At 34.9% G+C, this 144,179-nt stretch overlaps 1 non-coding gene and 2 pseudogenes across 1 annotated transcript; 1 reads left to right on the top strand and 2 right to left on the bottom strand.

The window, feature by feature from the left end:
* Positions 1-36,744: 36,744 nt before the first annotated feature.
* On the bottom strand, positions 36,745-82,521 carry LOC140608253 (60 kDa heat shock protein, mitochondrial pseudogene; annotated as a pseudogene).
* Positions 82,522-110,147: 27,626 nt separating this feature from the next.
* On the top strand, positions 110,148-110,360 carry LOC140608466 (small nucleolar RNA U3). The gene has a single exon (XR_012010499.1). It is a non-coding gene; the product is annotated as a small nucleolar RNA U3 (small nucleolar RNA).
* Positions 110,361-111,921: 1,561 nt separating this feature from the next.
* On the bottom strand, positions 111,922-115,598 carry LOC140608252 (peroxynitrite isomerase THAP4-like; annotated as a pseudogene).
* Positions 115,599-144,179: the final 28,581 nt, after the last annotated feature.

The following is a 144,179-nucleotide window of genomic DNA, read 5'->3' as shown; positions in this document are numbered from 1 at the left end:
CATGTAGCTCTTTCCTTTATGCATTATGCAACAATTTTTATACTGGAAAATAAAGGACACAATAACAAAGCCAGTTTGGAGATCTTTGTGCTTATTTATTATAATGATGCTTGTCTTATGAAGTAGAAGACCTCTTTACTAATAAAATAAAAGAAACTACAAAAATACTCTCACAAATTTTGCCTTTTTAAGTAATTGGAAAAAGAGGGGGTTGGGAAGGAAGGTTTTGTTGAAATAGAGAACTAATGTATTAGCTACTAGAGTGACTTGGCTGGTCAGTTTCCGACAGAGATAGAATAACAGTACCAGATTAAAAAACACCATAAACACTTGCATTAAACTGATCAAATTGACTAATTTTGGGGAGACACTTAGATCTAGCTATAGAAAGAAAGATTTAAAAATACAAAAAAAAAAAAAAAAAAAAAAAAAAAAAAAAAATAAAAATACATAATCATATCATATCTTATATAGTATTTAGTTATATGTGCACTTACCTTCATAAGCAAATCCTAACCCCCTGGAAGATAGGAATTACATTTCAGTGTTTATCAGGTATAGGTCTTTCATACAATATTCTCCCAATACATGTACACTGAATAAATGAATTCATGAATCTAGCCAGAAAACCTTCAACTTCAAAGCTGTTGTAATGATAGGATTAATCCTAAAGGAGACTGTTTAAAAAAGATTTATCAAGTACCTAATAAACACCAGGCATAACATTAGGTACAGGGAAGATTTTCTATTTATTATCTCCTTTGAATCTCACAGTAATCCTACAGTGAAAGCATTATTATCATCATTTTATATATTGGAACACTGAGGCTCAGAAAAGTTAAACAATCTGTCCAGAGCCAATGATTGAAAGGAAAAAATCTGACATTTTTCCACAGGTCTTTGGCTCCAAAGCTCTGTCCTTTCAGTTGGTGAGTGAAAAGAAAGTACAATATAGCCCTAGAGGCATTCTGTGTGTGTGTTTGTGTATGTGTGTGTGTTTGTGTGTGTGTGTGTGTGTTTCTAATAAATGCTAATGACAAATTCACTTTGGCAGGTCAACAAAATCTAATTTAGTAGAGTCAATCAAGTATTATTCTCATTTGCTAATTAACAATTCCTTTGCTTTTTAGACAGCAGAGCCAAAGCAGTGACTAAAAAGTTATTGGTCTAGAATAGACCAGGGTATGGTTGTCAACAGCCTCCACTTTGAACACAAAGGACAATTATGGTGAATTTGTCCCTGTGTAATTAACAAAGTTTTACAAAATGCATCCCTCTCAGTATTGCAGCATCAACAATCACTTCATAAAAGAATGAAAGTATTTCAAGTACTTTTTTAAAATTCTGAGTAGGTAAACAAGGTTTTATTTTTAACTTTCTGCCTTAGGTATTCATTCATTGCTAGACATTCATTCACTCATTGATTTATACAGCAAATATTGTGTGCTTACTAAATATATTTTTAATTTGCTACCTATTAGTTCAGATGGTTGATTAGATAGAAAAAGAAAACAAAGTATAATAGTGAAGTAGATATAGTAAAAATTGCTTCTCTAGAAAGGACTACACTACTTTGACAAGGATTACTAACTCCTTAAAAGAAATGAGGAAACTGATATGTCATAAGTCTTTTCTTGATTTTAATTTGTTCTATAGGAGTTCACTCCTGCTTACCAGTGCACACACACACACCCATACATAAACATATTTACAATATCAAATTCTGATTGAGGCTGTTTTTATTGATTTTTTTTCTTCTTCTCCCCTTTCTCTCTCTCTCTCTCTTTTTTTAACTCCTTCTGTGCCTCCTTTTCACTCTCCCCTCACATTACTAATATTAATTCAGTACTACTATTTCCTAGGCACAATAGTAAGTATTGAGGTCATACAAATGAATAATAATGCTCCTTCTTGTCAAAGGGTTCAACATACTATTGGAAAGACTGATAGGTGAGCAGATAATTACAATGTAATGGAGAAAGGAGGTAATACTGATATGAAAAGATATGAATGGTTTTCTGTGGGAGAACAGAGAAAACGCCTACTCTACTTTGGGTAGATGGAAACCAGAGGAATTATACTTACGATGAATCTTGAAACTGAATGATAATTTCTTAGGAAAATAAAGATGAGAAGTGCAGTGTCAGCCTGCACTAAGAAAGATGTGCCATCAGGAAACAAGCCTATCATTAAAAAGCTTATTTTGCCGTTCTCATTAGTATTTGCAGTGATTCCTTACAGAGAAATTTGAAAATTCTGTTCCTAGGTCAAGTCATTCCCATTGTGGTTCACAAATAAAGGGTGATAACAAGCAATGACACCTCATCCAAGTATAGAAATTTTTTTCACAAATCAAATTAAAATGAGTTTTCTAATTTTCATAGATAATAACATGCTTGTGGAAGTTGTCAATAATCATGTGATTGTGAAAGCTGTTGACATAGTACTCTAATTGACATGTGTGTTTATGAGAGAACAGATGCATTAACTGAAGTTTTAACAGCATAACAATTCCAAGTATAAGAAGTAACATCCAATCCAATCCAGATTTCAGATTAAAACAGTGTTAGACTAGGAATTCTCAATGCAGAGTTTCCAAGCATTTGACTAAGACCTCCTGAAAATTGATGAAAACTTAAAAATAAGATTTTTAAAAAACTTGCAATGTAAACTAGTCTAATAGTTTACTTGTTGCCAGTCTTGGAAGGTTTACAGACTAGAGACTAGAGACTGTAAATATAGAGAGAGCAACAAACTGAACATCATCATCACCACCACACACAAAAAACAAGCAAACAAAAAAATCAATCCATGATCTATGCACACTTTGTTCTGTGAAATGAAATGATGCAACCAGTTAGGAAGTTGCTATGGAAGACATTACATCTTTTTGCCTTCTTCCCTTAGCTTGTTGGAACCAAGCAAAAGACAGGGAATGCCAATAGCTCTCACTTAAGGCTAATATTGACTTTTGCCTCATGACAATCTCTTGTGTGTTTACTTTTAATCATGGTACTTTTCATTACTTTCCACCTCCCCACCTTCACCCTATGACCATCCCTTGAATGTTTCCCTCACTTCTTTCATTGCCCAAATAAAAACGTAGTTAGGTTCTGGTAATATAGTGATGGACAAAGCAGACATCCTGATTGTTATCCTTATAGAGCTAACAGCAGAGTGAGAGAGACATAATAAGTTAAGAAATATGTAATTACTAACAGTGGTAAATACTCTGAAGTCAAAACATTTGGTGAGAGCAAATTGGTGTGACTTTTTATTGTGAGAAGGTGATGACCTGTAATAGTACTGAAATATTTACATAAATGATCAATAAAAATTATATAGGTCATGTTTTGTGACCAGAATGTGATAAAGTAGAGGTAAATGAGTCAAATTAGCAATATGTAAGTTATAAAAATTAAAATTTTTTTAAAATTTTTATTTATTTATGATAGTCACACAGAGAGAGAGAGAGAGGCAGAGACACAGGCAGAGGGAGAAGCAGGCTCCATGCACCGAGAGCCCGATGTGGGATTCGATCCCGGGTCTCCAGGATCGCGCCCTGGGCCAAAGGCAGGCGCTAAACCGCTGCGCCACCCAGGGATCCCCCCCCCAAAAAAAATTTCTTAAGTCAGTGTATATGGTCAAATATACAATAAACATTAACATGAAATCAAAGTATCTCATAGCCAAAATGATTCTTAAAAGTAAATTATTTATTATAAAAGATTGTTTTTTAGAATGACAGAAAACATATAAATTTTACTTCCAAACTAAGGATAGAAAAACAAAACAAAACAAGGATTTAGAGAAGGAACAACTACAGATGGCTCAAAGAGGAAAGGAAGGATGAAGACACAAAATTAGAGCTGAAATTAAATAAATTACAAAATAGCAAAAAGAATAGGTTGAATAAATGTATATATATGACCAGGTCCTCTAGAAGATTAATCAAATAGAAGCATATTCATAATATAAATTTTTAAAAAATTTCCCGCCATGGGAAATAAAAGAGATTTCATCTGACAAAATGAGATGCCAGGGGAGGTGAGGTAAATGGGTGATGGGCATTAAGGAGGGCACATGATGAGATGAGCCCTGGGTGTTATACTAGAAGTTGGCAAACTGAATTTAAATAAAATATAAAAATATAATAAATAAATAAATAAATACATAAATACATAAATAAATAAATACATAAATAAATAAATAAATAAATAAATAAATAAAATGAGATGCAATGTTCACTCACCAGATCAGCAAAATAAAAATGGAGGTATGTGTAAAGTTGATGCTTTGGTAGATGGTATTAGGGAGGAAAAAATTATCCTTTACCCTTCAAGATTCTTCTGGCTAGTCTAAGAATCAAATTGATATGAGACCAATTAACAGGAGAAAATCAAATTTAATTTTGTACACATGAGTTGACATAATTATGAGATTCCAAAGATATCAGGCAAAATGAGGTATATATGTCATCCTGAACTAAGGAATAAGGGATTAGGGATCTGGCAATTCACAGGAAGGCAATTCATAGAAAGAATGGAAAAACTAAATGGTAAACAAATATTTGATGGGCCATCCAGGGACAATAGGACAAAAAGACTTTAGTCAAACAAGCCTTGCTAAGTTTCTCCTGTTTGCTCTACCTAGTTCATATTACAATGTTTTCTATGATGATGTGGTATTCTTACAGCCGGTCTTCAATATAAATTCTTGTAGGCAGTTGAGGGAAGGTCAAAGTTTCTTCCTGGGTCTTTGAGACTTTGATTGTTTTCAGCTTAAAATAATCAGCATGCCAAAGTAGCACATCTTGGGGCAACTTGTTCTGAACCCTACAGAGAGTGTTTTTTACATTCCCAATGAGAGTGTTCAATGACACACACCTTTTCTAGAATACAGGTTTCAAATAGGTCACAAGAGACTTAAAAGGTAAAATGTTAGTTGCTTGGTTTATGAATTACACCCTTCTAAAGAAAAAATCAGAAAGATGGATCATTTCCTATATTCAAGATATCGACTGTAGTTTTATTTATACTAACAAAAAATTATGATTTTGGTATTCAAGAATAATGAAAAATAAATAAAATGTTATATGCATACAGTGGAATATGATGATGGCATTCACATTATTTTTATAGGAAAGTTTAATCATCTGAAAAATAAATTATTTGTGGTGAAGAATGCAGAAAAGTAGACAGACTGTGACTTCAAGTATATGTAGGAGTCTTGAAAGCTATATGAAATCATTTCCTATTGTGAGATCATTAACAATGGGTTAAAAACCTTTTCACTTTTTCAGTATTTTTAATTCAAAATTTTTTAATCAACAATTATTGGCAACTTTATTGTGGGGAAGTAATATTCAATGAATTTGCATCCCCTTAAAATTTCTTTATAATTTAGAAAGGATCCAAAGTTTCACTTCATCTGGATAAGAACCTAGCAAATGCCAGATGTTTTAATGTATCAGATTTATTGACAAGAAGGTCAGAAGAAATGGTCCAAGCTCAGTCTGCACAGTGGTCAGACCATGATTACTTGTCATATAGTCTTATCTCTGTAAGAGCTGGAAAAGGCCCACCAGGAATTGGTTTGGCATTAATAAATCTTCTGGAGAACTGAGATGAGTAGTTTTAAGACAATAGGGGAAAATGATATGTCAGGCTAAAGTATCCCATCTGCCACTCTGTTCTCTGTCCTGGACTGAGTAACTCAGTCTTATAATGAGGAGTCTACTATTAAAGTGAGAAAAATCAAACACATTTTTATAGTTTCTTTAGTCTCCATGGGGCAGGAAGATCAAGTTGACAGGATAGACTTTAGTGAAAGTATTGGCAGAATTTATGGTGGTGGCAGCATCATTGGCTAATGAAACATGGCCATTGTATAATTTCAGTCAATTCTCTGAACTGTTTTGCTATATAGCCTCATAGTTATGTTTCCACTCTGTGCTAGCAACATGAATTTAGGTGCATTCTTTCCCTGATAAGCTATGTGCACTTGAGTTAGAAAATATTTGGTATTCCATATTTTGCTCTTTTGATAATGATACAACTAAGGAATAATCTTTGACTATTTAATCTGTGACTAATCATTCCATTGATTGGAGGGCTTTACATTGATATTTACTGTCATTTATTAAGATAGCAACAGCAACTGCAAATATTGCCATTTTTGAGCAACTAGTCTGATTGTTCCTTTTTTGTTTAAACACCTCTTTTTCTTTTAAAGCAGATTTCCTAAAATAGCTACAATCCAATGTATATTTGCGTAGATACTAAGTATTAATTTTGAAAAGTATAGAAATAATACTGTAACTTCTCTTTTATCTTTTGGAAATTCATGTTTCCAGTATTTTGGCACCAAAAATATTTATCAGTATTGCATATTGTTTAGGATCACAGACTCTAGAACTGGATTGCCTGGATTTTAATTCAGATGCTGCCAGGAGCTTATCATAGAACTTGAAGAAGCCACTTCAATCACTGTCTCTCAGTTCCCTCATCTTTATAAAGGGAATTTAGTTATTAATATTACAGTTTTTATAGGGATTACATGAATTAAGCTACGAAGAACATCTGGAAAACTGACATATCCTAATGTTACCTATTATTATAATTATTATTATTATCCAATGAAATAAAATTGTTGCTGTGTTGCTGAGCTGATTTTTAAATGTGTATCTTCTGAACTTTGATGATTTTTTTTTCTAAATAGTATGCATTCTCTGCTTTCTTGACAAATGTGTTTGACATTCATGGGCTCTTTCTATTCCACTTATACCTGTGACATTGGCAGAAATCATGAGAGTATCAGATGGATTTGAATATTCATTCATAAGAGCTTTGGCCTTGCCTTGAATATTCATTCATAAGAGCTTCTTTGTACTGATCAACTAACTTGGCTGTCCCCGATCAAACTACTTTCCCAGTGGATCTATTTATCTGTTTGCACTCTATCCAGTTCTCAAGCCACTATACTTTCATGTGATGCATGTAAACCCTGTCTCCTGGGAGATACATGCTCGGGTGGGACCACATGCCTCAATAATCATATCATTAATGCTAGTAACAACACTTTGGTTAACAAAGAATCACTCAAAATGTCAAGTCCCTGAAATGGGAGTAGGAATTGAAGAGGGAAAGAGAAAGTCCTACAAAACTCTTTGATTGTAAGATTCTGGATCCTTTATTAAATAACAACATATGTCAGGAAACTCTGCATTGGGGTGTTATATAAGAAGTAAGCTTTTATTTTATTACTATAATTAGGGAATTTGCTACAGCAGCTGGCATTACTCTAAATTATGACTCACAGTATTTAGACCCAAGAAGTTGGATGTAAACATATACAGAATGAGAAGAGGTCTAAGGACTGAGTCTAGGGAGCTCCAGAAATAGAGCAAGGAAGACAATTCAGTACAAGAGGCTAAGCAGGAGCCAGTACCTGAAAATAAGTGTCTTAGTAAACAGGGAAATGAAGTGAAGAAAGTGTTGTAAGGATGAGGATATGATCACCTCTGTTAAATTCTATTGAGCAGTCAAGAAGAAGGACAGGGAAGTGGCCATTAGGTTTGGCAAATTGGTGGTCACTGGTGATGTAGATAAGAGAAGTGATGGAAGCTATAACCTTCACCGGAATGGACTCAAGAGAAAACAAGAAGTAAGGAAGAAAAAAAAGTGAGCAAAGGAATAGGGTGATTGCTGGAGGGATGTGAAAACAAGGGAAGCTGTTTTATATACATGATATATAATTTGTCGTGTTAGGATGCTGATGGAAGTAATATGTTAAAGAGAAAAAAGCTGATACAGAGGAGAGAACCAAAAATATTTCTCATGTACCAGAGACTACACTGCTGTGAGGTTATATGGATTCTTTTAATAGGAAAAGCATTGGGTAGCATTTATTAATATTCCCAACTTAGTTTAACTAAAGGAAAATATATCCATGTACTAGACTGTGTTTTTTATTTCTTTCAGCTACCCTAATTTAAAACAAAGGCATATAAAGAAAAAAAGTGTCTATTTGACTTCTCCAGACATTCAATATTACTTTTCTTTTTTTTTTTTTTTTTAAAGGATTTTATTTATTCATGAGAGACAGAGAGAGAGAGAGAGAGAGAGAGAGAGAGAGGCAGAGACACAGGCAGAGGGAGAAGCAGGCTCCATGCAGGGAGCCTGACATGGAACTCAATCCTGGGTCTCCAGGATCATGCCCTGGGCTCAAGGTGGCACTAAACTGCTGAGTCACCTGGGCTGCCCTCAGTATTACTTTTCAAAGATATCTTTTTTTTTTTGGTAGTGTACTGTGTGTTCTTCCTGGTTTTTTACTAGGCATGTATGTAAACATATATTCTATGCACATACACACACATCTCAATGGAATTAAAAACATAACTCCAGTCTTTTATACATTGTGTCTTACAGATTGTTTTTCATTTACATTGTGAGCATTTTTCCTTATTAGTACATATAAATATGGCAGTTGTTTTGTTCATAGACTAATATTCCATATTATGCATATTCTGCACTACTTTAAAATTGACCTACTGATGGATTATTCATTCTCTTGAACCAGTGCTTTCTATTTATTTAAGTATATTTACCCATTGTTTATTTTGTTTTTGACACTATTGTTCTCAACTCCAAAACCAAGGTAATTGTGAGCTGCATTCATGAGTGTATCATTTTAGTAATTTTGAATTTTGAAGGTTTTCTCCCCTCTTCTGCCATTAGAAAATATTGAATGCTTTGATAGGGTAGTAAATCCTCTAGCTCATTATTTTCTGTGAAACAAGAGACTTCATTTTATTCACCATCTTTATCATTTTATTCACCATCTTTACCAACATCTCTCTTTAATGGGTTACTTTTCTGCTGTTACATCTTCGTGAACCTCAGAAGGTATTTCCTGATACAGATACATGAAAAATAGTAAACAGAGACCCCCCTACTGGAAGAAGGTAGGTCCAGGAAAATCGAAATCAGGCAGTGTGCTCAGGGAGAGGAACAATGAAGGTGAGGACCAAGGAAGGACTTAGTAGAAACTTAGAAGCTACTGTGCCTTCTCAGCTGGGAGACTTCTTCCTAGGCACCTTCAAGGAGAGAGGTACCAGAAATACGAGGATGATAAAAATGCTTAAGGTGCCAATATCACTTTCCCTTACTTAATTACCACCCCAAGATGGCAGTTGGGGTTACCCATATTGGATCATGGAGAAAAGGAATTTCCCAGTCCCAGGACTTAATGTATCTTGCCCAGAGAGAACAGGGCATAGGATGAGTGAACATGTAATTGGGGCTATACATTATTGTCCATAATAAAAGTTTATGCTAGTAAAAAAGTTCTAAAAAGTGGATCTGAAATTAGACTTGATTAGGATCTTCAGGAACTCAGAGCTAGACATTTATTTCTTGTAATATACAGGGGCTAGTAATTTAGTCCTTGCTTTCTTTATTATTTTAGTAATTCCCAAGATTCTGCGTGCACCTGAGATAAGTGAAGGCCTTGTGTCAAGAAAATGTAACTGCCCTCTGCTCAGCTCTCACTGATGCTGCCAACATGGGCCATGTCTCTGAAGAGTCACAAGAGGGTGGAAAGGACTGAGAAGGGCTTTCCGTGCCTCTCACCAGTTCCATCAGTTAATTCACTACTACTTACCGAGCACCTCTCACATGCAAGGGGCACTTTCAATCAGGCAAAATGAACATACACAAGAGGGCATGTGGCCCTACTCTCAGTGGCTTTTAAGAGTGTAAGGCACAAACCTGAAAAACTAGAGCATGTGTGCTGTGAGCAATAATGAGACAGTCCCCACAACTTTATAGAGGTGTGCTTAGGACTTCTGGACTGTTACAAAGAAAAGGTTCATAATTGCCATGCTTTTGGTTTCAAAGGGGAAAAAATTTTATTGATGTTAAAAGTAAAAACCTAGTGGAAATTGGAGAAAAGGGAAATGTGTGCATAAATGAGGGCGATAGTAAGCAGCAAAGGAAAATAAGACAAAGTTACTTCAAATTAGGTACTTACAACCTCCAGCCTCATCACCTGGAGACAGCCAGGCTAGGGGCCTGACTGAGAGGTCTGGGCAGAGTATCCTCCCCTCAGTGAGACTTCCAACTGACCATCTCCATAGAGGCCTTATTTATAAGGCAAATGATGGATTCTGAAGTTAAACATAATGTTTGCCTATGTGCCGTCTGGAGCGAGCTGCAGTCCTGTGTTATCATGTCTTTACCTCTTTGAGGACCCTGGGCCCTATGTGTTTGCCTCCCCTCCCTGATTCCATTCCAGGCCAGAGGGGGTGCCAGGCAAGATGCTTTTGGCATCCAGACCAGTAGGGCCAGCTTATGTCAAATAAACCAGGCCCCCGAGGTCACTCATGCAGCACAAGTCTCACTAACAACATCCTTTAGCCTGCCTGTGTACGTGCAGATTGAGTGGTTGGTTATGCAGGACAAATCACAGAAACCTCCATCCATACAACACATGGACGTGGCAAGATGCCTGACAATTGGTCAGAACACAGACAGTTTTCGGAGGAGGTAGCATTGGTACTAGGTTGAAGGCTGGGTCAGTATTCCATAGGTGGAGACTGTGTTTCTAGAACAGCATTTACTTAAACTCCTTTCTTTTTTTGGTATCTATAGATTTTAAAACTTCCAAAGGTAATACAGGCACACTTAAAAAACTAAATAACACGGAGGCATATATAATAAAAAGGGAAAATTGTATTTACCCCACGCTTTCCTAAGGAAACCATTTATAGTTGAGAGTATAGTCTTCTGAAAATTTCTATAGGTATATCAAAGAAGATGAAGTCCTTCTCCCCTTCCTTCTCCCATCATCCCCTCTGTACCATGCTTTTTAGAAACCATGTGTTTGAGGTTAAGAGGTGAGTTTTTAGACCCACCTGCTCTCTAGTCCAGTTCCATCTGAGAACTCAAGGAGGCAAATTGTCACAGCTTCTCTCCAGAAGCTTTGCCCCTTCTCAAAACCAGCTCTTTAAAGGCCTTCAACTTTTCACCTAAACTAATTTTACCCAACTCGTGTGGCCCACCTTCTAGCTCTGGCAAGATTCTGGAGAATCTGCTTAGGCAGAAAACCAGAAGACAACCTGGCTAAGCTTGAGCCAGGCACATAAAGAGCCTCTTAGTTAACTGACCCCACTAGTTGATGATGAGGCTCCCCCTATCTCACTGGACAGTCACACTATTTCTAGAGAAATGTAGCAAAGAAATAAGGAGAGAGTGGATGAAGTGGCTCTCCCATATTGCTCCCTGGAGATTAGAGAGAAGTTTCCTGTCTTCTATGTGGATATAGGAAGAGAATAGAGAATAAGGGTTTCACCATAACCCTGCTGGGGAGGACAAGTGGGGGGAGCTGGCCTATGAACCGTTCCCTCCTTTCTCTTGGGACCTTAGAGGAGGGAAAAGAAACAGATGATGTAGTCAAACCCACTTGTCAACTGGACCTCCAGGTAAACAGACTGATGATATTTGCTAGGAGGAAGAGACTTTATCTAGAAAATGCTCCCCCTGGGGTGTCTCTGGCTTAAGGATTTCTTACAGTTAATCCAGAATGTTTGGGTTTATGAGACCTCATTCCCTGGAGAATATCATCTAAACCATATAATTCTGAGAGTGAAGTAGAGATGTTTCATAATTGAAATGTTCTCAACAGAGCAGTTATAACCCACAAATTCCATTTCAGAGGAGTCTCTATTTAAAAAAAAGGACTCCTTTATTATTATTCTGGTCCAGAGATTGTGTTTTTAGTGTGATAAAGAAGGTTATAAGGAGTCATAAGATATGTCCCAGACTTCAGTATGCTTTTTTCACTTGTGTTATTAGTAAAGCTTGACTCTAGGAAATATTTTGATTCCTGTGGGTCTGACTTGACAATTTTATCCCATGTGGCTCACCTGGACATATACTGCTATAGTTTTCATCTTTCACTAAACAGTGTTACTTACCTGTATAGACCTGTATCATGGGGCTTGATCAGGAACTTCTTAGATATGCAGAATTTCAGAGCTACAGAACATATAAGCTGAAGTATAGCAAAAGTCCCGGGTGATTTGTATGCATACCAAAGTATGAGAGGCTCTGACGCAGTGAAGCTCACCCTCCAGCTATTGATCCAGGTTTTTGGTGGCAAAATTTGTTGATAATGTTGCTTATACTGTTGGTATCTAGCCACTTTCTTATGTTCCATTTTCTTTCTAGCACACTATGATCTGGATATGGCTTCTTTTCATCAAAGTCATCAAGCTCGAATTTTTAGCACAATTTGGTCCAATTGAGTTTAAAAAACAAACCACTTTCTTCTCTTTTTTTGTTTTTGTTTTTTATGACATTTCATTTGTCTGCTTCTCTTCCTACTCTTTTGTCTTCTTTATCTTACCTTTTTATCTGCAAGGTATATAGATTTTGTAATGCCTCTAGGATTAGGCTTGGATCCTCTTCTCTATTTTCCCTCTGTGTCTTTGGGTGATTTCATTTTGCTATATAGCCTTTTAAACCACTTAAATATTGATTTTTTTCCAAATTCATATCTCTAACCTAAACCTTTCTTCTGAACTCCAGACAGTTTCTTCAACTGTCAAATTTGATGTATCCGAATTGATTTCTAATTGACACCTCAGTCTAGCACACCCAAAATGAATCTCATTACCCCCACTACATCCTTTTAGCCTAGTATCCCTTCTCCCAGTTAGTGGCAAAAGTATCATCCATCCAATTAGTTGCTCATTGTATCATTGAAACTCCCTCTACTTGACCTCCTACATTCATTCCACTCACACGTTTAGTTACACCTCCAAAATATATCTCACATCTGTCTACTTTTCTCCCTTATCTCAGCCACCATATCTGTCACATGAGCAACCATAAGAGGTTTCTTAAGCAGTTTCCTTGATTCTAGAACAATAGTTAAATTACCTGCCCAGTTGTCATGGTAATATTCTAAAAATATAAATTGAATGTGTCACTCTCCTGCTAATATTTCATCAAAGGCTTCACTTTGAACAAAATCCATACTCCTTTCATGCCTTAAAAGATTCTACATGACTAGCCTCTGCTTGCCTCTCAGACAGCATGTTCTACTAGTTTCCCTGGCTCAGTAAACTCCAGCTACTCAGGGCCTGCTCTGTTTTCCAAGAACATTCATTTTCTCCTATCCCAGTGCCTTGGAGTTTCTTGTTCCTTCTCACTGGAATGTTTCTTACTCCTTTATCTACCAACACACACATATACACACATACACACACAATCACAGATACACATACATATCAACATAAACATATTTATATATGCATGTACATGGATATATACATGTACACAGACACATACATGACACATACAGAAATACGACATATATATACATACACAAACACACATTATACAGACATGCATGCCCACATACCACTAGATAGCTTCTTACCCTTCACATCTTATTTTCAATGTCAAATCCCTAAAGATGTTATCCTTGACAGCCTAGTTCTAAAAATGTTTCAGTTGATTTGCTTGGCTTTTCTAAGGAAAAAATGATTCATCAACAAATGAAGACAATGTAGTCTTTCTTCCAGTGTTCATATTGCATTTCATTTTTAAAATCTAAATCCTCTAGTTGAGATCTCTAGAAAAATATTGGATAATGGTGGTGATAATATATCTCTGTTCCTGATTTTTTAAAAAAGTCAGTACTGTTTTTGCAAAATATGGTGTTTTGATCTTGTTTTCTGACAGATACATTTTCTCAAAATCCAAAGAGCTTTTTTTAAAATGCTGTCTTACTAAGAGTTTTATTTGGAATAAAAATTGAACTTTATTAACACTTTCTGGACATCTATGACGGTTATTATAAAAATTTCCCCTTTTTATTGAAGTGTTTTCTAATTTCAGAGCATTTTTGCATTATTGAAGTAATTTTCTTTAGGATTTTTCATCTCTATTTATTGTTGAGATTAGATTTCATTACCACCACCGCCTCTGTCGCTGCTACTACTACTACTGTGACTATTACTTCTACTACTCCTACTATGACTATTGCTATCCTCTTGTAGTTGAGTTTCTGACAACCTTGTAGAATTAAAGAGGAATCTCTCCAACTTTTACCATGTGCTGGAGCAGATTAGTTGCTGTATTCTCTGAGATGTTTTAGAACCCATCTGGAATTTTTTTGGCAATGGAGTTTTAATGATCTTTTAAGTTTATTCTGTTGTTACCAATATAATTCATTTCTTTGTGTCAATATTGATCATTTTTTTTCCTGAAGATTATCCACTATGTATTTCCACATTTCCTGAAATAGAGTTGTACAGAGCATTTTCTAAAATGTGTTATGCTTTTTGGTCTGTGGTTATGTTCCCATTTTCGTCCCTACTGTCTATTCTATTGTATTTTCCCACTCATTTTCTTTATCATAGTTTCCAGAGTGTTGCAATTTTTATTGGTCTTTTTGGAGAACTTCCTTTTGATTTTATCAAATAACTTGGTTTTATTAATTTCTAATTTTATCTTGATTCCTTCATCCATTTGCTTCCTTTATGTTTATTCTATTGTTCTCTGTTACGTGTTGAATTTGCGCTTCATTTACATTCATTCATGTTTTCTGACAGAATGCTGTAACATTTACATTGGGCATTCTTTTGGCTGAGTCCTGTAAGTTTTGTTATAAAGTATTCTTCTTATTATTTTTGAATGATCTGTAATTTCAATTTTTGGTAGGGAAACAATTTGTTACTGCTACATCAAATCTGTTAAGTGAGTTACTTATTCTCCGGGTTGGTATTTGTCAATTTATCCAAAGCCCCAGTGTTACAGTCTACTTTTTAAATAGCAAACTTCGGGATCCCTGGGTGGCGCAGCGGTTTGGCGCCTGCCTTTGGCCCAGGGCGCGATCCTGGAGACCCAGGATCGAATCCCACATCGGGCTCCCGGTGCATGGAGCCTGCCTCTCCCTCTGCCTATGTCTCTGCCTCTCTCTCTCTCTCTCTATCATAAATAAATAAAAATTTAAAAAAAAAAAATAAATAAATAAATAGCAAACTTCTTGACGGGCCTGGGGAAAGGACACAGCTGCCAGTCATTGGGCAAGAGTAGCTCGTGCAGGGTATCTTTCACAAGTTACATATGGCTTTTTAAAAAATATTTATTTATTTATTTATTATAGACAGGCAGAGACACAGGAGGAAGGAGAAGCAGGCTCCATGCCGGGAGCCCGATGCAGAACTTGATCCCGGGACTACAGGATTGCCCCTGGGCCAAAGGCAGGCGCTAAACCCCTGAGCCACCCAGGGATCCCCTACATATGGCTTAACTTATTTCCATTCTCAAATCCTGGTGACTGATTCTTTACCTTCCACTATCTTTTGGGGAAATTAATAATCATTTCATCACCCACATTGGGTTGTGGGGATCGTCAGACCATCTGCTTTAGATGTTTTAGAAATTTGACAATGTTTCTATTTTATTTACTTAAATTTTTCAGTTTATAATAATTGTCCTGTCTCACTTTCTCATTCTCTATGTCTCCTTGTCCTCTTTCTCTCCTTCAACTGAACAGTACCTCTCCTTTTGCCTCTTTCTTTAAATGTGTTTTATTTGAAAATACTGAAAAATATGAATAGTGAAAATTACCTATAAGGAAGAAGTAAAGTTATCTATTCTACATCTCCAAGCCACCTTTCTGAAAGTGATCATTACTAATATGTTGGCTTCTTTTCTGATTTTTTCCTTATATATATTGTCATAGGTATAAGGTATATATATACACACATATATGTATGTATATACCTATGAATATATATATACACACATATATATATATATAGCTTTATGTAGGATTTTTTTTTCGAAATGTGCACTTGGTAGTTTTCTCTTTTCACTTAATAAATCAGTAACACTGAGCTTTTGCTTCAAATTTTATCTTTCTCTTGTCATTTGTAATTTGGGCAGCAAAGAGAAATAACAACCACGAGCTCACTCACTATAAGAAACTGTCCTCACTTCCCTTGAGGCTATTTGTGTCTTTTATTGAATTATGATATTTTCCAAGACCTACTGAGAGTTGCTAAATACAATCATACAAATCTACAAAAAAAAAAAAACCCCACAACTTTCAATCTGAAAATGAAATATAGTTGTATGCAATTAGGAGTAAAGAGCCAAAGGCAAAGGACTTTTTATCATCCCTCAAATCTAAAGACCAATGATTGCATTACACATGCCTGGGAATTCTTAAAAGTAAGATTTCAGAAAATGACAAATACCCTGATCATTTTATCTTGTGATGAATCTTTCCTTAGAGAAACCTGTCAAACTTCCTAAGTGAAAAGTTAATTTAAGATTTTTTCATCTAATGGCATAAGTGAGATTGACTTACAATTTTGTTTCCAAATTTTTGTCTTGTTTTTCTCTTAACTAGGAATCGGTTTAAATGACTCACAGAATAATATGAGGAGTTTATTTTTCTAGTGTCTAGAACACTTTGTGAAATTTATACATTCTTCTTTATTTCAGAGGTTGTTAAAAATCAACTATAAAGCCATCTAGCCTAGACTCTCTTGTGGAGATGGGGGAATTTCTGGCTTGAACTTTCATTTATTAAATGATATTTAATCTATTTCAGATATTTTATATTCAGTGTTCTTTTCATTTACATTTTCAAATTTCATTATAAAATTATTTAAAGTACCTAAGAATTTTTAAAAATCTCTGCTATTTCCATTGTCTATGCCTTTTCCATTGTTAATCCTTGACTTAACTCTTAATCAATCTTGTCTGGAGCTTATTATGTTTTATTAATTTTTTTCAGAGCAAAAATAATTTTTTATTTCCTCATTTATCTTTATTTGCTTTTAATATCTTGCTTTCTTTTAGCTTTCATACCAAACTATTGGATGTATTATTTTAAACATTAAAAAATTTATTTGAGCTATAACTTTTACTCCTTAGCCATATTCCATCTTTTAATACATAGTATTTTTATTGTGATTATTAATCAGACCTATCTTTGTAATTTCCACTGCTAACTGCAAAGGTTTCTTTTGCTATAAATTTGTTATTTACTTTTAATTGTACTATGTTGTGATTAGAGAATGTGGAATTTGTTTAGACTAACTTTGTGTCCTACTTAACACATAGACCATATCCTCATACACATTTCAAAAGAATGTATATTATCTGTATTGATTATAGTTTTATTAGCTATTAGATTGATCTCTTGATTTTTTTCTCCTTTTTTATTGAAATATAATTGACATAACATTGAATTAGTTTTAGGTATGCAACAGTGATTTAATATATGTATATATTGTCATGTTATTTAAAAAAATCAGTCTTTAATATTCTTTTTTTAAAAAGATTTTATTTATTCATGAGAGACAGAGAGAGAGAGAGAGAGAGAGAGAGAGAGGCAGAGACAGGCAGAGGGAGAAGCAGGTTCCATGCAGGGAGCCTGACTTGAGACTTGATCCCGAGTCTCCAGGATCAGGCCCTGGGCTGAAGGCGGCGCTAAACCGCTGAGCCACTCGGGCTGCCCAGTCTTTAATATTTTTATGTAATTTTTATGATCTATAGATTTCAAAATATCCACAATGATAATAAATTTCTTTCTGTATATATGTTTTAGTTTTCTATATGTAATGCAATGTTATAATTTAAGTGTTAACAAAACGAATTATAAAATTTTAATTCTAAATTACAACGTAAGGATTTTGAAAGACAATTTGAGAATCTGTTCTAGGACGTTTGAGCCTCTTCATCTCCTTCTAAGATCTAAGATGACTGAGAAAATGGAGAAAAGAGGATTTTATGAGCAGATTCCTTTGAAGAAAGCTCAGATTCCTCTCCTACCTCTGATGTTGCTGATGGGAATAGGGTGAGGAGTTTCTTGTCCTCTTATGTTAGGTATGGTGAGGGTTTCCCATGGCCCCATTCAGTAATTATGAATCATGCTTTCATATGGTGAGCAGTAGTAAAGACAAATGCCTGAGGAGGCTCAAGGCAAACCATTGTGCTGAGATCTGTCCCCTATCCAGAAAATTTACAGGGTAGGAGAGTGATGTCTAGCTGCCCTGTTGGGGGCAAGGCCCAGCAGAGTGATATCATGTATAGAATTAACCAGATCTCCCAACGGATACAGAAGAAGTTATTGAGGACCAATGTGGCAAGATGAAAAAGAGGCCACGATGGAGAGAAAGATGTTCATCACATCCAGTAAACTACATGGAAATGAGTTAAAGAACCAGATACCTAGAGCCTGGGAGAGAGGTTAGAGTGGCCAAGTGAGAACTTTTCCATGCCCTTAACTCCCTTCCTTCCTTAGACCTCCAGAGCCTTTGTTAGAAGCACCAGTACCAATTAGAGAAAGAGGAAAAATTGAACAAAACCAAGATTACTGGCAGCAAACACAACAGATTAGATATTGTTAAAATAAGTATTAGCAAAGTTGTATAGTAGAAAGAGTAGTACAAATCTGGAGAAACTTCAGAGATAGAGGAAGATAAATATGAAGGAAGAAAGGAGGAAAAGGAACTGATATTTATTAAAACCTGAGTACATTACACATACCAAGTATTAGTGTAACCATATTCTTTCATTTAATTCTCAATTTTGCTAACCCCATTATTATAGATAGTAAACTGAGACTTTTGACTTTGGAAACCATAGAATCTTGACCAAGGCTAACTATAGCAATTTATTATAAATAACTCAAGGATGTACATGGTAGAAAAGAAAAAAAATTGTACAAGAGATTGAGGAAGGGAATTTATAAATATACCCAAGTAAGTTTCAAAAGTGGACTGGAAGGGAGCTGTTCTTTGTTTTTACTCTTATTTTATCAGAAATATAGAATTAACTGTGTTCCTCAGTTATGACACTCTAGGACCTCCTTTTTCATTTCTCCATGTGTGATCTGTTATGTTTCATCTTTGGCTCTCATGGCCATCTTTCTTCACACCTTCCTTCCTGTAGGCATCTCTGTTAGGTTTTCAGTTAGTCTTTCCAAGTCCCGTTTTGCACAATCATTTGCATTGATGTCTATCTGTGTAAATGTTATAGTATTAAGTGTGTTTTAAAAATAAGTTAATGGCATCATGCTATAAATCTCATTGTTTCTTGCTGTTTTGTTTTTCTTGCTATTTTATTTTTTAAAAATATTTTATCTATTTATTCATGAGAAACACAGAGAGAGGCAGAGACACAGGCAGAGGGAGGAGCAGGCTCTTCACAAGGAGCCTGATGCGGGACTTGATCTCCAGACCTGGGATCATGCCCTGAGCCGAAGGCAGATGCTCAACTACTGAGCCACTTAGGCATCCCTGTTTCTTTTTGTTTTTAATCAAGACTTATTTTGGAGCTCTGTACATACTGTTCTAGAAATATGTCATTCAGTCCTTCTGACTGCTGCATAGTAGTTTAAACCTTCACCAGATTTTTGTCTCCATTTTGACAAATGATGGATATCTAGTCTAGTTTACTTCCATGAACTTCATTCTTTGAGAGTCCTTGAATGTTTTCTCACGTATCTGTAAGTCTATATCCAATGCCAGAATTGATCTTTGGTCACAGGTCACACTGTATACACATACTGAAATTTACTAAGTACATACTAAATACTAAAACATTTTATTTTTCCATATATTTGCTAAAATTTCCTTTTGGCCCACACTGCTCTATGGAGTTTACCTATTTTGATTAACTTTTCCCAGATATGCCATGGGACTTGTTTTTGGGTGGGTATATTCTAAACTTAGCACTGTAAATCCAAACTCTAAATGTCTGTATTTTTGAAATAGTCCTCTCTGGGGTCATTAACACATACACACATACACACACACACACAAATATGAAAGGGAAGATCCACTTTGCCTGAAGTTTTTGTCTTATTTTACTTTCTCCAATATCCTGTTAGAAGAAACTCACTTCACAGTCCTACCATGCAGATTCCAATCTTCTATTCTGTCTCTTGCTAATTAATGCAATGTAACCAGTCTCCCAATGTTGTTTGTAGCTTATTTTCCTAACCATACTAGGATGTACCTCTGTCTGACATTGTTGCCACCTGTGAAGTATGTGATCTTCTGGCTCCCTGTTGGTAATCAGAAGCCACCATATTTCTAGTCTAGCTACTTTGAAGGCAGGCATTTTACAGCTGGAGTTCCAGGTCATGTCTGTCAAGACGTTGGCATGTGTGGTTTGCTCTCTTCTTCCATAGATGATTTAGGAAAACTCAACATAGTGGTGGCTGGGTGGCTCAATTGGTTAAGCGTCTGCCTTTGGCTCAGGTTGTGATCCCAGGGTCCTGGAATGGAGCCCTGCTTCCAGCTCCCTGCTCAATGGTGAGCCTGCTTCTCTCTCTCTGACTCCCCCTGCTTGTGCTTTGTCTCTCTCTCTCTCTGTCAAATAAATAAATAAACTCTTTAAAAAGAAAAAAGAAAATCTCAGTATAGAGATTCTAGTTCTTGTGATGCTTCAACAGAATGAGTAATTAGGTTCAGAATTTTAGTATTTTGTTTAGAATTTGCTTCTAGTAAATTTGAAGATGTGGTCTTTTCATGATATAGCTTACTTTGGGGTTTTATATCCTATACTTTACATCCTAATGCCCCATGAAATATCTATAATGCATTAAAATTCTTGAAAATAAAAATCATCTTATAATGACTCTCATATATTAGTGTAAACCACGTGAAATATCTGTATATTTTATCACCTCATATATCAGCTATATGAAATCACTGCTCTGGGGTCAAATATGGTCAAATATAAGCAATTCCATTCCATATGCTTCCACCTAATATGTAAAATTAAATGGATTATATTTGAGTCTATGTAAGTTAGAGGACTTAAATGGCTTGTTTACCTGTGTCCAGTTGGTAAATGATGAGGAAGCACTTGCTTATACCATTTTCTGATTCAAGTGGGAGAGGAGCACCTCAGCACAACTATAGTTAGAATTAATTAGTAGAATTATTTAAAATAGCCTCAACTTCATTTATAACTACAAGCATGGGATGTTGAGATGCTTAGCTGTTCATAATTATTAATTTACACTATTTTAAGATAAGCAATATATGATATGTTGAAAGAGGGAAACTTCCTACTGTTATGGCATAGGAGAAAACACAACTAACTCTTTAATTTAGAATTTATATTTAAATTATACTCTTCTTTTGAAGAACCTTTTTCAATAAAGATAACTGAGTTTTAATTACTATTTGTAGAAAGTCCATATCAATGTCTGGCATTCCAGATATAAGACGGCACAATTGGAGGATTAATTCTGAGTTAATGAGCTCATTTTCTTCTCCTAACTTGCAGAAAAGAGTAATAAATAACAGCTCTATAATGGAAATTGGAAAGCTGTGTTGCCCATAGAATTTGTGAATTGTAAGGGAGCTTCAAAGACTATCTAGGTCAGTTTTACCATTTCTCAGATGAGAAAACTGAGGTTTAATTAACTGTCAAGGCTGGCACAGTAGGAGCAGTTCAGGGACAACTAGTTAGGGCACCTAATTTCCCCATGTTTTTATTCTGAATAAGAATAAAATCCCCATTACATATTGCATTCTTTAAACAGTTCATCCCTGAGTGAGAAACATGGGCTGGAAGTGGGTATCCTCCTCACTCCTTATTTCATCATTTTCTTCCACATTGCTTATGATAAGCACATTCTATCCATTTCCCTTTCTTCCAGTCTCGGCCCACTTCAACCCATTTTCACATTACTGAAAGAATAATCTTATTAAGACATATATTTTATATGCCATTTCTCTGTTTAAACATGTTTAGTAGCTTTCCAGAGGTACAGACACCTAAGTGTGACACCAGATGTTTTCTGAACTGATTTTTGCCTGCTGCCATTATTTCATTATTGCTTGGTGATTTCCCCTCAGATACCATGGAGACCCCAGTACTGATAATTCACAAATGTACCAATCTCATATATATCTCTGGGCCTTTGCAAAGACTATTACCCCTGTCCAAAGCACTGCCCCTACCTCATTTTCATCAACACCATCCTCTCCCCTCCCTTCTCAGGGCCACTTTCCTGGCCTGGACAAGTCTTAGCTGAACTTCCAATACTCAGTCACAAAGATACCTCTTTCAGTGCCTTCTCTGAGTTGTCCTCCACTTTCCTGATTGCTTCCCAAACACCCTGGGCTTACCTGGATCCCAGGAGTTGTAATATGTATTATAATTCTGTATTTTTTAACATCTCCTTTGGATTTTGACAGTGCCTTTCACAATTGATTCTGGTGACCTGTACAATGTTTTGTAGGCTTGCACAGTACCACTTGCCAGCAAGCATATCACACCTAAACTTCAGGCCACCTCATTTGCATAGGCTCTAGGGAGAAGCTCTAGACATGCGTTCATATGGTCATATGCTTGAAAGCTGTTTTTGTCTTCTTTAAAAGAATCTCTCCCCTGTCCCCAGTTTTATATGCTTCAAGGCCCACAAAACCAGAGACAGCTCAGTAAGGCACTCAGTGGATGTCTGTAGGATGAATGATTAAATATACTTTCTTTTTTGTTATCAGATACCTTTGTTGTTACTAATAATATGCTAATCTATGTAGTCTCCTCTATTATTTTTATTATCAGTTTGTTTTTGTGTAGTGCTATAGGAAAAGTCAGATCTGTTTTAAAATAATTTTTTTGAGTATAGTGGACACACAATGTTTTGTTAGTTTCAAGTGTATAACATAGTGGTTCAATATCTCTATGGATTATGCTATGCTCACCACAAGTGTAGCTACCATCTGTCACCACCCAACACTATAACAATATCATTGACTTTATTCCTATGCTGTATCTTTTATTCCTGTGTCTTACTCATCTGATAATCGGAAACCTGTATCTCCCACTACCCTTCATCTATTTACCTGTTTCTCCACCCCCTTCTCTTTGGCAGCCATCAGTTTGTTCTCTGTATTTATAGGTCTGATTCTACTTTTTATTTGTTTATTCATTTGTTTTGTAGGTTCTACATATGAATAAAATTATATGGCATTTGTCTTTCTCAGTCTGACTTATTTTACTTGGCTTAATACCCTTTAGGTACATCCATGTTGTCACAAATGATATTATCTCATCATTTTTTATGTATACATAATATTTCATTACACACACATACACATACACACACAACACATCTTCCTTATCCATTCATCTTATCAATGAACATTTAGGTCGCTTCTATATCTTGGCTATTGTAAATAATGTTGCAATAAATATAGAGGTATATATATCTTTTTCTGTTAGAGTTTTCATTTTCTTTCAGTAAATACTCAGTAGTGGAATTCTTAAAATATATGGTATTTCTACTTCTAATTTTTTGAGAAACTTCCATAGTGATTTCCGTAGTGGCTGCCAATTTACATTCCTATTAACAGTGAACGAGGGTTCCCTTTTCTCTACATCCTCACCCATACTTGTAATTTCTTGTATTTTTTTCTATTTTGTTTTGTTTTATAGTCTCTGTCATTTTTTTCTTCTCTGATCTTTATTATTTCCTTCCTTCTCACTTTGACCTTTGCTTGTCATCTTTTTCGAGTTCCTTTAGGTGTAAGGTTAGATTGTTATTTGAGCTTTTTTTTATTTCTGAGGTAGGCCTGTATCACTGTATGTTTCCCCCTTTAGAACTATTTTCACTATGTCCCAGATATTTTGGACTATTGAATTTTCATTTTCGTGTGTCTCTTTGTATTTCTTTAATTTCTTCTTTGATTTCTTCATTGACCCACTGATTGTTTATTAGCAAGTTGTTTCTGTTTATTCTGTTGGTTTTTGTTTTTTTTTCTTGTGATTGGTTTCTAGTTTTAGACCATTGTGGTTAGAAAAGATGCAGGTATGATTTCAGTACTCTTAAATTGATGAAACTTGTCTTACATCTGATATATCCAGGAGAATATTCCATGAGCACTTGAAAAGAATGTATATTCTATTGGTTTTGGATAGAATGGTCTATATATATCTTATGTCCATCAGGTCTAATGTATCAAAGACACTGCTCCCTTATTCATTTTCTGCCTGGAAAATCTATTCATTGATGTAATTGGGATGTCAAAGTCCCCTACTATTCTTGAATTAACATCAATTTATCCCTTTACATTTATTAATATTTGCTTTGTGTGTTTAGGTACACTCTAGTTGGGTGCATAGATATTTACAATTGCTGTATCCTCTTGTGGATTGATCCCTTTGTCATTATGTAATGCTCTTCTTTGTTTCTTGTTATAGTCTTTGTTTTAAAGTCTATTTTATCTGATATAAATATTGCTACCTCATTTTTTTCCCCCCACTTCCCTTTGCATGGTAAATGTTTTTACCATCCCTTAACTTTTAGTCTACACGGGTCTTTTGGTCCTAAGTGAGTCTCTTGTAGGGAGCTTATAGATGGATCTTGTTGTTGTTGTTGTTGTTTAACTTACCCATTCTGCCATCCTATGTCTTTTGATTGGAGCATTCAGGACATTCACAAAGTAATTGTTGGTAAATATGTACTTACTGCTATTTTGCTAATTGTTTTCTGATTGTTTTTGTAATCCTCCTCTGTTCCTTTCTTCTCTTGTTCTCTGTGATTGTTGAGTTTCTGTAGTGTTATGTTTAACTTTCTTTTTATTTTTTGTGTATCTTATATATGTTTTGAGTTTGTGTTTATGATGAGGTTCATATGTAACATCCCAAGCATATAGCAATTTATTTTAAGTTGGTCATTTAAGTTCAAATTCACTCTACAAAAACTTTTTTAACTCCCTTGTCCACATTTTATGTATATGCTATCATATTTTACATCTTTTTATTCCTAATTATTTTATGTTAATTATATCCTTTTCTTTTCCACTTAAAGAAGTCCCTTCTTTGATGTATACTATAGAGGAGTTGAGTTCAAGGTCTTCCTGTGTTGCTACCTTGGACTAGAATGCCCTGTACTTTCAACAATATGTTATCTTCACATTTTTTAAATATGAAGATTTATGCTAATATACTTTGTATATTTTTTATCTCATCTGTAAGATAAGAGAATGATATTTAGTCTTTGTCATATTGCAGACCAATTATGTTAATACAATGTTTAATTACAAAAGTGGAATGACTGTGGAATTCATTACAATTTTGTCTAGAAAATTGTGAGTTGGGGGATCCCTGGGTGGCTCAGTGGTTTAGCTCCTGCCTTCGGCCTGGACTGTGATCCTGGAGTCCTGGGATCGAGTCCCATGTCAGGCTCCCTGCATGGAGCCTGCTTCTCCCTCTGCCTGTGTCTCTGCCTCTCTCTCTCTCTGTGTTTCCTATGAATAAGTAATAGAATATTTAGGGGGAAAAAAAAGAAAATTGTGAGTTGGGGATGCAGCTTAACAAGTGATTGTCAAATGTGGTTTTAATACATTTCCCTTGGAGTCACTATGGTTGGTCCCATAGTGTTATAAGGAATGTAGAGAAAGATAATTGAGTTGCATACATTTATTTGCTTATTTATCAAAAGTCATAAATATCAAATATTTTATATTTGTATATGTACATATATATGTAATTATATAATATGTGTCAATTACTAGGAACTTGAAGCCTAAATTCAAATAAAGGACAGCAGTAAATAATTAAGCAAATGGATTCAGACTGATCTCAGAAAAGATGGGAAAAAGAAGTATAAATAGCATCATTCAGGGCATTGAAGGTCACAGTTTAGGGAGAATGTTTTTATTCAGTTGCAGTAGAAAGCCATTGGAGGATTTTAACCAGAGTACTAATGAGTTGTGATTTTTTTTTTTTTGAAATGTAAGTCTATCTACTTAGGTAAGAATGATTTCACTGTGCACAAGAGTAGAGGTATAAGACCTGCTAATTTGAAACTTTTGGTGAGACAATGAGAGCCATTGTCTCTCATTGATTAGGGAGGTGGTAATGGAGATAAAAGAAAATAGATTTGAGATATATTTTAAAGTAAAACTTTGACAGACTTTGGTAATGGATTTGATACTAAGATTGGTGTAAAAGCAAAAATTAACAGTGATTTTTTTTTTTTACACTTCAAGGATGATGATAATTCCATTTGCTTAAATGAGGAAACAATGAATAGAAGAAATATCAAGACTTCTGTGAAAGTAAAGTGGGTGGTGCCTCATACCAAGTCTGACTCAAGCTGGCAAACTTTCAAAATATTTTTTAAAGCCAATAATCATGATAGCTCTTCCAGTTTCCTCTCAATTGAACCACTCTCCATATACCATATGAAAGATCCAGAAGAGTGGATTTTGATGATTCTGTCTCTTCCATTTACTTTATTGTCTTGTTAGATATTAAGTGGTATGCTCCGCTACAATTTAGCTGCAATATCTGGCCATTCCACAATCTCTATTCTCTTACTTTCCATAGTTTAAGTCCAACATCGTGGTTTACTGATTCTGAAGTTGTCTAATTTATGCATGAAACAAGTGAAATTGGATTCCAATAACAGGCAAGGAATACTATTGATAAGGAAGCAAGAGATACATTCTAAAGCAATTAGCTGGGTGTCAAGGAGAACCATTATATAAAAAATCCAAATTTTGTCTTTGAGGTATGGCTAATTATTCATGTCAGATATTAACACTTAGAAAATGTTAAAATCCTGTCCTTCACTAGGTATGGATATTTGTAGTACAATGCATTTTAAATGCACTCATAGGTATTTATTTATATCATTTAGTACAATATTACCCTGATACTCAGATGTTGTACACTTACAGATACTTATTTATGTCATTCAGTACAATACTGCTCTGATACTTAGATATTGTACAAGTATGAGTCTACATATGCTACAAAAATACTAAATTATTGCATGTTATAAAGCGCTGTGGTAATGATGAAGGTACTGTGATATATTAATAATGATGTTGCTGCTATTGATTTGATGAAAAGGTCCAAGTTCCCTGATCATACTTTCCTACTAAAGCTTTGAAAACTCCCTCTGGCTGCCAATAATATTAGTGCTGACACAGAGAAGACAGATAAAGAAAATGAGAAAGGCAACAGGAAAAAAAAAAGAAGAAATAAAAAAGGGGTTATAAGCGATTAATTTGATATCTTTTCAACACTGAAATATGGTGTGATAGATTAGAGTCTTCCAAGAAGGTGTTGGATTGTTCTCTCATTTTATAACTTTATTCTTATCCTTTCAGAAGAGTCTGTCTTTGCATATCTCTCTTGGGTCTCTAAGGCATTTGAACTTAATTTATGCAAGATGTTACAAAAGAGACCTAAAGCTGAAAACAGATTCATAGTAGAATGTAGATTATTTCAGTATTGCCCACTATCCTTACCATTTTGATTTGAGTCTGACCATGTGTGTAATTTAAATAGAAATCCCAGCTTTTGCTCTGTCCTATCAATCTAGCGCACCATTGTCTTCTAGCAATTATGTTTGGTTTTATTAGTCAAACAGCAGGTTAATGGTTTCGTTGGAAATATTCTCACAACATTTTGGCCCAAGCATTTCTAAGTATTTAATCTAAAACCAGACAAAGCTTTGCTTCCCAGAGCTTTGAATTCTATTTTATTTGAATTCTAGAGTAGCAAAGTTACAGATAATTAAGTCACCATTAACCAACTTGCCAGTGTTTCTTCCTTTTACTAAACTCACCACAAGTTATTATTTACTTGCTTATACCTTTACTGATTTACTTGTTATTTTTTTCCTTTATTTAAATTTAAATTCAATTTTCCAACATATAACACCTAGTGTTCATCCCATCAAGTTGCCCTCCTTGGTACTTGTCATGCAGTCACCCTATCCCCCCACCCCTTCTGTAACCCTTTGTTTGTTTCCCAGAGTTAGGAGTCTTTCATGGTTTGTCTTCCTCTCTAATTTTTCCCCATTCAGTTTCCCTCCTTTCCCTTATAGTCCCTTTCACTATACTTGTTTATTTCATACTTATTTTAGGAAGATTTGAGAAACTCAGGCATTAAGTTGACATGTTGAACTAGATTTATACTTTTAATTTTCAACTTACTTTAAATATAAGGAAATAATCTTAATTCTATGAATTGTGACATCTTAACTTCCTAAATTCCCTCTCTAGCATATAAAGGAAAAGTGTATTTAAAAAATATACAGCATATTTAGTGAGGAAAGTCCCATTTAGCTCTTTTGTCTGTCTCCCCTGATACCTGGTATCCTCCATCCTATTTTTCCTCTACTTTTTCTCAGGCCACTGATCCTGAGGTCAGGCTGTTTCTTACTATAAGATGTCAGGACTGAAACAAAACAAAACAAAACAAAACAGAGTACATTGCTCTTGCATTAATTTTTGTACAAATTTTCTGTGCCTTAAAGATAAACCATCCACTTATGACTCACTCTTTCTTAGTAATCTACCTTTTAGCAATGTCCTTATCAAATAAAGCAGATAAAATTTTGGTAGTGACTGCCAGAATGCTCTGGAGAGGGTAAAAATAGACCATGCTCTTCTCCAAAAGAAACTAGTTGTGTAATTTATAGACTCATGTTCCTATTGTGAAATTTAATTCTAAAGAATATTGCTCAAATATATGTTCAAATAAGGTGTTTCATCTAATACTATCTTTATATATATTCTAGATATTTTTCATTTCCATTTTTATATACATAAAAATAAAAATAAGTGGATTATGTTTTTGAGGATCTCAATTTTTATGTAATGTTACTATTTAAATTTCACTGAGATCTGTGGTAACTGTATGGAACTTAGAGGTAGTGATCTACCCTGAGGGGGAAAATCAACAACTGACTTCAGAAACATCCCAAATCAGAAATATCAGAAAGGGAGACAGAACATAAAGATTCCTAACTCTGGGAAATGAACTAGGGGTGGTGGAAGGGGAGGAGGGCGGGGGGTGGGGGTGAATGGGTGGCGGGCACTAAGGGGGGCACTTGACGGGATGAGCACTGTGTGTTATTCTGTATGTTGGTAAATTGAACACCAATAAAAAATAAATTTATTATAAAAAAAAGAAACATCCCAAATCAGCCAAACAATGCAGTGTTTTTTCAGAAAGAGATGAAACAATAAAATGCTACCTCCCCTTTTAAAAAATTTTTCCAAGTCTTAACAGTTATTCATTGGTATCTCTGCTTAATAATCTAGGAAGAAGAATTTTTTTAAACCATTTGACCCTACAATTTGGGGATACTGTAGGAACACACTTTTAAGCTATTTATTTATTTATTTTTTGTAGTTTATAATTTTGGCACTTGTATGCCATTGACTTCCCCTGCTTCTTACTCCTTTACTGGTCAAAGGTTTCTGCAAAGTTCAACTTGATGTTTAGAAATGTTTAACCAAACACAGAAGGGGTCAAGCAATTCACTTAGCTCCTGGCTTATTATTAAAAAATATATATATTATTTATTTTTAATTAAAAAGAAAAAGTCAAGAAAGATTTAAGCAACAGAGAAATGATTTTATAAGTAAGAGAGAAGGCTACTAGCAGCATAGGCTGTTACTTAGGAGATGCTAGTAAGTCAAGGAAAGATTGTGTGGCTCTATTTAGCCCCATCTAACCCTAGAAAGCCATCGACTTAATGTTAGCCATGGATGCAAAGAAGAGACTAGATGATAGAGTTACTGTTTTTGTTTTCAACCTGGACAATGCCAGTGGTTTTGATAGCCTTAAGACCAATAGTCACCACACACTCATTCTAGTAATGCCTCCATTTTCTCCTACTTCCTACCACACTAGAGTGTAATAAAGTAGTAACAGAAGATGGACTTAAATAAATCAGGAATGGGAAAAAAAAGGACCCAAATTGTTCAGAACTTAAATTCAGAACTGAGAGCCAAAAAGATACTTATCAGCCACCTCTTCTATCTTCTAGGCATTCTGCTATGATTCATGACTAATTAGTACATGAAAACAAGGTTCTAGTTAATGTCTTGGGTGAATGAGTCTTCCACTGATACAGGGGACCGCTGTAGGGAAAATAGATGTAACATAATGAATTTGGGGTTACATCCAAGAGTGGATGTACACTCATTATATGCATGGGATCACCCTATTAATCTTTTTTTTTTAAAAAAGATTTTATTTATTCATGAGAGACACAGAGAAGCAGAGACATAGGCAGACGGGAGAAGCAGGCTACTTGCAGAAAGCCTGATGTGGGGCTCGATCCCAGGATGATCATCTCTCATACGTCTTTTTTCTTTTAAGATTTTATTTATTTATTTATTGGAGACACACACACACACAGAGGCAGAAACACAGACAGAGGGAGAAGCAGGCTCCATGCAGGGAGCCCGATGTGGGACTCGATCCCGGGTCTCCAGGATCACACCCTGGGCGGAAGGCAGGCGCTAAACTGCTGAGCCACCAGGGCTGCCCTCTCATACATCTTTAATGGTTATTTTGTAAGTGGTAAAGTTTGAGATCATTGCATGAGTCCCAGCACTGATGGAAAATTAGCCTTACTCTTGAACTCAATTTGAAGCTTAAGAATTCATGAGAAATTCCTATTATTCTAAGAAGTATCCTCCGATCCTACCTAGAAATCTTAAATGGTATCTACATTTAAAATTACTACCATAAAGATTATTTTATACTTGTACAGTGTCAATATTGAATAAAATGCCTATATTTTATCATTTCCTGAACTTTATGTTACATAAAGATGAATATTTCACATGATTTTCCTGTTAACTATTAAAGAGCTGTGAACAAAAACAAGCATTCTTTTTCTGATAGGAAAAGAAGGCATAAAAAAATAATAATTGACTTGCCTCTGGTTACACAGAACAGTAAGTCATTGACTCTGGTTACTGTTCTGATTTCATGACCCTAACTACCTCTCTAAGACCTCCATCATAGGCAGTTGTCATTTTATTACTTAGTGTTTGGTGATTTTCTGACTAATGTGTTGATTTGCATGTTTATTCAAATGGTGGGAGAAGATAGTTTCCATTCTTCATTTTTTTCCTGATAAGGAATCTTTTCTGAATCCAAAGGACTGGTGTCTCTGTTGTTTGGCCATTGGTGGTAGGGGAGAAAGGCAAGTAATGAGTAATGTTTAGGAATTGGAGTCATAGTGTGAATGTCATGGCAGAGATAAATGACAGATGAGGATGTTATCAAAACAACAAAACAAATATACAAAAAGACCAAACACTTTTCTTTACATAAGGCCTTTAAATTGCCATAAAAAGAATTAGGAATTCTCTCCATGTAAATCTGTAAGTATAAATTAAAGGTTTCTTAATTATGGACAAGGACTGTTATATGCATATTTCTTATATGAGGTTGACTACCTGCCCTGTTTTGATTTTCCATGAAGATCACTTTTTGAACTGTTTGCTAGGAGAGGTCTCATTAACAGCTGTTGGATAAATTATGTTTTCAGTTTATTTGGTATCTAAAGCATTAAAATATAACTGTTGGAAGTTATGATGTCAGGAGCTATTGGAAGCTTTGGCTTTTCTTTTTCAGTTCAGTGTTCTATTATGTTTGGCTGAAGTTTGTCTTTATTCCCAGATTTCAGATTGGTTGAGATTCAATGGAGAGTAGATTTTTAGGCCTGTCATTGATAGGATTTCTCCTGCAATTAATGTTCCAATGCTGAGTAAATGAACTGTTATTGTGCTTTAAGGAATAATTCATGTTGCTCATACTTACTAGGAATCACCCTATTCATCTTTTTTTTTAAGATTTTATTTATTTATGAGAGACACAGAGAGGCAGAGACATAGGCAGAGGGAGAAGCAGACTACCTGCAGGAAGCCTAATGTGGGGCTCAATCTCAATCCCAGGACCCTAGAATCACGACCTGAGCCGAATGCAGATGCTCAACCACTGAGCCACCCAGGTGCCTCTCTGTTAATCACCCTCTTAACAAAACTATCAATTACTTCGAAATGTAAAACTTTAGGTTATCAACTTTATTTGGAGTTAACAAATTTGAAAAGTTGTTGCTGTTTCCTTTTTCATTACAAATTACAGAATTATTTTAGTCTTTGAAAATAGCTAATTATTTCAGTCTTGTCTTTTTAAAGATAATAAAGCTCAGAGGGATTAAGAGTCTTCTCAAAGTTAAATAACTACTTGATAGCAGACCTGGGGCTTAGCATATCCAATTATACAAGCATTGCTTTCTCAGATACATTGCACATAGAGTGATATCTTTTCAAACATGCACAACAGAATATTTCCCATATTCTCTAAATGTCCTCAGGTTAGGGACTGTGTCTTATTAAATTCTATACGTTTAATGCATATACTTATGCTGCCATATAATAGATGATTGCTTACCATTTGTTGAATGAATGAATACATGTTGAATACATATTTATCCCTCCTGATACTTTTGAATTTTATTAATTAAAATACTGTTTTTTAGATTGGCAGTTTCTTATAAGGTTTAATATATACCTCCTGTATGATTCAACAATTCCTCCTTTAGGTATTTATCAAAAAGAAATGGGAAAAAAATCCACAGAAAGACTTGTACATGAATGTTCATCATAGCTTTAATTATAATAGCCCCAAACTAAAAACAACTCAAATATTTATCAACAGATGAACAAGTTGTACATTCATATATTCTAGATTTCCATTAAGGCAGTTGTTTCATGATATACACATTTGTTAAAACTCATTGATCTATACATTTAAAAAATAATGGTGTATTATTCTATACATATTGAATCTTAAAGTTGAATTAAAAATTAAAATGTAATTTTCTGTATCTGTTTTTAACAACTGTAAAATTACAGGGAATAATTGCTATCTATCTATTAATATCTTCTATTTATCTTAATCTGTAGTTAATTGTGTGAAATCTGTTAAACCAGTGAAGATGAGATCTTTTGGAAATATTCTTTCCAACAAGCATCGTTACACCTAATAAGCATATCAGCTAATACATATAAATGAAGTATCAGTATAATGTTTATTCTAAAATATTACTCATTAGGTCATATCTACGGCATTCCGTCTAGTGTGTTCTTGCTTTGATGATGTGCTTTGTTGCTAAAAACAGGTAAAGATAGTTACTCTTTCCTTATCTAGGAGATTATTATCTGAAAACTTCAAAGCTTCCTGTGCTTATCTTTTTCAATTGAGGCCCATTATCTATGTCACAGGTAGTGCTCCAAATTTCCCTACAAAGTTAATACAACCCTTCACTTGGCTAATGATATCTTTCAGGTTTGAAAGTCAAGGAACAAGCTAATGATAATATTTTGTTTCTAAATTGTGTGAGAGATTGCCAATTATTAAAACAAAATCCTAAATGTATTTCTCTGTTTTATTTAACAGAGTACATAAGCTAGGAATTGACCTGAGTGAGAACCACTGACTCCTGAGAGAAGTATTATATTGATAACAAATGCCTCAAGAGAGAGGTAATGAGAGGACACAATTTTTCTTTATAATGTGAATTTTAAAGGTTAACTATATCATTTTCTTAGTAAGAAAAATTAAGATTTTTATTACTCATACATATAATCAACTCTTTAAAAATAAAATCCATTCTTATTTCTTACTTCTAACATCATATCTCTGGATAATGAATTTTAAAACTTGATCATCTGCTTTGTAAATTAATGCTGTAATTGTTTAATAAAAAATAAAACCCAACTACCTATTTTGGATGTAAAGTCTACCTTTTTCCAAGAAAATATGAAATTATCATGAAGCATTTTGTTTGTTCTGAAAGGTTATGAAGTTTTAATATACAGATTATATTTATAAATGGAAAAAGAGGAGGGGAAGGAGAAGAAAGAAGGAGAAGAAGAAGAGGAAGAAGAAACAGAAGAAAGCTTTGAATTATTCAGGAACTCAGCAGGTTGGCAGGGCCTGATAGCAGATTCAAGACATTATCTGTAATATATAGAGCAGATTAAGCAATTTTTCTCAGTAATGCCTGGCTTTGCCTCCTGTGTGCAAATGGGTTTATTCTTGATGCAAGGCCAACTGAAATCTTAAAACCAGTAGAATTCATCTTTTTCTCTACTTCAGTTCCTCCCACTTCTGAGTGCCTGTGAAATGCCCAGCACTGCAAGAGGCCCCAGGATACAACAGTGAACAAGATACCATTTCTAACCTCAGGCCTCTAAAAAACTCAATGTGATATCAATGTGATATCAATGTGATAAAAAACTCAATGTGATATCAATGTGATAAATATGTTACTAACATAAACAGAACTACTTATGAGTGCAGAGGAAGAAATATTTGTTTGAGGAAGACATTTTGGAGCCTTGAAAAGATGAGAAGGTATTCACCCAGGGGGTTCAGTCCTTTCACTTAATTATTCAACAAATAATGCTGAACCTCTGCTCTATGACGACTCCCATATTTGGCATTGAGCTTGCAATGATGATCAAAGACCAGCATCATCCCTTCCTCCCAGGGTTTGCAATCACGTAAATAACTATATAATTTTACACCATGGCAGATGCTGTGTATAAAAGGTTTAGGGTATAGTGTGAGTATCAAGGGGACCTGACTCTTTTGGGGGAAGCTAGAGGGTGCAGATCAAGGAAGAGTTTCTGAGGAAGTGACTCTGGTGCTGAGATCCAAAGATAAGTTGGGGTTATTTTAGGCAGTGCCGAAGAATGGGGAGGAGCACACCAGGCACAGGGAACAGCCTGTACAAAGGCTGTGGCAGGAGGGTGTGCAATGTATTTGAGAAGTGGAAACTTTGTAATGTGGCTGGAGAGCAGAATGCAGTGGAGAGGAATGGGAGAGGCTGGACATGGCTATAGGGAGCAGATCAGTTGGGGCTCTGTAAGCCAGATTTAGAGATATTGAACCTTTTCTCGAGAGATTTAAGCAGAGAAAATACCTGGTTAGAGTGTTTTTAAAAATGCTTCTGCTTCAGTTTAGAGAGTAAATTTCAGGAAGCCCTAGTCAGGAAGCTATAGCAATATGTCCACATGATAGACCATAGTAACCTGAACTCAGTAAGGATAGGAACAAGAAATGGAAAGATTTAAATTTATGAAATAAAATCAACAAAACTTAGTGATGTATTGGGTATGGAGAAGGAGGGAAAGAACCAAGGATAACTTGGTCAGGGTTCTGGCTTGAAGAATTGGTTGTATGAGCATGCAGTTCAATAGCAAACAATGGGAGGAGAACAGACTGGGGGAGGTGGTCAGCAATTTGGCTTTACACTGGCTTCTTAGGATATCTCTGGAACCTGTGAGTGAAAACACTGTGAATTGGATATAGCACCTGAAACCGAGAAGCCTGCTAGAGATTTAAATGTCACAAAAATATGCCTGGTAACTGAAGACCATAGGAAGAATGTATGCACGAGGAATGTACAGAATGAAAAGAGACAAGGACTGAAGAATATGCCTTGAAAGGCATTTGACATTTAAGGATTATTTTGAGAAAACTGAGTCAGCAAATAAGAAAGAAAAGGAGCAGCCAGAAAAATAGAGGACATCCCGGGAGGATGTGATATCATAGAAGTACGGGAGGAGAGTGTTGAAACAAAGATGGAGTACTCAAATGGGTTTAGTATTGTTGAAACTCAAATAAGATCAGGGCTAACGTTGCCTACTGATTTAGATTACTTAGAAATGTCACAGTGACCTGATGAAGAATTGTCACAGTAGGATCACGGGATTGCAAGCTAAATAGGAGTGGTGGGAGTAATGAATGGAGATTGAAGATATTGGTAAAATACGTGTTAACTAATCTCTAAAAGGATTTGGGCAAGGAAGAACTAGTAAAGGAGAGCCTTCATAAATTGCTGAGATGAATTTGGAGCCATATTGTGAAATTTAATCCACCAAAAATACCTACTTAAATTTTTTGATGATTTTTAATTTATGAAATAGATTTACATGTTGTTTTTACTCCTCTAATCTGTTCAATTTCAACTTGCTTCTGGCATTTTAGTACCTTCTCTCTGTTCTTCTCAATCCATAGTTTTACTCATCATACTATGATGAATTGTTGCCATTGTTTTGGCCTAAGATTCTATCCCTCCATTCCAGCTTAGCTTATCTTCTCTACCTAGAGTACTTGTCTGTATCTTGTACCTTTGTATATCCAGTCTCAATTTGACCTTTATTGGCTTCTGTTTTTCATGCCTTGTATAACTGAACCCATGAATCATGCATAATGATCTCCTGGTTTTCTGGGGTCTTCTGAGCCATGCCAGGTGAGACATAGAAGTGCATGACTAGACTATCACAGATGCTAGATATTCCACAGTAAGTATTTAATAGCATTAGATATACAATTGTTCCCTTCCAAAAAGTCAAATATCTTTAAACTTGGTAATGAGAATCATCACCTTAATGCAGTTTCAGTTCCCTTTCGTTCATTTTAAACAAATTTTTATTATACAAAAGTTGTCACATAAATGGATATTTATCTACTTTGTACACAATTATTACCCTCCACAGAAAGACTGCTTCTTAACTTTTCATCTGGTGTGGCAAACACTAAACTCCTGATTTTAACAGAATAGAAGTACAAATGCCTCAGCGATTTAAGTTGAAAGCAGTATATTGGTATGTGGCTCTTGCTCTCCTCAGTTATTATTAATATAAAAATGTCTTATTCAAAAATACAAAATTATTTGTAGGCACAGTGACATTAGTCAACCTTTATATGTTGTCAACTGAAACCAGTAACTGATGGTTGTAGTGATTTTCTTCAGTCATTTCCTTCAGCTGACTTCTCTGAAGTTATTGTTGAGGAGCTCTTCCTTGAGCTTCCTCTCATAGTTCATTAATAATGGTAGAGCACTATTCTAGGAATCAGATGCCATCTCCCTTATAACCTCCATTCCACCCATTCCTGGGTCCTTTTGTTCTTTAGGAATTTCAGGGACTACAGCTTCTACTGTAGCTAACAAAGAGGCCACTCCAGCAGTGTCCAAGAAAGGAGTTCTTACAACCTTAGTTGGATCAATGATTCCTTTTTCCTCCATATTCACAAAATCTCTAAGTATAGCTTCATACCAACTTCTGAGGAACTCTGCATAATTTTCTCAACTCTCAGTGATCCTTCAACACCTGCAGTCTTAGCAATGGTCATTGCAGGAATTTTGAGTGTTTTCTTAATAATTTGCCGATTTTTTTATCTTAAATATCTGGAGTTATTGAATCTAAGACTGGAATGCACCGAATCAGGTCACAACCTCCTCCTACAACACTGCCTTCTTCAGCAGCTAATGTAGCATTGAGTGCATCTATCTGTAACTCTTTTCATTCCCTTCAACATCACTTGTCCCACCAAACTTCAGCACAGTTACTCCATTTGAGAGTTTTGCCAGAGGTTCATTCAGCTTTTCCTTTTAGATTTGTTAGTTGTGATGTCTAACTGCTGAATGACTTCTTGAATATGTTTTTCAATTTGAGACTTGTCACCTCTTCCTTTTATGAGCATGGCAACACCTTTGGTCATAATGACCTCTGCAATTTTTCCTAAGTCATGAGGCTGAATATCTTCAAGATTTAGAGTCAACCCTTCTCCAAACATTGCACCACCAGTAGCAATAGCCATGTCTTTAAGCTGGTTCCTTCCATTGTCACAAAAAGCTGGAGCTTAGATTGCTACAGCCTGAAGATCCACTTTTAGCCTATTCAAAGCGAGTGTACTCAGAGCTTCTCCATCATCATCTTCAGCAAGTATGACCAAGAGCTTACTGTGAGCACTGGCAATTTCAAGAGCTGGTACAATGGACTGGGCACTAGAAATTTTCTTTTCACTAAGTAGAACATAGGCATCTTGGAATTAATATTTTGATGATTAATAAAGAGAAATATAACCTTGATCAAACTTCATGCCTTCAATAACTTCTAATTCATCATTTAGTGTTTTTCCATCCTTTCATGTGATAACATCCTTTCTTCCAACCTTTTCCGTTGCTTCAGAAAGAATTTTGCCAATTTGTTCGTCTCCATTTGCAGATACATTAGCACCCTCAGCAACTTCTTCAGTAGTCATCACAGATTTAGACTGCTACTTAAGTTCAACAATTACAGCATCAATAGCTAACATTACCTCTCTCCTGATTTCCACAGGACCAGCATCTTTACTAATCTTCTTAAAGCCTTCCTTGGCAATGGAGCGTGCCAAGACAATAGTGGTAGTGGTGCCATCCCCAGCCCCCTCATTTGTGTTCTTGGCAACAACTTGAACAAGTTTAACACCAATATTTTTACATTTATCTTTTAAGTCAATTGACTTTGCAACACTCACAAACATCTTTTGTTATTTTGGGACTTTCCCAACTCTGTTCAGTAATCTCTGTTCTTTTGTTTAGCTCTATAGTAATGGCTACAGCATTGGCTAAAGGTCTACACTTTGAAGCATTAAGGATTGGGCATCCAAACTAAATTTTACATCTTTGGCATGGGCCTGAGTGAGTTGAGGAGCCAGTAAGTGTCTCAAAACTGGCCTAATTTGGCAAAGGACTGCGGGTAATCAAAATATTTCTGCTGGGTGACGGCAAGGCGTGCTGATGGGGAGGCAGGTCTTCAGAGGCCATGAGGGCTCAGTTCCCTTTTTCAAACAAAAGCTAGTTACTGTGCCTTCCTTCAGAATTGGCAGGTGGAAATCAAATTTTTATAAAGGAGAGGTTAAAGAGAATTCAGAGACTTGGCTCTGCCCTTCTCTGAGACCTACAAATCTTTATTTGTAAAATAAAGAAAATAGTTATTCCACATTGATTTTAAGATTAATTAATATAAAGATAAATCATAATTAATAATTTTCTGTAAGTTGAATGTAATTGGATATTTTGAGTTAGGTGTGGCAATTCATATCATATCAATATTTTCTTTGTTTTTAAAGCTTCTAACTGGACATTACAGGACTATTTTATTTATAATTTCTTTGCCAATCAATGTATCTTGCCATATTATGCCATGTAAATGGCAAATAAGTGGCATTAGCTAAATATAATGAAAGTCAGAGCCTACTTACTTTTTCTGAAAGTGTTAGGTCATGTCATGGACATTCCTGGTAAGTAAAATAGAAAGAGATCGTGTTCTTCCTGAAACTCATGTAATATTGTGCTGATTTTAAAATAGTCCATGAAGACAATAACTTGCTTATATAATGAGTTACTTAATATGAAACAGTCTCACATGTATAATATCTCACCCTCAAAATGAGCATTTGAAATTAATTTGATTTTATAAATGTATATACGAAGACTCAGTTTGGTTATAAAATTTGCCTGAAATCATACTGTAAGTAGCAAAGGGAGAAGTAAAACCAAGCTTTCCTTTATCAAAATTTTTGGTCTGTGGTATGTTTTTTCACATGGCTGAGTAAAGTCATAGCATACATCAGTCACCTGTGAATTAATGGGGTATTCCCAATCTGGGAACTTTCCCTAGGAGACATGCAGTTGTAATATAAGTGTTCAGAGACCAGCTTGCAGTTTTTCTTTTAACTCCAGGTGTGATATAGCCAAATAGATTAACTAATAGAGGGCTCACCATATTAATTCTGCTTTGCTCTATTTTGCAGAGCATAAATGTGTGATAGGACAATTCCACATCACTGTTCTCAGATGATACTAACATAGAACACCTGTGTTTGGCAAGTGGATCAGAGTGTTACACTGCCAAAAAACAATAATGAGAGTCTGTAAGTTTTGAGAAGGTTAATTTTGTTAGTTATAAAGAAGTTTGTTTCTTACTTATGAGTTTGCACATAATAAATTAATTTTCTTGGTTTTCTCTTTACTTCAGTGTTTTCTGCAACTTCTTTGCTAATGAATGTTAATGGATGGCAAAAAGCAAATGAAAACAAATAAAAAAGGAACATTAATATTAACAGTTTAGGAACAGTTGATTACTTCCAAAACCTTTTGTCTTTGATGGACAAGATTGCTTGTGGTTGTGATTTTATATTGCATGTTATTAACAGTTGAAGTTCCTCTTGTGAATATTATTCCTTATTTTTTCTAAATCATTTTCTCATCTCAGAGTTCTTCAAAGGATGTGATAGACCATAAAAAGTAACATTATTTCAGGAACTTTACCATCTCAACCTTGGATCGTTTTTATGCATTAAAAATAATTATAATTTTACAACATTGTATCTCAGGGCAGTTAGTTGTTTTACAACTGGCTTTGAATGCCTTAAGGAAATGATTTAAGTTGCTTCTATTATTTATTGTTGCTGCATAACAAATAGCCCTAAAATTTAGTTGCATGAAATGAAAGTCATTTTATTATTGTAGGAGTTTAAGGGATTTGGGGGACTGGCCTAAGGGATAGCATATGATCAAGAGGTGACAGAAGCCTTTTATTGGGCTGTGTTTAGACAGGTTTACATGTGGGCAAATCCCTCAAAGCAAGAGTCTTCCACAGGCTGCTGACGGGGGTTTACTTGTCTAGGAGATCTAGGTAATATTGATCACCAGCATGGGAAAAGTCTTTTGAGTCCGAAGGCTCTGAAAAACAGTGGCAGCTTGGAGTCTTTGAACCACTGGTCTGTTTTATCAGTAACATCAATCAGATGTTAAGTGAGTCTTCTCAGGATATGCAAAGCAGACAGGTCTTAAATGGCCAAAAATCTGCTTGTTTGTAGCTATTTCTAAGACAAAAGGATCTGTAAAAATTTGTGTTTGGCATTGGAGGGATTTGGGGGTAACAGGTCTCAGTCTGCAGTGAGGAATAAACAATCTGGAGGCCAAATGTAGAAACCTTCTTTTAAACTCATTTACATAACAATTATGCTTACAATTCTTGAATTGGGTCAGAATTTACATCAGAATAGAGTCAGAATGGCTCAAGTCTTCTTCCTGTTTTCTGAAGTCTTAACTGAGATAACTGGGGTTCAGATGGTTAGAGATGGTTAGATGAGTCAACTGAAGCCAGATATTGGGAACCTCATTTCTTTCTACCTGTTAGCCTGATTTCTGGGTTCTTCCCTAAGATATGTCCTGGGACTAAAATCTCCGAAAAGGTGTCTTCACTGACATATCTGATGCCTGGATTTGGATGCTTAAAAAACTGAGGGCTAGCCAATCATCTCTCTCTCTCTCTGTCTCTGATTCTCTCTCTCATTTTGGGTTTTTCACAGCATGGTGGCTTCAATGTAGTAGGGCTTCTTACAAGATAGGGCTGGCATCCCCCACAATAAACATTTTGAGAGATCTAGGTATAAAATTATGTAACCTTGGAAATAAGACACACTGACACTGTCTTTGATAGTTCAAAAGCAAATTATGGTGTCAGCCCATACTCAAGTAAACTTCAGCTTATATTTAAGGGTGTGAAGAGTCTGTTGGGGATTAGGGGACCATATTTGGAGATTACTACCACGAAGATAAATTTCTTTTTGATACAATTAATATGTTTCTTTAAATTTTATACCTTGTTTCTCCTTTTTAAAAATTAGTTGGTTAATGTATGATTTTCTAACTCTAATGATATACATGGGAAAACATTTAATCTTTACCAAGGACCCCCCATTTTCCATGAGCTAGATTGAAAATTTAGTTTGATCTGAAATTGAATCAGTTGCATCCATATCAGCAGTATAAATGTATAGATAAATAAATGTATTGTTAAAAAATTTTGAATTTCAAATAGCTTTAATTAAAGGTTTTTAAAATTTTCACTTCTATATTGTGCAATGACCACAATTACCTTCAAAGAACAGGGAAGACATAATATACTGTGTTAATAACCAGAATATCCCTAAGGTATCCCTATTTATATTGAAAACTGTTCTGTTACCTGAATGAAAATAAAACGGGATTAGAAAGATTATGAATTATTTAGAATGGAAATTATTTGTACTTGAGTATTGAATGTTCATATTGTATTTGGTATTATTCATTCATTTTAGATATATTTCCAAATATTTTCTCTTTGATTTTTCTTATTTCTGTAGAGATTTATTAAGTGCAAAACTATTAAATAGGAGAACATTAATATCAAGATTTCTTAGAATCCCTAAAAATTCTCTTTCACCTTGATATGCATAGAAATGCTTGCCATAGGCACATAAAAGGACATAATCAAGTGAACTTCACAAATTAGAAGTAAATCCAAATGAGTTGTAGAAAAATGAAGTGGGAGGGTGGCTGGGTGGCTCAGTCGGTAAAGGGTCTGCCTTCATAAAAGGGCATGATCTCAGTTCCTGGGATTGAGCCCCATGTCAGGCTCCCTGCTCAGTGTGGAGTCAACTCCTTTCTCCCTCTGCCTCTGCTGCTCCCCCTGCTTATACTTCTACCTCTGTGTCAAATCAATCTTAAAAAAAAAAGAAAAAAAAGAAAGAAAAATGGAACAAGAAATTTTGTGACCATTGTATTTAAATAAACAAACACTAACCTGCCTTCTAGATATGTGTACACCAATTTTCCATGTGTTGTGTTGTACCATGAAAATATACTAGACAATTTTTAAAACTAAAAAAAATAGCATTGAAAATAAAACAGGGTATATTACAGTAGTGAGTGTTAGGCACATATGAAGAGATGTGGTATGACATTTCTAAAAAAAAAAACATAGAATTCAGTTAAAAATTAATTTTACCTTGCAAAATGATTGATAATATTTTCTTCTAACTATTCCCTTGCTGATTTGAGTAAGTGTGACTAAAAATAATCCGTGTGAGAAGTAGAATTTAATGTTGACTCCCAGAATAATGGGTGAAACCATAAAAGACCCTATTCTATCATATTTGCTTGTGTGGAGATGGGCAGCTGAATCTAAAAATGTCAACCTTCATAAATGTATTTAACAAGTTACCTATGACATGGATTTTGGCTAGGATTATCCAAAAGTGTATGTGAGGGTGTGGATGTTATGTATAGGTATGTGTGTTGTCTCAGAAAACATAATGAACAAAATAAATATTGAAAGAAATAAAATGAAATTACATGAGAAGAAGCTGTGAATGGGGGAAGCTTAAATGAATGATCAAGGTTTAAGTATATGCTTTACCACGTCCAGGTGTTCTTGGATATGGTAGCTCCAACTTTTTTTTCAGTTTGTATTTAAATTCCAGTTAGTTAATATACAGTGTAATATTAGTTTCAGGTGTACAATACAGTGATTTGGTACATCCATAGAACACCTGGTGCTCATCACAACAAGTGCATTCCTTAATTCCTATCACTTATTTCACTTATCCCCCCCCCCCCCACACACACACACACACACCTGCCTCCCCTCTGGTAACCATCAGTGTGTTTTCTATAGTTAAGAGTCTGTTTCTTGGTTTGCCTCTATTTTTTCCTCTTTTCTCATTTGTTTTGTTTCTTAAGTTCCTCATGAGTGTAATCATATTGTATTTGCCTTTCTCTGACTGACTTCTTTCACTTAGCATAATACTCTCTAGCTTCATTCATGTCATTGCAAATAGCAAGACTTCATTCTTTTTTATGGCTGAATAATATTTACATTTTATATGTATACCACGTCTTTATCCATTCATCAGTTGATGGACACTTGGGCTATTTTCATAATTTGGCCATTGAAGATAATGCTGCTACCAACAGTGGGGTGCATATATCCCTTTGAATTAATATTTTTGTATTCTTTGGGTAAATACCTAGCACTCCTTCAACTTTTAGTTTCTCTAACACTAAAATGGGGATGACAATCCATTACAGAGTCGTGATGAAGATTCAATGAATAAAGAAAGAGAAAATTCTTTAAAAACTCCAGAGCACTAATCAAAATTTTGGTGTGGAATTCAATTTAAACTTTCATCCACCATATATAACAGGAGTGATATTTATAACAGAAACTACTGAGAAACTGAGTTTGCATTAATATGTTAACACAAGAAACATCAGTGTATCAGTTAATTTTCTTGTTACTGAGAGTTTGTAATGCTGGTTTCTATTAGAAGAATACTATTTCATGGCTGAGGGAATAGCCTTTATTTTCTATATGTATATAGCTGTTATCTTAATAAAGTTGTTATTGCGTTGGGTTATTTGCATTGATTCAGGTTGCCTAGAATTTCCATTATGTAAATTTGGTCCCTACCCAAAATACTTTGTATGGCAATTGCTTTCTCAATTTAAAAGTCTATCTCACTTTAATACCCCTCCCCAAGCTTCAATTTTTTTTTCTTTTATTAACTTTACACCCTTGCAGTTTGTTACTTATACAACCTCTGGGATTAGAATGACATATATGAGTGACTCATCTATTCTTTTGATCTGGACAAGAGATATCATTAATTCCTAGAGACTTGGCAAATTTACTAAAGCTCAGTTTATGAAATTACTTGGCTAATATATCTCTGCAAAAAGACAATCCAGTAAGTTTATATTGAACTCAAAGTCTGGAAAATTCTTTCTCTTGTCTAAGAGAAAAGAATGTCTGATTCTCTTGTCTACGAGAAAGAAAATCATGAATTTGTTGGTCCCAAGATCAAGGAGATGCATTACTTTCTAAACCTGTTTCCAAGGAATCTCTAATTGCTTTATTTTCCTATTGAATATAGATAAGCAAAACTGATCTGCACTCACTTCTAGATGAAGGGAGGTAAAATGAATAAGAATCACAGATGTTTTAGAGAGAATTTTAGAAATCTAGTATTTTTCAGACTTACTTGAAACATCAGAAGTCTTTCCTTTTATGAAATTGTGTATTGGAGAGCTGAAAAATAGAAGTGCCCTATCGGTGCTTTTTGAACTTTAATGAAATCATCTGAGAATCTTGTTAAAATGTTGATTGTGGTCTGAACCTGGCCCAAGATCCTGCCTTCTAACCAGCTCCCAGGGGTTGCTGCTGCTGCAGGTCCACCGGCCACAAGTGAGCAGCAGTAGTTGATTGGTTCTAAATTTAGCTGAACGTTGGACACATCAGGGGATCTTTAGAAATGCTGATGCCACATCCCTCCCCTCTCCCACCCGGGTTTCTGGTTTAATGGATTTGGATGTATCCTGGGTATTAGGATTTTAAAAGCCCCCAGCGCTGTTCTAATGTACAGCCAAGTTTGAGAACAACTGTTCTAGTAAAAAAAAAATGTGCATATGTGTTGGGAGGAATGGGTGTTACAGATCTTACTTATCTTTACTGATATCTCCTATAGTATGATAAAAATACACTTAAAATCAGATTGTGACTAAAGCTATTCAGAATTTTGTAATATAAATAAATATATTTAAAAAATGCTTTGTGAGTAGAATTTTTGTTCAGTATTTGATTTAATACTACACCATAGGTGAACAAACACAAAATAGCACCACGATTTTTAATGATTGTGAAATATGAATGTTCTGTGATTTATTTTACTAATCCTATAATGTTAGTCATTTAGGACAGTTTTTTAATATTAAAGAATAGGGTGGTGAATATTATTTATCAAATATTTTTGCACAGAAGTATTTTTGTATTTCCTTAGAATAGTAGAGCACCAAGGTTAGGCAGTGAGGCAGTTCAACTTGGTGGGGAGGAGTATTTAAATCACTGATATTGTTTCAAATTGCCTGTGCATGGTGATCATAAAAAGCAAACTGGCTTTTAGTCAGCTTTATTATTGTTATAAATTCTCTATACACAATGCCCCTCCTTATTGCCAGCACCCTGGGCATACTGTTCCCACCATCATGCCTTTGGAATGAGTTCTAAGCCAATGCCTCATAATTAATTTTCACAATCACTGTGTGGAAAGATATGAGCTTTCCTAGGGTTATAGATATATTATCTCTCTATTTTATGCAGAAGGTTATATGGTATCTCCAATAGCAAAATCTAAAAATACAAACAAGAATGTTTATTTCAAACATTGAGTGTTAGTACTTTCAATATTTGACAATTTTACAAGATTTTGCAAGATTTCTGCATATTATTCCACTGGAGAGACTAAGTATTCGTTATGTCTGGTAACCATTTTTATCTCTTCTTTTGTGATTGGTTGCCTAGTTATGTCCTTTTGACTTTTTCTAATTGTGTTTATATTTTCTTATTGATATGGAAAAAAAAGTTAGTAAAGCTGTCCTTTGTTTTCCATAAAATGTAAGTAATTTCTTCAAGTTTGTTTTTGTCAACTTAATTTGTTTCTGAGGGTTTTTTTTTTTGTTTTGTTTTGTTTTTTAAAGGTGCGGATGTTTGAATTTTTACGTAGTTTGATCCCTTGGTCTTTTTCTTTTGGGTTCTTCAGAGGTCTTAAGGCCTCTCCCACACAAAGTATATGTTATTAGCTACCTACGTTTTCATCCAGAATTCTTAAGGTTTATATTGTCTTTTAGCTCTTTAATTCATTGGAAATAATTTTGTTGATTAGCATTATGTAAGGAAGTAATTTGTTATTTTGTTCCCAAGTGTTTGGTGACAAAATAACCATTTACTGCTTTCTTCACCCATTGCACAATTACGGGATATCACACTTTATTACCTAACATATTAGAATATAGTTATAGATGTTCCTGGATTATCTATCCTGTCTTCATCAGTTTCATGTACGAATATTATGAGTTCCCATTATTTTAACTTTTGAATACCCTTGAATATTTAGCAACAAAGTTCTTCTCTTTAAGATAATCTATTTTCCTGTGATCACTTTTTTCAGAAAAATGTGGAATACTCTTTTCAGTTTAAATAACAGTGTTTTGTGACTTTTATTTGTAATCACTACATTTATAAATTAATATATGTGGGCATTGGCAACTGTTTAGTAGAAGTTTTTCCATCCAGTAACATTTTATACATTGCATTTATATAAGAATTATTTTCTGATATTCAGGACAATCAACTTTGTCTTTTTCACATCTATGTTTTCTTAATTTTATATATGTACGATCATAAATGTGTATACATATATATATATGGATTTGATATTAGTGTGTGTGTGTGTATTTGTGTGCATGTGAGGTATTGCTATCTGGTCTATCTTAGGCTTCTAAAAAATACCAGGAAACCATCTCCCTTTTTTTCATTTCTCTAGAGTAATACTAATAGCCTAGTCCCAAGCCCTATATAAGACAGAGAAAAATAAAAATCAAATGACTTTAAGAACAAAAGTAGGTGTGACATAGAGATGAGGAAATTGAAGTCCAGAGAGGCTGTTACTTAAAATTATAATGTTAGTAAGTATCAAAACTAGGAATAAGGATGTTGGCTGACTCAGGTGGAAGAGCATGCAACTCTTATTATCGGGGTCATGAATTCAAGCCCCACATTGGGAATATAGATTACTTAAATAAGCAAAACTTAAAAAACAAAGTAGGAATAGAATTAAAGTCAATGGGCTGAACCATGCTAACAGCAAAGAACCTGTAGTCTAGTTAAGAACATAAAATGAATACCAATGAGAAATTCAGGTGAAAACCTAAACAGTACATGGTGAAAGATAACCAGATATAATAGAAATTTGGCATTATTGAACTTAGAAGTATATGTAATATATTAGTTATCATTTACTAAGTAAATGTATCTGTCTGGAGTTCATTATATTAGTAAACAGAGCCAAGAGTACACCTGGTTAGTTCAGTTTTGTGACAGAATGTCAAGGTCAGTTTTTTTCAACAAAGAAGTAAAACAGAACTAATAGCCCAGTTTAATACACTCTTATTTTATTCGCCTATGCTTGGGAATACAAATAGAAACCTGCAACTGATATCCTGGAAACTCTTCCAGCTCAGCAATCTGTGAACAATATCAAAGGACCTTGAAACAAGTATTCAGTAACTTTGTAATAAAGAAAGATAATTTCAGCATATCTTTTTTTTTATAGTGTTTATTTCTCTTTGTGTACTCAGACACACACAGACCACTATTACCACCATCATAGTACATATCCTCAAATCACACAGATTCAGGACCAAAAATATTGAGTTTTGTACCCTGCTTTTTATTTTCATAACATTCATTTTTTTTCTTATTTTTTATATCTTTATTCTTTGTTTTCATAGCTTTTTATTTATTTTGACCTTTTTAATAAGAAATATATACAATTATTTTAAAATTCTAGAATATTGTTTTTACTTATTTGGAAGACTTAAATCCTAATTTTTAGTACTAATGGTAATTTTATCCAAGAATAAAAATAAATTTTTATGCTGCAATAATGAATAGGAAGAGGGTCTACATTTTCTAGGTCCACATTTTCCCTCCACCAAAATCAACCAGAAAGATGGAAAAAAATATGAAACAACTATTTTTAGAATTTAAACCAAAGTCACAAAAGAAAAAGAATTAAAAGAAAAGAAAAAGAAAAAAGAAAAGCTAAAATCAAAGTAAGACTGTGATTCCTGAGGAAAGGAAAATAAATGAAGTTCCACCATCTTCTTAGGCAAAGAATCGCAAAAGGAACCTAGATGGGTTGAAGGAACAGATATCAAAGTCTGGGGAGGTCAAGGTGGTGAAAGTTTGTGTCCGTATAGTTGAAAGGAGAGAGATACATGGAGAAAGAGCTCTAGAAATCCACGGAGGGTTTTTATATCTTTACCCGTCTATGCATGAATAGGGTGAAACTTGTGTAGCCAGTGAAAAATTTATAAGGAAGAAAGAATTGCCAGGGAATTATAAGTCTAATTTCCAGCTTACTCAGCACTATTTGCTTGAGTTTCTAGGAGTCAGAGTGAAGAGATTTTGAAGAAAACAGGAGACATGCAATGGGGATTCCAGAAATACCATACCTTAGTCGTAGGGTTAAGACTCATTTTTTAAAAGGAAAAAAAAAATCAAGACTTCCAAGGATTAAAGTGATTCATAAGTAACTTAATTGCCTGCCAAAAGGAGTTTAAATACTCAATAAGACTACAGCAATACCGGGCACTAAACAATGTAAAATTTAAGATGTTTGCAATCCATTAAAAAATGTGGCTCAGTCCTTTAAGCATCTGCCTTCAGCTCAGATCATGATCCCAGGTTCCTAGGATGGAGCCCCATGTCAGGGTCTCTGCTCAGCATGGAGTCTACTTCTCCCTCTGCCCCTACCCCACAGGTACCCTCTTTTTCTCTTCATCATTCTCTTTCTCTCAAAATGAAATAAAAAATTTTTAAAAATCCTTAATATGTACAGGGATTTGTGATTCATAACCAGTAGAAAAATCAGTCAATAGAAACAAATGATGGAGATGATGAAATTAGCAAAGACATTAAGTGTGCTATTAAAATATGCTCAGTATGCTCAGAATTTAGAGAAAAATATGGATCAGAAGGAAATTCTAAAAATGAAAACATTAAATTTCTGAAATGAAAATTTTACTAGATTAGTTTAATAACTGATCAAACATTGAAGAATTAAATGTAAGAACAATTTAAGAATAGAATGTTAGTGAACTTGAATAAATCATAACAGAATTATACAAAATGAGGCACAGAGAAAAATAAAGATTCGGTGAATTTGGGGAACACATCAAGTACTTTAATGTATGAATAATTGGAGTCCCAGGGAGAGAAAATGCAGAAAAATTGAAAAATAGTGGTTGATGTTTTTCCAAATTTGAGAAAATCAGAACCTCATAGATACAAAAGTTTAATGAGCCTTAAGTAGAGTATTAACAAGGAAGACTACACCAAGCACATCATTATCAAGTTTCTGAAAAACCAATGTAAAACAGAAAATCTTAATAATAATACCTACATAGGTGCAAAAATAATTACCATAGAATTATCATTAGAAACTGAGAGCCAAAGGAGAAGAGGGATGATTTTAATATTCTGAATGGTAAAAAAGGAAAATCTGTCAATACAGAATTCTATACCAGCAAAATTATCTTTCAAAAATTAAAGTAAAAAAGTTATTTTTAAGCAAAAAAAATATGAGAGAAGGAAAATGATTTTAGATCTAGGCCAAGAAATGAAAAGTATTGAAAATGGTAAATATGTGTTATTTTTTTTTAAATTCTTTCATCCTTTAATTTTATTCAAAGGTGCTTCACTCATTTTTTTTTTAATTTATTTGTTTTTGAGAGAGAGGAGACAGAGCAGGGGAATGAGCAGAGGAAGAGGGAGAGAGAATCCTCAGACTTCCCACTGATTGTGGAGCCTAACTTGGGGCTCGATCCCAGGACCTTGAGATCATGATCTGAACTGAATCCAAGAGTTGATCACCTCACCAACTGAGCCACGAGGCACCCTCAAAGGTGTTTGACCATTTAAAGCAAAAATGGAACAATATTTTATACAGTTTTTAACATGTGCCAAAACAAAAGGCACAAAAGGTGGAAAGAGGAATATGAATATATTTCTTAAACTTTAAATTAGTATAACATAATTGAAAATAGACTGTGATCATTAAAAATGAATATTATAAATCCTAGGGAAATCAATAAGAAATAAAAGGCATAGCTATTAAGCCATAAGTGTATATAACAAAGTCATTAAAACTACACAATTTAAATAATTCCAAGGAAGGAAAGAAAAAGGAATAAATACCACATGAAACCTCCTACTTTTGGTTTTGGCTCAGGTCGTGATCTTGGGATGTGAAATTGAGCTCTGCATGTCTGGCTCCACACTCAGTGTAGAGTCTGTGTAAGACTTTCCCTCTGCCCCTCCCCTCCATGCATGTGTACATGCTCTCTCTCTCTCTCAAATAAATATTCTTTTAAGAAAGGAAAAGCTGAACAATATGCTTTCTACAGAAAAATAATAAAGACAAAGATAACTGAAAGAAAAAGTGGAGAAATAAATACCATAGAATTACTAGTCTTTATAAGAAAGCCATCATGGCTGCATTAATATCAGAAAAGCCTACATTAAGATGATGAATATTACTAGGAATAAAGATAATCACTTCATAATGATAAAGGGGTCAATCATCAAAAAGGCCTAACAGCCTAAAGTAGTTATGTATCTTATAGCACTACTTCAAAATACATTAAGCCAAAATTGATCTAAGTAAAAAGAAATTAGATAAATCCATAATTTTGATCGGAGATTTTAGTACCCTTCTCTTGATGCTCATAGGACAAGAAATAGAAATAAAATTAATAGGGATAACAAAAACACTACGTTCTGTTTAATTTGTTTCAATTCACATATATACAGCATCCTTACCCAACAACTTCAGTACGTGCACAAAAAGATCAGAGTAAATCCAAAATAAGTAAAGGCAAAGAAAGATTGAAGGCAAAGCAATCAATAGATCCTGAGGTGTTTTACAAAATTAAAGCAGAAATACTAAGTCATTGAAGATACCTGAGGTTGTACATCCAATAGCATATTAGAAACTTAGAGTGGCTGAAGACCTTAATCAGGAAATTTTTTTCAGGAAAGAATGATGTTATTTTTATCTCTCAATCTCTCATAACACCTGGAATGGTGCTGTGTATCTAGTGACAGCTCAAAAATCTCTGTTAAATTGAATTGTTTTGTATCATCATATGTGTTTTACTATTGCCATCTCTGAATCCATCCATTTTGGAAACTCATTATTGGGACTTCTGCTGTTTTAAGAATTCGAAAGTCAAATAGTGTGTGCTATCAACACTGATAGGCTTTTAGCAATCTTTAAAACTTCAGATATCAGAGTTTCTAGAAATGTTCCATCAGCTGTATGTGTGCCAAAAATGGCTTAAAATTCACACAAGCAAAAATCAGCTATATGACCATGAAGGTTCACCACTGAAGTTACCATGACTAATTATCACCTTTATGGGGAAAGGATGTAAGTGAAGGATAGTTGGCAAGGAGTTAATCAACCTGTTCAGTCTGTTCAATCTTTGCCTTCTTTTGTTTGTTTCTGGATTCTGCATTTCTTGAAATCAGAAATCATATTGTTTTGCTTCCTGCTGTATCCCCAGAGCTGCTTCCAGTGTTTGATACATAGTATGTGTTCATTAAATGTTAAATGAATTATTAGGATTAAACAACAATATTAGTAGATTACTTAGGTGAGCTCTGTCTTAGAGATCTTCTTTTCATCTTTAAATCTGACTTTTGCCTTTGTTAATCTTTATAATGTCAGATTTTTAAATATATTTTGCAGGCCCAGAATTGGGAGTATTAATAGCAGTTATTCCACTTTGTTGTATTAATCTTAAGCATAACAAAACTATTTTTCAACAAAAACTGCTCTACAGCAATCAAAAACAAGTAGTTATAATAATTAAATTTGTAACACATACAATTTCTACATTTGAATTTTACATCTACCAATGTCTATATTATAAATTACTGCCAAAGTAAGACATCTTTCTCATTTTCATAGCATTTGTACTGATAGAACAAAAACAATCTTGCATAAAGAAAACTTTTCAGGCAATTATAATATATTAAGCTCGTAGCCCATTTATAAATTCCTTAAAACAGGATTTTAAGCACAAATTTGCAAATCTCTGATCATATTGAAGAAATTTTTTGACGATCATAGATTAGCTTTAAAAAGGTCTTAATTATTTCAGGGGTTTTGCAACATTTTTAAATTTATTCTTAACGCTTCCATAGTAACACCCTGCATGAGTTAACACTAGATTCTTTTCAGGGTGGAAAAATCTTGGTAATAGAAAATATTCTGATGTTGAGGAATATTAGAGTTTTATGGTGTTGCCTCTTTGATACATCTTAGTTTTTGAGTAACTAATAGCCTTTTACAGATTAAATACATGGGATCTCTCTGCTGCCATTCGTGCATGGGATGTCTCTTTAGTCCTTGCACTCCGCATCTTAAAAGGGCAAAGGAGGTGTTTGTGTAGTACATGGAATAAGTCCCCATGCTTATGGAAATACAAACTATCTTCCAGAAGATTTTTGCAGCTGATATTACAGGTCTGCTTTCTGAACTGTCTAATACATTTAAGGAGAGACAGAGCAGACACCTAATTTTAATATATGCTTAGTTGTAGGTCAAATATCAGCAGGTAGTTTACAGTAGACTTTGGCTTCTGATATGTTTATCTGTCATTTTTACCAGTTAAAATACTTATAACATTATTATTTTTGGAATTTTCCTTTATGCAAGGCTAGAAGGACATGCATATCTCAGAGACTATCTCCTAGAGCCTCCCAGAAGAGCCTTATACCTTGCAACAGTCTTGACTTTAAGGAAGCAAAATATTTCATATTTGTGTTTTTTTTTGTTTTGTTGTTTAGCCATCCTGGACCAGCTATAATATAACTAAGAACTCTAAATTAATCCTCAAAAAATACAATAGAAGAATAGAGCTGAAACAAAGAAATATGTTTACGTTTTCTGAGGCTAGTGCTGGATACACTTTCCTACTAGTTTCTAATGTTCTAGAATATACATGGAAATAACAAATGGGCTGAATATTAAATGGGCTGATTTCCCCAAGGTAGTATTTAAGTTTTCCCCCATTTTAATTAACATATACCTTCAGAGTTTCTAATGCCCCCAAATTTTATTGAGAAATCTGGCAATAAAATTTTAGTTATGAGGGAAGAAAACTAATTTTTATTAATGCTATGTGCTGGATACTGTGTTAGACATGTACAAATATATTGTTCCTCCTGATGTTTATAGCAACTGTTATATAGGATTGAGTGTACCTTCTCAGGACAAGATGAGGTGCAGAGAGATTTTAAACTTCTCTCTGCAGTTAATAACCTTAGAAAAGTATTCAGTCCTTTTTTTATCTTGCTCCAAAGATACATTTTTTCCCTTATACAACCTTCCTTATATAACCTCAGAAATTATGCAGAAGAGATTGATAAGCTCTTGCATAGTTTTACCAAGGATCACGAACAACTACATTAAAGCTTTAGGAAATTTCCTAAGCAGTAGCTTTTCAAACATTAGCTGCAAAATAAGGTTGTGGAGGGGTGCCTGGGTGGCTCAATCGGTTAAACATTGGTCTCTTGATTTCAGCTCAGGTTGTGATCTCACGGTGGTGGGATTGAACTCCATGTGGGGCTCTGTGCTCAGCATGGAGTCTGCTTGTCCCTCTCCCTCTGCTCCTCCCTCTCCCACCCCTCAAATGAGTAATAAATAAAATCTTTTTTTTTTTAAGGAAGTTGTAGAGTCTCTTCTCTGAGGATCTTTGCAACTAACATGAAATATCTTGTCCTTTGTGTTTGCCTTGCCTAATAAAAAGAAGGCATGAGATTTGAGGAATTTTTAAAAAAATAATTATGTGCCTCCCCACCGTTATTCATAGTCTTCTCCTTCTTATCCCAACAAGAACCTGCTTGTGAGAGAGTTGGCCTGGATGTGTAGACTAGAATCATGAGGCTGTTTCTCTGTGCATAATGCTGATGTAGGGAGGTTATCCTCACAGCATAGGCTTTGCTAGAACCACACAGCACCTACCTGAGATCAGAATAATTCCTTTTTTTAATATTTTGTTTGTTTATTCATGAGAGACGGGGGAGCGGGCAGAGACACAGGCAGAGGGAGAAGCAGGCTCCATGCAGGGAGCCCGATGTGGGACTCGATCCGGGGATCCCAGGACCACACCCTGGGCCAAAGGCAGGCGTTAATCCACTGAGCCACCCAGGGATCCCGAGATCAGAATAATTCTTATTCTCAGGCACTAACATTTTCTTTCATCCTTCTTGATTAAATGTATCTCTCTATTTCCATTTTGAGGTCACTGAAGTCTAGTTACTTTAAGAAGCACCATTTGAGTTTAGCTCTTTTCTTAAAAGCAACTTCTCAGGTATAAGCTTTTCTGTAAGCTTGAAGCTAAGGTATCTTAATTAAGGTAGCAGATAGTCATTACAGTTGTACCTGAACCTAGAGTGTTAGTTCCATCATGTTTGCTTCCCTTAAATACGAATACTACACGAAAGCTGCTTTTGAGGGTTGAAATTACATTAGGAAGTTCAATCAGCAAGGTGTCATATTTTAGCTCGTTACCCTCTTGATTAAATAGTAGTTGTCTGTGTTGTGACATGAGATTTATGACATTTTTAGCAAAATTGGAAACCTAGTGAAGAAGATGAACAAATTTGATGAGGAGTTAAAGGTGGTTAGTAACTTCTCAGACAGGTCTATTCAAATACTCAAGTAACTTTGAGAAAAATGCTTCTTCCTAGGAGGTAAAATACATTTTATAATGTTCTAGAATTCCATGGCCTCCAGATTAGCAGCCTATAATTTCCAGCCAGGAGTTAAGTGATGTAAATTTGGTATGGCCTATCACCTGCTAATTAGTACCTTATTGCCTTTCTTTTTGCTACTATCTGAAGGTATATCTCATTATAGTCTCATTAGCTTCAGTTCTGACTTGCACAGTATATTTTATGGAGCAAAGTCTCAAGCAGTATAAAATGTCATTTTAATTTCAAGAATGTGTTGGCCTTACTTGGCATATACAAATGATATTATTGGAAATAGTAAAAAATGCATATCCACAATGTTTAAAAAATATCAAATCAGTTTACTGTTATCCCTAAAAAATATCAAATCAGTTTACCTTTATCCCTACTATTTAATTAATGGTAAAATAGTTGATACTGGTCAACATAGCTTTAAAGAGTTCCCCTCAGCTTGACTAAACTTTAGACAGGTTTCTTTCTGACCTCCCTTTTATTAGAACATTTACTTTGGGAAACTTGCAGTTGTAAATTCTTTCTCTGTCCTTTTGAGATGTAATTCAACAACCCAAAAATGTCTGTTTCAAGAACCTGGGAGCAATTTCTTAAAAATGTAATCATCAGGAAGGATAATGCCGCTGTCTTCTATTCTCTGTGGAAAGGTAGGAGCCTAGCTCAGTAAGTACCAGGTCAGCAAACACAGATGGCATAATCATCTGTGAGCCTTAATATCCTCTAGTACTTTTTCACCAACTCATCCCAGTACTTAAAAACACTTCTACCTTTTGTTTCAGTGGAGTTGCATTCAGTATTTTCTTTTCTTTTAAAAGATTTATTTGTTCATGAGAGACACAGAGAGAGAGGCAGATACATAGGCAGAGGGGAAAGCAGACTCCCTGTGGGGAACCTGATGTGGGACTCAATCCCAGGACCCCAGAATCATGCCCTGAGCCAAAGGCAGATGCTCAACCACTGAGCCACCAAGGCATCCCAGCATTCAGTTTCTTTGATTGCAGTAGTCTCTTCCCTCTATTGCAGTAATCTTGAATAAAGTCTTCCTTGCTTTTTTAACTGGTCTGGTGCACTTTTTGTTTTATAACATACACACAAATAAAGCCCTTAGAAAATGTCAGGCATATTTCCAAATACCTTCATATGTTATTTCATTTAAGTTTCTGAAAATCCTGTGAGATAGATAGGCACCATTATCATTATCTCCATGTCATCTCATTTTATTGTGGTGAAGTAACTTTCTCAAGGGACAGTGACTGATTTTGTCCCTCACTTACTCTTAGCCCCCAAAGACAGTCAATCCTTAAAGTCCAGTTATTGTTTTCCCTTTCAACTAATGCCAAGTACGAATTTTTGCAGATTGTCATTCATTCATTTGCTCAGTATACACGTATTGACTTAACTGTGTACCAGGGCTGGGATACAATGTCAGATAAGACAGACATGTTTCCTTATCCCATAGAACTTAGTCAATAAGGACATAGATGAGTAAGCAAGCAATTCAGGTGCCTTATGATAAGGTAATAAATGCAACTCTGCAGCATATAGACTGGGCACTAACATATGATTAATGAGTCTAGGAGATTCCTCCGGGGAAGTGGCCCCTAAACTGAGAACAAAATTAAAGAACAGTGAGATGGGGTGAATATTCTAGGTTGAGAAATGTCATATTCAAAGAAAATATTGCATTCAGTGCCTAGGGGCAAGAGAGAATCAGAGTGATAAAGGGAATTAAAACAATAATGTATTACTAAAACAAAGATTACACGTGCAAAGAACTGAGGATAGTGGCAAAGGAGAGAGTAAAGGAGTAGTGGTAAATGAAGGTACTTTCATGACAGAAAAGGTAAGGTCATACATAGTAGGAATTTGAAGCTTGAAAGAGTAATAGGGAGGAATTCAAACAATTTTATGCAGGGAAATTAAGACCGTATTTGTGATTTTTGAAAACTCTGAGTAGAGATAGATGAAAAAAATGTAAAAAAAATATATATATATATGTTATATATGTAGAATAAAAGTTAGACACAGATTGCGTAATAGCTGAATTCTATCTTTGAGAAAAGAACTTTAAAATAGAAAATAAAAAGATCTATTTTAAATGAATCTTTTAAAGTTTTATTTTACATGTTGGCTATATCTTTACAAAAAATATTAGGCTTAAGATTACAAAGGCATCTTGCTGAATAATGCCTGGAAAAATGTGCATCTAGTCACTGGCTCAAATCACTCCCAGTATTTACAGTTGCCTATTACCATTTGCAATTCAGGTAGTTAATGCTACAATTAGCTCCAAGCAGGTGTGTACATTTTTACAGTCCTCTTTCAAAACAAGGGCCTTTGGCAAATTAAGTGTTCTGTTCACTTTAAAATAGGCCATAAAGTGAAACAGTACTGTTTTACATTTTGCTATAATTTTCCATTTGCTTCTAATTATCCTGCTATTGAGTAAGCACTGTTCTTTTATAGTGTTTTTTCATAGATATGGTATAGTTGCTTTGGATCCAGTCAGTTTAAATAAGCTGTATATCACAAAATGTCCCAAAACATCTTTAACATTTTAAATGGTTTCCATTTGGCTACATCTCAACTACAGCTGAAATAGGAAAAAAACAGGGGGTGGTGAAATTTTAATATTCTTTTGTTTGCATTTTATTAGATTGCCATTTGCCTAATCCTTTTTATGCTAGTTTTCAATTGATGTAAATGAAATTGGCTGAGTGACACAGTGCAGAACGGAAGGGTTGGGAATGAATGCTCTGATGCCAAATCAGCTATAATATTTTTAATCAGAGTTAATTGATGCCAGCTGTGTGGTCTGTGTGCGATTTTGCATTTATGAGTGAAGAAAGGTGTGGTTGCTGTTATTTCACTTTAGAAGTTGGAACTGGTTGCCAGTCATTATGAATCTATGGATGGGGCATGCTTGGTGTTTATTTTACAGAGGAAAGAACTTAAGTGGTTCAAGTAGTACAGTGTAATTTGGATTATTAGCATCAGACATTTTAGTTCTTTCTTAATTGCATAGGAGCAAATCACAGGCCTGCCACCTAGCTTTATGAGTGACTTTAGGAAAATATAATAGGTCTCCTTGATGATGTTATTTATTAATCTATTACAGTATTAGATCTAAACTATTCTTAAAAGTCCAAATCTATAACTACTTCATCCTTAAACTTAATTTCTAAAGATTAGCTAATATAATTATAATTTAACTCACATCCAGTTGAAATTGGCATTAATCTGGGCTCACCACAAAATGGCTCTTTAAAACACAGACACAAAAAAAAAATTAAAAAAAAATCACAGACACATGTATACTGTATATTCACATGTACACACAATATACATACACTTACTACGCATTCACCTGGGGACACCTGGGTGGCTTAGTGGTTAAGCATCTGCTTTCCGCTCAGGGAGTGATCCTGGAGTTCTGGGATTGAGTCCCATATCAGGCTCCCTGAATGGAGCCTGCTTCTCCCTCTGCCTGTGTCTCTGCTCCTCTCTCTGTCTGTGTCTCATGAATAAATAAAATCTTTAAAAAAATGCTCATTCACCTGCACGTAGCACACATGTATTCATATCCAAAAGAAGTCCCCAATCAGTTAAAAATATTATAGTGGTTGTGAAAGTTGTTTGATGATGTTTTCAAATAGATTTTTAATTGTTGACTTTGATTTGCTTGAAGAGAAATGACAGTTCTAAATTTTGTCTTGCAAAAGAAAATGGGTCATAGAGTTATCTTATGACCATGATTATTTACATTGTTGAGACTACTTTTATGTGATAAATCCTTATGTGTACTAGTTTGAACATATTGTCCCGTATAGACCAAATCCTCTAATACTAATGGATTCACCATTTAGTTGAGCCCCTACTTGAAACTCTTGACAAGTAATCATGTTTAAAGATGAAATACTCATCTTAGGGCAAATAAACTAAATTTTAGGTAATTCTGATTGTTAGAATTGGTATTTTTCATATTGAGCCTTAAATCTTTGGACATGTGGCTATTAAATGGTTCTGCTCCCTTCATTTCTCTGCTTAAAAACAAAAATGAAATCTACTCTTAGCACCTAAGAGATTGGTGAAGAAAAAAAAAGAAATTTAGTTCTCAAATAGGAACTCGGGACCAAACTTGAGATATTCAGGGATATCTCCTATTCCTTTCTAATTCCAAGTTAGCATGCAAATATCAGAAAAGATGGAGGATATGTGAGTATATAAAGTATCACCATTGGTTATTTGAGCTTACCTTTCTACCAATATTTTTACCTTTCCAGCAATTATTTTTCCATTGGAAAATGTGCTAAAAAACAAAGTTTATTCATTAAACAAAATTCAGTTAGAAGTTCATGAAATCAAAGAGGTGATTTTTTTCTCCCATGAAAAACCAAAAACCAACAAAGAAAACAACAACAAAAACCTGTCTGGCACCTATTTATTTTCAGAGGAACTTAAATTAACTAGTGTTAAAGTCTGAAGATATTTTAGGTTACAAATGTTGGCTTTTGAAATGCCAATTTAATGTACCCAAATGCAGAATAAAACTTTGATAGCTCTATTCTAAACTTTTAACATGTCTATAGATAATTCCTTTTTAAAAATCATGTGTCTTTGATACGATTATTTTAGAAAATGACGGTTATTCCCTAAGGGGAATAACCCTAAGGAAAAGCTTATCATATATACAATTATTTTTAATTGAAAATGTTACAGTGTGGTGATTTCTACTGTAATACCAGATGGCCCTTCTTTTAAGATTTTAAGATTAAAAGTAGCATAAAATATGAGAGTTTGTATCCAGGATTTGTGAGAACATTTTAATTTTTCCCTCCTATCCATAGTTAAAATGAATGAAGTATTAGTTGTAAAAACTACCTTTCCAACCCATTCAATTTTTCCCTCATCTTACATTTTTCAATATAAAGGAGATTTAGATATTTTCCAATTCAAATCATTCCACCTATAAATCCTTAACCTAATGCAAATAAGAAATGTAACTCAACTTTTCAGTGCAAAGATTTTGCCTGTCAATTTGCATTAAAACATTTTTAAGGACTATTATGTGAATGATGAATTTGTTTTTGAAAAAATATTAATAGAGTTATTTTTACAGTCTTTGTTATTCCAGTCAAAATCCAAAATACTAAAATGGTTTGTTGCAAATGTAAATCTTATGGATCCATCTCCATTTCAAGGTAACCATAAAAAGAAAGAAAGAGGAGTGAGTGGGAAGGGAGAGATTATGAAAGCGATATGGTTGCCCTCTTATGTTTTCTTTTTAAATAAACTCATGATTTGGTTGAACTTTGTCTCTTGTATTATTGAATTGCTCTACATGCAGGTTAGATATACACTAAGCTTAGAGAAAGAAAAAAGATCTTCCTTTATTTTAATCCATTTTTAGAGTCTTATTAAAGTAAAAAATATTATTCTGACACACAATGAAAGAGTAAGGAAGACAATTCAGGACTAGCATTGTAGTGGAGAGAGACTGGTCTTTACTCTGAGTACAGAAAACAAAAAGTGGGGCTTTGTAGCTGAGGAATGAGTTGAGGATTAGGTGGGTGGCAAATTACTAAGAGAAATATCGAGTGTAGGCTGTATTCTAGCTAAACTGCTCAACACAATTCTTGCTGAAGACAGGCCAAGGTGATCAGATATTGAGGGTGAAAGATTCTCTCTAAACAGACTTGTCAGGATTCTTGATAAAACTGGACTATGCAGACCTGTCATGTAAGAGAGTGTCTTATATTCTTCCATTGTGATGACAATGTTGATAGTCAATTTAAAGCACTCTAGGAAAATATGGAAAACAAAAACTCTCTAGAAAAATATGGATCTTTTCCTTCTCCTCATAGCTAAAAATAAATATGACTGTCTCATTGCTAGTCTTTTTGCTATATCTCTTAATTGAAAATGAAAGACCTTTGCATTTAGTTCCATGGTGAAGGAATATTGTGAGATTAAAGCTTTGAGTTTCTTTCTTTTTTTTTAAGATTTTATTTATTTATTCATGAGAGACAGAGAGAGAGAGAGAGGGAGAGACAGAGGCAGGAGCAGACTCCATGCAGGGAGCCCCATGTGGGACTCGATTTCAGGACTCCACAATCATACCCTGGGTTGAAGGCAAGCGCCAAACCGCTGAGCCACCCAGGGGTCCCAAGCTTTGAGTTTCTTATCGATCTTCCATATTGCTATATAAAAGGAGAACAATCAACTGAATTTATTTAAGTGTAATTTTTTTCCAAAAGCCTTAGAAAATAGTCCAGCTGGAAAATCAAGCTCATTCTGTAACATACCAGATTATTGTGTATTTGAACAGAATGACTAGTGTTAACCTCCATCAAATGTGAATCAATCATGCCCTCAATTATACTTCCATTACTATCTCTGCTAAACAATAGAATATTTTTAAAGTTTATTGCTTAAAGGAATCTATTTAGAATCCAAACTGATTCCTGAATATTCAGGCAGAGCTTGATGCATGAATCAAGCATGATGTGAATGAGTACTTGATCTGAATTTATATATTAAAGACATATGTATAATTTTGTTTCAGTGTAGACAAAAGTAACACAGTATTTATTTTTATAGCTATATATATATATATCACTTACTATATGCTAGATACTTTCCTAAGCCTTTTATCCATTTTCTTTTTTAAGTTTTTATTTAAATTTCAGTTAACATACAGTGTAATATTGGTTTCAGATATGCAGTAAAGGAATTCAGTAATTCCGTATATCACCCAGTACTTATCATAATAAGTGCTCCTTAATCCCCATCACCTATCTCCCCCATCTGCCTGCTTACCTTCTTTCTGGTAACTATCTGTTTGCTCTCTATAGTTAAGTCTGTTTCTTGGTTTGCCTCTCTTTCCCCCCTTTGCTCATTTGTTTTGTTTCTTAAATTCCACATATGAATGAAATCATATGGTATTTGTCTTTCTCTGACTGATTCATGTTGTTTAGCATAATACTCTCTAGCTCCAACCACACCATTTCAAATGCCAGAATTTCATTCTTTGTTTATGACTGAGTAATATTCCATTGCATATCACACCTTCTTTATCCATTCATCAATTGATGGAATACTTAGGCTGTTTCCATAATTTGGCAACTATAGGTAATGCTGCTATAAACATCTGGTTGGATGTATCCCTTTGAATTAGTATTTTTGTCTTTGGATAAATACCTAGTAGTGCAACTCCTGGATCTTGGGGTAATTTGGTTTTTAACCTTTTGAGGAACTTCCATACTGTTTTCCAGAGTGGCTGCATCAGTTTGCATTCCGATCAACAGTGGGAATTCTCCACATCCTTGCCAACATCTTTGTTTCCTGTGTTCTTAATTTTAGCCATTCTGACAGGTGTGAGGTGATATCTCATTGTCCTTTAGGTTTGTTATTAAGTGTTTTATGTATTTGGGTGCTCCCATGTTGGGTGCATAAATATTTACAATTGTTATATCTCCTTATTGGATTGTTACCTTTATTATTATATAGTGCCCTTCAAGTCTCTTGCTACAGTCTTTGTTTTGAAGTCTAGTTCATCCAATATAAGTGTTGCTACCCTGGTTGTCTTTTGACATCCATTTGTATGACAAATGTTTCACTTTCAATCTGCAAGTGTCTTTAGGTCTAAAATGAGTCTCTTGTATGCAGCATATATATGTATCTTGTTTTTTTAAACCATTCTGAAATCTTATGTCTTGATTGGAGTGTTTAATCTATTTACATTCAAAGTAATTATTGAAAGGTATGTATTTATTGCCATTTTATTACTTATTTAGTCACAGTTTTTGGAGATTTTTCTCTGATACTTTCTTGTCTTTCTCTCTTTCATGTTTTGCTGATTATCTTTAGTGATATATTTTAATTTCTTTCTCTTTATTCTCTGCACGTTTTTTAGTGGTTTTTTGATATATGATTACCATTAGGCTTATATATACCCACTTTTGCAAATAGTAGTCTATATTAAGTTGGTGTTTGTTCAAGTTTGAACCCATTCTTCTCTCCTCCCAACATTTTAGGTATATGTTATTATATATTGTATCTTTTTGTGAATGTGAGTTCTTTGATTTTTACAGACATACTCATTTTTCCTGCTTTTGTGTTTCCTGCCCTTATTTTGTCTCTCCTTTTCACTAAAAGAGTCCCCTTTAATATTTCTTGCTTTGGTTGGTTTAGTGGTCATGAAATATTAAGGTTAGTAGTGTTTGTTTGTCTGGGAAACTCTTTATCTTTCCTTCTATTCTGAATGATAGTCTTGCTGGATAGAAAATTCTTAGCTGCTGATTTTTCCCATTCGGCACTTTGAATATATCATGTCACTTTCTTTTGACTTGCCAAGTTTCTGTTGGGAAATCTCCAGCTAGCTTTATGGGTTTTCCCTTGTAAGTTAATGACTTCTTTCGTTTTATTGCTTTTAAGATTTTTTTTCCTTTATCACTGCATGTTGCACATTTAAATATGGTATATCTTGGTGTTGACCTGCTTTTGTCGATTTTGATGGGAGGTCTCTGTGCCTCCTTGATTTGGATGTCTGTTTTCTTCCCTGGATTAGGGAAGTTTTCAGTTATTATTTCTTCAAATAAATTTTCTGGCCTCCTTTCTCTCTCTTCTTCTTCTGGGACTCTTATATTATGAATGTTACTACATTTTATGGAGTCACTGAGTTCCCTAAGTGTATTCTCATTTTACATAATTCTTTTCTCATTTGTTCGGCTTCATTACTTGCCACTACTTTGTCTTCTAGGTCATTGGTTCATTCCGCTGCTCCTTCCAGCCTGCTGTTCATTTTATAAAGTGTTTTTCTAATCTCATTTATCGTAATCTTAATCTCTGATAGATTCTGTTTAAACTCTTTCATCTCTGTGGTAAGGGTCTCACTGATGTCTTCTATTCTTTATCAAGACCTGTGAGAATCCTTATGATCATCCCTTTAAGTTTCCCATCAGGCACGTTACTTATATCTGTTTTCCTTAGATTTCTATCCATGGCCTTTTTCTTTCATTTGGGATAAATTCCCCTGTCTTAGAATTTTTTTCTAAGTCCCTGCCCTCTTCTGTGTGTTAGAAAAGCCAGTTATGTCTCCTGCTTCTGAAAGTAATGGAAGAGGTTGTGTATATACAGAAGAGATCATGTAGTGCCCAGCGCCTGGCACTTCAGGTAATGTCTGCTGTGTGCCACATGCACTCTACTACTGTGTTTTGGTTGCTCTGTCCTTCAGGTCAGTCATTTGCAAAGGCTCTCCTTGCCTACTGTGGGCAATGTTTGGTCCCTGGCCAGGGTGTGGTGTGCTCTGGTCTGCTGTGAACTGGGACCTGTTACTGTTACCACCTCTATTGGAACTGAAGTCCCACAAAACTCTGTGGTCAGGAGATGTGTTGTGAGCAGGGGTTTGTGCTGGTCTTCTGGAGGAGGGGCCTGCCACACTGGGCTAAAGCAAGCATGACTGAGAAGAGCAGTTCCACTGGAGTGCAGGTAGATGGTCCTTAGTGTAAGCAAGTTAGGCAGCCAGTGTTGGCACTACATTGCTTCCCACAGGTGGCTCTGTGTTTGTGCTGAGGGGTGAGGGAGGGAAATGGTGCTAGCCAGCTCCTTTGTTCCTGGATAGGTGTCTCTGTGAATGCTGTCTGGTCAGCGATATGCTTGGAGAAGAGCAAATAATCTCCCCATTGTGTGTTGCAGTTCATGGTTTTGTGTTGTCTGTCCCTGGGCTGTTTGCCTGCTTTCTCTGTAGGAGCAGCACAGTGTGCTCAGGACTCTATCCCAGCCAAGCCCACTGGCCTTTGAGACCAGGCTTTAAGCCCCACTTGCTGCAAGAACTCATGAAATCCAGCCCCTTTCATTTTCTAAGCCAGTGGGTTTAAGGAAGTGTTCTTATACTTTCCCCCATGTGCTGCTCTCTGCTCACCCTTCTCCATAAACATAGCTCTCTCCCCTCCACAGTACCCATGATCTATTTCTCCCATAAACCACACCTCTGGACCTTCTGTTTCTTCAGTGTGGCCTCCTCTCTCATGCTAGCTGTGGAGTTTTGTCAGTTTTCAGGTCAATTTCTGGGGTATTTACGATGATTTGATGTTATCTAGTTGTGTTCATAGGATGAGGTGAGCCTTTGGGCCTCTTACTCCACAGTCATCATCTTTTGTTAAATAAAGAATATTACTGGCTCAAGAAATATATACAAATAAGAGAACCAAAGAGGAGATATGTTGCCTTAATTTCTCAATACCTACTCTTTCTGAGTCAGTAATTTATAGTTTTCTTTAATTATTGTGTTACTTTGATGTCATTAAATTGGAAATCTGGAGCCAACTAGAAGATATCTTTTAAAGACAGAGCATATATTTCATAAGAAAACAGTAAGTCTATTTTAATAAAGACATATTTTCTGTCATAATGATAATAGCGGTAGTTACTGAACTATATACTAAACATTGTGCCAAATTTTTATAGCTGTTATATTTGTAATCCTAGAAACAACTCCGTGAGTTGGGCACTACTATTTTGCATTTTACAAATTTTACATAGAGTAAATAAATGATTTTCCCCAAAGGTTACACATACAGTAAATTTGCATAGATAGTATTCATTCATTCATTCCTTCTCTATCAGTCAGAGTGCAGCCAAAGAAGTAGAACCAGGAGGGAGAATTTCTTTTCACTTTGAACAATCCCAGCCCTGAACTTTAGGGCTTTCAACTGATTGTCCAGGATAAGCTTCCTTTCTTAAAGTCAGTTGTTTGGTTTTAACTGCATCTGCAAAATATCTTCAACAGTACTGTGTTGAAACACAATCCTGTGGGTTTTTTTTTTTTTTTTTTAACTTATGGGGATTGTAGCCTAGCCATGTTGACACCTTAAAAACACCATTGTACATTCATTCTTTCTTTCATCAATTTATTGAGCACCTACTGTATACTTAGTATTATACTACATTCTGAATACAAAGTGGTGAACAAACAGTCTCTGCTCCTAGAAACTTACTAAAGGGGAATGGGGGGGGGCATAAAAAAATACCCGTAAGAAATATTTCATCTCAGGGATGTGATTGTTTTAAGGTAAGATCTAAAGGAAGAGTGACATTAGGAAGCAGAAACATCAGGGAAGAGAATTTCAGGCAGAAAAGCAAGGAAAGAACCTGTAGGATCTTGAAAAATGGAAAGAATGCTGGGCAGGGATAATTAGCAGAGAGACTTGGGGATTATATAAAGGTAATATATTTTTTCTTACCTCACCCCCAGTTCCCACTCTAGGGTTTTTGCAAAGTGACTGAAGGTTTTATGGGTGACATGAGTTTATCCATGTTTTAAATTGATTGCTCTGGTGCTGTATGGGAAATGGCTTAGAAAAGAGCTATAAAGAAATGAGAATTATTAGGAGGGTATTGCAGTTGTTCAGGTGAAAGATGATAGGCCATGGACTTGTCTTGCTGCATTGGAGAGGAGAAGAGTGGGTAGATTCCAAATTTTTTTAGAAGTAGAGTTAGAAAAAAAAAGTAGAGTTAGCAATACTTGATAAATTAAAATATAGCATGTAAAAGAGAGGGAAAGTATCAGAGATGATTAGCAGGTTTTTGTCTTCAGATGAGGAAGATCTGAACCTGTTTTTAAAGAGCTCTTAGCAAGAACTTCAGATTAACTATCCAAACCCATCATTTTTAAGCATGAGGTGGGGGTTTCTCCTCACCTGGAGGCACACACTATAATCACCTGTAGAATCTTTTCTAACTAATCAACTATCAGAAGCTTTGACATCTTCCCAAAAGGGGCATGCATCTCACCCCCTTGAGATTCAGTACCATAGTGAGCCTCTCATGTGTTTGTACTGTCCCTGGAAACTTTAGAAAATTGTGAACTAAATAATACAGTGTGAAAATGGTCACAGGTTTCATGACAGAAGTCAATGACTCTGAGGACAGAAGGAGGGCTTTACATTCTATACAACAGTGTGGTAGTGTATTATTTTCATAAGTAGATGTGGCCATACTACATTAAACACAACAGCATTGTTGACATTGCAAACTAGTATCTTGTAACTCACTTCTGTGAAATCAACTATGCCATTTGAGGAACATTCCTAACCCCTTAATATTGAATCCATTCTATCCAATATAAGTCCACTCACACACATTCACCAACTTGCGAGAGAAAAAAGACAGGGATATTAAAATGTTATCTCTATGAAATTTATGTTCCTACTTCTAATATGTTTGAGTCTAATTTTCCCTGATGAATTCAAATGAGTCCTAAATAAGACTCTTAGATATTTAATAAGTCCTAAATTCAATTCAAATAAGTCCTAAATAAGACTCTTAGATATTTTAAAACATATTGATAGTACAAGACTATGACTCAGAGAAACACATCTCTTATTATTATAAGGACAAGTAAAACAAACAAAAAAAACCAAAGTGACTTTTTTCTTGTAACCAGAAAGTTCTCCTCTATGAAAACCCAAACTTAATATGAAGTTCGATTTACATTATTGATTCTGGCCTAGTAATATTTGTATTTCCAACTGTTCTCAGAGTCATTCTGATGCTTTTTTTTTGTTTTTAAAGAAATTACAGTGGGGACAAGTCAACACTTAGAATACCCCCTATACCATGGCTCTGTAATACTATTGTCACTGATGATGTTAGAGTGATTTGAAGTATTGAACCTTGAATTATCTACTGAGGCCCAGCATTTTTTTAAAAGATTTTATTTATTTATTCATGAGAGACAGAGAGAGAGAGGCAGAGACACAGGCACAGGGAGAAGCAGGCTCCATGCAGGGAACCCGTGGTGGGACTCGATCCCAGGTCTCCAGGATCACACCCTGGGCTGAAGGTTGTGCTAAACCGCTGAGCCACCCGGGTTGCCTGAGGCCCAGCATTTTTGCCAAAAAGCACACATTGCAATTTTCAGAGCTTCTGGTTACTTAGCTATTCATTTGATATAAGGACACTTATCCTGACTTGTTTTTCATCATGAAAAAAAATATACACCCTCACCTTTTTTTCTTTTTCTTTCTTTTTTTTTTTTTTTTGCTTTTAATTGTTCATTACAACTACTAATAGGAGTTATCTTCTTAGTTGCCTGACTAGTTGTGATGTAAATATCAGATGCAGATACAAATAAATATTTGTATTTGATGGTAACTTTTTCCACAGCAGGAACCTGAGAAATTATTTTGTGGTTCTAAATCAATCTTAACTCATGGAACAGGAAGATTTGCCAACTCTTTTGCTCTTTTCTTTTCTTTTCTTTCTTTTCTTTTCTTCTTTTCTCCCTCTCTCTCACACACACACTTTTTCTGCTTTTTATCTTGATCTACAAATGTCATTTCTACCTTATTAGTTCTGGATAATCTCCCTCCTTTCTTTCAACAACCAAAGAGCTGTAGCACTAGTTAAATTGTGTTGTAATGACTGTTGCACAGCAGGGTCATTTATTGTGAGCTATTTGTAAAGAAAACACAGAAAAATAGTCCAATCAATGTGTACAGATAGGGTCAGGCTAATACAGAAGTGCATTAAAATGGTAGGTTGCCAATTTAGTTCATCTTTTGTGAAATGATGAATTATTTTTTTCTGCTATAAAGATCAAGATAGAGTCTTTGAAGAATATTTATTTTATTTCTTTCGTTTTCCTCTATACCTTTAGGAAGGATATTCTGGAAACTTAAAAAAATATCTACTAGCCTGTGTAGGCAGTCCATATACACTTTGTTAGGGAAATTATCCTAAAACCAACTGTAGAATGATTGAAATTTAATTGTTTGATAGCCAAGATGATTACATAAAATAAATTTAGGGAACAACATTTAGCTAAAGCTTCAGGCAATTTCTTTTATACCATAGGCGCAGAACCACAATTAATTACCCAATAAAAATAATTCTAATTGATCTATAAAAGAAATGGGAGTTTAACTTTCAAGGTTTAATTTAGCAGATATATGAATTTAAACAATAATTTTATAATGCACAATTAACCAATGCTTTAGATTAGGAACCAAACTATTACTTTTGTTGTCTAAGAACTCACACTTATACTAAGCTTCAGTTACAAAACAATAAACAACATTTACTGGGAAACTACTAATATTCTTTTTTTTCCGAGTTACAGTAGGTAGGAAGCATGGTGAGAACTTGCATGTAAATAAATAACATAGCTAGCTATTTAAGGGGACAATAATCTACTACATATGATATTTAGAACCAGAGGCAGGATGTGAATAATAGCATGATACTAATTGGATTTGTTTTTAAAGATTTTATTTGACAGAGAGGGAGCATAAGCAGGAGGAATGACAGGCAGAAGAAGAGAGAGAAGCAGGATTTCCATTGAGCAGAGAGTCCAACATGGGGCTGGATGACCTGAGCAGAAGGCAAACACTTAACTGGGCCACCCAGGCACCCCATTACTTGGAGTTTTTGAGACCCAGCCGACTGGTATTATATTTTAGGTAAACTATTCCCAGATTCTGGTGTATGTTAAAGTGCTACCCATATTGTTTTTGTGCTATTATATGTATGCATTTTCATGTGTCCAAATTGCTATTTTAGTGAAAAGTAAGAGGATAGAGAGAACTTGAAAAAGTAGGATTAGTGTGAACTGGAGGCAGTGCACATTACACACACATTTACACTGAAGAAATTTCAGGAGAATTCTTCCTATGTTTTTTTTCCTGAAGAGCTAGACATCTATACCTAGTTTAGAAGCTGGAAAATTTTCCTGTGAAAATAATCTGACATACACATCCAGATTTAAATAATTTGAAAAATTTACCCACTTAGTTCTTTAAGACTGTACATTTTCATATCAGAGATAAATAAAATTTTAAAAACTATAAATATAGCTTAAAATATTGATCTTGATAAATTAGGTTATAAAGGACTTTAGAAGGAAATTGTGTATACATCAAATTCACTCAGAGCTACAGAGACATGTTATAAAAATGATTAGTTTTCAGAAATCCATTCCCTCCATTCTACTAGGAAGGTGAAGCTCCTCATATTGTCTGGTAGAGGGGTATTTTGCAATTTTGAGATGCTTTAGGCCAGCACAAACTGCACAATTGACATTTTAGAAAATGAGGTTCTTCTTTTATTCATCTCTAAATATCAGTACCTGCAAGGATTACACTTAATATATTAGAACAGTCATTTTTATGACTTTTTTGGCCCTTCTATTCTTCAGATACTTAAGAGTAGGTCTGGCTGTAATGTGGTATGTCAGTGTGATATTTTTGCTAGATTAAAAAAAAACATTTTTTTTTGTATTTTATAGCTACCATTGTATCTGGAAAAAATAACTGATTTTTTTCCTAGGACTTAAAGTCAGTATATATTTTTCTGGTTAAGCAATGAAGTGATAAGAATATACCTTATACTATTAAACTCAATATTTTGCCAAAGCAGTAGATAATTGTTCAAAAATATAAAACAGATCAACATGCTTTTAAATCAATGATGTGTGGATTATAGCATTCCAAAATCCATGCAAATTTGTTATATGAAATGATGCTTTTGAAATAGTGTTACTATCATGATAATATTGAGTGGATTAAGAACCATTTAAAGAAATTAGAGTATCAGTGTAGCACTCAGAAATAATTTTCATGAATATCTTTGGATAGTATTCAATAAGTTTTTTCTCTACTATTTCCACAGTAGCATAGTGAATATTTTTTAAAAATGTTTTCAAGCTGTTTTCCTTTCATTAGGGAAGAACTAGGTTTTATAGAAGGTAGATCTTATATAATTTCAGAGGTTCTATTTGACAAAGTAATGAAAAATTATAAATGTATAATTAAGTACAAAAGTGAGTATTTAGAATGAAAAAACCCCATAATTAATATCACATTTTTAAAAATGGTCAGAAGCCACAAACTTCATAAAGATCCAGAAAACTAAATACCAGTATGGTATTTAGTTTCATGATGCCTTCTTTTTTTTCCTCTACATTTTTGGTTGCCTACTCTTTGATCAAGTCTGTATAATAGTTTCCTTATATCTTTTTCTACACAAAGAAGAGAAAAAATGTTTTTTGCCAACATGTTGGATCAAAATGTATTTATTTTTTAACAGCTTATATATATTTTTTAGCTTTATATATTATTGAAAATGTTATGCAATTCCTAGATTTTTGTTTTTAATTTGGAAAGACTCTGAGAGGTTTTTAAAATGTATGACTGAGATTTGGAAGAATTTTACCAGAGCACCTACTGGCTCCAGACACTCCACAACCAGATTCCCCTCCTCATCTCGTGGGTCAAGGTACCATAAGGGCCTACTCAGATCACCATGTGACTCTGCTCCTGTAGCACTTCAGGTCAATGGGTAGAAGGGTATTTCTAGAATTCATTCCTATTCTGGAACAGGTAGCAATAGTTTAGTTGTATGTAGAAGTGACTGAATTATAAAAATATTTCCCACTGAATTGAAACTGCATGTATCTCTCCTTCAATTTCCCCTTAGCTGTATCTCCAAAATGCCGAAGTCATCCTATGCTACCTAACAAGAAGGGAAGATTGGTAGGAAAGAGCATTAGTATTAATCAATTACAGTTAAAATATCCTACTTTTGCAACCTTTTAAAAATTGTATGACTGTATGAGCACATAGCTGGACTTTTTTCTAGGTCTTGGAAGGAACCTATGCAAATGAGAGGCCCTGATATTTAAGCTTCATTACCTTTAAATTGGATCTTTCTCTGAACATGATGGCAAGATTAGATCAAAAGTCAGATGGAAATCATGCTCATTGTAAATGTTTATAAAATAAAGATCATGTTAGAGATGGCTTAATGTGTGGATTTGAGTTATTTGCATTTGAAAAAGCAATGGCTTTCTATCATTTGAAAATTTGAATTTTAATGTTTCATAAACTGAAATTTCTTACTCTGAGTAAAATGATTTGACACTATCCTTGCATTCTGTTCTCACTCTTTGTATTCTTCCCTGGGTGACTTCAACCAAACCCTATCATATATACAAATGCTACTTTCCTGATGTTTACCTCTGCATTTCTTCTGACATCCAGATATGAGTATCTGATTAGTTGGCCAGTGATACTTTAGTATTCCAAAGACACAGTCCATCATCTACTATACTGAAAATGCTTTTCATCTTTATATCTGTAACCTTGTCCTCAGTGAATATATTGATGTCAGCCAGAGGCCTGCATGCAGTCCTTTCTTTATATTTCCTCCTAATGTCATCCCCACAACTACCTTACAGTGGGTTCACCTTTCTGATTCTTGCAATAGCGCATTTCCTCATTTTCTTACCCAATATCTGAATCTCTTGTCAAAGCATATGCTGCCAGGTTAATTGTGTCAAGGTGCTACTTAGCTAAATACACAAAATTATTTTAAAGTCTCCTGTGGTTTCTAGATTTCAGAATGGTGTTCAGACCTCTTAGTTTATTGTACAGGGCTCCTGCCTCTGTTTCTAGCTATCTTCTGCTACTGCTCCATATGCTATCTCTACTTAAGCCATTTTAATTAATTCCAGTTGTTGGATGCCTGATACTAAGTCAGTGCTTTGCATTCCTACATGCTATTCTTCAGCCATGGAACATTCTTACCTCTTTTTTGCTTGGGGAAGTTCTTCATGGACTTCAGGATTTATCTCAAGAGTAACTAATCTCTTTTAATAAAATTCTCCTGATCTGATGGGCTATTAAAAAAATCTGTTCTTTCCTTTGCTTTCATAGCACCTGGGTAAATTTTTATGACAGCAATAACAAACCCCATAGTAATTATTGGTTTTTTACTTCTCTCCCTATAGACTATGAGTTTAATGAGATCAGGAAATACCTTGCTCATTTCTGCACTCTGAGCACAAAATATAATGTCTAGTACAAAGGAGATGATCTCAAATATTTTTTGAATGAATGGTTCATTAAAGGGAATTCTGAAGTGTAGGTTAGCTGAATGTATAGTTGGGTGGAAGAACAGGGTTATCATAAGACCATAAAATTCTAAAGTAGCAGCAGCACATAGCTTTTCTTTTTTGTTGACAACTTGGTAATACTAAGCCTACTACTCTTTTCTCCCCTTACCACGTCTTAGTGAATTGTAAAATCTTCACGTAGATAAAAGGAGTTAAGTCACTAAAAATGATAGATCAGAAAATACACATATAAGCTCAATATATTAAAAGAGTAATTCACAAATTGGAAACCCTCAGAGTATGCAAAAATTGTGTGCTAAGGAGACCTAATGTACTTGAAGACAGTATTCATGTTTGGGGCAGTTCTGACTCGATAAAATTTCATTATTGATGATAATGGTTATGGAAAAAGAGACCATAGTCAGAGAAAGCATAAAATGCTAATTAAAATCAATACTTTAGAAATGATAGATTTACTTGTTTGTCTACCTCACTTGAATGTCTCTTTCCCTCTTTTTCTCTTTCTTCCTCTCTCTAATATATGTGCATATATATCAATCTTAAAGAAGAATAATGGATGTTTTATATTTATGTGTATTTATGAGGAGATGGAACATCTTTATTGAATTGATTTTCTGAAAGTAAATATTTCCCTCTCCCCCATTACATATTTCATTTCTTTCCCAAGTTTCTATTGCTCTGCTTCTGAAAGGGTATTTATTTATTGAGATTGTCCATCTACCTTATAAGTCCTCAGTGTTATAGACTCAACTTTATGACCTGACCTACCTCATAACATGAATAACTAAAGTCCATTTGTATATTTCATCTTTTTTTTTTCATCTTTATATTTACTATAGCATATGGCGATGCTTATGGGTTTTATAGTAATTAAAAATAGTGTCATGTCTCATTAGTTATGCCTAACTAATTAGGAATTTATGATTATTTGAGTATGAATGATGCTAAAGTATACTTTTATATGCAAAGAAAAAATGTGTTAAACAAATTTTTAGTGTACATAAAAATTTAGGAGGATTGTTTAACTGTGAGAATGTTTCGAGTCCTTAGTAGTGTCACTTTTCATGATGTAATCAAGGGATCAGTTGAAATTCTTTTGATTTACTTATTTTATTTTACTTTATGTTACATTATTTTACCTAGAATTTGCCTCTCTGTGATTTTCTTTAGAATTAGTCGTAATTTTGTGTTAGATATGATTTAATTAACAAACTGAGTTTCAGATATGATATGCTCTAGTTAGGAATTTTCATGTATTCAAAAAATTTTTTTCTCAATTCTTTTAAGCTAATGAGATTTTTCTATGTTATAACTTGAGTAATGCAGGTGCCAAGAATTGGTTGGATATTATATACCAAGGTAAATTAATATTTAACTGCTTCAGTTAAAACTGATTATATGCTAGTCACTTATGTTGCAGAAACAAATAGCTAACTCAAAGTTGATTCAGTTTTTTTTAATAGAGAGCACATAAGAAAGTCAATATGTGGATGTCCTCAAATTACTTATTATTATAAATTATGGTGAGTCAAGAAAGGCCACTTAAACCTAAATTAACTGCTAAGAGTATCTTTATCTTTTTCTTTCCCAACATCAAAATAAATTAATAATGTTAAGACGTTTGATATCGATCAGCCTAAGTTCAAAATTCAGCTTGGCACTTATGAAGTCTGTGATTGTAACCAAGTTATTTAATTTCCCTAAACTCTAGTTTGTTTATTTGTAAGAAGGGGATAATAGTAGCTGCTTTATAAATTTTTCATGAGGACTAAATGAGATTATGAGTGAAATGTTCTTAGCATAGTGTCTGGCATATAGTATTCAATGCAGTCAATAAGTTAATTTAGTACAGTTATTGTAAATAATACATAATAGTATGACCAACTACTTTCAGTTTCAATTATAATTATTAAATATGGCACAATTTAATGATTTTTAAAAACAACCATTTAAAGAATATCATGGATGGGAAGTGGGGTACTTATACTGGCTTGTGTATTGCATATATTAAATACATTTTAAAAATTGCTGAAAATCTCTGGAGGCAACATCCCCAGGATTAGGTGGGGTGGTATTGGCTATTGAAGCATAAGCTGAATTTAATATTGTTGATTCATTTTATGAATTGATTTATGTTTTTCATTTTATTTACTCTATTTCATTAACCTTCTTTGCAACATACTACCTATATTGGGGGACACATTTAATAGTGGAATTCTCTTCTTATCTCTGAAAATACTGGGTTTACTCACTGATTTGTCCTTGGATCTTTTTTCATCTACCACTTTTCAGTTGATTTCATCTACTCCAAGGGCTTTAGTTACTATTGTTTGCTAATAAATCCCACATGTATTTTTCTATCATATTGCTCTTATATCACAAAATCCAGTGCCCTATTGGGCTTCTCCATCTTGAGTCCTACAAACACTTTATTTTTATTATTTTTTTAAAGATTTTATTTAATAGAAAGACAATGTGCACAAACTGGGCAGAGGGGTAGAGGGAGAAGCAGCTTCCTCATGAGCAGGGAGTAGTAATACATGGGGCTCCATCCCAGGGCCCAGGGATCATGACCCAAGCTGAAGGCAGCTGCTTAACTGACTGAGCCACCCAGGCACCCTACACACAAACACTTTTATTATACTCCAAATTGAGGTCAACATCATTGGTCTATAAACAATTTTTCCTCTTTGTTTTTTATTGTACTAAAAACTACTATCATCAACCTAGTTGTGAAAACTGAAAATCTGAGCATTACCTTTGACTTCTCTCTCAACTCAACCCCCACAGCAATCAAACACCAAGTTCTGTCAAATTATCTCCATCCCCACTATCACTACCCAGGCTACACCATATTGACTTTTTTAGGAATATTCAACATATTACTAAATACTATGCTTTTTACCAGTCCTTTTTGCCTCCATTCTGTTTCTGAAAAATAGACAAAATGATCTTTTAAAGCACAAATGTCAGATTCAGGCCCAGTCCCAAAATCTGTGGAGCTCAGACAAGAGTATAAATGGAGGTAAATGGCTCTTCCCCTTCTCTACCCTCATGCTCTATCCATTACTGCCAGGACATTTTTCGTAATGTTTTATTTACACAAATTCCAAACATCCACTCTATGAATCTGACTGGAATGCCATGGAGAACTTATGATGCATCCTACCTGGTTTTGGAAAATGACCCAGTGCCATAATGCATGAGGCATTGTTTTCTGCTATTCTTTGCTCCCACCCCCTGCTGTTTTGACTCTTCTCTCCTGTTGCAAGATTTGGGCTTCTTTTCTGATTTCTACAAAAAACATTCATATCAAATTTATAATGTAATTTTGTTGAAGGTAATTTAATTGATAATTCCAGGGGTCATCAGGAGGAGTCAAAATCATATTATATTACATTCCAACTGAAAACTTCTTACATACATTTCTCTTTTGAAGTTTCTCCTTGGCTCTTCCTCCCAGTTGGAGCCTTCCCTATCCTTACTCTTTCCCCACCCAGCCTCAAATATCAGTCATTTTTGTCCTTAATTTCTTTCCAAGAGATCTTAATAACAGTTTCTCTTAATTTCAGATTTTTGAGCTCTGCCATAGTTTCTATCTTTCAAAAAGCTTATTGAAGTATATTCTAAATAAGACCAATATGTGTTTCCAAAAAACACTTTCATACCAACTACTAGAAGGAAAAATATGGTCAGGGTTTGTGCTGATCAGTGTGGTGAAGTTGGTTCCAGTTTACTGCCTTCTGCTTGAGATCTATCAAGAAGCTGAAGTAGAAAAGATATACATTGATTATATCTGGCCTGAGTAAATCTTGATTATTATGTATCCGTTTAATTAAAGCAGCTTGCACTTCAGTAACATAAAATAGGAGTAAAATAATACAATTTTGACCCAGGAAAGATGAGTGAAAATTATGTATTAATGTGTAACTGATCACCAGTAGCAACATTCTTTCACAAAACAGATGTCTATCTGATATTCACAGCACTGTATCTGTAAGGTTTGTCTTCTCCAGAAATGAATCTTTGATTTATTACTGCCCTGGGCTAATTGAAGAAAATGTTAAGTCTCAGCTATGAGATTCATGCAGATTGACTATGGTCAGTGAAGGAGAAAGAAACCAGAGATTTTATGGAACAAGAGCCATCTGCGTCTTAGTTTAAAACTGATTAAATCGGGTGCAATCTGTGGCAGAATGACAGCAGTTATAGACTTCAGTGTGTGAGGATTTTAAAAATCACATTTAAAAGTTGATAATTGACTAATAATTATTTTCCAAATTGTATTATACCTCAAGTTAATTTCCATAGACATCTTTTGACCAAGGCCACACTATTGGATGAAGGCAGTATTGAAAGAGAAAGGCACTTTTGAAAATCTTGTACAAATGCTCACCTTTTATCTGAAACTGCTACTAAATGATCTCTCTCCTTTTATTCTTAATACAAATTTACTTTAATACAGTGCAGTAATGTAACTACAAAATCAGGTGTTATGCTGAATTTATTATACATAGCAGATAGTGTTCTTTAGTAGTGAGCTGGCCTTACAAAGGAACATGTAATTTTGGTATTTAAATGACATATCATAAATCTACTTCTTAAAAAGTTAAGATAAACTGATTAACATGAGAGAGTCCGTCACAACATGGCATTTATCAGTGCAAACTTATTTTACGTTGGTTACACTAGTGATCCACAAATATGATACAATATCTCTTATGGAATGAAATTTCTTAAACTCACCATTTCCTATTGTTTTTATAGCAAGAAAAATATAATCTGAATCTGGAAAGATCTCAGCAGTTGATTCATTCAGAACTCCCTTTCAACCAACCAGCCACTGTACTAAAGATTGTGCACACAGCTTATTTTAAAGCATTTATGAGAATGTCATCAGGAGCATAGTAACTGAGGTGACAGTCAAGTGATTTCTGTAATTATTTGATTTCCAAAAAAATTAGGGTCAGCAAAGACCTTAGAAATGATGTAGCCCACATCTTTCATTTGTAGATATAGACTTGGAGACCCAGATATTAAGATTATTAAGATTATGTAGAGAGTTAGTCCAGAGCTAGAATCACCTCACTTGGACTCTATCTTTCATAGCAAGTAATAGTGATAAGCAGTATTTCATTAGTACTAGGCATAGTTCTAAGTACTTTATACATCTTCACTCAGTTAATCTTCACAACACTATAAGATATTACTGTTATTATATCTGTTTTATTGATGATCAGACTCAAGTCCAAGCAGATGAAGTGATTTATCCAAGATTACACAGCAATAGAGAGAGGAACTGAAATGCAAACCCAGATGGTTTGACTCCAGAGCCTGTGACCTTAGCCGGTATACTTCATTGTTACCTTTAGCTGGTTGTTTAAATCTACAACTGAATAGTTCTGCTAAGTCATTGGTTAGAAATTTGTTTAATAGATGATTTAACTTAATTGATGTGTTATATGAATGGGTATTATTTACACAATAAATTTGTACTTATGGTAGTGTGTATGTTTTATTCTTAGTTCCTTTTTATTTTTTTATTTTTTATTTTTTTTTTAATTTTTATTTATTTATGATAGTCACAGAGAGAGAGAGAGAGAGAGAGAGAGAGAGGCAGAGACACAGGCAGAGGGAGAAGCAGGCTCCATGCACCGGGAGCCCGACGTGGGATTCGATCCTGGGTCTCCAGGATCGCGCCCTGGGCCAAAGGCAGGCGCCAAACCGCTGCGCCACCCAGGGATCCCTTCTTAGTTCCTTTTTAAATCTCCAAAGCCTCTAGTAAACAAAGTAATGCACATTTCCTAATAATATTCACATATCACCAACTTGCAAATTTTCCAGTTAAATAGTCCCAGATATGCTCTTCTTTGTACAAATGGGGAAGGAGGAGGTAAGTAGGATGAAGATACTGAGATTGTTGTTTTTTTTCCCCTAATTTCAAGTACTAATTGCTCACAATGACCCTTTCTCCAATAATTCACATTTCTCATATTAGTACTATATAAGAAAAAAATGGAGTAGATTGACAAAGACAAAACCAACAAGATAAGAAAAAAAATTGAACTATATAGGTTTATATGTAATACCTATGCATTTGTAGGATTAGATTTTATCATTTTGGAGAGATATGGTTGATATCTTTGGAAAACATGAAATTCAAGAGAATTACTGCATTTATACAGTCTCTCAACATATTCCTCAATCACATTTCTGTGCAGAGCCATTTGTTTCTTGTGCCCTGTTAACCCTCTCAGATTTTTTTTATTATTATTTATTCATGAGAGAGAGAGAGAGAGAGAGAGAGAAAGGGACATAGACACAGGCAGAGGGGGAAGCAGGCTCCATGCAGGGAGCCAGACATGGGACTTGATCCTGGGCCTCCTGGATCACGCCCTGGGCTAAATGCGGTGCTAAACCGCTGAGCCACCCGGGCTGCCCTCAACCCTCTCAGATTTCACTGAAGTTTATCCTTCACTCAATGATTGTTTTTCACAAAGAAATACAGATTTTGGCACTTTACTATATTTTCTGCAAAGGTAGTTAATAAGGCAAGAACAAAACCACATTGAAATGCAGATACTGGGCAACTCCATAAACCCAATTGCTAGTTAAATAGCGTGTGTATTCAACCATCCTTGAAGTTATTCAAATTTGTGTTTCAGCAAATATACAAACTACTACTTGTAATGAACCTTTGGTATTCTTGGGAGAACCCCCCCCCCAAATATTAAATCTTTGAATGCTAAACGTATTTTACAGAAAGAAGTGTGGGATATATTTTAATTAAGATAGCCCTGAATTCATATTTTATAAGATTTAAGATTCTTTTGATGGTGGGACACAATACTTGGATAGATGAAAGGCAGAAATCTTTGTGACTTATATCTTTAATCAAGTAAGAGGTGGCTTTGAGGCAGGGTCACAAAGAGAGTTGCACCTGGGACAGGAGAAGAGCAAGCTGGAGCTATAGAGGGCACATTATGTACAAGAAGAATAGAGTTATCTAGGTTTCTTAGTCTTCTTATAGATTGGCTAATTTGGATGATTTTGTGGGCTCCAGGGCCACAAAGACTGTAGATGGCCTGAGGATGATGAGGGCAGGAGCTTAGTAGGCTGGTGTGTGAGCGCCGATAAGAGAAATGGTTAGAGTGTGGTCTTAACTTCAAAAAGGGAAACTGACTAGCCTTTAGGCATGGTCTCAAGTCTGGGTCAAGGCAGCATTAAAGAAAACTCAAAACACTATATTAAACTAATTTGCTACCAAACAAACCTCCAAATTTCAGACTTAATAGGTTATTTTTGGCTCATGTAAAAGTTCAGTCAATGTGGATGATTCTGGTAGATGGGCAGCCTCCTGTGTGGATATTCAGAGACTCATGCTTTGTCCACCTTATGATTTGTTCATCAAATAATATCTTGGAGTTTTAGTCTGGATTTTCTGGATCCTGTTGGCAAATGGAGGGAAGAGGGTAATGTGAAGAAAGTGTGCTTGTTCTTAACCAAAACATCCTTTATGCTCATGTTCCATTGGCTAGAAGTAGTCATTTTATCTCACCTGAGGAGAGAAGAGTTGAGGGTCTAGTAAAGAGAGTCCCTGGCTAAGTGGCCACTTCTCAGCAATAGTTCTTACTATGGAAAGGGAAGACAATACTTTGGTAGACATATAGCTGTTTTTGCCACAGAAAAGCTTTAGAATGTAGATGGTCCCCAGACCAACTTAGGATGGTTTGATTTATGACTTTGCAGCTTTATGATGGTGTGAAAGTGATACATTCACTAGAAACCATACTTTGAAGTTTTACCTTTCCCTGGGCTAGTGATATGCCCTAGAACACTCTCTTGGGATGTGGAGCAGCAACAGCCACAGATCCCAGTCATCCATGTAATCACAAGAGTTTACAGTCATTCTGTTTTTTTGTACACCATCAGTACAGTATTCAATAAATTACATGAGATAATCAATAGTTTATTATATAATAGGATGTGTGTTCTATGATTTTGCCCAACTGTAGGCTAATCTAAGTGTTCAGAGCACATTTAAGTTAGGTTAAAGCTAGGTTAGGTATACTAAATACATTTTCAACTTATGGTATTTTTAACTTACAATGGTTTTGTCCAGGCATAGCTCTATTGTAAAGTGATAAGATCTGTGTATATCTCCATATACATATATATACACACACACATATGTATACATGTCTAATGTATACATATATAGAATGCATACATATATGGGCATGCACATAGGTTTTATAACGAGAAACTATTATAAAGATTTCAAGGTAAAATGAATGTATGTCATTGTAGCAAATTTGAACTTTGATGTACATGTTGACTCCTAATAGCCCATTGAAATTCTTAGTTTTCTCTGGCACATTTTTTCCCATGGCCTAAAGTGTTGTACATTTGTTCTGAAAGGATTTATTGTGGATTTTCAATTACATTATACAAATGGAATCTCACAAACATAATATTGAGTGAGAAAAGCCAGACACAAGACAAGTATGTTCTTCTGTCTTTGAAATTGTGTTTCTGAGATTTGTCCATATTATGGCACGTAATCGTAGACGTTCATTCCCCCTGCTCTATAACATTCAACTGGGTGAATATCCAGTTTACCTATCCATTCTACCATTGATGGGTATTTGAATAGTTTTTGGCTTGAAGTTATTATGAATAGTGCTACCAAGAATATTTTAGAGCATATCTTTTGACTTTTGATGAACCTTTTTTCACATTTATATTGGGTATATATCTAGAAATGATATTTCTGGACTATATATATAGTAAGAATGTGTTTAGTTTATATGCTTATAATTTTCTAGCCTTCTTTTACTAGCTTTATAATTGATCAAAAATGAGACACTTTCCCTGTACTATCCTTATTTTATTTTGTTGCACAAAACTTTGTGTAAACAGTAAAAAATACATAAAAGAAATTTAGGGTGAAAGTCCTGCTAATTCCACTAACACACAAACTGTTTTGTTTTTATTCCCAAGACACTTTCCCTGTACTATCCTTATTTTATTTTGTTGCACAAAACTTTGTGTAAACAGTAAAAAATACATAAAAGAAATTTAGGGTGAAAGTCCTGCTAATTCCACTAACATACAAAGTGTTTTGTTTTTATTCCCATCTAGACCTTATCAATCTTAATTGCTTAAATATAGCCTTTGTTCTAAGCTTATTTACTTATTATTTTATGAATTTTTGTATCTGTTTTTTCCCTAATTATGAAATTTTACAACTGCATTGACTCAATCTACCAGAAGTAGCAATTTCCTATTATAGACCATTTAAAGTATTTTCAATTTTCATTAATTCTTATTGAAACAATTTGTATTTTTAAACTGTACTGTATCTTTGGTACACAGTTTCTTGGATTTGCTGTGTGCTTGGGTAAAGAATATAACACATGTTTTCTGTCTCTGACCTTTAGCAAGCCTGGAGAAAAGTACAACTTTCCATGACAGCATGTCAACCTACTTACCTTCACATTAACGTATACTTACTCTGCCTCAATTCAGAGTGACATCACATTTCTTACCAGCAGGTTAAATTGGTAAGGTCTCGACAACCAAATTCTTGGTTGAAAATTGAACATTTGGACCTACCATGATTTCTTACTTCGTTGTCACAGAACTCAACATGTCTGTTACAGGAGTGAGAGAAAGCTTTTGCTCTTTGTTCCCAAGCTTTGCAGGTTTCACTGTGCATTTTAGTGTCTGTCTCCCTCTTCTCTACCCACTGCACTTCCTTCTATCCCTGGAATTTCTACATTTCACAATAACTAATGATGTGTGAGCAGACTAAAGCAAATAATAACTCTAGTAGGGAAGTGTCACAAGCAAAAATACTTCCTTAATTCTGACACTAGTAGTTCCTTCAACCTGTGTATTTTTGTTTTGATTCCCAAATAATATGTATTCTAGAATGTTAGGACTCAAGGGTTTTCATTGGCTGTATAAGTTAAAGCAGGAGCAGTGTTTTTAAATGACAGATCTAAATGCAAAATATAGATAGCTATGATCCCATGAGTAATCCCAGTGAGGATACGGTGTCAAAGTAAAAAAATTAAATATGAGGCACAAAAAGAGATTTAATCGATGCTTATAGACCATTACATTTTGGCAGAGTGTTACTACTCTTTCTAAAAACCATTTGATTTGCATTTAAGTGATTAAAAGGAAAAGTTACAAGGTAATTGGGATATCCTAATTTCATTAGTCATTTTTTTTTCTCAGTATTTCATTTGAAAACTGTCAAGAAGGATATAGTGCTTAAAAAGTGAAAAGAAAAGTTAGGAAATCTTTGAAAAGTTAAAATCACCCTTTATTGAAAAATGAATAACTTTCATAGTCAAATAGTAAGTTGCTGTTTATTTTTAGTTAAGTGCTTGCATGTAACTAAATGTTTTGAAGTCAGTACTTTCATATGGGCAATCTACATTATAGAAATAATATTATTATTTTTAACTATATAATTTTTTAGCAGACCCCAGAAAATAAGAAATATCTTAGTTCCAAGTACAACCACAGTCCTTAAAAACTTAGTGAAATTCTGGAATGAGGGCTTCTAATAAGCTTTGAGACACAAATATTCTAGCATTTCTTTTTTTAAAAATCACTTTATTGAAGTATGATTGGCATGCAAACAGGTGTTCATACTAATGTATTTTACAACTTGATGAGTTTGGAGAGAAATATATACCTGTGAAACCATCACCATAATTCATGCCATGAACATATGTATCACCTCCTAATAGTTTCCTCCAACCTTCTTTGTCACCATTATTATTTTAGTTAACACTACTGTATTATATTATTAAAATTTTGTTGAGAGCATAGATCTCGTTAAGTGTTCTTATCACAAAAATAGTAAGTAAATATTCCAGCATTTCTGTGCTTGCTTTTAAGGCTTACACAGTTTTATATTCCACCACTGGAATGACCAACTTGAGTTTAATTACCAAAATTAATAGAGCAGAGTAAATTGTCAACATGATTATCTCCTCTTAAAATTTGTATGTGTGTGTAAAGCAATAAAATATGCCCTGCAACTTAACAGATGTAAAAATATTTATTGTATTTATTTTTATTTTTAAAGGTATTATTTATTTATTCATGAGAGACACACAGAGAGAGACAGAGACACAGGCAGAGGGATAAGCAGGCTCCTTGGAGGGAGCCTGACGTGGGACTTGATTCTGGGACCCCCAGATCATGCCCTGAACCAAAGGCAGATGCTCAACCACTGAGCCACCCCACCATCCCTAACAATATAATTTTTTTTAATATGAGTATTCTGATGAGCACGGTAAGTCTCTACTATTCTTAAGGATAATCAGTTAAGCATCAATATTTTTAACATGGAGGATAATATTTCCCCTGGATTTCAATAAAAGAGGAATATAAGAAGTTAATTATATGATATAGTCAAAGCTTACCACATTAAAGATATGCTGATATTATCTATTAAGATATATTATCATTGATTATTAAAGTTTTATCTTCATGCCTGAATAATCAGTTATTGACATACACAATCTTTTGTGCCTTACTGATATGAAATTACATAAAAGATTGAATTGTAGAGGTGTCTAAAATGTCCCTGAAATGAAAAGAGAAAATGGTTCAGACCATATTTCAAAGTTAATATATATTTTTCATCACAGGAAAAAAATGAATTAACTTTGTATTCATTAGACAGTCTTTGAAATAATCTTCAATTAAACAGACAATAGAGTACCAAATCCTACAAAGATAAAACCTCAATCTTACATAGAATATTTTTTTACCATTTACTTACTTGTCATGCTTCAATTTTTCTCTGCCTCTTTTAGTTCCTGCTAACCTCTGGAAAGGGAGAGGTAATGGAGTAGGCTTTTTCATTTCTGAAGAAACTATCATAAGATTATTTCATATTAGCATTAGCTACATCAACCTTTGTTGATTAAGGAGAACAAAGATGTGAGAAAATTTCCCTTTAGAAGTGTTCTATAAACAAAACTGGGTCATTTATTCTCAAATTAAGTTGGCAAATATAGCACATTAATTATAGTAATCTGAAGTATGTCTAGATGCCAGACTCTATGAAAAAATATTTTACATGTATTCACTAATTTAAACTTTATAACAGCCCTCTGTTTGGGTGCTACCATCGATCCTCATTCTACAGGTAGCAGACTGTTTCTAAGTTGTAAGTTCCCAAACTCACATAGCTGTAAGGGGTGGAGTCAGGATTTATACAAATGGAGGTTTTTGGGCTTTGATGTGGGAAGAGGTTGAACAGGAAGGCTGGTAGAATAAGATCCCTAGACCCTAAAAGGTGCATAGTGAGTTGATCCACCTAGTCATCTATTGTTTCATTCAGCAAATATTTCTCAGCTCCACTTTGTGCAAGTCAGTGGGCAAAGTGCAGAAGCAACAATAAATGAATCAAACATGACCTCAAATATCACGAACTTTTAGTTCACTAGAGGCTAAAAGCTAATTAAAAAACAATTTTAACACAGTTTTATGTCAGTGTGTTAAGAAATATGATGGGGATTTGACTGACAACATATTTTGTGATTTTTTTTTTTATTTCTAAAGACTGAGGGCCCAGTGAAGTTCTGAGTGGAGTTTCTTTCTAGAAGTAGGTTTGCTAGCTCTTATAGGAGTTTAATATTTGTAAATGTTATTAGTGACAATGTTTGGGGCCCTATGAAGAATTGGAAAATAGGGTTTCTCAGAGGCCATAGATGCTGGGTAGAAAAGCGAAAGAAGACTTGTAGACACTAATTGAAGGGTCTGAGGAAGTGTATTGAGCAAAAGTGAGGGAGGAGAGGGAATATTGGGAATCTCACAGAACAAACACCCTCTGAGTAGGGCACCAAGTTGTATCCACAGAGTAAATTCTCAACATTTATACAAATAAAATAACAAAAAGCATGGACCTAGTGGTGGGACCTTGGACGCTAATGGTTTGTATTTAAGGGTATTGGAATTGGGGAAGGGAGTCCTGTGTGCATTGACCTAAATAAAGGTCAGTAGCCAACCGAGCAGCAGTGGCCATAGAATATCACAGGAATGACCCTCTTCAAGGCCTCTAATGGCATGTAATTTGGGCAGAAGTGCATCTAAGGACATAAGTCTTTAATGTGCTGTATATGAAGTTAAGTAAATAGAAGCATTACTTAACTAGAAAAGACAGAGGCCTTAGAGAATCAGGTACGAAACAACATGAGTCAGGTACACTTGACTCCAAGGTCAAATGGGATGTTTTATGGGGTGTCCTTATGTCAATTATAGTGGATTGTGGATTACCAGGATTATAAGTACCTGATGCAATGGTGGATTTATACCATCGTGGGATTTTTTTTTTTTTTTGGGGATTATTTTTTATGTTAACTGGAAAACGTTTAGAAATTTGTATTTTAAAGCAGGAAATGTTGGTGCTAGAAGGCTGCTTATTAGAGACCTATCAGGATGTTGTCCAGGCTGTATTCTATTTGTCTCCTTATTGTCTGACACAGAAATGATGATGATAATTTACCTCTGTATCTGTAGCGTCCAATTATATCCTCGATACTTAGTTGGTGCCAGTAAATTTTTGCAAAAATAACCACACGGATGCATGGAAGTTAATCTGAGGCCCAAATTATCACAAATGTAAAGTTTTCAATTAGTGCATTCAATCTGATGGGTTTCATGGGGTTTATTCTTACTTCTCTTTCAGAAACTCACACGCCTGGCAGTCTGTCTTTTTTGTATTCAACAAAGCCTGGTACAAAAAAAAATCACTTGCTAGTCATAACTTAAAAATACAGCTCAAAGCTGGAGTGCTGCATCTCCTAGGGGCAATCTTATGTTTCATCACTAACTATCGGCTGACAGATGTTATTCCTCAAGTATTAGTGGTTGGGTTGAAGAGGTCCTTTGATGTCTTTTCAGTGGCCCTGAAGTTAGGGCAGATAGTGATCCTAGAGGATCCTGGGGGTTCATAGCACAGTAGAAGAGTGTAGCAGCAGTTTTTCTGGATGCTCCGGAGAACTAATTCAGCCTTCAAATTTGTTGGGAAACTATTGCCACATTCTCAGCAGCAAATGCCTAGAAAAATGTGGATTTCGAGAGACAATGTAGAGACAATGTCGTAGATTGTAACCACTCCAAATGGAAATGTAGCCAATTTTCTCATACATTTCCTAATTGTATATTGCTTTTAGTTGCCTTTTTGTCTCTTCTCACTCCACTGTTTTTGTCACACTTATTTCCCATGACAGTATCTCTCTAGGTACAAATCCAATTATGCTATTCCATGCTTAAAAACCTTCAATTCAGAATAAAAACAGAGCCATTGATTTCAAAAGTATTTAGAGTATGGTATTACTAAACTAAACAATGGAGCTACAAAGATTATTCACAGTAGAGTCATGTCTTCCTGAGGAAGAAAGGCAAGTGTAAATGACATAGTAGATAACTAGTCTGTAATAGAAGTGTGTGTAGGATGTTGAGAAACATGCAGGGAGCTAGTGGTGTCAATCAAGGGCAAGGTTGGAGGTAATGGCAAAGAGCCGATCATAGACATTTGTGTTATATCTCGAATAAGTGAATTGAAATTTATGAGATAAAAATTGAGGGAGAATCCATGGGAAAGGATGTACAAAGGTATAGAATGCAGAAAAGCATTTTAAGCCAGGAAAGCAGTATCGATGTAACTTGATGTCAGGTTGAAAACAAAGGTAGTGAGAGAGCTGATGTTAGACTGTATGGGGGAGGCTACTCTACCTCAATTATCTAGCAGGTGTCAGGAACAGTTTTTGTGGGTTGTAGAAAACCCTCCAAGGGTTTGAAGTCATGAAAATATATAGTGTGTGCTCTGAAAGAGCATTCTGATCACAGTGTCATGGGTGGAATAGAAGAGATGACAGGCAGAAGGACCAGATAAGAACTAATGAAAAGTTAGCTTCTTGCTGCTTACCAGGTATACCAGTGTTAAATTTGCTCTACCAATAAAGTGTTGATTACAGGAATCAGGCTTGTGTTTTTGCTGGAGGAGGGAGAGGCATGGGAAGTAAAAGACCTGGAAAGTCACAGCAGAAATAGTTATGAGGGACTTCTGCAAATGAATAGAGATGCTGAAAAGCCTCTCTTTTTGTGGGAAATCACAAAAAATCATCATTGGCTGCTGCAGTCATCAAATGTGAGCTTATAGCAAGATTTAGTAAGTGACTGACCCACATGACCTGTGAGAATATTGGCTTCCTGCTTAGTTCACTTTCTAAATCTTGCTTCAATTTAGTGCATTGGCAAATGTTAATCCAGAACCTTAACGCAAATGATTGTGAATGGAAGATGACCACAGATCATTGAACTTAGTAGTAAACTACAGACTCCTGTGCCTCAAACACAAGACCCTCGAGCATCTAACTCCAGCCCACCTTTCTGCATCTGTGTGCCTAAAGGGATCCCTGCACCCACTCCCCCAAACCCATGCTTCAAACACAGACTACTATTCCCTCCACATTGTTCACATTTTCTTCCTCTGTTTCTGAGCTCTTCTACTTCTTTCAAGGCTCTGCCAATGTTTTTCAGATAAGAAACCTTCCCTTGGTATCAAGAGCAGCACTAGCTTACCCTTCTCTGCTGCATCACTTAGGATGAAATCCAAGTGTAACAGAACAGCCTACAACAGTGGCTGAAATAGGTAGGGGTTTTTTATATATCGCACTACCAGGGATTCCAGGATGGTAGTTAAGCGTTGACGTGGTAAGTCAACATATGTTCTGCCGTTTTTAGTATGTGGCTTGTCCTTATGGTTACAACACAGATGGCCCCAAACCAGGCATCACATTCACATTCTAGATAGGAAGAAGGAGAAAAGGGAGTAGGCAACCCCAAGCACAAGTCTGGAATTGAAGAGCAAAGCAATTCCTGTCTGCAGTGGGTCTAGTTAGTTGGTTTTCAGCTTAATAATCAGCTTTTGGCTAATAGATATCAATGGAATAAATTAGTAAGGGAAAGGAATAACCATGGATGTGGGGTAATATACAGCATCTGCCACACTATATTCTCAAAGCATTTTGAAGAAAACACTTTATTGTCATAATTATTTATGTACTCTTGTCTTTCTCCACAATCACAGGCCAATGGCAATGTCTCATTCATCTTTCTATTGGAAACATGTGGAATATTATGGGAATAAGGGTCACTGCTATGTGGGAATATATTGAGATTTTAATAAGATAGAACTAAGTATTATTGATAAGGAGACTCAACTAGCTTATGAAAACCTCAACTCTTCCAAAGGATATGATGTAATATTAAGTGATTGACATACTTATGTCTCTAGCAATACAGACAACACAGACTTAAATAAAGTAGAAATAAGTATTATAACCACCGTTGACTAGTCAAGCTATGAGCCTTTGAATTATATTTCCAGATCAGAGAGTACTCATTTAGTTTGTTGGTGATCCTGTCATTTTGATTCAGAGTATAAGTGATGATGCCATTAACACCGTATGCTTTTTAAAATGCCTTATTCCTTCATCTATTCTAGGACTGATAGGTTTATTTATTAGAGATATTAAATAAGCTAAAACCATATCCTGTACTTTCTTCGTTTAGTCATTTTGAATTCTGGGTCACATCACACCATTTTATTTATCTCTAGGAATCTCTATGAAGATGAGTTTGTCTCTGAAAAGAAGATTATTTGACAACCCAAACACCATTTTATTTACAACAAAAAGGAAAATAATAGACTTTATTAATGAGAAGCATTTTTCTGAGTGCTGAATAATTTGAAACTGTGACAGATTCAGGGACTTTTGAATCAATTCTTTTAAATTCACTTAATAATATACATAAATTGTAACTTGCATGATACATTTTATAGTTCTATAAAAATCAAATTTCAAGACATTTTTAGAGAAAGCCATATTGATTAACTATTTGGATTTTGGTTTTGGTTGTGTTCTCCTCTGATGCTGTCTAATTCTATCTTGTCTCATTGTTTCCCAACCCTATTGTGAAAAATATGTATTATATGATATAGGTGTGTGTTTGTTGTTGTAACTTGTATTCTTGCTGGTTTAAAGAAAATCTGCAATTATTGAATGATTATTTATTTTTCTCAAGGGAAAACAGTCAATAGTTCTTAACCAGTTGCTCTTTGGAATAACTAATCAAACCAGCATTGGGAATATTGCATTAAGTCCTTTAATTAAAGAGTTATTATATTATTGTAAGTAGAACTGACATTCCTAGAAAAAAGGATAGGTGGAGTTACACATTATGACTCACGAAGTTTTCTTAATATTCACCAGTATGTGTAGTCTGTACAGAATTTTAAATACTTACGTGTGCTTTACACATTTTCATTTTAAAGATGCATAAATACATAATCTACACCCTTAAATATATATAGGGTGTCACCCAGCTCTGGTCCTTTCCAAATTAGCAAAGACTTCCTTGCTTGATCAATTATCATTAGGCCTAGAAGCATAAAAGAAAATAAGAAAGTATTACTATTGGCACTAGGTCCCTACTAAAAAATATACGTTCACATGTAAGCAGTTTGCTATTGTTGACTTATTATTGATTAATCATTGATGCTAAATTGCTCCCATTTAATTGGAGGTATTGAAAGGCATATTTTAATGTTTGTCACCATGTAAAACAAAAACGAGATGTTAATGATTATATTTGTCAGGAGATGACCTTTTATGAGGACTATTCGGAAATGAAAGAGTACAGGTTGTCATCCAACAGATAAATGCTTGCAGGAACACATTCTCGGTGTATTGTTTTTGCTTTTGTTTAGGTATAATATTTATGAGTGTGTATCTCTCTTTTTCTCCCTCTCTCCACCTTTGATTCATCTCTCTGCCTCTCTATTACATAGCATTTCTTCTGAATATAGATAGTTGAATTTGTAATGAAAAGAACACTGCACTGGCTATCAAGACAGCTGAGATACTTAAGTCTGAATTTATCCTCATTTTGGAACTTTTAAAAAGTCATCTGGACTTTCAATTTCTCAGTTTGTTCATTAGTGAAATAAAAGAATTATGTTCACCATTTTATTTCTAAAACTAGAATGTTAGCTGCACCAGAATAAAAACTTAATCTGGTTTATTTACTACTGTATCCCAGCACCTGATACAGGGCTTTGAATGCAGAAGGTTCTCAATAAATACTTGTTGAGTTAATTAATAAATACTAGTTATTCAAAATCAAATCTCAATTTTTATTATAAGGAGAGAAAGCAATATTTCTAAGACATGTGAATGGAGGCATAAAAAGTATACAACACAAATATCTCTATTCCCACCACACCATATAAGCAAGAGAATATTACTAATTTCATAGAACTCTGCTGTGTCCTTGCTACAGGGTTGCAGGGTTCTTGTCTTGCAGAGTCAAAAAATGAATCTCGTGGACACAAAAGGGCAAAGTGTCAGTTTACTAAGTAAAAGTGAGAACAGAAAAAAAAAGCTCGCTAGAGTGAGAGGAGGGGTCCTATCTGGGTCACCAATTTACATAGTGTTGGAATGTTGGTGAGGTCTCGAGCCAACGGCCAAGAAAGAATTCTTGAGATGTCTTTGGTGCAAGAAGGTAATTTTATTAAAGCACGGGGACAAGACCTGTGGGCAGAAAGAGCCGCACTAGGGTCATGAGGAGTGGCCCATTATATATCTTAAAGTTGGGAGGGGGTTAGGGACAGCATAAGTCTCTAAGGAATTTTGGAAGCAACGTTTCCAGGACCTTGAGGGAACCAGCTATTGTTAGGAAAAGGTCATTTATTATTGTCTAATAAAACCTTAGTCAGGAGACCCTTCAGATGTATATTGGTGGGTCATATGCTCGGGGAATGGTTGCCAACATATATAATCGGTGGGGGAGGGGGCTTAAAGATAAAGTTTCCAAAGGAATTCTTATATGTGTTCAAGTACACTTACAGGATCCTGGGGGTTGGGCTAAGATTGCCTGCTGTTTTTTGCAAAGAGTCAACATCCAGGCAGTTGAGTCCCTAGAGGAATGTCACTCTGTCTGTTTCAAGGACTTGTCAATGGGCTGCAAATAGTAAGGAAGTTGAATAATTTTTCTTCTGCCCTTGTTTCTCACATCATCCTTACTCCAGAGACTTACTCCAGTCTCTCTTAATTTCCTCGTGAGGAACATTCTCCTGATTTTTATCTCATATTCTTTTACATTTCTTTCCTGTTTCATCACATGTGAAAGCATTCCTAAAATATATCACTCATTTTTATGTAATTTTGAACTTTATATAACTATAATAATGATGTTTCTTTCATGATATGATTTAGGCTCAACATCACATTTGAGATATCCATCCATGGTAAATGCATGGAGCTACATTTTATACATTTTCACTATAATTTGAATCCTTCATTCTGTTTCTTTGCTCTGTTTCTCATTTTTGTGCTTTTAGACACTATCTTAATTATGTTATTTTAATATAAAAACGTTTGGTCGTAATATCTAGCATAGTGAGTCTCCTTCCTTATTATTTTCCATGTGTCTTGGTCCTTTTTGGGTATTTTCTGATACAAAACCATATTAGATTTGCTTACTCAAGTTCCAAACTGTATTTTTATTGGAATGCCACTGAATCTACAGAGCATTTGGAAATAAGTGAATCATTATTTTATTATTTGTTCCTACTCATGAAAATGAAATATAGCCTTTCAATCTTTTTAGATAATCTTTTAAAACACCGTTTACATTTTTATCTCTTCATTTCATGACTGTGATATGCATAGTTTTCACAAGTCAATCTTTAATTTCTTCAATTGTCTTTTTTTATTTATATCTAATCTCTTTAACTCATTTGTGAAATTTAGTTATTAGTTGAAATTATTTCCTTTTTAGAAGTTATGTTTGTTCTTAAATTTTTTTATTTATAAAAAGATTTTGTTCCTTGATCATATTCTTCAGTTTCCCTTTTTTTAAACACATGAATGTTTTTATTGTACATTCTATATCCAGTAATTTCAGTATCTAAACCTTTGTGTGTTTTGTTTCTTTCTGTTGTTTCTTGGGTATTATGGCGCATGCATTATTTGTGTGGATTGTGATTCTGTTATGAATTTTGTTGCTAGACATTTCTTTTAGTGATGATATCCTGAGAACTCAGTTAATCCAAAAAGGATTTGCATTTGCTTCTACCAGGTTCCTGGAATTCTGTTAACCAATAGTCACTTTATAATTTCCCTTTGAGGATTTTTGAACCATCCAAGTACTGGGATTTGGGAGCACAGATTTGAGGAGGGCCAAATTACAGGGAGAAAATATAGCTTCTCCTAGACCCAGTAATGATATGGGGAAAGGGAAGTTCCCTTGTTGCTTTTTCCCTCATGCATAGCAGTTTATTTCAAGTTCACTGTCACATTGAACATGTACTGTTTTAAGTTTCAGCATTATTCAGCTGTCTGTTGTCATATTCACTGGCTTGGGGGTGGAGTTAACACTCCAAGGCCCACTCCTCCTGACCTCTCACAGCATAGTTCATATATACATTAAAAACAAACCTCAAAATCACCAGTTATCTCCTTTGCCTTCACTTTTATTATGGATTTCTAATACTCTCATCAGTCCAGTAGTGGGTTTGTAGTTATGCTTTTTTATATTTTGTGTAGCATTCTGAATTTTTTTCAGTGGTAATGTTATTGCAAATCTCTTAGGGTTTTTTTTTGTTTTTGAACAAACAAAATCTATCAAAAATGATTCTTAATTTACAATCATTTTTCCTATATTGATCAAGTTCATCATACATGTCATATATTTTGCCAGGTATCAATTCATAAAGAATGGGATAGGATCTGCCTTCTTGGATTTCCAGGCATGAAGACTCTCAGAACATGGTCAATTGTAATAGAAAATTGTTCTGTGGGAACTTGGTGAACCACTTTTATTTTTTTCTTAGAAGATTTTATTTATTTATTCATCAGAGAGACAGAGAGGCAGAGACACAGGCAGAGGGAGAAGCAGGCTCCCTGAAAGGAGCCTGATATGGAACTCGATCCCAGGACCCCAGGATCATGACCTGAGCCAAAGGGAAATGCCCAACCACTGAGCTACTCAGATGCTCCCTAGTGGACCACTTTTAATTGGCCTTGAGAATCTGAGGCAAGATTCACTGAAAAGGAGGTATATGAGATGGTTCATGATGACTTAGAAGAAAATTGATCAAAAAATGGGCTTAAGTACTTATTGCAAGATGAAGAAACAAGAACTCATCTGGACATTCTGTACAGAGCTGGGAGTGTTGTGGTGGCTGAAGGGTGAACTATGACTGATGCAGGGTATACGTTTGGCTGCGTGGTGATCATAGTGGAAAGGGAGATTTTGAATAATTGCTAGATTAGGCATTTGAAAGTTTTCTGGTATTGAAAATATTCAGTAAGCTGGAAATTTAAGGAAGAAATGAATGAGGATATTAGAAGATGCTTAACATACATTTGCTCTTTGAAGAAATTGCAAGGCAGCTGAACAGCTTCCTACTTGAATACAGATTTTTTCATTTTACTTATTTAAAGTTGGAGCTAGTAATAAAAGTAATCTTGAATTTCTCCAAAATTAATGATATTTTATGGAAAATGGTAATATACATACACACACACAGAGAGACACATGTATATAATGCTTTCCTAAGGCCCCTTTTTCTTGCCAGACAATTTTCTGGTAAGTCATCAAAAACTAGTGTACTTGGATACTCAAAATTCAAAACCTGTACCCTCAAAAAACATTACCATAGTTTTTTCATACCAGATTCTTTAATAGAGGATTTCCCTGCTCTAGGATCTGAGACATTATTTTACTCAGCACACAAGAATAATGAGAGGAACAATGCATACAAAGACTTAGAAGAGGAAATACCTGATTAAGTAAGATATTTGATGAATCATTGTCTGGCTGAAAAGAGAGGACATTTGTCACAACAGGTGAATTTGCCAAAGCAATGTGAGAACAGGTGACTGGGGTGAGCATAATGAGCCTGCCAAGGGAATCAAGTACAGCACATTTGTAGCAGCTGCTGGGCTTCAAGGAACCTTAGGGAATGTACTTGAGAGGCTGAGCCAATTTATCTACTAGCATCATTGCCAAGGATGTGTTAAGAACTTGAGAAGCCAGCTTTGTACATCAGGAACATAAAATATCATAGGAGTCACTGTGGAGAATATGAGATCCCAGCATCTTAAAGAAGACAAAATGTGAGTTGGGTTTACAGTGGCATTTGCTCTTTCAACAAACAGACTTCTTGACTATCTGCTGAAGACAGAGTACAGATTCATGTGCTGATGAGCAAGAGGAGGAAAGAAAGGATCCTAACCTTTAGGCACTTACTACCTAAGGAACATGATACATAAAGCTATGATATATTCATGAGACTGAAAAGAAATAAAGAAGTGTCAAAACAAATGTGAAAAAATTAGTGCTGAATTTTATAATTACATCGGTCATAGTGAGCTATAATAGATAGGCAAGGCTTAATAGGAGAGGTAATTGTGCAGAGTTTTGAAAAGTGTGTGTATTTGGACCAGGGAGGACAGAGATCTTGCATGAAGGAATCACTTCTCTTTCAGCCATGGCAGACACCAAAGATCAGTCATCTTCCCACTAAACCTGGAAGCGGTATTAATCATTCTCAGGGTAGTGTTGCAGGAAGACCCTGTGTTTCATCACAGATATCATTAGAAGTTTTAGCACCCCTGATTTGTATAGAGAAATTAAGTCAAGGGCATTCTAGGCAGAGGAATGTGCAAAGTATTGGCCTTAGAATTTGTGTCCTAGGAAAATAGAAAGTGAGGATTTACACTGAGTAATAGGGGAAGGAGGTTGGGTAGTTAAAATGTGAACCTCGAGGATCATAGATACCCATTTAGGATATTACTCTCAGCTGATTACTTAGAACCAGTTTTTTTTAACCACTTTAATTTTTTTTTTATTGGAGTTCAATGTGCCAACATATAGAATAACACCCAGTGCTCATCCCACCAAGTGCCCCCCTCATTGCCCATCACCCAGTCACCCCAACCCCCCACCCACTTCCCCTTCCACTACCCCTTGTTCATTTCCCAGAGTTAGGTGTCTCTCATGTTTTGTCCCCCTCACTGATATTTTCACTCATTTTCTCTCCTTTCCCTTTACTCCCTTTCACTAATTTTTATATTCCCCAAATGAATGAGACCATATAATGTTTGTCCTTTTCTGATTGACTTATTTCACTCAGCATAATACCCTCCACGTCCCTCCACATCGAAGCAAATGGTGGGTATTTGCCATTTCTAATGGCTGAGGAATATTCCATTGTATACATAGACCACATCATCTTTATCCATTCATCTTTTGATGGACACCAAGGCCCCTCCCACAGTGTGGCTATTGTGGACATTGCTGCTATAAATATTGGGGTGCAGGTGTCCTGCCGTTTCACTGCATCTGTATCTTTGGGGTAAATCCCCAGCAGTGCAATTGCTGGGTCGTAGGGCAGGTCTATTTTTAACTCTTTGAGGAACCTCCACACAGTTTTCCAGAGTGGCTGCACCAGTTCACATTCCCACCAACAGTGCAAGTTCCCCTTTCTCCACATCCTCTCCAAAATTTGTTGTTTTTTTAACCACTTTAATTGAAGTATGGTTGACATATAAAAAGCTGTACATATGTGTGCAGATGACTTGATGAGTTTGTGGCTGACTATATACCCATGAAATCACATCTATGCTGTCAACATATCCATCACCTCCAAAAACTTGCTTCCACCCTCTTTATTTATTATTTTTTGTATGTATAAAGTTACCTAGCATAAGACCTACCCTCTTGGCAAAATCTTAAGTATAAAATACATTATTGTTATATACTCTATGCTATACAATAAATCTCCAGAACTTATTCATCTTGTATAGATGAAACTTTGTATCCTTTGACTATTATTTCCCATTTCCTCATCCTGCCTCTGGCAGCCACATTCTTATGCTTTGCTTTTTTTTGAGTTTGACTATTTTAGATTCCTCATATAAGTTATGTTGTGCACTATCATTATTTATATGTGTCTAGCTTATTTCACATAGCGTAATACCATCCAGGTTCATTCATAACACTGCAACAAGTGAATATTTTGGAAGCAAGGGCATGACAAGATAATGGAGAAAGTAATGTTAGATTTTTATGTAAGACTGATAGGTAAAGGAACTTATATGGAACTTTGTCATTATTTTAGAGCTTAACATCTAAGACAATTCCCGATAATTTTGGGATTTTCCAGCTTATATGGCAGAGTTCATTTCTCACTACTGAATACAAAATACGGTCCCAGGGTCCTCTGCAGCTAGAGAATGGGCACATCCACAAGGGTACCATGAGGCAGTCACATCCTTACTGGATCCAGTCTGGCAATGGGTGTCAGTCCGTAGTACCATCAGTGGCATCAATAGAAGAAGGAACTATTTCCTATTTCAAGGGAAAGCAGAGGCAACAATATGCCAAGTCAGTGCAATTGGCAAGTAGCTTCTGAGCCTAAGAGAGGCAAGAATGTTGGCGACTCTTGCAACATTATGCCCCAGCTCTTGGCTGTTTAGCCCCAGTGATGGTTTGGGGCTCCTCCAGTGACATTTTCACAACCTATTCAAGAAATGCCACTTTTGTGTAGGTTGACTGGATTGGTTTTTGGTCCATGCAGATCTGATCTAGGGGCATTCTAGTGAGAAGAATAGAAAATGATTTATCCATGTGTAGGTGAGCTCCTGAGCGAGTGTAATAGACAAATAATTTTTGAGAATGAATGGAAAGGTTTGGTGTCTGATTGTAAGAATAAAGTGTGGGAGGGTTTTCTTTTTAAGATTTATTCATTAGAGAGAGAGAGACCACAGCAGGGGGAGAAGAGAGAGGGACAATCAGACTCCCCGCTGAGTGGGGAGCAGAACGTGGGCCTTGATCCCAAACCCCAAGATAATGACCTGAGCCGAAGGCAAATACTTAACTGACTGAACCACCAAGGCATTCCAAGAGTGGGAGGTTTTTAAGTGCTGGGGTGAACTGCTAGGAAAATACTAGAGGACATCAGTGTGAAAGTGATCAATGGGATATGTGGAGTACATTGAGTTATTCCAAGTTTGCAGATGCTTTTCTCTGTGATTAGACCATCTGTGCTTGTTAATTGGCTCCCACTGAAGATAAGCCTTTTCTCTGTCACAGAGAAGGCAGATAGGGGTGTTATCATCCTCGATTTAAAAAAGATGGTGCATAGGTCCTTCAGAAGGACATTCTTAGAGTGTAAAACTGGCAGGAAGCTTTTAAAAAGGTTTACATCTCCAAGGGGCAGAGAAAACAAATTTAATTGTAAGTTTTCTATAAAGTAAGTATTACAAAATAAATGCTCAGAAAAAAAGGGAAGAAAGGGGGCTTAAAGTCAGTAAGAAGTCTAAAATTTAGTCAAGCTGAGGGCCACCCCTAAATTCCTAATCAATTTCCTGATCAGCTCCAAGAGGAAGAAGGAGAAATACAGGAAAAACTAAAGTTATTTTTATTTCCTATTAGATTGATGGAATTGATTCTGAGTCAAAAATAATGTCATTGCACAAAATATAAAACTTGACTTTTTGCACAAGTGGTTTGGCTCATAAATTCATTAACACACACATTAAAAATTAATAATTTTTCCCATTTACATACTCCCTAGAGAGGTTTTTAGAGACTTAACTATTTATAGCCCTCCCAAACTTCAATGGAAGTCCCAAACCAATACCAAAGTTTTACCAGCTTTTTTTAATTCAAATATGTCCACATATGGTGAAACCAATAGGACATTTGCATTGTTTTCATTATGTGTCGAACAATCAGTAAATAGAACGGTAACCTGATATAAACTCGATAATCAATTTTAAAAAAGAATAATTATGAACATGTATAAGAGAAAATGCAAAATCTACATTTAGAAATTATATAAACAAATGAATTTTAAATTGATATGAATATATTGTATGGGATGGTTAATGTTGGAATGTACAATTATATGTATACAAGTGGAGTATGTATTTAAGTATATTAGAATACAAGTACAAAAAAAAGATTCCAGAATTCACAAAATGACATGAATGAAATTATATCAATAAATTCCAATAAAATTGCTCCTCAATTACATCTATTTCCTATTTCCTGAGTGATTTCCTGATCAACCCATAATGTTAGTAGATTCATAATGTTAGTAAATCCACAAATTGATATTTTACTCTATTGCTTTTCACCAGAAATTGAGGTAATTTAAATTATGTGGTTAAAATTCCATTAAGTGTTCTTCTAGGTAACCAAATGGAAAAAATTCAAAATTAAGCAAACTGACTATATGTTTTCTAATGTACTGAAAATTCGTTTCCACTGGACACAATTTTCTTCACTATTTTTTTTCATGTTAGTCCTTTATTCTGAGTTTTTTTCCTCCCTAGAGAAGAACATCAGTCTTTTAGAAAAACAGTATATAATATGCTTCAGTAAACCTAAAGATATCTGAAGCAAGAGAATTAAAGTGTTTATGTAATACCAGCACTGGTTTAGTTGGAATACACACATTTTTATTTTTATATTTGTTTCGGATATGGCCTGTTGTCCTTGTCTTTTTTCACCCTCACTTGTTCTCTTATTCAACTCTTGGTGGAGAAAGGGCCTTATAAAAAAGTTTTTTCTTTTTTTTCCTTCTTTTTTTCTGTAGTACACCTGTGCCTCAAAGCAGATAAAAGGTTATATTACCATCTTTTCATGCCAAATGTCCTCAGAAAGTACATTGGCTAACAGTGTTTATCTTCAAGTGTTGTTTTATTTATGTAGTAAATCATTATTGAAATTGTTTATAAGTTGAATTTTTAAAACCATGTGTTAAATATATGTAGGAATGGCTCTATATAAATTGCCATCTAGTCTCTAAGAAATGTTTCTGTTTGGTTCTGATCTCTTCTATCTTGGCCAAGGAACAAAGCTATTCCTTCACTCTTTCATTCCTTTATCCTCTGCTTACAAGTTTAAAGTAGCTTGTTTGAAAAAATATTTTAAAAATGGATGTGCATAAATGATCCCATATTTAAAAGGTTTGTTCATGCCTTTATTTCTGCTTATTGTGTATATCCATGAGAAAACTAAAAACAAATGGATTGTTCCATTGAGAGTTCACTTATTGTCCTAGAAATAGAGGATGAATTTATAGAATAAATAGGAAGATATAGGAAAAATTAATATTAAATGAGGTCTTCATCTAATAATACTCAACTTTCTGCAGGAAAATGTTGCTGTAACTCACATTACAAATGAAGAAATGAGGTTAGAGAAATTTGGGATTTGGCCAAGATAGTGCAGCACTGGGAGGTCTTGATTTCTCTTTTTCTTTTTCTTTCTTTCTTTCTTTCTTTCTTTCTTTCTTTCTTTCTTTCTTTCTTTCTTTCTTTCTTTCTTTTTCTTTATTTTTTAAGATTTATTTATTTATTCATGAAAGACACAGAGAGAAAGAGAGGCAGAAACATAGACGTAGGCTCCCTGTGGGGAGCCTAATGTGAGACTCGATCCTCAGACCAGGAGCTCACTCTGAGCCAAAGGCAGATGCTTTCAACCACTGAGCAACCCAGGTGTCCCTTTCATTCTTTCTAGATTTATTTATTTCTTTGAGAGGGAGAGAGAGAAGGAGGGAGCAGAGGGAAAGAATCTCAAGCAGACTCCCCATCGAGCATGGATCCTCACTGAAAGGGCAGGGCTCCAATCCCAAGACTCATGAGATCATGACCTAAGCTGACATCAAGAGTAGGACACCCAACAGACTGAGCCACCCAAGCTCCTCAGATTTCTAAATCCATAGGTGTGACATTACAATAAGCTGCTTCGTATAATGATAACAACTCATATTTATTAAGCACTTATCTTGTGCCAGAAATTCTTCTATTTTAAAAGTGTAATTGCTTTCCAGCCACACCTGCAGTTGAATAATTTGGTATTATGATTCACAGTGAAGTAAAAGAGCTCACATCATGGAGAACCATGGGGCATCTCAATGGGAGACTACTAAAAAGATTGACATATTTAGGCTTATTTTCCTTATATTGATGATTTTCAGGAGATTTAAGGAAGCAGGGCTTTGCTCCAGATTGGATGTAGTCAGGAAGTGAAGGTAATTTTCTGATTGGTTATGCTAATCTTATCTAGAAAGAAGGAAAGCTAGAATGAGGCTAAAGCTATAATTGTTAAAACAGTCACTTGTTTGGCAGGATAGGGGAATGTTTGGGTTATTTTTGTTGTTTGGACAATGTTCAGGTTTTCATCTATGTTAAGACATGATTATAGAGTGATCTTGCTTTGGTCTTGAACCATCATAATCTATAGTCATATGTGATGTTGATATTCTATAAAACTGTTTATGTTCAGGGTGCCTGAGTAACTCAGTCCATGATTCCAGGGTCCTGGGATGGAGACCCGTGTGGGGCTCCCTGCTCAGTGGGGAGTCTGCTTCTCCCTCTCCTTCTCCCTTTGCCCCTCCTCCCATTCATGTTCTCTCTCACCCTCAAATAAATAAATAAAATCTTTAAATTAAAAAAAAATTATTCATGTTCAATATGAGAAAACCAAGACCTAGTTGACAGTACAGAGCATTTCCTAGATGTCAGAGCCCACTTTTTTCATTTTTAGCCCCTTCTTTAGACCAAGAGCAGATGAAATCAGGCCACACGATATTCATCCATGCCATCTGAATTTCTGCCATTGTTAAGATCTTATTGATAAGGAGTCTATTTATTTTCTTTTAAAGATTTTATTTATTTATTTAGAAGAGAGAGTGAGAGTGCAAGAAAGCACGAGCAGGGGCAGGGATAGAGGAAGAAGCTGACTCACCACTGAGCAGGGAGCCCAATGTGGAACTAGTTCCCAGAACTCTGGGATCATGACCTGAGCCAATGGCAGACATTTAATCAACTGAACCACGCAGGTACCCAATCATGAATTTCTTTAGAAAATGTAGATTGTGGTTGGACTAGAATCAGTCTCTCCTCCTTCTTTTACTATGGGACCAGTTGTTGAGGAGGGTAGTGACTGTACAGACACATTTAGGAACCTGAACAGGATCCATTAGCAGGATGTGATACAAGCAAAATGTATTACAGAAACAAAATGATTATTAGTCCTTAAAATAAGCTTTAAAGTCAGGAGTTGAGATTATAAAATTCAGGCAATATATCTGATGGTTCTGAGAAGGAGTTACTGTAGCCTTATTTATTATATTAAGATATTGATGGGCAGCCTGGGTGGCTCAGCGGTTTAGTAGCCCCCTTCAGCCCAGGGCCTGATCCTAGAGTCCTGGGATCAAGTCCCACATCAGGCTCCCTGCATGGAGCCTGCTTCTCTCTCTGCCTGTGTCTCTGCCTCTCTCTCTCTCTCTCTCTCTGTCTCTCATGAATAAATAAATAAAATCTTAAAAAAGATAGGAAAAAACCATTCATATCTATAAATAGGCATTAAATAAATTATAGTGCATTAATAAAATGCAACACCTTTAATCTAGTTAAAAATGATATTGCAGATAAATATCTATTAGCATTGATATTTATGATGTATGGTTAAGTAAAAAATTCAAGTTACTAAGCAGAATATAATATTGACACTAATATATATAATGGAAAAATGTGTGGAAATAAGTTTGTGAAAGTATTAACAGTAGTTCTCTTTAAGAGGTGTGCTTGTGGGAGATTTTAAATTTATTTCACCTTTTGACTTATCTGTAGGTTCTCATTTTTCTATGGCCAAAATGTATTGTCTTTGTAATAATTTAAAAAAAAGATAAACGAATATTTCTTTTCATGATGGAATTGTTTATTTCTATTTTTATGCATTAAGTGATTTTTAAGATCTCCTAAAAGAGGGATCCCTGGGTGGCGCAGCGGTTTGGCGCCTGCCTTTGGCCCAGGGCGCGATCCTGGAGACCCAGGATCGAATCCCACATCGGGCTTCCGGTGCATGGAGCCTGCTTCTCCCTCTGTCTGTGTCTCTGCCTCTCTCTCTTTCTCTCTCTGTGACTATCATAAATAAATAAACATTAAAAAAAAAAAAAAAAAAAAAAAAAAGATCTCCTAAAAGAAACTATTATCAATATTATTAACTACAAATAATAACACAAAGATTAAGTTAAGATTTTTTAAAAATCCCAATTTATATGAAAATATGAAATTATGAAATTAGTAAGTTTAGGAGTGCCTCCCAACTCAAATGCAAAGTAATCTATACAGCCCAGTGACTTCATTTTATGTTAGCTTTATATTAAGTTTTAGTATCTGACTGGGTCTCTGATTAGTCTTCATTTTCAACTGTTTTAGGTAGGGAAAAAGGCTATTATATTTTTTAAATTACCAGTCAAAATAAGCTATAATATTTTGCATTTCAGTCAAATTCACAATTAATATTTGTTGCTTCTATAAGTGTGTGATCCTGTTATCTGAAAATAATACAAAAATGTTCTCCTTTTTAATTATATAAGGCCCTTTTTTGGTAATTGCTTTCTAAATCTTAATAATTTCGAATAGTAGAAGGAATGGAATCCTTGACCTATTTGTGACGTCCATGGAAAATTTAGCTTGCTATAGTTTAATAAACAGTGGCAGAAGACAGGAGACTCCTGGATACGTGGAAAAGAGAGTGTATCACTTAGAACAATAGCAGTAGGCAGAGTAACACTGTGGTGTTGCTTGTCTAAGCCCCAGTTCCCACAGAACAACAGGTGACGCCTGTACACACAGTGGAGTATATTACAAAAGAACCTCAGCTTTGGGAAGTCTGATCTGAGAGGGGGGCCTTACATGTTACACCCTGCAAATACAACTGATTCAGAGGGAGAACTTAGTTTTATTATATTGAATAGTAAATCTCCTCCAGTAGATTGTGCCTATCTTCCAAGGCTGCTTGCTAAACAAACATCTTTGAAAAGATAATCCAAAGCAAGTTAGACATCACAGAGCAACTGCAACTTTTCCTGCTAATGATAAAGATTGCTTTGTATGGGTTTCAGCTTGCATGATATTTTTATGGTCTGCTTTCATGAAGTTTTCCTACCCTGATTTATAATATACATGTGAGTGTTTTACTGTTATAAACTGTGTCCTTTTTCTTTGAAAGAAAGAAGAAAGAAAGAAAGAAAGAAAGAAAGAAAGAAAGAAAGAAAGAAAGAAAGAAAGAAAGAAAAGAAAGAAAGAAAAGAAAGAAAGAAAGAAAGAAAGAAAGAAAGAAAGAAAGAAAGAAAGAAAGAAAGAAAAAGAGAACCAAACCACTTTTTTGTGTAATTAAGAAATCTTAAGAAAGATGAGAAGTGCTATGTTTGTCTTTTAAGCTTCCATAAAACCTGTGATACCATTATGTGTCTTCAGTGGTAACAGTGCATTCCTTTGAGAAGCACAGGATTCCATGATTTCATATTCTATAAGAGATGTTAAAACCAAATTTGTCCCAAACTTGCCCAGTGCAACAATTGTAGGGTTTACTGACAGTTACAGGGTAAGTCAATGGCACAAAATTATATATTTAGCCAAGTTTACTACATGAAAGAAATAAATAGAAACCCATTCTAAGTCATTCAAGAATAGGGAAAGCAGGAATAAGCTAAATGTCATTAATGAAATTTTGACTTGAAGATTGTACTGCATGTAAATATGAGATACAGTAAAGTATGAACTGAAGAATGGGGAATTACAGTATAAAAAACTGCCAGTAAACACTAAAGTCATTTATAATAAAAACCTAGAGAAATTTTAAGCCATATTTTAAAACTTGGTTCAAATTCTGAGATTTATTCTGTGTGTGTGTGTGTGTGTGTGTGTGTATGTGAGAGAGAGAGAGAGAGACAGAGAGACAGAGAGACAGAAGCAGAGAGAAAAGCAGGCTCCATGCAGGGAGCCCAATGCAGGACTTGATCCTGGGACTCCGAGAGAGAGAGAGAGAGATTGGGGGGGGAGAGGAAAACTTCATGAAATTTTATAAAACCAGAAAAGTAATTTGAAAATTCATGTGTGACAGATAATTTACACCATATTCTTTAAATTCACTAGGGATATTTTTCCCTTTACACTGACACTAATGACAGTCTGTTAAATATACTTGAGAATCACTTAGAAAATTCTATATTCCAGTTACCAGATTTGCTTCTTTTTTTTTTTCCCTCATGTCTTCATTATAATTTTTGGAATTGCATGTCTCGGAATTTATAGTATCACAATCTTCATTGTACTGTCAAGCTGTTTTATGCAAAGAAAAAATTTGGGCAAAAGGGTTGAGAGGATTAATATACCAAGCAAGACAGAGCTGTATCGCAATTAAGGATTTATTCCATTCACTAATTGAAGGGATTGGTGATTTGAGAGGCATAAAAAAATTTTCCAAACTCTATGTATATTTCTATGCATGCTCATCTATGTGTTCACATACATTCACAAACCAACCAGGATAAGCTCTAGTACTTATTAGGTGCTTAGTATGTGTTTTACTTAGTATGTGTCTGGCATTCCTCAGAGGATACATTTATTCATCTATTTACTCCAGATATGTACAAATTTGTCCTCTATCTTTAAATATATTTTCAGCATTTTGTCTATCATTAAATATTCCTTTATATTATCGTTTTAATCTGCATAGTATTCCACATATTGAAATATTTTTTAACAATTTCTCTGTCCTTACATTTTTAGGTTCTTTCTAGCTTTTATTTTTTTTAATGACTTTATTTATTCATGAGAGATACAGAGAGAGAGACAGAGACAGAGGCAGAGAGAAAAGCAGGCTCCATGCAGGGAGCCCGATGCAGGACTTGATACTGGGACTCCAAGATCACGCCCTGAGCCGAAGGCAGATGCTCAACTACTGAACTGCCCAGGCGTCCCTTCTAGCTTTTAATTACTATAAATATCATGCAGTATTTACAGTAGTAGCATTGCTATGGTAATGCTGCTGCTCACCTCTGCCTTTTTCCTTAATACAAATTACTAGAAGTGAATGAATCAATATATATGATTATTTTTAAAGATAATGATGCACTTTTTCTTCAAGAAAATATATCAATTTACAGCTGGAAAAATATTTTATTGGAATCATTGTTTCTCTATACCCTGATTAACAGTATTCTAGCCCTTTCAAACATCTTTGGTGGGATGCCTGGGTGGCTCAGCGGCTGAGCGTCTGCTTTAGGCCCAGGGTGTAATCCCAGAATCCGGGATTGAGTCCCATATCAGGCTCCCTTCATGGAGCCTGCTCCTCCCTCTGCCTGTGTCTGTGCCTTTCTCTCTCTCTGTGTCTCTCATGAATAAATAAATAAAATCTTAAAAAAATATAAAACATCTTTGCTAATTTCAAAAGTTAACATTCTAGAAATACTGGGTAAGTTCTCATAAGAGACAACCAGCATTCCTAAACCCAGAATAGGAAGCCTGATGTATCACATGGTCATGTAACTCCAGATATAGCTGAAGGGAGTGGAACTGTGAGGCAACTGGCTCTACACAAGGTATATTCATCAGATTTTTCTTCAGTCAGTAAAACTCAGACATGAAAACTAGGTGACTTAACAGGAAAGTCTAAGCCAGGTATCATTACCGACCAAGAATTAATATTACTTTTATGAAAGTTATAATTGGCCATGTGCAATTAGATGAGTGGAGAAGTGGATCTTCAGAAAAACAATGAAGCAGATGCACTTAGATAAAGAGCAAAGGAACAAAGGAGTGAGGTTCCGGGAGGATACAGGAAGACAAAGGGAGCGACCAATTGATGTTTTACTACTTAACTGAATCCTGAATAGTCTTCCTAATGATGAATTCCATGAAATTATTCTATATCTTTTATTTATTTATTTATTTATTTATTTATTTATTTATTTATTTATTTTTTACTTGCCACAAGTGTACCTACTGTCACCATACAACACTATTACTGTATCATTGACTATATTCCCATCCTGTGCCTTTTATTCCCATGATTTGTTTATTCCACAACTGGAGGCCTGTACCTCCCACTCTCCTTCACACATTTTGACCAACTGCCTACTTCCATCTCCTCTGATAGCCACCAGTGTATTCTCTGTATTTACAGGCTTGACCCTGTTTTTTGTTTGTTTCTTCATTCATTTGTTTTGTTTTTTAGATTCTATATATGATTGAAATCATATGGTATTTGTCTTTCTCAGTCTGAATTATTTCATATAGCATAATACCCTCTAGGTTCATCCATGTTGTCTCAAGTGGCACAATCTTTATGGTTGAATAATATTTCGTTGTGTATATGCGTGTGGTGTGTGTATCACATCTTCATTGTCTATTTATCAGTATACACTTAGGTTGACTCCATATCTTGGCTATTGTAAATAATTCTGCAATAAACATAGGAGTGAATATATCTTATATATTTTCAAATTAGTGTTTCTGTTTTCTTTCAGCAAATATCCAATAGTTGAATTATTGAATCATATGGTGTTTTTATTCTTAATTTTTTAAAGGAACTTCCATAGCATTTTCCACAATAGCTATTATCAATTGACATTACCACCAACAATGTATAAAGGTTCCTTTTTCTCCACATTCTTGCCAGCTTTGTTATTTATCTTTTTTATTTTAGCCATCTAGCAAATATGAGCAGTATCTCATTGTGGTTTTGATTTGCATTTTCCTGATAATTAATGATGTTGAACATCTTTTCATGTGTCTGTTGACCATTTATATGGTCTTTGAAAAAACATCTGTTGAGCTCCTCTGACCATTTTTAAAACCATATTGTTTATTTTTTTGTTGTTAAGTTATAAATTCTTTATATATTTTGGACATTAACTTCTTGTCAGATATATTATTTGCAAATTCTCCCATTCAGTACATTGCCTTTTGTTTTGTTGATGGTTTCTTTCACTGTGCAAAAAGTTTTTTATTGTGCTGTAGTCTCAATAGTTTTTTGTTTTTGTTTTTTTGTTAGTTCGTTTCTATTTCCCTTGCCTGGGAGACATATTTAAAAAATGTTTCAATGGCTGATGTCAAAGAAATTACCACCTGTGTTCTTTTCTACGACTTTTATAGTTTCAGGTCTCACATTTAGGCCTTTAATCCATTTTGAGTGTATTTTTATATATGGTATACGAAAGTGGGCAGTTTCATTCTTTTGCACATAGCTGTTCAATTTTCCCAGCATCATGTGTTGATGACATTGTCTTTTCCCCATTGTATATTATTGCCACCTTCATCATAGATTAATTGGCCATGTAAGTGTGAGTTTTTTGCACTCTCTTTTCTGTTTTACTGATTGCATGCGTGCGTGTATGTGTGTGTGTGTGTGTGTGTGTGTGTGTGCTAGTACCGTACTGTGTTGATTACTATAGCTTTGTAGTATATCTTAAAATCTGGGGTTGTGATACCTGCCTTTGTTCCTCTTTCCCAAGATTGCTTTGGCTATTCAGAGTCTTTTGTGGTCCCATTGTAGAATTTGTTTCAGTTCTATGAAAAATACTATTGGTATTTTGAAAGGGATTGCATTAAATCTGTAGACTGCTTTGAGTAGTATGGACATTTTAACAATATCATTTCTTCCAATCCATGAGAATGGAATATCTTCTCATTTGTTTGTGTTATCTTCAGTTTCTTTCATCAGTGTTTTATAGTTTTCAGAGTACAACTCTTTCATATCCTTGGGTAAGTTTGTTCAGAGTATTTTATTCTTTTTAATGCAATAGTAAGTGGAATTGGTTTCTTAATTTCTCCTTCTGCTACTTTGTTATTAATGTATAGAAATGCTACCAATTTATGGGTATTAATTTTATATCTTGCAACTTAACTGAATTCATTTATTACTCTTAATAGCTTTTTGGTGGAGTCTTCAAGGATTTTTATGTATAGTATCATGTCATTTGTAAATAGTGACAGTTTAACTTTTCCTTACCAATGTGGATATCTTTTATTTGTTATTCTTGCTTCATTGCTGTGACTAGTCTTCAAGTACTATGTTGAATAATAATGAAGGAATGATTATTCTTGCCTTGTTCTTGATCTTAGAGGGAAAGTTCTGTTTTTCAACATTGAGTATGACATCAGCAGAGGATGTTTCATATGCGGTCTTTATTATTTGAAGTATGTTCCCTTTAAACCTACTTTGGTGAGAGTTTTTATCATGAATGGGTGTTGAATCTTCTCAAATGCTTTTTCTGTATCTATTGAGGGGATCACATGAATTTGATCTTTTGTTTTGTTGTTTTCATTTATCATATTGATTGATTTGCAAATATTGAACCATAATTGGGCCCTGGAATAAATCCCTTTTAATCATGATGAATGATCCTTTTAATGTATTGTTGAATGTGGGTTGCTAATTTTTTGTTGAGTACTTTTGCAAATATATTCATCAGGGATATTGGTAAGTAGTTTTATTTTTTTATGGTGTCTTTGTCTGGTTTTGGTATCAGGGTAATGCTGGACCTGGAGAGTACATTTGGCAGCTTTCCTTTCTCTTCCGTTTTTTTGGAAGAGTAGAATAAGTATTAATTTGTCTTTATATGTTTGTCTTTAAATTCACTTGTAAATCTATCTGGTCCTGGTTTAATTTCATCACTAATAACCTGTTCAGATTTTCTATTTCTTCCTGGTTTATTTTTGAAGATTATGTGTTTCTAGGAATTTATCTATTTCTTCTAAGATTGTCTAATTTGTTGGCATATTTTTTATAGTATTCTCTTATAATTCTTTATATTTCTGTGGTGTCAGTTGTTACTTCTCTTTCACTTCTTATTTTATTTATTTGAGCTCTTTCTCTTTTTTGCTTGATGATTCTGGCTAAAGGTTTATCAGTCTTATCTTTTCAGAGAACTAACTCTTGATTTCATTGGTTTTCTTCTATGTTTTAAATATCCACGTCATTTATTTCTGCTCTAATCTTTTTTATTTCCTTTCTCCTACTCATCTTGGATTTTGTTTGTTCTTCTTTTTGTATTCCTTAGGGGTAAGATCAGATTGTTTATTTGAACTTTTTCCTGTTTCTTGGGGTAGGCCTATATCACTGTCCTTTTTGATTGAGCTTATGAACAGCCTCTTTTTTTTAACCTTTGACATAGTGGTGTTCTTTAAGACATATTTATTAACAGATAAAATAGGGAGGCAAGGAGAGATTATTTGACCCTAAATTTCTAATCAGTGTTTTCAGCAATCATCTTACTTATGTGAGCTAATACAACCATTTGCTGGGCAATCTAGGATTTCCTAGATTTTAGATGAACATATTAGAGTTGCTGTGACCATCATTCCAGAGGAACAGAAGGTCTGGGTAGAGTCTCTTATGGGAAAAATGATATCACTGAAATGCTGTGGATGGACTATTGCAGAGGAAAGTCAGGGCCATGCTGTTCAGATATCGTTGAAAGATATCTTTTTGAAAGAAAGGATCACAAGGAGGAAGCTCTGTGTTCTCTCCTGAGCATGAAGCTGTCTTTAGATGTTGCTTCTGCAACTGCCTATTGCCATTGATGATTGTACTTTTCCTCCTTTGGAGGAGTTAAGAGGAAGAGGAGACAGTCTGAGTGGTTTCTATTAAAAAAAGAAAATAAAAAAAGAAAGAATGGAAAGATTAGCTAGCTAATATTAATTAGAAAATTGCCATGGTAACAGAAATAGAAATATGGGTTGTCTTGAGCCTATCAGTGGAGCTGTTGATGGAGATAACAGTGATAATAAAATGTTTTTTGAGAGAATGTACTTGCTGCACATCAGGTTTTGTTGCTCATTGCAAAAACATAGGATGTCAAGGAGCCTAGTTTTCTGTTTTGTTGTTGTTGTTGTTGTTGTTCTACATATCTGTATGCATTTTAGTAAGTCAGTTAACTTTTTATAAATTATTTTCTTCCTTTAGTTAGTTGGGAGAAAAGTATCTGATCTCCCTATTTCACAAATTCATTTATTAGAAAAAAAAATGAAGGTTCTAAAAATGTTCTAAAAATTTAAAGCACTATTTTCATTGATATATTCTTATATGGGAGAGGCCATCTTATTGAAATTTGACCACTGTTACTAGATAGTCACGTTAACACTGAAGTTCACAGTAAGTCCTGCACAATTCATTCTGAAAAGGTTAGGAGAATACTGATGAGTGCTTATTGTTGAGCTTGGAAGTTAATAACACGCTAAAACCTACTATTAACACTTCAAAAACTGCAAAAATGTATACTTGGCAATAGGTTTTGGCCAGTTGACATTCAGTTATTTTCAGCTGGCTGAACATGGCTAAATTTTTAACTTCATATATTTTTCTAAATTAAAACAATTCTTGAATGTTTTTAATCAAGATCATAGTTAGTCTTTTATTTCAACTAGTCCAATTAGCTAATGGAGCATACTCTAGCAGTAGGATGACTGATCAGATAACAAAATGATAGGAAGGTAAAAATATATTTCCTAGCAATTATTCCATCAGATATTTTAATCCTTACTAGATACTTTTAGATATGCATGTCTGAGTGACTATTTCAGATTAATAATTCCTTCATTTTTATATTATTTTGACATCAAACAGACTATTTTTGAAGATGATTTGCATTGTCTTGATGACATTGCTACTAGTTCAAAGTATGTTAGTATTATTCTGATCTTACAATTGCTATAAAATATAATTTAATGTCATGATTCTGTATTGCATTAGTATATATTTTTGATTCATAAAATAATTCTAAGAACAATAATGAGAAAGTGAAAAAGTTTAATTTTTCAAGGATTTCATTATTCAGAAATACTAATGAACATGGCTGTTAGCCAAATTCTTGCTTCAAGACCTGTATAGTAGTATTAAATCATAGCTAAAAACTTAAAATAATATTTGTAGTAATAAGCATGTAAGTAATTAGTTTTATATATTTGAAATTTCATTCTAATAAAAATCATTTAAATCATTTATCTGTATGGACTCCCTTCTTTCTTTTTATGAAAAAGAAAAGTCTTTTATTTGTTTTTTCTATATTATTACAGGTACAAGTGGTGGCAACACTCTTGAACCTGTGGAGAACTGTGGTCACACCTGTTGTGGGGCATCTACTGAGATGGTTTCATGACACACAGGTGACCAGGCCCCACCCAGGACAAAGTTCTACTCTGCATCAGGATGTCACCTTCTTATAGGTAATGTGAAGATGCTGAGTCATGGGTTGGGTAGTAGTTGCCATGGAGACTGACTGTTCAAGTTTGCCTTCAACCTGAATTTTCACGTTATCTGACCCACATGGAGCTCCTTGGCAAAGGCAGCCTGATGATGGAGTGGGATGCCAAGCACAGCTCCTACTGGTTCACTTCACCCTCCACCTCTATAGTACCTGAGTTCTGGGTACTAAAGGCCTTCTTGTTGGTGTCAGGCTTCAGGTGGATGAAGCTCCACTCCCTATGCATGGTTTATATGTCAGGGTGGAAGGCATCAAATCAGAAGTTCTACATGGACTGGCCCACATTGGAGTGTGTACCTCTCCTAGTTACTAGAAGAGTTGTAGCATCAGGTAGGTCCTGGTGGATGGATCTGGCATCCAGATACTGACCATCAGGACAGTGACTCCATCACTGGGTTCATCTTGGGGGTCCACAGCTAGGGGCAGCAGGCTGCTCAGTAAGTACTCACTTAAGCAGCTCCAGCTTCTCCTGAAGCTTGTGCACCTGGCTGTTAGATTGGCTGACCCTCTGTGACAGGGTCTTCTGCTCGTCATTCTCTACTGCTCCTATAGGCAGCATACTTGGCTCTTGATCCACTGGGTGAAGCAGAAGGAGTGCAGCAAGTTGATGAGTTTGTGGGCTGCCAATGCTGACATGATGATCTTGGTGGTGGACATGGTGCTGGCCATTGCTGTGCTCAGTTCAGCTGAGCACAGTTTGCATGGCTGGCTTTGGCACAGTTTGCATGGCTGGCTTCAGGGTGATGTCTGTCAGAGGAGCAGAGGGGCTCTTGGAGGGCTTCTGAGACATTGCTGTGAACAGCAATGCAGGGGACTCCAAGTTAAGCCCTTATCACACCCCAGCCTAGTCCTGCTGCAGCCAGTTTCTATGTCTTTCAGTCGACAGGCTCTGAGTGTGCTTGGAGAATGAAAGGAGCCAATAAATTTGTATACCTCAGATTATGGGGACAGGTAAACTCATCCATAGAAATAGCACTCTCATCTACCAGGGCCCTTCCCAGGGAGGTGAAGTTCTCACTGCCAGCATCTACAAAAGATGAGTTTGCTTCTCCTTGGCTGCCTGACTCTGTGGTGGCTAGTCTCCTGGAGTTCCTTCCAGAGACTGTTGTGTCTGTTCCTGACAACTTCCTAGGCTGCCCTGGGTGCAATGCTCAGTCCTTTCCCCTTAACACGATTGTTTCAAATGTCTTTTCATATAATTCCCCCACTACATTTTAATGTTGTTGTACTCTCATGTTTCGTTTTGAAATAATTTAAATTTTTTTGGAAGTACAATTAATTCTGCATAAAGTACCTAGATTCTTTTCTATAAAGCTCTTATAAGGATAATTCTATTATATATAATTAATATCAAAATTATAGTCATTTCCTATTACCCTTTTAATCAACATCATCCATAATACAAAACATGTAAGACCTAATTCTACAGTTAAAATCCCCAGTTTAGTCGGAAAGTTGCATCTTGCCATGAACTTAAACAGATGTGGAATTTAAAAAAAGAAAAGGTAAAATTAATTACCAACAAGAGTGAAAATATTTTAACTGGAAAATGTCATAAAGCCATGTGAACTTCAGTGCTTTCTTCTCTCCTCCACATCTAACAAAAATTCAGAAAGTGAGTCATGAAAACAACTAAAATATCAGGCTAAGTCATTTCACAAGTAATTATTTTTTTCTCTCAGTGACTTTGTAAAATTTTTATAATATTTTCATTTTAACCAATAAATTAAGTTTTATTCTTTGGAATCTTTAACATCAAGTAAAAAAATAAAACATTAACTAGAAGATTATAGACTCTCTGGGAAATTGCTTACATGCATTAGTGTTGGAGTTATTCAGAATATAGTGGAAGTTCCATTGAAAATTTCTCCTCAAGGGAATTACCTTATAAGTTCTGTGATTTTACAAGATGGTTCTGGCCCATGGTGAGAAGGATGGTTTGGTTGGGGAAGAGTTCGAGGGAGGGAAATACATGTGTTAGTCTCAACCATCTAGTCAAGAAATATCAAGGCCTAGATCTTCTAGGATGATGATGATGTAAATTGATAGTAGAGATAGTACAACAGAAAATATGGAAGGACTTGGCTACCAATTTATTTGGTAGAATAAATGTTGAGATTATTTTTTTCTACAATGACATTAGAAGAAGGATAGCTAAAGTATAACCAAGAGAAGCAAAACAGGCTTGAAAGTGGATTATTGGGAGGAAATAATTATTAGGTGGGTAAAAATGGAATTGGAGGCATTGCCAATGTGCAAGATGATAAATAAAAGTATTTAAAGTAATGGTATTAAATAAATTAGGGATTGAATAGAAAGGAAAAGTAAGAAGACTAAAACTTTTCAGAGTTAAGATAAAATCAAAATAGCATGTAGAAAGATAACAAAGGGCAGAACCCTGTAGATGATGGTGCCTTTGGTGACAGAGGAAAAAGGATGGAAAATTGAGGAAAGATAATGCTATTTGTTTAGAGGTAGGCTGAATTTAAAATAATTGTAGTGGATGTTTGAAGATTTAGTGGAAACATGTTAGTATGGCAAACTAAAGGAGAGAGGAGGTGATAAAATAGGAGCAAGAGGAGTAAATTACTTCCTCGAAGAGTTTGGAAGAGAAAATATAGAGGCCTTTTAAGATGTACTGCCTTTTTTGCTGCTTCCTTCGCTCTAGGTTGGGATCAGCATATGTTCCAACTGAAAGGACAAAACTGTGAGGAGGAAACAGTGACAGTCTGAGGAGTAGAGATTAGGAGTACAGAGAATGTGTAGCATTCAGAGCACACAGAGATCTCAGGAAGGGCTTCCATAGCAAAGCTGGTAGGTTTGGGTTTAATCCTTTCAAATTTATTAGGGGTGGATCACAACTCTAGAGAGGACAGAATGGAAGAGGTGCTGCCCATTTTCTCTTCATAACTTCAGATCTATTTTCCTTTGTCTGCACCCTCCCTGTTGGAGGAGGGCAGGGACAGATAGTTCATATGGACCACCTCTGTGGGCCAGTGTAAGGCACCAGCAGGAGATGTCTACAGGTTAGGGGAAGTAAGATGGGCTGTTGATTGCTTGACTCCCTTGCTAGTGTGCAACCAGTTGGCTGAATTCCCCTCAAGCCAGCTGGGGTCTGGCTACCCTCCTCAGGCACTTGACTCTGAATTCTGGTCACTCTAAGATCAAAGGGTTGTGAAGTCTCAGATCAGTTAACAACAACAGCCTATATACTAGCCTCCTGCCCATATCTCTAGGAAATAATTCCCGTACTAATCTTTCCTCACATTTTCCAATTTTGAATGTGTCATCTGTTTTATATAATATTATAATAAATAAATACAGTGTTAGTATTAGAAAAAAAAACAAGAGGAAGGAGCAGCAAATCTACAAAATGTCTTGAGTACAGTGAGTCAGAGCGTGGATTCTGGATGAGATGAATATAGGAGAGGAAAGTTTTGTTTAGGGAAGCTTGTCAGAAATCAGTTCCTTTGGGTAGTATTTAGGCTATTTTTCATAAAAATTCTGTCATCTTGTAGCCTTTACATATATTCACATAATTATTGACTTAGAACTTGAATTTTGAGACTTAAATGATCATATGTGGTTTAAAAAAACAGCAGTCACAAACCTCCCATGGTTTACATAGCCCTAATATAAAGGGGTTGTAAAATTTAAACAAAATAAAACACTCCTAGTCTAGAAACCCTCTCCTGCCATAGAGATTTTTACTCTAATGTGGGTTTTGGCCAAATTATCATAAATTATATCACCTTTGAACCAGGCTAAGCTTAATAAGTCATTAAGCAAATATTTATCAAGTACAATCGTGGCCTTGGAGGTAATAGAAAGTAAGATAGAAAATGTCTCTATACCTGTGAGACTTTTAGCCTAATTGAAAGAAGGATAACAAATAGTAAATGGATAAATTAGGTAATTTTAGCTAGTGTTGAATTCTACGAAGAAAAGAACCCAGGGAATATGATGCTTAAAGAAGATTTTGCCAACACCAGAGCTGAGGTCTAAAGGAAAATAAAGTATGAACCTTGCACACATCCTGTGCTTTAAGAAAAGAGAAGAGCTTAGCACGAAGTGCCATGTCAGTAAGACTTTGGTGTGCTAGAGAAGCAAGAAGGCCATTTTGTTGCCAGAGCACTAAGCATTAGGAGACAAATCCAGAAAAACATTTGGGGACAGGTCACCATGACCATTTAGGTCTTGGTAAGAGGTTTGGAATGTATTATAACTGTACAGAAATCTCCTGAAGGGTTCAGGCACAGTGGTGTATTATTTACTTTAATTTTTAAATATATTTTTCCTGCTGCTATGGGAAGCACAAATTGTAGGCAAACAAGAGCAGAAGCAGAGACCCAATGAAGTTATTTGCAATACTATCAGTAATAATGTTATTTGAATGTTTACTCTTGTAAAGCACAGCATTATCTCATTTAACCTCCAAACAGCCAATTTTTTAAAAGACATTTTTAAATTTAAGAGTGAGGGAGGTTGAGGAGGGGCAGAAAGTCTCAAGCAGACTGCACTGAGACTAGAGCCTGATGTAGAGCTTGATCTCATGACCCTGAGATCATGACCTGAGCTGAAACCAAGAGTTGGGTGCTCAACTGACTGCACCATTCAGGTGCCCCCAAACAGCTTATGTTTTAGGTTACTATTATTGCAGTTTGGAAATGAAGCCATGCATGAGCAATAACCTCTTTGATATCAGTTATAGCACCTTCTTGCTAGATACGTCTCCTAAAGCAAGGGAAACAAAAGCAAAATTGAACTATTGGGATTTTATCAAGATAAAGTTGCACAGTGAAGAAACAGTCAAAACTAAAAGGCAACCTTTGGAATGGGAGAAGATATTTGCAGATGATATACCTAATAAAGGGTTAGTATCCAAAATATATAAAGAACTTATGAAACTCAACACCCAAAAACCAATAACCCAATTAAAAAATGGGCAAAAGACATATTTCCAAAGAAGACATATAGATTGTAAACAGACACATGAAAGATGCCCAATATCACTCATCATCAGGGAAATGCAAATAAAAACCATGATGAGATATCACCTCACACCTGTCAGAATAGCTAAAATTCACAACACAAGAAACAATTGGTGTAAATGAGATTGTGGAGAAAGGGGGACCCTCTTCCACTGTTGGTGGGAATAAAAACTGGTACAGCCACTCTGGAAATCAGTATGGAGATTCCTCAAAAAGTTAAAAATAGAATTACTCTAAAATCCAGCAATTGCACTACTAGGTATTTATCCAAAGAATGCAAAAATACTGATTCAAAGGGGGCACACCCACCCCAATGTTTATAGCAGCATTGTATATAATAGCCAAATTATGGAAGCAGCCCAACTGCCCATTGACTGATGAATGAATAAAGAAGAGACAGTGTGTGTGTGTGTGTGTGTGTGTGTGTGTGTGTGTGTATATCCAATGGAATATTACTGAGCCATGAAAAGAATGAAATCTTGCCATTTGCAACAACGTGAAACTAGAGAATATTATGCTAAGCAAAATAAGTCAGAGAAAGACAAATACCATGAGTTCACTCATAGATGGAATTTGAGAAACATATCAGATGAACATGGGGGATAAAGAGAAAAAGGAAAAATCATAAGAGAGCCTTTTAGCTCTAGAGAACAAACTGAGGGTTACTGGAGGGGAGATGAGCAAGGGGATGGGTTAAATGGGTGATAGGGATTAAGGAGGGAACTTGTTTAAATGAGCACTGGGTGTTGTATATAAGTGATGAATCACCAAATTCTACATCTGAAACTAATATTACACTGTACATTAACTAACTGAAATTTAAATAAAAACTTGGGGGAAATAAAGAAATGAAGCCATGGAGGTACAGAGGAACCAAACAAATTGCTGTGCATCATAAAGTTAGCATGTGATAGAGCCCAAGAAAAACCAAGTACTAGAACACCAGAGCCTTCTTCACCACCACACTGTGCTCATAAATTCGAATTTGTATTTATTAGAGTTGGCTATAACCGAATTAACAATATTAAAGTCTTCAAAAGTAATCTTCTGTGAAAACCGGTGTTAGTGAAAAATGCTAGAGATAGAAAATACTAACATTTACAGCAATGAAGAGTGAGATGAGACACTGACTAATCAAACCTTAAAATGTTCAGGACAACCCATTTCCTTATGAAAGCTTTCCTTTATATTTTAGCCAGCGTTTATATATCTCACCTCTGTTTTTCTTGCAAACATCTATTTTAAGCCATATATTCTTTAAGAATGCTAGATTATTTGAAATTTCAGTGATCTCATCTTAAAAGCTTAGAGAGTCCAATATAGATATTCCCCACATGAAAAGATTAAAATATATCCCTACTCCAATGACTCTTCAGCCAAGAATTTTCCTTTTTAAAGCACTTCCAAAAATAAAATTTGGATGAGGTTTACAAAGCATACTTGTCTGGTAACATAAATGGCAAGTGAAAAGGGGTGGTGAATAGCTAACAGCATGTTCATTAAAGATGACAATATGTAGTTTAGTCACTTGTGGCCAAGAAATACACCTCCAGACAAAGCAGTAATGACCCAGAAATAGCTGGGTGCCCAGAAGCCAGCAGATACACATATACAAGTTAACTAAATGATCTACAATTCATCCTTTTACTTTGGCCCTTCTAAACCTCATAGTGTGAGTCTGTGTACATGATTTGGACAAGGTGGGTAAGTACTTTGGTGATGACCAAGATTGGTGATAATTAATGTTCCTGCTCTTACCAAGGAAGTAGATGCCAATGAATTTCTCTGAAATGTTGTCTGACAAGATTTACCAAGCTTTTTTTTTTTTTTTTGAAGCGTACATGAAATTAGAAAAAATAGATATTCACATTTTTAACATAAATATACCTCCAGATTGGATACAAGACCATCTACAGAAAAAGTAAAGCTCTGTCTGTACCTCTTTTAAGTAAGTATTCATTTAAAATGGTAGTAATGTAGTTAAAGAATTTCTGACTAGGGTAAAACTTAAAGCAATTTTATTGACCAAGTCCTAGAAATGGATATTGGCCTTTAACAAAATAACTTCTGGCAATTCTTCCTACCTTTTGATAGATAGTTTTTATTTCCCTCTGTTATGCCTCCACTTTAGAAGTCACAAGACAATTATAAAATGTCATCAAGATTGAAGAGCAAGTAATATTCTTTTAAACTGTTAGAAAGGTCTACTAGCTATATGAATTCGGAAATTTTTTTGGCTTTCAAATTGGAAACTTGGAAAATCTTATGTTAAACTATGCCTTACAAAAGCAATGCAGTCAGTAATTAACTAGTAAAATTAAGTGATAATTATGAATACTGCTAATTTTTAAAAATTGCACTAAGATTTTAGTACTTTGAAACAGGTTTAGGCAGTGAATAAAGAAATATAAAAGTAATAGAAGTTAAAACTTATATATAATTTAAAATGCATTATTTTCCTTAAAAAGCAGTATTTATGCATAATTAAAGTAAAAATGCATTGTCCGTTGTTCTCTCTCACGGCACGAATATCTATCTGTAAATTTTTTTAAGCAGAGAAAGTGAAATTATCTTTATCAAAACTATGGTTGTAAAACCCTGTGGCACTTAAAGTTAATAAACAGAAGAAAAATGGACTTTAGAAAAAGCTCTCTACAGAATAAATGCTCTTTGAATAAAGTAGAAGTCAAAATATGTAATCATATATTTTGCATCAATTTGATTTTAAAAGACAATAAGAAGCCCAATTTAAAAGCGACAAGTTTAATTCCAATATACAAGTAATGATTTTTTAAGAAACATATCTATGTGTTTATCTCTGCTGTTTCTTTCTTCCTGCTTTTAAATTCATTTTAATTTTCATTATATTTTTATTTGAGCATTGTTGATGCACAATGTTCCATTACTTTCAGGTGTACAACATAGCGATTCAACATCTCTACGTTATGCTGCACTCTCACCACCAGTGTTAGCTCCCACTACCATCCGTCACCATACAACGCTGTTTCTTTTTTCTATTACTATTTCCTTCACTTGGAACTCAGCAGAACTCTTGACAAGATTTGTAAGGGATATCATATGGGAGCAGATAAAACTATTTTCGAATGACTATTGTCTTGAAAAGATTTTTTTTACTGTAAAGTTCAGCCTAAAAATTGTAGTGAAACTCAAAAGGTCTTGAGGCATTTTTATATTGCAGTTTCAGATGCTCAGTGACACTCATGGATGGAAGACCCTGTAAGATTGTAGCAGGAAAAAATAAGACCTTTGGGATCAGACCTGTGTTTTAATTCTAGAGCAAAAGTAACACCCTCCAGTTTTTTTTTAAAGCAAATTGAAATGAACATGTTGGCAGTTTTTTGGATAAATTATTTAAATCCTAATGACTCCAGTAAACTCGCTTTTTAAAAAATCAGCAATTAACTAGGTTGTTTTACTTGTAAAATGGTATTACAATCTGACATGTGGTTTTAAAAATGATATGCAGGAAAAGTTTGGAAACCGTAAAAAAAATTTACATTTTTCTCTAGATTATGGAGACCATTATTGTAAAGATCTTTTATATTTGGTCCAAAATGTGGAAATTCAGACATCATCTAAATACCAGAACTTATCTCCAGTTTGAAGGAAATGCTGTTGAAGTGGTAAAAGTGTCTCTGTATAGGTAATGTTGAATAGATAATTTGTTGTAAACACTAACATATGAAATATTTTATCATTTCTTATTTCTTCATTTCTTTCTTCCTTCATTTGTTCATTTTAAAAATATTTATGTTATGTTCAATATAGTCCAGATCTGTACTAAATGCTGGAACATCTGGGAGATTGACATTTTAAAAGATAATAAGAAATAACATGACGAGGATTTTAGCAGAAAAAATTCCAAGAGAAACAAATGTTATTGCTGGGAAAGAACATTCAGACGAATTTGTTTTTCATGGTTTGTTCAGTCACTCAGTCATTAAACAAATATTTATTGACCAATTAGTGTATGGCAAGCGCACTGCTAGATACTAGGTCTGTGTCCAACTTTGTCTTTTATTACTTCACCTGTGTCTTTTCGTCTCACTAATTGCATCTCACATTTACCTTATTTTGAGTCAAAATGTTTATATGAATTTTGACAATGGAGAAAGGTCTGTTTTGTCTTTTAGTCTTCTTTGCCTAACTTTAAAAAAAATAATAATCTGCCAAACACCTTGTGTTTTTACAACCCTACCTTGTGATTGAGGGTCTTCCTTAAGGAATACTGCTTCTCAAATTCAACCCTGTGACTAGGGATTCCATTCTATAAATTGTGTGTAGTAGAATTCCTTTTTGCAGATCTCAAAAGAAAAATATAAGTGGCCAATATGCAGAATGTTCTACATCTTAATGCAAAATGTTTGACATACCTAAAATTTCATTGATCTTATTTAATTATTAAATTAATTTATTTAATTAAGATGAGATACCTTTTTTTTTTTTTTTTGCCATCAGTTGAGGATGGTTAAAAACAATACTATCTAGAGTTTGTGAAGCTTTAACGACACTGGCATGTTTATAAACTAATGGTAAGATCAAAAACAATAATAATGAAATCAGTTTGGTAAGACATTCTAAATTGACAGTTTTTTCGCTTTTTAAAAATTTTTTAACTTCTAAAAAGTTTTTATTAATTATATTAATTTTGGTTAGTTAGATACTGTGTAATATTAGTTTCCAGGGCACAATTTAGTGATTCAGCATTTCCACACAACACTGGGTATTGATCATAACAAGTGCCCTCCTTAATCCCCATCCCTGTTTCACCCATCCCCCCACTCCCCTCCCCTCTGGCAACCATCAATTTGTTCTCTTTAGTTAGGAGTCTGTTTCTTGGCTTGTATATCTCTATTTTTCCCCCTTTTGCTCATTATTCATTTCACAAATTCCACATACAAGTGAAATTATGTGGTATTTGTCTTTCTCTGACTTATTTCACTTGGCTTATTTTTACGTATTTCTCTTTCTCCGTCCACATCATTGCAAAAGATAAGATTTCATTCTTCGTTTATGGCCAAGTAATATTCCTGTGTATGTGTGTACACTATATATGTGTATATATGTGTAAATATACGTATATATATGTGTGTGTGTATATATAAAATTATTTTGAGGGGCAGAATAACTTAATTTTTTGAAATGAATACACCAGTGCTGCCAGCATTGGATGCAATCCTGGGCCATAAGTCTGCACACTCCTTTGCAACTGGTCCTGTGATAGCAGAACCTCTCATTTCACCTTTATTGTTTACTATGACCCCTGCATTATCTTTAAAGTAGAGAAACACATAATCTTTCCTCTGATATGACTTTCATTGTCAAATGACCACTGCTGGGTGTATCTTCTTTCTGTGTTCTGGTTTGCCTTTCTCTATATATCACCTCTTTATCTGTTCATCAGTCAATGGACACTTGGGCGACTTCCATAATTTAGTCATTATAGATAATGCTGCTATAAACATAGGGTAGATGTATCCCTTTGAATTGATATTTTTGTATTCTTAGGTAGTGCAATTGCTGGATTACGGGATAGTTCTATTTAACTTTTTGAGGAACCTCTGTACTGATTTCCAGAGTGACTGTGCCAGTTTGCATTCCTACCAACAGTACAGGAGGGTTCCCCTTTCTCCACATCCTTACCAACACCCATTTTTTCTTGTGTTGTTAATTTTAACCATTCTGACAGGTGTGAGGTGATAATCATTGTACTTTTGACTTGCATTCCCCAATGAAGAGTTATGTTGAGCATTTTTTCTGATGATCATCTGTATGTTTTCTTTGGAAAAATGTCTCTTCATGGCTTCTGTCCATTTTTTTGTGATATATAATGGATTATATTTTAACAAAGTAAGATATATATAAATATATGTATATATATGTGTGTTTTTAAAAGGTGGTAATAATAATAGCAACATTATGGCTCTTACTACATGCTAGTAATGTTCTAAGCACTTTATTTATATTCACCAATATTAATGCTGAAAATAAACCTATGGGGTGCTATGATTATTCCTAATTTACAGATAAGGAGACTGAGGCACTGGAGGCTAGGTAAATTACCCAATATCATGACTAAACTGTATTCAAACTCTAGCTGGCTCTAGGGTCTTTGCTTATAATCACTATTCAATATTATTTCTCTAAATACATTCTGCCCTTTTTAAAATTGGGTTATTGGTTTTTTTGCGTGTTGTGTCAGTTCTTTTTTTTTTTAAGATTTTATTCATTTATTCATGAGAGACACAGAGACAGAGGCAGAGACACAGGCAGAGGGAGAAGCAGGCTCCATGCAGGGAGCCCAATGTGATATTCGATCCTGGGACTCCAGGATCGCGCCCTGGGCCAAACGCAGGTGCCAAACCACTGACCCACCCTGGGATCCCCCTGTAAGTTCTTTATATATTTTGGATACTAATCCTTTGTCAGATATATCATTAGCAAATATCTTTTCCCATTCCATAGGTTGCTTTTTAGTTTTTTTTTATTTTTTTCTCCTTCACTGTGAAGATTTTTATTTTATTGAATTCCCAAAAGTTTCACTTTTGTTCTCTTGCTTCAGGAGACATTTCTAGTAAGAAGGTGCTGATGTCAAACACAGACTACTGCCTGTGTTCTCCCCTAGGATTTTGATGGTTTCGTGTCTCATATTTAGATCTTTAATCCATTTTTAATTTATTTGTGTATGGTGTAAGAAAGTAATCCACCTTCATTCTTTTGCATGTTACTGTCCAATTTTCCCAGCAGTTGTTGAAGAGACTGGCAGTTGATAGTTTTTTTTTTTAATTATACTTTTATATGTTGCTTCTCTTTCTTCTCTTTTGCATTGTTTCCAATTAAGTATCTTTTGTCATATTTATTTTTGTTCCTCTTTGCATAATGTGTCTTTGTTTTCTGGCTATGTTTAATATTTCTCTTAGTCACTGGTTTTGAACATTTTATTATATTATGACTTGTGGCAGTTTTCTTCATGTTTGTTGGATTTGGGGCTTGTTGAGTTTCTTTGCATCAGGGGGTCTACAATTTAATGAGATATGGAAAATCTTCAGTCATTATTACCTCAAATATCTTTTCAGCTTTATACTTCCTCTCTTCAAGAGACTTTGATTGTAAGTATCCTAGGCCACTTGAAGTTGTTCCACAGGTCATTAATTCATTCTCTTTTCACCTTTTAATATTCTCTTTTCTCTGTGTGTTTCATTATGGGAAGTTTCTATTATAATATCTTCAAATTTATTAATCTTTTCTTCCACAAATTCTGATATTTATCTCATTCACTATAGTAATTTTTATCTCAGACATGGTAGACTTTATCAGTTGAAATTTGAGGATTTTTAAAAATATTTTACATTTGTCTACTTTGTGATTACAGTTATCATTACTGTTCTAATGTTTTTTCTACTAATCCTTATATATTTATTATTTCTGTGTCCATTTATTAATTGACTTTTCCCTCATTATGTGTCATGTTTTTCTGCTTCTTTCCATGCTTCATAATCTCTGATTGGATGCCAAGCAATATGAATTTTAACTTGTTGAATTTGATAATGTTTATATTTCTGTATATCCTCTTGAACTTTATTCTGGGATACAGTAAGGGTTCTTGGAAACAGTGTGATCCTTTTATGGTTTGTTGGGCTAGACCGAGCAATATTTAGTCTGACCTTAACTATTCGCCATTCCTAGGATAAAACACTTATGATTAAACATTTCTAATGTTCCATAGTAATAAGGTTTGCAAGTCTCATTGCTGTGAAAAGGAATTATTCCTGGCCTTCTTTGAGCATTCTTGACTGCCCCCTCTAATCATTTAGGATGATTCTTTTCCCAGATTTGCATAGTTTCCTTGTAGACATGTGCTGAATATTGGAGGTGGATTCTGTGAAGATCTTCTAGATTTTCCTGTGGGTAGGTTTTTCTTCTTTGATCCTGACTGTGAGCTCTTGCCCTTTTTTTGTCCTTACCCTTTCATGAGGCTTTTTACCTCAACTCAGGATATACACCATACTCTACCAGAGTTCCACCTCTGTGCTGCTACCTGGAAAATCTCAAAACAGAAATCTGGGTACAACCTTATGGCAACTTCTGGCACTCCTAGAAGCTCCCAAAAGTCGGGGTGCCTAAGGCTGGAGCTTCATTAGTTTCACACTCGATCCTACTCTGAAGATGGTTTCCCAGAACTGCAAAGACTATGACTTTTGGAGATATCTAGAAAAAAAAAATAAAGTCTACCTAATCTTTCATCTATCTGAACAGTAGTTATAAACATCAATATATGAAGTAAAACAAATATTTATGAATATAAAAATCATATGAATTAAAGAGTTCTGAGCAAGTCTTAAATATGAAATATATACTAAACTCTTAAAAATAATAATGACAATTTTTTTTTACACTTTTAAAATTTAAATTCAACTTGCCAACATATAGTATAACACCCAGTGCTCATCTCATCAAATGCCCTCCTCAGTGCCCGTCACCCAGGATAATGACAAATTTATACTTCATTGAAATTGTATTTCAGAACTAAAGAAGTAAAGTTAAATAATAGTTTGAATTCTATCAAGTTCTTCTCTATCACAATATACTGAGCTGGAGTCTAACAATGAAATTAGTGAATAATTTTGGGTATTTGTTTCTGCATCTGCAGATATCCAAAATTATTTACTAATTATTTACTAATTCAACTTTCATTCTTATTATTCTAAGATTTCCTGTTTCTTGGACTCAAGATTCATGATTTAATTGTGGTAACTTGTGCATTTTTAGGAATCTGTTTTTTTTCAAGTTATCTGATTTGTTAGTATATAGTTGTTTATAGTAATCTATTATCACACTATGTCTTTCTGTGCTTATCTAGTGTATTGCTTTCTCTTCTAGTTCTCATTTTGGTTTTGAATCTTTTTTTCTTTTTTTCCCTCTTAGTTAACGTAGTTAAAGCATTGCCAATTTTGTTTTGATTTGTTTGAAGAACTGGTCATTACTTTCAATGTGATATTATTGGGTTTTATTTGGTCTCTATTTTATTTATTTCTTCTGATTTTTCTTTGTCTTTTCCTTCCTCTACTAAATTTTGGCTAATTTCTTTCTTTTTCTAGGTTTTTGTGGTGCAATGTTTTATGTGACGTTTTTCTTTTTTTTTTTTAAGATTTTATTTAGTCATTCACAAGACACACACACAAACACACACACACACACACACAGAGGCAGAGACATAGGCAGAGGAAGAGAAGCAGCCTCCCTGCAGGGAGCTAGATGCGGGACTTGATCCTTGGACTCTGGGATCATGCCCTGAGTGGAAAGCAGGCCTCAAACACTGAACCACCCAGGCGTCCCTGAACTTTTTTCTTAATACAAGCACTTATAGCATAAATTTCATTCTAACATCTGCTTTTGCTGCATCCCATGGGTTTTGAAATATTGTGGGGTTTTTTTTCTTTTGTTTTGAGATATATTTTGATTTGCCATTTGATTTGTTTGGCCCATTGCTTATACAGTAATATGTTTTTAATATTTACATATTAAATACTTAATATTTGCACTGTATATTTTCCAGCTTTGTTTTATTGTTTTATATTTTTTTTCTTTTTTTTTTAATTTTTATTTATTTATGATAGTCACACAGAGAGAGAGAGAGAGAGAGAGGCAGAGACACAGGCAGAGGGAGAAGCAGGCTCCATGCACCAGGAGCCCGACGTGGGATTCGATCCCGGGTCTCCAGGATCGCGCCCTGGGCCAAAGGCAGGTGCTAAACTGCTGCGCCACCCAGGGATCCCTGTTTTATTGTTGATCTTTAGTTTTGTACCATGGTGGTTGGAGAATATACTTGGTACAATTTCAGCCTTCTTAAATTTGTAGTATTTATGTCTCTTTTTATGTGATTTAACCAGGAGATTCTTCTGTGCGTACTTGAGGAAATTGTGTATTCTATTTTTCTTGGATGGAATGTTTTATGTTTATCTTTTAGAACCATGTATTCTGGAGGTGTCTGACTGGCTCAGTTGGAAGAGCATGTGACTCTTGATCTTGGGGTCATGAGTTTGAGCCCCACTTTGGGTATAGAGATTACTAAAAAATAAAGTTTAAAAAATATATAAAAAGGAACTATGTATTCTGAAGTATGCTTCAAGTAAAAGATGTTCTTGTTGAAAAAATAACTTTAACTTGAGGGTACTTGTTTATAATAAAGTATATCTGAGGGGAGGTAGGTGAGGGTATGAGTGAAATAGGTGAAGGGAATTAAGACTACACTTAACATGATGAGCACTGAGCAATGTATAGAATTGCTAAATCACTATATTGTACACCTGAAACTGAAATAATACTATATGGTAATATATTGGAATTAACAAAAATCTCTGTGAAAAGATAAAGACATAGGTATAAATGACTAGAAATGAGAAATGACTTTAGGAAAATTTTCTCATGGGGATCTTTGTATCACACACAGGAGCAGTGATTTAAATTTTGGAGCTTTGGTTTAACCTTTTACCTAAATTGTAGTATCAAAATTCATTTGATACATTTAGTAGGAAAATAATTATAGACACTAGGTATAAAGTAAGTGTGTGTGTATTTTCTATGTGACTAACAATCACTGTGCCCCAGATTATTTTTCACCAGTTCCTCATATTGCAATGTAATATGCACCTATTTTCAATATAATGTTGTATGAGTTTTGATAAATTTATGTATCTTTGTAAGATTAGCACAGTCAAAAAGTAGAAATTTCCATCTTTCAAAAGCTCCCCTGGACACATTTGCAAGTAACTTGCACTCTTGGATCCAGTCAAATGCTGACTTATTTCTGTATGTATAAATTAATTTTGACTGTTTTAAAATTTTACCTAGATGGAATCCTACTATTTATACATGAAAAGTACAGACTTCCTGCTTTTTATTAATATAATATATGTTCATTTTGAGTAAACTCAAATAGTATAAAGCAAGAAAAAATAATATTTCAAATATCATTGCAAACCATACCACCAGTTTTATCCATGTTATAAAAGGACATGATAATGATTTATTTCCTGATAAATCTAGATAATTGTTTTAATATTTACTTTCTTCCCTGAATTAGTGCATGGTTACAATGTTTGACTATTTCTATCCAACTTGAAGAAAAATTTTGTCTTAGGTACTGAATCAGAGTGTCTTTCCTAGAAATTTTTAGAAGTTACTCCATATCTTCTGGCATTGATTGTTGCTTGGGTGATATCTGAGATTGATCTAGATTTAATTTTATTCTCTTAGATAATTTACCTTTTGTAAATAGTTTACCTTTTGTACCTGGATGTCACAAATCTTCCTTTAACTTCTTTGTTTTTTTTTATTGAGGTATAATTAACGTGTAATATTATATTCGTTTCAGGTATACAATTTAATGATTCAATATTTGCATATGCTTATGAATTGATTATCACAATAAGTCTAGTTTCCCCATATAAAGATACATAATATGTAATACAATATTATTGACTGATTGATATAGTCACCAACCTGTACATTATATCTCCACCATTTATTAGTTTTATTACTGGAAGTTTGTACTTTTTTATTATCTTCTCACATTTCACTTAACTTCAAACTCCCTCCCCTCTGGCATCCACCAGTATGCATCTATGAGTTGGTTTGTTTTGTTTTTTGAAATTCCACATGTAAGTGAATTCATATTGTATATATCTTTCTCTGTGACTTATTTGACTTAACATAATACATTCAAGATCCATCCATGGTTTTGCAGAAGGCAACGTTCCCTTCTTTTTATGGCTGAGTAGTATTCCACTGAGTATATGTACCACATTTTCTTCTTCTTCTTCTTTTTTTTTTTTTTTTTTTTGTTGTTGTTGTACCACATCTTCTTTATCCTTTTGTAGGAGTGCTGACGACACTGACTCCATCTTCTCCATCTTTAGCCCTCTATGTTTTAGGCCTATTGAAAGTTAATAAATGCCCTGACCAGAACACGAGAAGATTTGTTCTGGATCCTCCCTAAACTGACACACAGAAGGCACCACTTAATAACTAGTAGAGATGACTGACACACAGAAGATGCCCCTTTAGATACTAGTAGAGATGACTGGCATTCACATTAAGTAACTAGTAGAGATCCTCTGTCACAAAGATGGTGCCACTTTAGATAATTATCCTTTGACTTCACCACAATGCCCCTTGCCTCTTTAAAAGCTGTGGATTCAGGTCCAGACTGGATGGAGAATAGCACCTAGATCATCCATCTATCCACTCCCTTTGTCAGTAAGTTACCCTGAATAAAACTCTATGTAAGTGGTATGGATAGTTTTGTTTTTCAATCGCAAAGTGCCTTCTCAGTTTAGAGGTTACTTTGCTGATCCTCCTCCGTCTTCTAACACCATTCATCCACTGATAGACAATTTTGTTCTTTCCATAACTTGGCTACTATAAATAAAGCAACAAGAAACATAGGGGTAAGTATATCTGTTCAAATTACTGCTTTCACTTCTAGAGATAAATACCCAGAAGTAGAATTATTAGATCATATGGTAGTTCTATTTTAAGTTTTCTGGGGGAACTCCATACTGCTTTCCATAGTGGCTGTACCAGTTTACATTCCCACCAAAAGTGCATGAAGGTTCCCTTTTCTCCACACCCTCACCGATACATATTATATCTTGTCTTTCTGATAGTAACCATTCTGACATACATGACATGATATAGTATGATTTTGATTTCCATTTCCCCAATGATCAGTGATGTGGAGAATTATTTCATGTACCTATTAGCCATCTGTATGTCTTCTTTGAAAAAGTGTCTATTTAGATCCACTGCCCAGTTTTTAATTAGTTTAGTTTTTTTATTATTGAGTGTGGGAGAGTTCATTATAGATTTTGGGTATTAGTCCTTTATTGGATTTATGATTTGCAGTTATTGAACCCCATTCAGTAGGTTGCATTTTTGTTTTGTTGTTTTCTTTGCTTGTGCAGAAGCTATTTAGTTTGATTGAGTCCCATGTGTTTATTTTTGCTTTTCTTGCCCCACTTTTATAATCAAATTTAAGGGCTTCTGGGTGGCTCAGTCAGTTTAGCATCTATCTTCAGCTCAGGTCATGATTTCAAGGTCCTGGAATTAAGCCCCACATTGAGCTTCCTGTTCAATGAGGAGTCTGCATCTCCTTCTCCCTCTGCCCTCCCCATCCCACTTGCGTTCTCCCGCTCTCTCTCTCAAATAAATAAATAAAATCTAAAAAAAAAAAAAAAGAATCAAATCCAAAAATTATTGCCAAAACTGATATGAAGGAGCTTATAGCCTATGTTTTCTTCTAGCAGTTTTATAGTTTCTGGTCTTATATTCAAGTCTTTAATCCATTTGGGTTAATTTTTGTGTACTGTATAAGATGTTAGTCCAACTTCATTCTTTTGCATATGGCTGTCCAGTTTTCCAACACTATTTGTTGAAGAGGCTGTCCTCTCCCTGTTGTATATTCTTGCCTCCTTTGTTGTAAATTAGTTGGTCGTATATGCATGGGTTGATTTCTGAGCTCTTTTTTGTTCCATTGATCTATGTGGCTGTTTTTATACCAATATCGTGCTATTTTGATTACTATAGCTTTGTAATATAGTTTGAAATTCCAGAAGCATGATATTCCCCCTCTCTTATTTTTTGTTTTTGATGTCATATTTTATATCTCTTTATTTTTTATGTTCATTAATAAATTGTTGTAGTTATAGTTGTTTTTACTACTTCTGTCTTTTAACCTTTATGTTAGCTTACAAGTGATCATTAGTCCACTATCCTAACTATATATTTACTTTTACCAGTAAGATTTTTACTTTCATATGTTTTTATGTTGCCAGTTAGTGCCGTCTCTTTTCAAGAAAGTCCCTTCAACATTTATCATAAGGGTGATTTAGTGGTGGTTAACTTTAATTTTTACTTCTCTGGAAAACTCTATCTCTCCTTCAATTCTGAATGAAACCTTGCTGGGTAGAGTATTCTTAGTTGGAAGTTTGTTGCTTTCAACGCTTTGAATATATAATGTGATTGTCTTCTAAATAGCAAACTTCTGCTTAAAAATCTGCTTATATTTTTATGGTGGTTTCCTTGTATATAATAAGTTGTTTTTCTCTTGCTGCTTTTAAGACTCTCTCTTTATGTTCAACTTTTGACCTTTTAATTATAATGTATCTTAATGTACATCTCTTTGGGTTCATCTTTTTGGAACTCTCCGGACTTCCTGGATCAGGATGTCTTTTTCCTTCTTCCCCAGGTTAAGCAAGTTTTCAACCATTATTTCTTCAAATAAATTTTCTGTTTCTTTCTCTCCCTCTTCTCCTTTTGGGACCCCTATAATCCAAATGTTGTTCCACTTGACATTGTCCTAGAGATCCCTTAAACTATTCTTAAAAATTTTTTTTAATTATTTTTTAAAAAATTCGTTTTACTTTTTGTTGTTCTGTTTGAGTGAATTCCACTAACCTATCTTCCAGGTCATTGATCCTTTCCTTTGCTTCATCTAGTTTCCTGTTGAACCCTTCTAGCGTATTTTTTATTTCAGTTATTGTTTTCTTCAGTTTTGTGACTTGGTACTTACCTATATTTTTTATCTGTTTGTTGAAGCACTCCCTGGGTTCATCTATTCTTCTCCTGAGATGAGTGAGTATTTTTATGACCATTACTTGGAACTCTTTATCAGGTCAATTATTTATCTCCATTTCACTAAGGTTTTTTCCCTGTAGTTTTATCTGGTTCTTTCATTTGGAACATATTCTTCTGTTTCCTTATTTTACTTGGCTTTCTCTGTTTATTTTTATGCATTAGGTGAAACAGCTATCTCTCCTAGTCTTTAAGGAATGGTCACAGGAAGACAGAGGAATGTTTCAGTCTGCTTTCTGTGCAGTGCCTTAGGGATTATAGCCTGCTAAGAACTGTGTCTCAAATTGTTTCAGTCCCACAGGGCCCAGAAATAAAAGTTTCTCTGGCCATTAGAACTGGGCATTCAATGGGTATCCATTCTGTGGACTAAATGGACCCACCAGCCTTGGTGGGACCACAGGAGAATGCCAGGCCAGGGTTTGCCTGCCCACTGGATTTAACAGGGAAGGGCCATGGGGGAACACATGGCCTGGGTTCTCCCACCTGCCAGGCTTAGTAGGGTGGGGCCCCAGGAAGCCCTAGCTTGGGGCATGCAGTGCTATGAAGGTAGAGGGAGCCTGTAAGAAATGGTGCCTACCAGTGCCTCCATCCCTGGAGAGAGTTTCAACAGACTCCTACTCCTCCAGAAGATGTTTTAAGGTTAGCCAGTAATCTCCTTCACATGTGGTTGAGGTACTTTGCAACTTGCTACTTTTGTGCTAGGTCCTAGGATAAGTAAGTCTGTGCTCAAGCCCCTTAAGAATGCAGTATCAGTTTTTCATAGCTCTTGGTGTCCCCTGGATATAAGTTCCATGGGTTTTCAAACCCAGACATTTTGAGGGCTCATCTTTCTTTGTATTTCTCATGATTTGAAGTACCTGATATGGTGCTTGAACCCTTCACTCCTCAGGAATATGCTCTACATTTGTGAGATCCCTCCCATTTATAGGTGTGGCACTGGTGGGTAGAGTTTTTGGCAAGACCATGTCTCTGCCTCTCCTACCCATCTTGATGTGGCCTTTTTATTTTTTGTTGTGGAGGAGCTGTTCATCTACTTTATAGGTCTTTTTCAGAGAGAATTGCCCTGAATGTAGCTGTAAATTTGATGTATCCGTAGAAGGAAGTGACTCCAGGGTCTCTGCTGCCATCTTGAATTGCTTCCACCTTTTTTATCTTTATAGTTCAATAGTTAGCTATAATTTACATACTTGTTTTTATCAGGATTCTGGGGAGATATTGTATATTCTTAATCTGTCTAGTCATTTCTTCTTCCTATATTTCAGATCCATTTTCCTTATAATCATTATTTGAAAGATATTATCTTTATGTTGAATCATTTTTTGCCTGCTTTAATTTTCACCTCTCATTGGTCATTTATTTATTCTTGACTTTTTTTTTCCTACACATTATGGTTCTGTTAAATCTTTTCTTATTTATCCATATCTATTCTACTCATCACTTTCTTTTTAACTTAGGCAATATATTTGTAATGAAACTATTTATTTCTGTATTTGTTTCCTTAAGTCCTGGATGTTTTCATATGTGTCCATATGTTTTCATCTAATTTGGAGTTTTTAATTATACAATTTTGAGCTCTTTTTATATTATGTCAATTTTTTGGTGTTTCTCCACTTACGTATTGCTGCTTTTATTTCTTAGATGATACTTTTTCCTGTGCAGAGTTCGTTGTCTCTCTTCTGCATTTGTTGTTTTTCTTTCATTCTTGGTTCATTCTTTCATTCACGTGTGTTTATAGTATGTTTGCAAAAGTTACTTTTCAATTATCTCTCTGATACAGGCATATTTATGCAAACATTTTATTTGTTCTAATGAAATGTGGGAGATGTTCCTTTGATACTTACATTATTTGGGACCAATCTGCCTTTCCTTACTCCACTCACCACTTTTTTCTGTTCCTTTTCTTGAGACCTGGCATTTCTGGGGTCTATAAAGAGAGCTGGGATGAGGCTGGGTTTATCTGAGACTTTGATCTTTCTTCTAAGACTCAATTACTTTTCTGTTAGCAGAACCCACTCTGTGCAGACAGGAGAATAATCTTAGTTGGAAGGGAGCTTAGTCCTCAATTCTCTAGCTTTTACCAAGAGAACATTTCCTCTAAGTAGACCACCTTTATCCACTACTTTTGGAAATGAGCTGGAAGGAGTTTTGCTTGGTATTTGGGCCACAGAAATAGACATGCATGTAGACAAGTCACTCTTTCCTTTTGGGAACCAAGGTACTTATAAGAAGCATGAGCACTGGTCTGCTCTTAGATCCTGTTAACTTTTACAAGGGTGAGACTTCACAGGGGGAAGTCTTCAGATTTTCAACTCTGGTTGTTATTGCATGGGCTAGTGAATCTAAATCAATATCCTAGAATTAGGAAGCCTGCTCACTACCTTGCAACTCTTGCTACATCCTCCTATGCCATTTTATCACTAGCAGGGATAACTTTTTGTTTCCATAGACTGATTCTTTTGCCTTATTTTTTGACAGATTCAGAATCTGATTAAGAAATAGAAAGGTGTAGGACGCCCGGGTGGCTCAGCAGTTGACTATCTGCCTTTGGCTCAGGGCGTGATCTCGGTCCAGGGATCGAGTTCCACATCAGGCCCCCTGTGAGGAGCCTGCTTTTCCCTCTGGCTGTGTCTCTGCCTCTCTTTCTGTGTCACTCATGAATAAATACATAAAATCTTTAAAAAAAAGAAAAAGAAAAGTATTAATCATTGGTCCCTTTATAACCTTCCTCATTTCTTTCTCTGATAGTACAATGTCCTGGAGAATAGGAAGCCCTAGTTACTCCTCTTATCTCTGCTATAGTTCACAAAGTGGTATGTCAGAGCTTCTAAGCATGAAATCTTGCCCCTTGACCTTTCTCATTATTAACCATTTTTCCTCCAAATTCAGAAAGTTGGAAGATATTAATGAGTATGTTTTTCACTTATTTTTTTCAGTCTGTTTTGGCAGGGATGGGAGCAGTGGAAGGAATTGAGCGCTATGCAAACCCAGAACCTTCCGTTCCTTGTTTTGGTAACTATATTTTATGATTTAAGGCATAAAGTTGTAACTACCCTTTCTGACTGCTACTGGTATATTTTTATTGGATCTTATTACATTCTGTGCATTTTATAGACTAGTGGATTCAAAGAATTCTAAAAATTCTTGCAACATTTCCCAGATGTTACAAAGGACACAGAAGTTTTAAGTACACAGTTATTCATAAAAGTAGTCTGGATATAATTTCCTAAGTCTTGTGAATCTTATCATATCATGAACTTCAGTAAAAGAATTGTGCTACAGAAATAGAGGTAGGCATTTTATGTTCTAAATCATCCAAGGAAGACAATCTTGGTTTTTCCTTATTTTACTTCCCTAATTGTTTCAGGGAAGTATAGGAGCTAATCTCAAAAAGACCTCTCCTAACTGTACCTTAGTATTTTTAGATGTTGAAATAAGCTGATGATCAAAGATTATGTTGAATAATTGCAAGTCGTAGCTAGAGAATAAGTAATACTCTAATTAGACTCTCATGGAAGGCTTAATCTGTGCCAGACTCACCTAGGCATCTTCTTCCCCAAAAGGTTAAGTATTTAATGTTAATTATGATTTATTTCTACCTAACTGTAGGGGTTCTAATAACAATAGAGCAATGTTAAGCAAATAAGACACAGGAAGGGTAGCATAACAAATAAGTGAAGGTCCCCTATCACCTTTGCTTAACCTCCTGAATTTGTAGCTATGTTTTTGGGTACCAGTTTTCTCATTGATGTTGGTAAATATAAAGTGTCCCTGAGCTTCTAAGAGAGCTGTGCTTCCTGTTAATTTTCTAAGGTAATTTAGACCAAGAAGCATGTGAAGGCACTACAAGGTTCTAAAAATTTCAGCGTAGAATATAGAATATTTAACAGGAAACAAATCACCAACAATTCAATGGTATATTTCCAGAATATGAGAGGGATAAATAAAGTGATGACAATATGAGTAATTTGATCACCATGATCACTAAGCAAGCTAGTTAACAATCAAGCCATCACAAAAGACTGCAAAGGGAAAAAAAATTGCTTTTTGTGTTCAACTTTTGCTATCTGAAGTGTGAATGTGTCCCGGTGGGTGAATAAATGGTTGAATATTAATCATCCTTGCCTGCCTGGCAAAGCTTCCTGGCTTTCTTGGCTGTGACTGGTACACTAGTTAGCTTGTTTTCTAGACTGGCAGCTGCCCATCCCCTGGAGAAGCACTCATGCATCTCTTTCCCTGCCTAAGGGAAAGCTTTACTTTTCTAAGTTTCATCTCTTACACTTAAATCAGTGTAAGCAAAGCATGCTCAGTGGTGCCTTGTGTTTCCATCTCATTCATCAGGCTTCAGCCTGACATGTTGGGCTGCCTTAGTACAGTTTATTATTACCATTCTTGGCCTGTGTTGCCCTAAGCAAAGTCTAGCCAAAAGCTTAATAACACTTCCAGCTATCTTCTCCGTATCTTATTGTTTATTTTTACATATTGGTAATGTTTATCACTCAAAAATGTTTTATTCCATGACTGATAACAGAAATTAATATAAATTTTTATGATCATTTTTATATATGATAATATAAAGGTTGCAAACAAAATCTTTCTTGCATTATGTTCTGAGAAGCAAAATATATTTTTAGAAAATAAGGATATTCATTTGAGTTCTCCAAAATTGATAAGAAATTCTTGTTTTCCCAATTGTATTTTAGGAACTAAGGAAAAAATAAGAGTGTTTCTTGATTTGATAATGTTCTAAATGAAGTAGGATTTAAAAGATTTATCTGAATCATCACCTTTATCATCTGGTCTTATTTTAGCTTCTGTTTTGCACTGCAGATTTTTTTTTTAAGGAAATAAATTGAAATGAATTAAGTCAATGTAAAGAAACTATATTTCATTCAATACCAAAAGACATCCTTTAGAATTTTCTAAATTTAAGCAGTATTACTGAAATTAAATTTATTTTACCAAAATGAGGTAACTGCTTGGGAGTACTTTCAAAATCTAGATACCTAATAGCAACAATTAAAAATTGTAAACTTAAAAGAGTAATGATTTATTTTTTATCAGAAATAGTCAAGAGAATAAATTCAAGCTTTAATTTTATGCCCCAGTCAAGAAGAACAGCAAAAGTAAGATTATAAAGGATATATCCAAAGTGAAAACAGTACTCCTGTAACCACAGAAGTATATGACTTTTTCAATTAATATCCAAGAAAAGGGAAAAATTTATGAAATGTTTAAGAATAGTGTGGTAGAGAAAAAGGAATTCTCATGCACTGTTGGCGGATGTATAAATTAGTTTAGCAACTATAGAAAACAGTGTGAAGGTTTCTCAAGAAATTAAAAATGGGACTACCTTATGATTCAACAATCCCAGTTCTGGGTATATATCCCAGAAGGAAATGAAATTTGATGAGATATCTTCATTCCCATGTTCACTGCAGCATTATTCATAATAACCAAGACTTGGAAACAACCTAAATGTCTGTTGGAGGATGAATGGATAAAAACATATGTGATATGTATATATACATATGTATGTGTGTGTGTGTGTGTGTGTGTGTGTGTATATATATAGGTATAATATGCATGCATTTATGATAGAGTATTTCTTAGCTACAAAAATTTAGGAAATCCTGCTATTTGTGATAACATGGATAACATAGTCAGTTGCTAAGTAAAATAAGTCAGACACAGAAAGATAAAAACTACCTGGTATCACTTATATGTGGAATCTTAAAAGCCAAGCTTATAGAAATAGAGAGTAGGTTGGTGATTGCCAGGGTCTGGGGTATGGGGGAAATAGGGAGATGTTGATAAAATTATTCAAATTTTCATTTTTATGTTATAAGATGAATAAGCGCTTGATTTTCAAGTAACTATAGTTAATAATACTGTGTTGTATACTTGAAAGTTGCTAAGAGAGTAGACCTTAAATGTTCTCACCACACACACACAGGATAACTCTGTGAAGTGATGAATGTGTTAACTAACTTTATTGTGATAATCATTTTGCAATATATATATGTATCAAATTATCACATTGTACATGTTAAACCTACACAAGATTATATGTCAATTATATCTCGATAAAGCTGAAGTTAAAAAAAGTCGATATTTTGAAAAATGAACCCAGAGAAGATCAAATTGATATTAAAGAATGGCTACAGTGGTCCAAGGGGAAAAAAATAAGAATAATGTGAATATTTTTCTCATTGTTATCGACATCATGTTTCCCATCAACAGAAAATACTTATGTAATACTTATTGTTTTTTTTATTTTTTAAGATTTTATTTATTTATTCATGATAGAGAAAGAGAGAGAGAGAGAGAGAGGCAGAAGCAGGCTCTATGCCAGGAGCCTGATGCAGGACTCAATCCAGGGACTCCAGGATCACACCATGGCCAAAGGCAGGTGCTAAACCACTGAGCCACCCAGGGATCCCCAATACCTATTGTTTTAATGAAATTAAAACATTATCTCCAGGGGTGCCTGGGTGGCTTAGTAAATTAATCCTCCAATTCTTGATTTTGGCTTAGGTCATGATCTCAGAGTTGTGGGATTGAGCCCCACTCAGGGCAGAATCTGTCCCTCTCCCTCTGTTCCTACCCCTCCTACTCCCTCTCTCAAATAAATAAATAAATAAAATTTTTTAAAAAACCTCATTAACTCCGTATTTAATCACCTATGAATATATACGTATGTAGGCACATGCATGCATGCAAACACATATATTTGGTTGCAGAAAAAATAAATTATATGTGGAAGATGTTATTCAGTTAAATTCAAGCCAAAGAATTTAGTTAGATAACCTTGAATGGTTTTCTAAAATTTCTTCATTACAATGAAATCTGGGTTTCACTTCATGTACTCTCTACTTCATTAATTTACCCAACTGAGTTGAAAAGTTTTTCCTGATTTTTATGTCTTTGAGGAGGTACTATGGCTCTGTTGATTCTGGAGCAGGCTAATCATAGAATTAAAAGCAAATGTAAATGCTGACATTTTCAGATCCAAAGTCTGTAGTTTCCAGCCTACTGTGGTCTATGGAATTAGAGCTTCTTCGTTTTCCAGAGTGTTAGGTCAAATTATTTTTCAAAGGACATAAACTCTGATTAATACAAATACCTTTTCTTCTGATATCTAACAAACTGGATATCTTTATTTTAACGAATAATAGGGTACTGTATCAGTTTCCTATTGATGATATAACAAATTACCACAAACTCAGTAGTCTAAAACAATGCAAAAAAATTTTTTTATGGTTCTGAGAGTCAGAAGTTCAAAATGGGTTCACTGGCTAAAACTAATGTGTTCATAGGGCAGTGTTTCTTCTGAAGGTTCTACTAATTTTATAGCAGACAAATCTGGGCAGATACAATATTGATCATAAGTAATGAGATGTATTGTCATTTACTTATTTTTTCAAATATGATGTTCTGAGAAAGTAATTACTTTATTTTTGTGGTATTCTTGCCAAAAAAGAGTGTCCTTAATATAATCATGAGAAAACATAAGAGAAACCAAAATTAAGGGATATTTTTAAGGGAGAAAATAACTGATTAATGTTTTTCAATCATGTTATGGTCATGAAAGACCAAGACTAAGGAGCTGTGACAAGTTTGAGGACATTAAGAAGGCATGACAACTAGAAGCAAGGTAGGATCCTGGTCCAGACAAAAAAACAATAGAGAGAAAACAAAAGAAATGCAAATAATGTCTGTAGTTTAATGGTATTCTATCAATATTAATTCACACAATTATTCAAAATTATATTAAATGTTAACATTAAGGCAGACTGTGTGATGTGAGAACTCTGTACTATTTTTGCAACTTTTCCATAAGCCAAAATTATTTCAAAATTTAGAAAAGTTTTTTTAAATACCTTCTTGAACGCTATCAAAATACCAAAGAAGCCTGCAGTTAACCCACTGCCCCTGATCTCATTATCCATGATTATTACATGGATGAGGTTGTCGTCTTTTCTGATGATTTTCCTATCAAAATATTCTACATACTGCTGCTCTGTGACTTGGTATAAGGTCAACAGGTTGGGAGCTATTGCATTTCTCCACTATACTTGCCCCACCATTAAATTAACTCATACAGTCCAAAACTGGGCTCCCTGCTCAGTGGGGAGTCTGCTTCTCCCTCTCCCTCTGCTCCTCCCCCCTGCTTGTGCTTTCTCTCATTCTCTCTCCCAAATAAATAAATAAAATATTTAGAGGTACCTGGGTGGTTCAGTGGTTGAGCATCTGCCTGTGGCTCAGGCCATGATCCCGGGGTCCTTAATATAATGTAATGTAATATAATATAATATAATATAATATAATATAATATAATATAATATAATAATATGATAATAATATGATAATAATATAATGTAATATAATGTAATATAATGTAATAGAATATAATATATGATGGAGTCCCACATTGGGCTCCCTGCAGGGAGCCTGCTTCTCCCTCTGCCTATGTCTCTGCCTCTCTCTCTCTCTCTGTGTGACTATCATAAATAAATAAAAATTTTAAAAAATCTTAAAAAAATACATCTTTCAATAAAAAACCCATTAGAATATAACTTTTTTTTTAAGAATATAACTTTTAATCCACCTTTAAGCTGACAATATTAGGTTTTTAAAGGAGAATGTAAGTTAATTCTCACAGCAGTCTTAAAAAAAAAGTCTGAGTTTTTCTGGGTCTTTAGTTCTTTCCCACAGAATGAAGTTAGTAATTCTCTCAGTTAATTACCAAAGTTCTGTGAAGAGCAAATAGTCATCTGCAGGGAACGTGAGGTAAGAGTATTAACATTGAATAGTGATGAATAACCACACACCTCTGATTAAGTGCCTTGAAATTTAATGTCACATTTTAAAATTTTTGTAAAGCTTTTCTTTATTTATTTGACAGAGAGAGAGAGAGAGCGCACAAACAGGGGAAGCGGTCGGCAAAGGAAGAAGCAGACTTCCCGCTGAGAAGGGAGCCCTGTGTAGCTCCATCCTAGGACCCTGGGATCATGATCTGAGCCAAAAGAAGGCGGACATGTGACCGACTGAGCCACCTAGGTACTCAAAAATTTATTGTCACTTGAGGGAAATCTGTGGTGCTTCTATGTCTCTTAACACTCCTAAAAATGAGAAGGTGGTTTGGGGAGATAGATTTATATTCAGAAGTTTTTAAATATGTCCTCAAGAAGCAGGGCAGGGCTGGGGCACAGTACTCTACAAGGAGCCCTGAGGAGATTGTTTGAGCAATAGCCTAAGTGTCATATCTTCTTTTAATTTCCTCACCATCTTTCCCCTCTTATGGTGCTAATTTACTTTGCAATGTGTTCCAGTAATTTGAATCCCTCTTTAATAGATTGCAAACCCTTTTTGGAAGAGAATTTTCCTTATTCACTTTTATAACTTATTTAATGAATAGCACACTGCTCTGCATATAGTAAATATTGGTTGAATTCAAATAAGGAAATATAGCTTTTAAATTTTAACATTTCCCTTAAAAAGTCATTTTTAAAAATCTGAAAGAGGTGTGTGTGTGTGTGTGTGTGTGTGTGTGTGTGTCTGAAGAAGATCAAGCCAGGAAGAGAAAACACTATATACAGAGCCTGTGTGAGGAGACTATGACATTTGTTATTCTAGGCAGTATCATTTAGGCAGTGGTTCTCTCAACCAGGAGTGATTTTGCTCCCCCAAGGAGCCACTTGGCAATGTCTGGGGACATTTCTAATTGTCATGAGTCATGGATTATGGATTGCTGCTGCTGGCATATAGTAAGTAGAGACCAGGGATGCTGCTAAATGCTCTGGAATGTACAAGACAAATAATTATCTGGCTCAAAATAACAACAGTGCCAAGGCTGAGAAACTGGTATAGACAACACCAAGGTGGGGTCAGTATAAAAAAATAGAGATTTTATTAGGATATTGCCCTTTTCCAAATAAATGTAAAATTATGTTATTATGTGCTTGCTTTTTTAAGTATGTATTTTTCTCACTTGCACTCCTATTCCACAAAATAGTATTATTGTGAAAATGAAAATCTTTGCCTTTAGAGTAGAAGCAGGACTTAGAATAGCTTTCTTCTAAGGACTTTATTATTCTGGCATTCTGAAATTTTTTTCCCTCTCTGTGATCTTACCAGAAAGATAGCTAAGCAGACTTCTATTATAGCCTTATACCTAGGTAGGATGAACAGTTCCTGCCTTTTAGGAAGGCAAATTTAATTCTACATCTTTTCCTCCTTTGCTTTTTTTTTGTTGGAGTTGGGGGAGAGAGATAGTGTATGCACTTCAAGATTGTGGGATAAAACTCAATGTGATAAAAGTAAAGTTTGAAAAGAGTGACTGCCAAAACTCAGTGACAAAGATGAAAATATGAATAATGTCCACTTCAGCAGTGTGGCCACATTTAACTTGAGTTAAGGATTTCAGTTAATCTATATTATTTTAAATTTATAGAGCATTCACTGAAATGGGTTTTAAAAGTGACTACAGCAATTGAAATCATGATATGAGATATTTGGTGATCATCTGAGCCTGAAGGTCATGACTGAATAAGGCTGAGGAATCCTGGCTTGGAACCTGGAATCCCTGAGTTAGTCTAGTAATTTTGTTGGTTTGCCTTAGACTCTGGATCTAGGATAATCCAGGACAGAGTCAAATTTCTTGAGCTGTGTGCTAATGCAAATTTTGAGATGAGATACTCCTCAGGCAGTCAACCAACCAATAATCAGCTCAGGGTCATCCTTGTACCATGGATGGAACATATTGTCAGTATTTAAGGCATAAAACTCATTTTGGTGAAATGCTCAGGCCACTTGACATGACTCTTTTACAATAATTTACTGTGCTTGTTGACATATCGCATCCTCCATCCTCTGATTTCTGATTCGAACCTCTAATAATGTGTTTACAGTAGTCTCTTCAATGATATGAACAATTTGCCTATGAGCTGAAATATGCAGTATGATAACCATTATTATACATCTACCCATCCTGCAAGCCCAATTCATAGTTACTAATGCAAACACCTCCTCACCTACTTTTTGCTTTCAGGTCCTGAATTTTTGTCTATTTTTTCTGTGGTGAACAAGACGTTTCATAGCTCAGCAAAGTCTCATAACTTTTTTTTTAATAAACAGGCTGTAAAAGGCAGCTGCATCTAGCTATAAGACATCAAGCAAGTGACCCAGGACTTGTTATTTTTCTTCTCAGTTTCTGTAGCTAAGGCAAGGGCTTTTTCTTGGCCTCTACTCAGTGATATGCAAAAGCCTGAAGCTTTTAAAGTGGGAGAGGAAACAGAGAAGGTAAGCTTTTGTTTCACAAAGAAATCCCAGCAAGTTACTTAGGGATACATTATTAATTAGCTCCACTTGTTGACAGTGCAGGGATCACTTTGTTGATGTTCATCACGTCTGTTGGTTAAAAAAAAAAAAAAAAAAAAAAAAAGGAGGGAGGAGATTGAATAACATCAGTACGCTTACAATCGTTCTCTGTTTCTGCTTTATATTTGGAAATTTAGTACAGTGCATGGCTGTCTCTGCAATTGTGGTGTAATAAACATCTGTGGAAGATGGTTTAACATGTTTGTCTCTGCAGAGCCCCATAGCAAATAACATGTACGTCATCACGCTCAAATAACTCTTAGAGATGGCCTATAACTACTGAGCACATATCAGGGAATGAGGTATAATTTATATCCTGATACAGAAAGAAAAAAAGTAAAAGAAATCTGACCGACTAAAAATTTCTCATTAACTTTTGAGAACTCAAATAGTTCTTCTTTCCTGGTTTCATCAGGAAAGTCTATGTTTAGCATGTACTTTGGGTCAACACTCTATTCTGCCAATGATACAAAAAAAAAAATCCACACTGTGCCATCTAATTTCCCGTATCTTGTCCCTTGTAGAATTTCTAAAACATGGATACAGATGCCTTGAGTACAGATGTACTCTTTATTAGCAAGTGGCTTCGTTCTTTTAGTTGCCTCCATGAAGATTCCATGATCTGGGACTGAACTGGCTACATAATTGGCCAAGTGCAATGGCAAATGACAATGAGAAGCCTCTTGTTTAAAAATTATGAAGAGGGGCATCTGGGTGGCTCAGTTGGTTAAGCATTGCACTCTTGATTTCCACTCAGGTTATGATCTTGGCATCTTCGGATTGAGTACCATATCAGGCCCTATGACAGCTGGAAGTCTGCTTGAGATTCCCTCTCTTTCTCTCCCTCTGCCCTCCCCCCTCACACCAAATAATAAATAAGTAAATCTTTAAAAATAAATAAAAATAAAAATTATGAAGAATTTTGAGATGGAAACAGCAGGGCATTAAACAAGCCTGGAATGGATGGAATCCTCTGTGAGGACTCAAATTGCACAACCACAAAAGCCCAAAACTGGCATACCTAATAAGACCCATGCCCATGAAGGTTATTTGGAAATGATGCCCATTAGATAGACATTCTACACAAGGAAAGCCCTGTGCATATCATTTTTTTATTATAAAGTCCTTCACATTACTGTATAATGCTTCTAATGGTATGGAAAAGCCCAACCT

This window comes from Canis lupus, chromosome 17, assembly GCF_048164855.1.
Source record: "Canis lupus baileyi chromosome 17, mCanLup2.hap1, whole genome shotgun sequence".
Lineage (NCBI taxonomy): Eukaryota > Metazoa > Chordata > Mammalia > Carnivora > Canidae > Canis > Canis lupus.
This window is presented reverse-complemented; position numbering and strand designations above follow the sequence as displayed.